This window comes from Pseudophryne corroboree, assembly GCF_028390025.1.
Source record: "Pseudophryne corroboree isolate aPseCor3 chromosome 7 unlocalized genomic scaffold, aPseCor3.hap2 SUPER_7_unloc_7, whole genome shotgun sequence".
Lineage (NCBI taxonomy): Eukaryota > Metazoa > Chordata > Amphibia > Anura > Myobatrachidae > Pseudophryne > Pseudophryne corroboree.
In genome coordinates this window covers 49,066-193,244 of record NW_026967616.1, presented here as the reverse complement: position 1 = coordinate 193,244, position 144,179 = coordinate 49,066, and the positions used below count along the sequence as shown (strand labels likewise).

The 144,179-nt window shown below is 40.8% G+C and overlaps 27 non-coding genes across 27 annotated transcripts; 16 read left to right on the top strand and 11 right to left on the bottom strand.

The window, feature by feature from the left end:
- Positions 1-8,781: 8,781 nt before the first annotated feature.
- TRNAS-ACU (transfer RNA serine (anticodon ACU)) lies at positions 8,782-8,855 on the bottom strand. Its single transcript has one exon. It is a non-coding gene; the product is annotated as a tRNA-Ser (tRNA).
- Positions 8,856-11,118: 2,263 nt separating this feature from the next.
- On the bottom strand, positions 11,119-11,192 carry TRNAS-ACU (transfer RNA serine (anticodon ACU)). Its single transcript has one exon. It is a non-coding gene; the product is annotated as a tRNA-Ser (tRNA).
- Positions 11,193-16,952: 5,760 nt separating this feature from the next.
- Positions 16,953-17,026, bottom strand: TRNAS-ACU (transfer RNA serine (anticodon ACU)). The gene has a single exon. It is a non-coding gene; the product is annotated as a tRNA-Ser (tRNA).
- A 1,095-nt stretch (positions 17,027-18,121) lies between these two features.
- TRNAS-ACU (transfer RNA serine (anticodon ACU)) lies at positions 18,122-18,195 on the bottom strand. Its single transcript has one exon. It is a non-coding gene; the product is annotated as a tRNA-Ser (tRNA).
- A 4,597-nt stretch (positions 18,196-22,792) lies between these two features.
- Positions 22,793-22,866, bottom strand: TRNAS-ACU (transfer RNA serine (anticodon ACU)). The gene has a single exon. It is a non-coding gene; the product is annotated as a tRNA-Ser (tRNA).
- A 5,704-nt stretch (positions 22,867-28,570) lies between these two features.
- Positions 28,571-28,644, bottom strand: TRNAS-ACU (transfer RNA serine (anticodon ACU)). The gene has a single exon. It is a non-coding gene; the product is annotated as a tRNA-Ser (tRNA).
- Positions 28,645-30,911: 2,267 nt separating this feature from the next.
- On the bottom strand, positions 30,912-30,985 carry TRNAS-ACU (transfer RNA serine (anticodon ACU)). Its single transcript has one exon. It is a non-coding gene; the product is annotated as a tRNA-Ser (tRNA).
- A 2,267-nt stretch (positions 30,986-33,252) lies between these two features.
- TRNAS-ACU (transfer RNA serine (anticodon ACU)) lies at positions 33,253-33,326 on the bottom strand. The gene has a single exon. It is a non-coding gene; the product is annotated as a tRNA-Ser (tRNA).
- Positions 33,327-35,593: 2,267 nt separating this feature from the next.
- On the bottom strand, positions 35,594-35,667 carry TRNAS-ACU (transfer RNA serine (anticodon ACU)). The gene has a single exon. It is a non-coding gene; the product is annotated as a tRNA-Ser (tRNA).
- A 9,262-nt stretch (positions 35,668-44,929) lies between these two features.
- TRNAS-ACU (transfer RNA serine (anticodon ACU)) lies at positions 44,930-45,003 on the bottom strand. Its single transcript has one exon. It is a non-coding gene; the product is annotated as a tRNA-Ser (tRNA).
- Positions 45,004-53,034: 8,031 nt separating this feature from the next.
- On the bottom strand, positions 53,035-53,108 carry TRNAS-ACU (transfer RNA serine (anticodon ACU)). The gene has a single exon. It is a non-coding gene; the product is annotated as a tRNA-Ser (tRNA).
- A 36,587-nt stretch (positions 53,109-89,695) lies between these two features.
- On the top strand, positions 89,696-89,859 carry LOC134987142 (U1 spliceosomal RNA). Its single transcript, XR_010192866.1, has one exon. It is a non-coding gene; the product is annotated as a U1 spliceosomal RNA (small nuclear RNA).
- Positions 89,860-90,011: 152 nt separating this feature from the next.
- Positions 90,012-90,174, top strand: LOC134987108 (U1 spliceosomal RNA). The gene has a single exon (XR_010192834.1). It is a non-coding gene; the product is annotated as a U1 spliceosomal RNA (small nuclear RNA).
- Positions 90,175-90,849: 675 nt separating this feature from the next.
- Positions 90,850-91,013, top strand: LOC134987090 (U1 spliceosomal RNA). Its single transcript, XR_010192817.1, has one exon. It is a non-coding gene; the product is annotated as a U1 spliceosomal RNA (small nuclear RNA).
- A 152-nt stretch (positions 91,014-91,165) lies between these two features.
- LOC134987102 (U1 spliceosomal RNA) lies at positions 91,166-91,328 on the top strand. The gene has a single exon (XR_010192829.1). It is a non-coding gene; the product is annotated as a U1 spliceosomal RNA (small nuclear RNA).
- Positions 91,329-91,998: 670 nt separating this feature from the next.
- On the top strand, positions 91,999-92,162 carry LOC134987152 (U1 spliceosomal RNA). The gene has a single exon (XR_010192876.1). It is a non-coding gene; the product is annotated as a U1 spliceosomal RNA (small nuclear RNA).
- A 152-nt stretch (positions 92,163-92,314) lies between these two features.
- On the top strand, positions 92,315-92,477 carry LOC134987109 (U1 spliceosomal RNA). Its single transcript, XR_010192835.1, has one exon. It is a non-coding gene; the product is annotated as a U1 spliceosomal RNA (small nuclear RNA).
- A 670-nt stretch (positions 92,478-93,147) lies between these two features.
- LOC134987165 (U1 spliceosomal RNA) lies at positions 93,148-93,311 on the top strand. Its single transcript, XR_010192889.1, has one exon. It is a non-coding gene; the product is annotated as a U1 spliceosomal RNA (small nuclear RNA).
- Positions 93,312-93,463: 152 nt separating this feature from the next.
- LOC134987123 (U1 spliceosomal RNA) lies at positions 93,464-93,626 on the top strand. The gene has a single exon (XR_010192849.1). It is a non-coding gene; the product is annotated as a U1 spliceosomal RNA (small nuclear RNA).
- Positions 93,627-101,132: 7,506 nt separating this feature from the next.
- LOC134987158 (U1 spliceosomal RNA) lies at positions 101,133-101,296 on the top strand. Its single transcript, XR_010192881.1, has one exon. It is a non-coding gene; the product is annotated as a U1 spliceosomal RNA (small nuclear RNA).
- A 152-nt stretch (positions 101,297-101,448) lies between these two features.
- Positions 101,449-101,611, top strand: LOC134987117 (U1 spliceosomal RNA). The gene has a single exon (XR_010192843.1). It is a non-coding gene; the product is annotated as a U1 spliceosomal RNA (small nuclear RNA).
- Positions 101,612-102,283: 672 nt separating this feature from the next.
- Positions 102,284-102,447, top strand: LOC134987160 (U1 spliceosomal RNA). The gene has a single exon (XR_010192883.1). It is a non-coding gene; the product is annotated as a U1 spliceosomal RNA (small nuclear RNA).
- A 152-nt stretch (positions 102,448-102,599) lies between these two features.
- LOC134987124 (U1 spliceosomal RNA) lies at positions 102,600-102,762 on the top strand. Its single transcript, XR_010192850.1, has one exon. It is a non-coding gene; the product is annotated as a U1 spliceosomal RNA (small nuclear RNA).
- A 14,277-nt stretch (positions 102,763-117,039) lies between these two features.
- LOC134987132 (U1 spliceosomal RNA) lies at positions 117,040-117,203 on the top strand. The gene has a single exon (XR_010192855.1). It is a non-coding gene; the product is annotated as a U1 spliceosomal RNA (small nuclear RNA).
- Positions 117,204-117,355: 152 nt separating this feature from the next.
- LOC134987128 (U1 spliceosomal RNA) lies at positions 117,356-117,518 on the top strand. The gene has a single exon (XR_010192852.1). It is a non-coding gene; the product is annotated as a U1 spliceosomal RNA (small nuclear RNA).
- Positions 117,519-118,178: 660 nt separating this feature from the next.
- On the top strand, positions 118,179-118,342 carry LOC134987145 (U1 spliceosomal RNA). Its single transcript, XR_010192868.1, has one exon. It is a non-coding gene; the product is annotated as a U1 spliceosomal RNA (small nuclear RNA).
- A 145-nt stretch (positions 118,343-118,487) lies between these two features.
- LOC134987106 (U1 spliceosomal RNA) lies at positions 118,488-118,650 on the top strand. The gene has a single exon (XR_010192832.1). It is a non-coding gene; the product is annotated as a U1 spliceosomal RNA (small nuclear RNA).
- The last annotated feature ends 25,529 nt before the right edge of the window (positions 118,651-144,179 follow it).

Sequence of the window (144,179 nt, the reverse complement as noted above, 5' to 3'; positions counted from 1 at the left end):
CACTGAATCAAATCTAACTCTGATTACATCAGAGAAGGCCAGGTACCCTACACCATAAGAGGGGGTTTGAAATTTTGACTTGTCTACTTAAAGATCACCAAAATCTGATAACAAGGTCAATTACGTCCCTGGGTGGGATTGAACCACCAACCTTTTGGTTAATAGCCATACACACTAACTGATTGCGCCACAGAGACACTTTGCAAAAGTACATACTGACAAAGGCTAATAAGCATTCATCTAAAACTTTTCCTAGAAAAACTTTAAAAAGTCAATAATCTGGAGAGTTTTTGTAAGATGTTTCTTCCATCAACCAACGAAGAAACACATTGGTACTTTCCCATGATGAGTGAGTGCTTTAGGATCTATTGCACTTACATGTGCAGCAGAGTACAGCAATGGAAGCATGCTGGGCACATAACCCAGAGGTAGGCAGATTGAAACTATCCTCTGCTATATGCATTTGTTTTTTGTTAATTTTAGTAATCAAAACTGGGATTGATATTTTTGCTTTTTTATTTTTACTTAAAGTACAATAACTTTTACCATTTTAATTTGTTTTAATAGTATATTGACAGTATAGTTTTCTTTAAAAAATCCACTTAATTTTCTTTACCCTATTATTAAAAGGGTAATTGACAAAAACAAACTACATTGTCACCAGAAGAGCAATACAAAATGTACAAGTGATATATTAAAATCATCTTTCCAGCTTGAATTTCAATGATGCATTGGGGCAACGATTTTGTGAGAAACATCTTCACCCTTAAATAAAGATTTTCTTAATTCCTTACCTGTGTGCTAATTAGATATCACCTTGTTTTCACATTAAACAGACTTCTACATGAGAAAGCAGCAAGGATGCAGTGGCGTTAATGTTTCCTGGTGTCAACCTGTATTATTTCAGTAGACATTGAAATGAGGATGCATCTTGCTGCCTTTCCAATGAAGCAAGTTTAATTTAGTAATAGGTGAAAAACCATCCCTACAAAGGTGTTAATCAGAGACTTGGCTTTGTGGACACTTTTCAGAGAACAAATTTGTTAGCATAAAAATAAAGCCAGAAAATGAAGAGCTGTTTAATCACTCAATTGGATTTTTTTTGCCAGCATATTTCTTTATCTCTGCAACCCACTGCTAAATTGTGCTTCCTAGCTGTTTTTATAAAATCAATGAATCAAATCTAACTCTGATTACATCAGAGAAGGCCAGGTACCCTACACCATAACAGGGGGTTTTAAATTTTGACTTGTCTACTTAAAGATCACCAAAATCTGATAACAAGGTCAATTACGTCCCTGGGTGGGATTGAACCATCAACCTTTTGATTAGTAGCCGGACACACTAACCGATTGCGCCACAGAGACACTTTGCAAAAAGTACATACTGACAAAGGCTAATAAGCATACATCTAGAACGTTTCCTAGAAAAACTTTAAAAAGTCAATAATCTGGAGAGTTTTTGTAAGATGTTTCTTCCATCAACCAACGAAGAAACACATTGGTACTTTCCATTGATGACTGAGTGCTTCAGGATCTCTTGCACTTACATGTGCAGCAAAGTACTGCAATGGAAGCATGCTGGGCCCATAACCCAGAGGTAGGCAGATTAAAACTATCCTCTGCTATATGCATTTTTTTTTGTTAATTAAAGTAATCCAAAACTGGGATTGATATTTTTGCTCTTTTATTTTTCATTAAAGTACAATAATTTTTACCATTTTAATTTGTTTTAATAGTATATTGAAAGTATTGTTTTCTTTTAAAAATCCACTTAATTTTCTTTACCCTATTATTAAAATGGTAATTGACAAAAACAAACTACATTGTCACCAGAAGAGCAATACAAAATGTACAAGTGATATATTAAAATCATCTTTCCAGCTTGAATTTCAATGATGCATTGGGGCAACGATTAATAATCTGGAGAGTTTTTGTAAGATGTTTCTTCCATCAACCAATGAAGAAACACATTGGTACTTTCCCATGATGAGTGAGTGCTTCAGGATCTCTTGCACTTACATGTGCAGCAGAGTACTGCAATGGAAGCATACAGGGCCCATAACCCAGAGGTAGGCAGATTGAAACTATCCTTTGCTATATGCATTTTTTTTGTTAATTTAAGTAATCAAAACTGGGATTGATATTTTTGCTCTTTTATTTTTACTTAAAGTACAATAACTTTTACCATTTTAATTTGTTTGAATAGTATATTGACAGTATAGTTTTCTTTAAAAAATCCACTTAATTTTCTTTACCCTATTATTAAAAGGGTAATTGACAAAAACAAACTACATTGTCACCAGAAGAGCAATACAAAATGTACAAGTGATATATTAAAATCATCTTTCCAGCTTGAATTTCAATGATGCATTGGGGCAACGATTTTGTGAGAAACATCTTCACCCTTAAATAAAGATTTTCTTAATTCATTACCTGTGTGCTAATTAGATATCACCTTGTTTTCACATTAAACAGACTTCCACATGAGAAAGCAGCAAGGATGCAGTGGCGTTAATGTTTCCTGGTGTCAACCTGTATTATTTCAGTAGAAATTGAAATGAGGATGCATCTTGCTGCCTTTCCAATGAAGCAAGTTTAATTTAGTAATAGGTGAAAAACCATCCCTACAAAGGTGTTAATCAGAGACTTGGCTTTGTGGACACTTTTCAGAGAACAAATTTGTTAGCATAAAAATAAAGCCAGAAAATGAAGAGCTGTTTAATCACTCAATTGGATTTTTTTTGCCTGCATATTTCTTTTTCTCTGCAACCCACTGCTAAATTGTGCTTCCTATCTGTTTTTATAAAATCACTGAATCAAATCTAACTCTGATTACATCAGAGAAGGCCAGGTACCCTACACCATAACGGGGGGTTTGAAATTTTGACTTGTCTACTTAAAGATCACCAAAATCTGATAACAAGGTCAATTACGTCCCTGGGTGGGATTGATCCACCAACCTTTCGGTTAGTAGCCAGACACACTAACCGATTGCGCCACAGAGACACTTTGTAAAAAGTACATACTGACAAAGGCTAATAAGCATACATCTGGAACGTTTCCTAGAAAAACTTTAAAAAGTCAATAATCTGGAGAGTTTTTGTAAGATGTTTCTTCCATCAACCAACGAAGAAACACATTGGTACTTTCCCATGATGAGTGAGTGCTTCAGGATCTCTTGCACTTACATGTGCAGCAGAGTACTGCAATGGAAGCATGCTGGTCCCATAACCCAGAGGTAGGCAGATTGAAACTATCCTTTGCTATATGCATTTTTTTTTGTTAATTTAAGTAATCAAAACTGGGATTGATATTTTTGCTCTTTTATTTTTACTTAAAGTACAATAACTTTTACCATTTTAATTTGTTTTAATAGTATACTGACAGTATAGTTTTCCTTAAAAAAATCCACTTAATTTTCTTTACCCTATTATTAAAAGGGTAATTGACAAAAACAAACTACATTGTCACCAGAAGAGCAATACAAAATGTACAAGTGATATATTAAAATCATCTTTCCAGCTTGAATTTCAATGATGCATTGGGGCAACGATTTTGTGAGAAACATCTTCACCCTTAAATAAAGATTTTCTTAATTCCTTACCTGTGTGCTAATTAGATATCACCTTGTTTTCACATTAAACAGACTTCTACATGAGAAAGCAGCAAGGATGCAGTGGCGTTAATGTTTCCTGGTGTCAACCTGTATTATTTCAGTAGACATTGAAATGAGGATGCATCTTGCTGCCTTTCCAATGAAGCAAGTTTAATTTAGTAATAGGTGAAAAACCATCCCTACAAAGGTGTTAATCAGAGACTTGGCTTTGTGGACACTTTTCAGAGAACAAATTTGTTAGCATAAAAATAAAGCCAGAAAATGAAGAGCTGTTTCATCACTCAATTGGATTTTTTTTGCCAGCATATTTCTTTTTCTCTGCAACCCACTGCTAAATTGTGCTTCCTAGCTGTTTTTATAAAATCAATGAATCAAATCTAACTCTGATTACATCAGAGAAGGCCAGGTACCCTACACCATAACAGGGGGTTGGAAATTTTGACTTGTCTACTTAAAGATCACCAAAATCTGATAACAAGGTCAATTACATCCCTGGGTGGGATTGAACCATCAACCTTTTGGTTAGTAGCCAGACACACTAACCGATTGCGCCACAGAGACACTTTGCAAAAAGTACATACTGACAAAGGCTAATAAGCATACATCTAGAACGTTTCCTAGAAAAACTTTAAAAAGTCAATAATCTGGAGAGTTTTTGTAAGATGTTTCTTCCATCAACCAACGAAGAAACACATTGGTACTTTCCCATGATGAGTGAGTGCTTCAGGATCTCTTGCACTTACATGTGCAGCAGAGTACTGCAATGGAAGCATGCTGGGCCCATAACCCAGAGGTAGGCAGATTGAAACTATCCTTTGCTATATGCATTTTTTTTGTTAATTTAAGTAATCAAAACTGGGATTGATATTTTTGCTCTTTTATTTTTACTTAAAGTACAATAACTTTTACCATTTTAATTTGTTTTAATAGTATATTGACAGTATAGTTTTCTTTAAAAAATCCACTTAATTTTCTTTACCCTATTATTAAAAGGGTAATTGACAAAAACAAACTACATTGTCACCAGAAGAGCAATACAAAATGTACAAGTGATATATTAAAATCATCTTTCCAGCTTGAATTTCAATGATGCATTGGGGCAACAATTTTGTGAGAAACATCTTCACCCTTAAATAAAGATTTTCTTAATTCCTAACCTGTGTGCTAATTAGATATCACCTTGTTTTCACATTAAACAGACTTCTACATGAGAAAGCAGCAAGGATGCAGTGGCGTTAATGTTTCCTGGTGTCAACCTGTATTATTTCAGTAGACATTGAAATGAGGATGCATCTTGCTGCCTTTCCAATGAAGCAAGTTTAATTTAGTAATAGGTGAAAAACCATCCCTACAAAGGTGTTAATCAGAGACTTGGCTTTGTGGACACTTTTCAAAGAACAAATTTGTTAGCATAAAAATAAAGCCAGAAAATGAAGAGCTGTTTAATCACTCAATTGGATTTTTTTTGCCAGCATATTTCTTTTTCTCTGCAACCCACTGCTAAATTGTGCTTCCTAGCTGTTTTTATAAAATCACTGAATCAAATCTAACTCTGATTACATCAGAGAAGGCCAGGTACCCTACACCATAACAGGGGGTTTGAAATTTTGACTTGTCTACTTAAAGATCACCAAAATCTGATAACAAGGTCAATTACATCCCTGGGTGGGATTGAACCATCAACCTTTTGGTTAGTAGCCAGACACACTAACCGATTGCGCCACAGAGACACTTTGCAAAAAGTACATACTGACAAAGGCTAATAAGCATACATCTAGAACGTTTCCTAGAAAAACTTTAAAAAGTCAATAATCTGGAGAGTTTTTGTAAGATGTTTCTTCCATCAACCAACGAAGAAACACATTGGTACTTTCCCATGATGAGTGAGTGCTTCAGGATCTCTTGCACTTACATGTGCAGCAGAGTACTGCAATGGAAGCATGCTGGGCCCATAACCCAGAGGTAGGCAGATTGAAACTATCCTTTGCTATATGCATTTTTTTTGTTAATTTAAGTAATCAAAACTGGGATTGATATTTTTGCTCTTTTATTTTTACTTAAAGTACAATAACTTTTACCATTTTAATTTGTTTTAATAGTATATTGACAGTATAGTTTTCTTTAAAAAATCCACTTAATTTTCTTTACCCTATTATTAAAAGGGTAATTGACAAAAACAAACTACATTGTCACCAGAAGAGCAATACAAAATGTACAAGTGATATATTAAAATCATCTTTCCAGCTTGAATTTCAATGATGCATTGGGGCAACAATTTTGTGAGAAACATCTTCACCCTTAAATAAAGATTTTCTTAATTCCTAACCTGTGTGCTAATTAGATATCACCTTGTTTTCACATTAAACAGACTTCTACATGAGAAAGCAGCAAGGATGCAGTGGCGTTAATGTTTCCTGGTGTCAACCTGTATTATTTCAGTAGACATTGAAATGAGGATGCATCTTGCTGCCTTTCCAATGAAGCAAGTTTAATTTAGTAATAGGTGAAAAACCATCCCTACAAAGGTGTTAATCAGAGACTTGGCTTTGTGGACACTTTTCAAAGAACAAATTTGTTAGCATAAAAATAAAGCCAGAAAATGAAGAGCTGTTTAATCACTCAATTGGATTTTTTTTGCCAGCATATTTCTTTTTCTCTGCAACCCACTGCTAAATTGTGCTTCCTAGCTGTTTTTATAAAATCACTGAATCAAATCTAACTCTGATTACATCAGAGAAGGCCAGGTACCCTACACCATAACAGGGGGTTTGAAATTTTGACTTGTCTACTTAAAGATCACCAAAATCTGATAACAATGTCAATTACGTCCCTGGTTGGGATTGAACCACCAACCTTTTGGTTAGTAGCCGGACACACTAACCGATTGCGCCACAGAGACACTTTGCAAAAAGTACATACTGACAAAGTCTAATAAGCATACATCTAGAACGTTTCCTAGAAAAACTTTAAAAAGTCAATAATCTGGAGAGTTTTTGTAAGATGTTTCTTCCATCAACCAATGAAGAAACACATTGGTACTTTCCCATGATGAGTGAGTGCTTCAGGATCTCTTGCACTTACATGTGCAGCAGAGTACTGCAATGGAAGCATACAGGGCCCATAACCCAGAGGTAGGCAGATTGAAACTATCCTTTGCTATATGCATTTTTTTTGTTAATTTAAGTAATCAAAACTGGGATTGATATTTTTGCTCTTTTATTTTTACTTAAAGTACAATAACTTTTACCATTTTAATTTGTTTTAATAGTATATTGACAGTATAGTTTTCTTTAAAAAATCCACTTAATTTTCTTTACCCTATTATTAAAAGGGTAATTGACAAAAACAAACTACATTGTCACCAGAAGAGCAATACAAAATGTACAAGTGATATATTAAAATCATCTTTCCAGCTTGAATTTCAATGATGCATTGGGGCAACGATTTTGTGAGAAACATCTTCACCCTTAAATAAAGATTTTCTTAATTCCTTACCTGTGTGCTAATTAGATATCACCTTGTTTTCACATTAAACAGACTTCTACATGAGAAAGCAGCAAGGATGCAGTGGCGTTAATGTTTCCTGGTGTCAACCTGTATTATTTCAGTAGACATTGAAATGAGGATGCATCTTGCTGCCTTTCCAATGAAGCAAGTTTAATTTAGTAATAGGTGAAAAACCATCCCTACAAAGGTGTTAATCAGAGACTTGGCTTTGTGGACACTTTTCAGAGAACAAATTTGTTAGCATAAAAATAAAGCCAGAAAATGAAGAGCTGTTTAATCACTCAATTGGATTTTTTTTTCCAGCATATTTCTTTTTCTCTGCAACCCACTGCTAAATTGTGCTTCCTAGCTGTTTTTATTAAATCACTGAATCAAATCTAACTCTGATTACATCAGAAAAGGCCAAGTACCCTACACCATAACAGGGGGTTTGAAATTTTGATATGTCTACTTAAAGATCACCAAAATCTAATAACAAGGTCAATTACGTCCCTGGGTGGGATTGAACCACCAACCTTTTGGTTAGTAGCCGGACACACTAACCGATTGCGCCACAGAGACACTTCGCTAAAAATGCATTCTGACAAAGGCTAATAAGCATACATCTAGAACGTTTCCTAGAAAAACTTTAAAAAGTCAATAATCTGGAGAGTTTTTGTAAAATGTTTCTTCCATCAACCAACGAAGAAACACATTGGTACTTTCCCATGATGAGTGAGTGCTTCAGGATCTCTTGCACTTACATGTGCAGCAGAGTACTGCAATGGAAGCATGCTGGGCCCATAACCCAGAGGTAGGCAGATTGAAACTATCCTTTGCTATATGCATTTTTTTTGTTAATTTAAGTAATCAAAACTGGGATTGATATTTTTGCTCTTTTATTTTTACTTGAAGTACAATAACTTTTACCATTTTAATTTGTTTGAATAGTATATTGACAGTATAGTTTTCTTTAAAAAATCCACTTAATTTTCTTTACCCTATTATTAAAAGGGTAATTGACAAAAACAAACTACATTGTCACCAGAAGAGCAATACAAAATGTACAAGTGATATATTAAAATCATCTTTCCAGCTTGAATTTCAATGATGCATTGGGGCAACGATTTTGTGAGAAACATCTTCATCCTTAAATAAAGATTTTCTTAATTCCTTACCTGTGTGCTAATTAGATATCACCTTGTTTTCACATTAAACAGACTTCCACATGAGAGAGCAGCAAGGATGCAGTGGCGTTAATGTTTCCTGGTGTCAACCTGTATTATTTCAGTAGAAATTGAAATGAGGATGCATCTTGCTGCCTTTCCAATGAAGCAAGTTTAATTTAGTAATAGGTGAAAAACCATCCCTACAAAGGTGTTAATCAGAGACTTGGCTTTGTGGACACTTTTCAGAGAACAAATTTGTTAGCATAAAAATAAAGCCAGAAAATGAAGAGCTGTTTAATCACTCAATTGGATTTTTTTTGCCAGCATATTTCTTTTTCTCTGCAACCAACTGCTAAATTGTGCTTCCTATCTGTTTTTATAAAATCACTGAATCAAATCTAACTCTGATTACATCAGAGAAGGCCAGGTACCCTACACCATAACGGGGGGTTTGAAATTTTGACTTGTCTACTTAAAGATCACCAAAATCTGATAACAAGGTCAATTACGTCCCTGGGTGGGATTGAACCACCAACCTTTCGGTTAGTAGCCAGACACACTAACCGATTGCGCCACAGAGACACTTTGTAAAAAGTACATACTGACAAAGGCTAATAAGCATACATCTGGAACGTTTCCTAGAAAAACTTTAAAAAGTCAATAATCTGGAGAGTTTTTGTAAGATGTTTCTTCCATCAACCAACGAAGAAACACATTGGTACTTTCCCATGATGAGTGAGTGCTTCAGGATCTCTTGCACTTACATGTGCAGCAGAGTACTGCAATGGAAGCATGCTGGGCCCATAACCCAGAGGTAGGCAGATTGAAACTATCCTTTGCTATATGCATTTTTTTTTTGTTAATTTAAGTAATCAAAACTGGGATTGATATTTTTGCTCTTTTATTTTTACTTAAAGTACAATAACTTTTACCATTTTAATTTGTTTTAATAGTATATTGACAGTATAGTTTTCCTTAAAAAAATCCACTTAATTTTCTTTACCCTATTATTAAAAGGGTAATTGACAAAAACAAACTACATTGTCACCAGAAGAGCAATACAAAATGTACAAGTGATATATTAAAATCATCTTTCCAGCTTGAATTTCAATGATGCATTGGGGCAACAATTTTGTGAGAAACATCTTTACCCTTAAATATTTTCTTAATTCCTAAACTGTGTGCTAATTAGATATCACCTTGTTTTCACATTAAACAGACTTCTACATGAGAAAGCAGCAAGGATGCAGTGGCGTTAATGTTTCCTGGTGTCAACCTGTCTTATTTCAGTAGACATTGAAATGAGGATGCATCTTGCTGCCTTTCCAATGAAGCAAGTTTAATTTAGTAATAGGTGAAAAACCATCCCTACAAAGGTGTTAATCAGAGACTTGGCTTTGTGGACACTTTTCAGAGAACAAATTTGTTAGCATAAAAATAAAGCCAGAAAATGAAGAGCTGTTTAATCACTCAATTGGATTTTTTTTGCCAGCATATTTCTTTTTCTCTGCAACCCACTGCTAAATTGTGCTTCCTAGCTGTTTTTATAAAATCACTGAATCAAATCTAACTCTGATTACATCAGAGAAGGCCAGGTACCCTACACCATAACAGGGGATTTGAAATTTTGACTTGTCTACTTAAAGATCACCAAAATCTGATAACAATGTCAATTACGTCCCTGGTTGGGATTGAACCACCAACCTTTTGGTTAGTAGCTGGACACACTAACCGATTGCGCCACAGAGACACTTTGAAAAAAGTACATACTGACAAAGTCTAATAAGCATACATCTAGAACGTTTCCTAGAAAAACTTTAAAAAGTCAATAATCTGGAGAGTTTTTGTAAAATGTTTCTTCCATCAACCAATGAAGAAACACATTGGTACTTTCCCATGATGAGTGAGTGCTTCAGGATCTCTTGCACTTACATGTGCAGCAGAGTACTGCAATGGAAGCATACAGGGCCCATAACCCAGAGGTAGGCAGATTGAAACTATCCTTTGCTATATGCATTTTTTTTGTTAATTTAAGTAATCAAAACTGGGATTGATATTTTTGCTCTTTTATTTTTACTTAAAGTACAATAACTTTTACCATTTTAATTTGTTTTAATAGTATATTGACAGTATAGTTTTCTTTAAAAAATCCACTTAATTTTCTTTACCCTATTATTAAAAGGGTAATTGACAAAAACAAACTACATTGTCACCAGAAGAGCAATACAAAATGTACAAGTGATATATTAAAATCATCTTTCCAGCTTGAATTTCAATGATGCATTGGGGCAACGATTTTGTGAGAAACATCTTCATCCTTAAATAAAGATTTTCTTAATTCCTTACCTGTGTGCTAATTAGATATCACCTTGTTTTCACATTAAACAGACTTCCACATGAGAAAGCAGCAAGGATGCAGTGGCGTTAATGTTTCCTGGTTTCAACCTGTATTATTTCAGTAGAAATTGAAATGAGGATGCATCTTGCTGCCTTTCCAATGAAGCAAGTTTAATTTAGTAATAGGTGAAAAACCATCCCTACAAAGGTGTTAATCAGAGACTTGGCTTTGTGGACACTTTTCAGAGAACAAATTTGTTAGCATAAAAATAAAGCCAGAAAATGAAGAGCTGTTTAATCACTCAATTGGATTTTTTTTGCCAGCATATTTCTTTTTCTCTGCAACCAACTGCTAAATTGTGCTTCCTATCTGTTTTTATAAAATCACTGAATCAAATCTAACTCTGATTACATCAGAGAAGGCCAGGTACCCTACACCATAACGGGGGGTTTGAAATTTTGACTTGTCTACTTAAAGATCACCAAAATCTGATAACAAGGTCAATTACGTCCCTGGGTGGGATTGAACCACCAACCTTTCGGTTAGTAGCCAGACACACTAACCGATTGCGCCACAGAGACACTTTGTAAAAAGTACATACTGACAAAGGCTAATAAGCATACATCTGGAACGTTTCCTAGAAAAACTTTAAAAAGTCAATAATCTGGAGAGTTTTTGTAAGATGTTTCTTCCATCAACCAACGAAGAAACACATTGGTACTTTCCCATGATGAGTGAGTGCTTCAGGATCTCTTGCACTTACATGTGCAGCAGAGTACTGCAATGGAAGCATGCTGGGCCCATAACCCAGAGGTAGGCAGATTGAAACTATCCTTTGCTATATGCATTTTTTTTTTGTTAATTTAAGTAATCAAAACTGGGATTGATATTTTTGCTCTTTTATTTTTACTTAAAGTACAATAACTTTTACCATTTTAATTTGTTTTAATAGTATATTGACAGTATAGTTTTCCTTAAAAAAATCCACTTAATTTTCTTTACCCTATTATTAAAAGGGTAATTGACAAAAACAAACTACATTGTCACCAGAAGAGCAATACAAAATGTACAAGTGATATATTAAAATCATCTTTCCAGCTTGAATTTCAATGATGCATTGGGGCAACAATTTTGTGAGAAACATCTTCACCCTTAAATAAAGATTTTCTTAATTCCTAAACTGTGTGCTAATTAGATATCACCTTGTTTTCACATTAAACAGACTTCTACATGAGAAAGCAGCAAGGATGCAGTGGCGTTAATGTTTCCTGGTGTCAACCTGTCTTATTTCAGTAGACATTGAAATGAGGATGCATCTTGCTGCCTTTCCAATGAAGCAAGTTTAATTTAGTAATAGGTGAAAAACCATCCCTACAAAGGTGTTAATCAGAGACTTGGCTTTGTGGACACTTTTCAGAGAACAAATTTGTTAGCATAAAAATAAAGCCAGAAAATGAAGAGCTGTTTAATCACTCAATTGGATTTTTTTTGCCAGCATATTTCTTTTTCTCTGCAACCCACTGCTAAATTGTGCTTCCTAGCTGTTTTTATAAAATCACTGAATCAAATCTAACTCTGATTACATCAGAGAAGGCCAGGTACCCTACACCATAACAGGGGATTTGAAATTTTGACTTGTCTACTTAAAGATCACCAAAATCTGATAACAATGTCAATTACGTCCCTGGTTGGGATTGAACCACCAACCTTTTGGTTAGTAGCTGAACACACTAACCGATTGCGCCACAGAGACACTTTGAAAAAAGTACATACTGACAAAGTCTAATAAGCATACATCTAGAACGTTTCCTAGAAAAACTTTAAAAAGTCAATAATCTGGAGAGTTTTTGTAAAATGTTTCTTCCATCAACCAATGAAGAAACACATTGGTACTTTCCCATGATGAGTGAGTGCTTCAGGATCTCTTGCACTTACATGTGCAGCAGAGTACTGCAATGGAAGCATACAGGGCCCATAACCCAGAGGTAGGCAGATTGAAACTATCCTTTGCTATATGCATTTTTTTTGTTAATTTAAGTAATCAAAACTGGGATTGATATTTTTGCTCTTTTATTTTTACTTAAAGTACAATAACTTTTACCATTTTAATTTGTTTTAATAGTATATTGACAGTATAGTTTTCTTTAAAAAATCCACTTAATTTCTTTACCCTATTATTAAAAGGGTAATTGACAAAAACAAACTACATTGTCACCAGAAGAGCAATACAAAATGTACAAGTGATATATTAAAATCATCTTTCCAGCTTGAATTTCAATGATGCATTGGGGCAACGATTTTGTGAGAAACATCTTCACCCTTAAATAAAGATTTTCTTAATTCCTTACCTGTGTGCTAATTAGATATCACCTTGTTTTCACATTAAACAGACTTCTACATGAGAAAGCAGCAAGGATGCAGTGGCGTTAATGTTTCCTGGTGTCAACCTGTATTATTTCAGTAGACATTGAAATGAGGATGCATCTTGCTGCCTTTCCAATGAAGCAAGTTTAATTAGTAATAGGTGAAAAACCATCCCTACAAAGGTGTTAATCAGAGACTTGGCTTTGTGGACACTTTTCAGAGAACAAATTTGTTAGCATAAAAATAAAGCCAGAAAATGAAGAGCAGTTTCATCACTCAATTGGATTTTTTTTGCCAGCATATTTCTTTTTCTCTGCAACCCACTGCTAAATTGTGCTTCCTAGCTGTTTTTATAAAATCAATGAATCAAATCTAACTCTGATTACATCAGAGAAGGCCAGGTACCCTACACCGTAACAGGGGGTTTGAAATTTTGACTTGTCTACTTAAAGATCACCAAAATCTGATAACAAGGTCAATTACGTCCCTGGGTGGGATTGAGCCTCCAACCTTTTGGTTTATAGCCGTACACACTAACTGATTACGCCACAGAGACACTTTGCAAAAGTACATACTGACAAAGTCTAATAAGCATTCATCTAAAACGTTTCCTAGAAAAACTTTAAAAAATCAATAATCTGGAGAGTTTTTGTAAGATGTTTCTTCCATCCACCAATGAAGAAACACATTGGTACTTTCCCATGATGAGTGAGTGCTTCAGGATCTCTTGCACTTACAAGTGCAGCAGAGTACTGCAATGGAAGCATGCTGGGCCCATAACCCAGAGGTAGGCAGATTAAAACTATCCTCTGCTATATGCATTTTTTTTGTTAAAGTAATCCAAAACTGGGATTGATATTTTTGCTCTTTTATTTTTCATTAAAGTACAATAACTTTTACAATTTTAATTTGTTTTAATAGTATATTGAAAGTATTGTTTTCTTTTAAAATCCACTTAATTTTCTTTACCCTATTATTAAAATGGTAATTGACAAAAACAAACTACATTGTCACCAGAAGAGCAATACAAAATGTACAAGTGATATATTAAAATCATCTTTCCAGCTTGAATTTCAATGATGCATTGGGGCAACGATTTTGTGAGAAACATCTTCACCCTTAAATAAAGATTTTCTTAATTCCTTACCTGTGTGCTAATTAGATATCACCTTGTTTTCACATTAAACAGACTTCCACATGAGAAAGCAGCAAGGATGCAGTGGCGTTAATGTTTCCTGGTGTCAACCTGTATTATTTCAGTAGACATTGAAATGAGGATGCATCTTGCTGCCTTTCCAATGAAGCAAGTTTAATTTAGTAATAGGTGAAAAACCATCCCTACAAAGGTGTTAATCAGAGACTTGGCTTTGTGGACACTTTTCAGAGAACAAATTTGTTAGCATAAAAATAAAGCCAGAAAATGAAGAGCTGTTTCATCACTCAATTGGATTTTTTTTTTGCCAGCATATTTCTTTTTCTCTGCAACCCACTGCTAAATTGTGCTTCCTAGCTGTTTTTATAAAATCAATGAATCAAATCTAACTCTGATTACATCAGAGAAGGCCAGGTACCCTACACCATAACAGGGGGTTTGAAATTTTGACTTGTCTACTTAAAGATCACCAAAATCTGATAACAAGGTCAATTACATCCCTGGGTGTGATTGAACCATCAACCTTTTGGTTAGTAGCCAGACACACTAACCGATTGCGCCACAGAGACACTTTGCAAAAAGTACGTACTGACAAAGTCTAAAGTTTTTCCTAGAAAAACTTTAAAAAGTCAATAATCTGGAGAGTTTTTGTAAGATGTTTCTTCCATCAACCAACGAAGAAACACATTGGTACTTTCCCATGATGAGTGAGTGCTTCAGGATCTCTTGCACTTACATGTGCAGCAGAGTACTGCAATGGAAGCATGCTGGGCCCATAACCCAGAGGTAGGCAGATTGAAACTATCCTTTGCTATATGCATTTTTTTTTGTTAATTTAAGTAATCAAAACTGGGATTGATATTTTTGCTCTTTTATTTTTACTTAAAGTACAATAACTTTTACCATTTTAATTTGTTTTAATAGTATATTGACAGTATAGTTTTCCTTAAAAAAATCCACTTAATTTTCTTTACCCTATTATTAAAAGGGTAATTGACAAAAACAAACTACATTGTCACCAGAAGAGCAATACAAAATGTACAAGTGATATATTAAAATCATCTTTCCAGCTTGAATTTCAATGATGCATTGCGGCAACAATTTTGTGAGAAACATCTTCACCCTTAAATAAAGATTTTCTTAATTCCTAAACTGTGTGCTAATTAGATATCACCTTGTTTTCACATTAAACAGACTTCTACATGAGAAAGCAGCAAGGATGCAGTGGCGTTAATGTTTCCTGGTGTCAACCTGTATTATTTCAGTAGACATTGAAATGAGGATGCATCTTGCTGCCTTTCCAATGAAGCAAGTTTAATTTAGTAATAGGTGAAAAACCATCCCTACAAAGGTGTTAATCAGAGACTTGGCTTTGTGGACACCTTTTCAGAGAACAAATTTGTTAGCATAAAAATAAAGCCAGAAAATGAAGAGCTGTTTAATCACTCAATTGGATTTTTTTTGCCAGCATATTTCTTTTTCTCTGCAACCCACTGCTAAATTGTGCTTCCTAGCTGTTTTTATAAAATCACTGAATCAAATCTAACTCTGATTACATCAGAGAAGGCCAGGTACCCCTCACCAGAACAGGGGGATTTGAAATTTTGACTTGTCTACTTAAAGATCACCAAAAATCTGATAACAAGGTCAATTACGTCCCTGGGTGGGATTGAACCCCCAACCTTTTGGTTAGTAGCTGGACACACTAACCGAATTGCGCCACAGAGACACTTTGAAAAAAGTACATACTGACAAAGTCTAATAAGCATACATCTAGAACGTTTCCTAGAAAAACTTTAAAAAGTCAATAATCTGGAGAGTTTTTGTAAGATGTTTCTTCCATCAACCAATGAAGAAACACATTGGTACTTTCCCATGATGAGTGAGTGCTTCAGGATCTCTTGCACTTACATGTGCAGCAGAGTACTGCAATGGAAGCATACAGGGCCCATAACCCAGAGGTAGGCAGATTGAAACTATCCTTTGCTATATGCATTTTTTTTGTTAATTTAAGTAATCAAAACTGGGATTGATATTTTTGCTCTTTTATTTTTACTTAAAGTACAATAACTTTTACCATTTTAATTTGTTTTAATAGTATATTGACAGTATAGTTTTCTTTAAAAAATCCACTTAATTTTCTTTACCCTATTATTAAAAGGGTAATTGACAAAAACAAACTACATTGTCACCAGAAGAGCAATACAAAATGTACAAGTGATATATTAAAATCATCTTTCCAGCTTGAATTTCAATGATGCATTGGGGCAACGATTTTGTGAGAAACATCTTCACCCTTAAATAAAGATTTTCTTAATTCCTTACCTGTGTGCTAATTAGATATCACCTTGTTTTCACATTAAACAGACTTCTACATGAGAAAGCAGCAAGGATGCAGTGGCGTTAATGTTTCCTGGTGTCAACCTGTATTATTTCAGTAGACATTGAAATGAGGATGCATCTTGCTGCCTTTCCAATGAAGCAAGTTTAATTTAGTAATAGGTGAAAAACCATCCCTACAAAGGTGTTAATCAGAGACTTGGCTTTGTGGACACTTTTCAGAGAACAAATTTGTTAGCATAAAAATAAAGCCAGAAAATGAAGAGCTGTTTAATCACTCAATTGGATTTTTTTTGCCAGCATATTTCTTTTTCTCTGCAACCCACTGCTAAATTGTGCTTCCTAGCTGTTTTTATTAAATCACTGAATCAAATCTAACTCTGATTACATCAGAAAAGGCTAGGTACCCTACACCATAACAGGGTGTTTGAAATTTTGACTTGTCTACTTAAAGATCACCAAAATCTGATAACAAGGTCAATTACATCCCTGGGTGGGATTGAACCACCAACCTTTTGGTTAGTAGCCAGACACACTAACCGATTGTGCCACAGAGACACTTCGCAAAAAGTACATTCTGACAAAGGCTAATAAGCATACATCTAGAACGTTTCCTAGAAAAACTTTAAAAAGTCAATAATCTGGAGAGTTTTTGTAAAATGTTTCTTCCATCAACCAACGAAGAAACACATTGGTACTTTCCCATGATGAGTGAGTGCTTCAGGATCTCTTGCACTTACATGTGCAGCAGAGTACTGCAATGGAAGCATGCTGGGCCCATAACCCAGAGGTAGGCAGATTGAAACTATCCTTTGCTATATGCATTTTTTTTGTTAATTTAAGTAATCAAAACTGGGATTGATATTTTTGCTCTTTTATTTTTACTTGAAGTACAATAACTTTTACCATTTTAATTTGTTTGAATAGTATATTGACAGTATAGTTTTCTTTAAAAAATCCACTTAATTTTCTTTACCCTATTATTAAAAGGGTAATTGACAAAAACAAACTACATTGTCACCAGAAGAGCAATACAAAATGTACAAGTGATATATTAAAATCATCTTTCCAGCTTGAATTTCAATGATGCATTGGGGCAACGATTTTGTGAGAAACATCTTCACCCTTAAATAAAGATTTTCCTAATTCCTTACCTGTGTGCTAATTAGATATCACCTTGTTTTCACATTAAACAGACTTCCACATGAGAAAGCAGCAAGGATGCAGTGGCGTTAATGTTTCCTGGTGTCAACCTGTATTATTTCAGTAGAAATTGAAATGAGGATGCATCTTGCTGCCTTTCCAATGAAGCAAGTTTAATTTAGTAATAGGTGAAAAACCATCCCTACAAAGGTGTTAATCAGAGACTTGGCTTTGTGGACACTTTTCAGAGAACAAATTTGTTAGCATAAAAATAAAGCTGGAAAATGAAGAGCTGTTTAATCACTCAATTGGATTTTTTTTGCCAGCATATTTCTTTTTCTCTGCAACCCACTGCTAAATTGTGCTTCCTATCTGTTTTTATAAAATCACTGAATCAAATCTAACTCTGATTACATCAGAGAAGGCCAGGTACCCTACACCATAACGGGGGGTTTGAAATTTTGACTTGTCTACTTAAAGATCACCAAAATCTGATAACAAGGTCAATTACGTCCCTGGGTGGGATTGAACCACCAACCTTTCGGTTAGTAGCCAGACACACTAACCGATTGCGCCACAGAGACACTTTGTAAAAAGTACATACTGACAAAGGCTAATAAGCATACATCTGGAACGTTTCCTAGAAAAACTTTAAAAAGTCAATAATCTGGAGAGTTTTTGTAAGATGTTTCTTCCATCAACCAACGAAGAAACACATTGGTACTTTCCCATGATGAGTGAGTGCTTCAGGATCTCTTGCACTTACATGTGCAGCAGAGTACTGCAATGGAAGCATGCTGGGCCCATAACCCAGAGGTAGGCAGATTAAAACTATCCTCTGCTATATGCATTTTTTTTGTTAAAGTAATCCAAAACTGGGATTGATATTTTTGCTCTTTTATTTTTCATTAAAGTACAATAACTTTTACCATTTTAATTTGTTTTAATAGTATATTGAAAGTATTGTTTTCTTTTAAAAATCCACTTAATTTTCTTTACCCTATTATTAAAATGGTAATTGACAAAAACAAACTACATTGTCACCAGAAGAGCAATACAAAATGTACAAGTGATATATTAAAATCATCTTTCCTGCTTGAATTTCAATGATGCATTGGGGCAACGATTTTGTGAGAAACATTTTCACCCTTAAATAACGATTTTCTTAATTCCTTACCTGTGTGCTAATTAGATATCACCTTGTTTTCACATTAAACAGACTTCCACATGAGAAAGCAGCAAGGATGCAGTGGCGTTAATGTTTCCTGGTGTCAACCTGTATTATTTCAGTAGACATTGAAATGAGGATGCATCTTGCTGCCTTTCCAATGAAGCAAGTTTAATTTAGTAATAGGTGAAAAACCATCCTTACAAAGGTGTTAATCAGAGACTTGGCTTTGTGGACACTTTTCAGAGAACAAATTTGTTAGCATAAAAATAAAGCCAGAAAATGAAGAGCTGTTTAATCACTCAATTGGATTTTTTTTGCCAGCATATTTCTTTTTCTCTGCAACCCACTGCTAAATTGTGCTTCCTAGCTGTTTTTATAAAATCACTGAATCAAATCTAACTCTGATTACATCAGAGAAGGCCAGGTACCCTACACCATAAGAGAGGGTTTGAAATTTTGACTTGTCTACTTAAAGATCACCAAAATCTGATAACAAGGTCAATTACGTCCCTGGGTGGGATTGAACCACCAACCTTTTGGTTAATAGCCATACACACTAACTGATTGCGCCACAGAGACACTTTGCAAAAGTACATACTGGCAAAGGCTAATAAGCATTCATCTAAAACGTTTCCTAGAAAAACTTTAAAAAGTCAATAATCTGGAGAGTTTTTGTAAGATGTTTCTTCCATCAACCAATGAAGAAACACATTGGTACTTTCCCATGATGAGTGAGTGCTTCAGGATCTATTACACTTACATGTGCAGCAGAGTACAGCAATGGAAGCATGCTGGGCACATAACCCAGAGGTAGGCAGATTGAAACTATCCTCTGCTATATGCATTTTTTTTTTGTTAAAGTAATCCAAAACTGGGATTGATATGTTGGCTCTTTTATTTTTACTTACAGTACAATAACTTTTACCATTTTAATTTGTTTTAATAGTATATTGACAGTATTGTTTTCTTTCAAAAATCCTCTTAATTTTCATTACCCTATTATTAAAATGGTAATTGACAAAAACAAACTACATTGTCACCAGAAGAGCAATACAAAATGTACAAGTGATATATTAAAATCATCTTTCCAGCTTGAATTTCAATGATGCATTGGGGCAACGATTTTGTGAGAAACATTTTCACCCTTAAATAAAGATTTTCTTAATTCCTTACCTGTGTGCTAATTAGATATCACCTTGTTTTCACATTAAACAGACTTCCACATGAGAAAGCAGCAAGGATGCAGTGGCGTTAATGTTTCCTGGTGTCAACCTGTATTATTTCAGTAGACATTGAAATGAGGATGCATCTTGCTGCCTTTCCAATGAAGCAAGTTTAATTTAGTAATAGGTTAAAAACCATCCTTACAAAGGTGTTAATCAGAGACTTGGCTTTGTGGACACTTTTCAGAGAACAAATTTGTTAGCATAAAAATAAAGCCAGAAAATTAAGAGCTGTTTAATCACTCAATTTGATTTTTTTTGCCAGCATATTTCTTTTTCTCTGCAACCCACTGCTAAATTGTGCTTCCTAGCTGTTTTTATAAAATCACTGAATCAAATCTAACTCTGATTACATCAGAGAAGGCCAGGTACCCTACACCATAACGGGGGGTTTGAAATTTTGACTTGTCTACTTAAAGATCACCAAAATCTGATAACAAGGTCAATTACGTCCCTGGGTGGGATTGAACCACCAACCTTTTGGTTAATCGCCGTGCACACTAAATGATTGCGCCACAGAGACACTTTGCAAAAGTCCATACTGACAAAGGCTAATAAGCATTCATCTAAAACGTTTCCTAGAAAAACTTTAAAAAGTCAATAATCTGGAGAGTTTTTGTAAGATGTTTCTTCCATCAACCAACGAAGAAACACATTGGTACTTTCCCATGATGAGTGAGTGCTTCAGGATCTCTTGCACTTACATGTGCAGCAGAGTACAGCAATGGAAGCATGCTGGGCCCATAACCCAGCGGTAGGCAGATTGAAACTATCCTCTGCTATATGCATTTTTTTTTTGTTAATTAAAGTAATCCAAAACTGAGATTGATATTTTGGCTCTTTTATTTTCACTTAAAGTACAATAACTTTTACCATTTTAATTTGTTTTAATAGTATATTGACAGTATTGTTTTCTTTCAAAAATCCACTTAATTTTCTTAACCCTATTATTAAAATGGTAATTGACAAAAACAAACTACATTGTCACCAGAAGAGCAATACAAAATGTACAAGTGATATATTAAAATCATCTTTCCAGCTTGAATTTCAATGATGCATTGGGGCAACGATTTTGTGAGAAACATCTTCACCCTTAAATAAAGATTTTCTTAATTCCTTACCTGTGTGCTAATTAGATATCACCTTGTTTTCACATTAAACAGACTTCCACATGAGAAAGCAGCAAGGATGCAGTGGCGTTAATGTTTCCTGGTGTCAACCTGTATTATTTCAGTAGACATTGAAATGAGGATGCATCTTGCTGCCTTTCCAATGAAGCGTTTAATTTAGTAATAGGTGAAAAACCATCCCTACAAAGGTGTTAATCAGAGACTTGGCTTTGTGGACACTTTTCAGAGAACAAATTTGTTAGCATAAAAATAAAGCCAAAAAATGAAGAGCTGTTTAATCACTCAATTGGATTTTTTTTGCCAGCATATTTCTTTTTCTCTGAAACCCACTGCTAAATTGTGCTTCCTAGCTGTTTTTATTAAATCACTGAATCAAATCTAACTCTGATTACATCAGAAAAGGCCAGGTACCCTACACCATAACAAGGGGTTTGAAATTTTGACTTGTCTACTTAAAGATCACCAAAATCTGATAACAAGGTCAATTACGTCCCTGGGTGGGATTGAACCACCAACCTTTTGGTTAGTAGCCGGACACACTAACCGATTGCGCCACAGAGACACTTCACAAAAAGTACATACTGACAAAGGCTAATAAGCATACATCTAGAACGTTTCCTAGAAAAACTTTAAAAAGTCAATAATCTGGAGAGTTTTTGTAAAATGTTTCTTCCATCAACCAACGAAGAAACACATTGGTACTTTCCCATGATGAGTGAGTGCTTCAGGATCTCTTGCACTTACATGTGCAGCAGAGTACTGCAATGGAAGCATACAGGGCCCATAACCCAGCGGTAGGCAGATTGAAACTATCCTCTGCTATATGCATTTTTTTTTGTTAATTAAAGTAATCCAAAACTGGGATTGATATTTTGGCTCTTTTATTTTCACTTAAAGTACAATAACTTTTACCATTTTAATTTGTTTTAATAGTATATTGACAGTATTGTTTTCTTTCAAAAATCCACTTAATTTTCTTAACCCTATTATTAAAATGGTAATTGACAAAAACAAACTACATTGTCACCAGAAGAGCAATACAAAATGTACAAGTGATATATTAAAATCATCTTTCCAGCTTGAATTTCAATGATGCATTGGGGTAACGATTTTGTGAGAAACATCTTCACCCTTAAATAAAGATTTTCTTAATTCCTTACCTGTGTGCTAATTAGATATCACCTTGTTTTCACATTAAACAGACTTCCACATGAGAAAGCAGCAAGGATGCAGTGGTGTTAATGTTTCCTGGTGTCAACCTGTATTATTTCAGTAGACATTGAAATGAGGATGCATCTTGCTGCCTTTCCAATGAAGCGTTTAATTTAGTAATAGGTGAAAAACCATCCCTACAAAGGTGTTAATCAGAGACTTGGCTTTGTGGACGCTTTTCAGAGAACAAATTTGTTAGCATAAAAATAAAGCCAGAAAATGAAGAGCTGTTTAATCACTCAATTGGATTTTTTTTGCCAGCATATTTCTTTTTCTCTGCAACCCACTGCTAAATTGTGCTTCCTAGCTGTTTTTATTAAATCACTGAATCAAATCTAACTCTGATTACATCAGAAAAGGCCAGGTACCCTACACCATAACAGGGGGTTTGAAATTTTGACTTGTCTACTTAAAGATCACCAAAATCTGATAACAAGGTCAGTTATGTCCCTGGGTGGGATTGAACCACCAACCTTTTGGTTAGTAGCCGGACACACTAACCGATTGCGCCACAGAGACACTTCACGAAAAGTACATACTGACAAAGGCTAATAAGCATACATCTAGAACGTTTCCTAGAAAAACTTTAAAAAGTCAATAATCTGGAGAGTTTTTGTAAAATGTTTCTTCCATCAACCAACGAAGAAACACATTGGTACTTTCCCATGATGAGTGAGTGCTTCAGGATCTCTTGCACTTACATGTGCAGCAGAGTACTGCAATGGAAGCATACAGGGCCCATAACCCAGCGGTAGGCAGATTGAAACTATCCTTTGCTATATGCATTTTTTTTGTTAATTTAAGTAATCAAAACTGGGATTGATATTTTTGCTCTTTTATTTTACCTTGAAGTACAATAATTTTTACCATTTTAATTTGTTTAAATCCACTTAATTTTCTTTACCCTATTATTAAAAGGGTAATTGACAAAAACAAACTACATTGTCACCAGAAGAGCAATACAAAATGTACACGTGATATATTAAAATCATCTTTCCAGCTTGAATTTCAATGATGCATTGGGGCAACGATTTTGTGAGAAACATCTTCACCCTTAAATAAAGATTTTCTTAATTCCTTACCTGTGTGCTAATTAGATATCACCTTGTTTTCACATTAAACAGACTTCCACATGAGAAAGCAGCAAGGATGCAGTGGCGTTAATGTTTCCTGGTGTCAACCTGTATTATTTCAGTAGAAATTGAAATGAGGATGCATCTTGCTGCCTTTCCAATGAAGCAAGTTTAATTTAGTAATAGGTGAAAAACCATCCCTACAAAGGTGTTAATCAGAGACTTGGCTTTGTGGACACTTTTCAGAGAACAAATTTGTTAGCATAAAAATAAAGCCAGAAAATGAAGAGCTGTTTAATCACTCAATTGGATTTTTCTGCCAGCATATTTCTTTTTCTCTGCAACCCACTGCTAAATTGTGATTCCTAGCTGTTTTTATTAAATCACTGAATCAAATCTAACTCTGATTACATCAGAAAAGGCCAGGTACCCTACACCATAACAGGGGGTTTGAAATTTTGACTTGTCTACTTAAAGATCACCAAAATCTGATAACAAGGTCAATTACGTCCCTGGGTGGGATTGAACCACCAACCTTTTGGCTAGTAGCCGGACACACTAACCGATTGCGCCACAGAGACACTTCACAAAAAGTACATACTGACAAAGGCTAATAAGCATACATCTAGAACGTTTCCTAGAAAAACTTTAAAAAGTCAATAATCTGGAGAGTTTTTGTAAAATGTTTCTTCCATCAACCAACAAAGAAACACATTGGTACTTTCCCATGATGAGTGAGTGCTTCAGGATCTCTTGCACTTACATGTGCAGCAGAGTACTGCAATGGAAGCATACAGGGCCCATAACCCAGAGGTAGGCAGATTAAACTATCCTTTGCTATATGCATTTTTTTTGTTAATTTAAGTAATCAAAACTGGGATTGATATTTTTGCTCTTTTATTTTTACTTGAAGTACAATAATTTTTACCATTTTAATTTGTTTAAATCCACTTAATTTTCTTTACCCTATTATTAAAAGGGTAATTGACAAAAACAAACTACATTGTCACCAGAAGAGCAATACAAAATGTACACGTGATATATTAAAATCATCTTTCCAGCTTGAATTTCAATGATGCATTGGGGCAACGATTTTGTGAGAAACATCTTCACCCTTAAATAAAGATTTTCTTAATTCCTTACCTGTGTGCTAATTAGATATCACCTTGTTTTCACATTAAACAGACTTCCACATGAGAAAGCAGCAAGGATGCAGTGGCGTTAATGTTTCCTGGTGTCAACCTGTATTATTTCAGTAGAAATTGAAATGAAGATGCATCTTGCTGCCTTTCCAATGAAGCAAGTTTAATTTAGTAATAGGTGAAAAACCATCCCTACAAAGGTGTTAATCAGAGACTTGGCTTTGTGGACACTTTTCAGAGAACAAATTTGTTAGCATAAAAATAAAGCCAGAAAATGAAGAGCTGTTTAATCACTCAATTGGATTTTTCTGCCAGCATATTTCTTTTTCTCTGCAAACCACTGCTAAATTGTGCTTCCTATCTGTTTTTATAAAATCACTGAATCAAATCTAACTCTGATTACATCAGAGAAGGCCAGGTACCCTACACCGTAACAGGGGGTTTGAAATTTTGACTTGTCTACTTAAAGATCACCAAAATCTGATAACAAGGTCAATTACGTCCCTGGGTGGGATTAAGCCACCAACCTTTTGGTTAGTAGCCAGACACACTAACCGATTGCGCCACAGAGACACTTTGTGAAAAGTACATACTGACAAAGGCTAATAAGCATACATCTAGAACGTTTCCTAGAAAAACTTTAAAAAGTCAATAATCTGGAGAGTTTTTGTAAGATGTTTCTTCCATCAACCAACGAAGAAACACATTGGTACTTTCCCATGATGAGTGAGTGCTTCAGGATCTCTTGCACTTACATGTGCAGCAGAGTACTGCAATGGAAGCATGCTGGGCCCATAACCCAGAGGTAGGCAGATTGAAACTATCCTTTGCTATATGCATTTTTTTTTGTTAATTTAAGTAATCAAAACTGGGATTGATATTTTTGCTCTTTTATTTTTACTTAAAGTACAAAAACTTTTACCATTTTAATTTGTTTTAATAGTATATTGACAGTATAGTTTTCTTTAAAAAATCCACTTAATTTTCTTTACCCTATTATTAAAATGGTAATTGACAAAAACAAACTACATTGTCACCAGAAGAGCAATACAAAATGTACAAGTGATATATTAAAATCATCTTTCCAGCTTGAATTTCAATGATGCATTGGGGCAACGATTTTGTGAGAAACATCTTCACCCTTAAATAAAGATTTTCTTCATTCCTTACCTGTGTGCTTATTAGATATCACCTTGTTTTCACATTAAACAGACTTCTACATGAGAAAGCAGCAAGGATGCAGTGGTGTTAATGTTTCCTGGTGTCAACCTGTATTATTTCAGTAGACATTGAAATGAGGATGCATCTTGCTGCCTTTCCAATGAAGCAAGTTTAATTTAGTAATAGGTGAAAAACCATCCCTACAAAGGTGTTAATCAGAGACTTGGCTTTGTGGACACTTTTCAGAGAACAAATTTGTTAGTATAAAAATAAAGCCAGAAAATGAAGAGCTGTTTAATCACTCAATTGGATTTTTTTTTGCCAGCATATTTCTTTTTCTCTGCAACCCACTGCTAAATTGTGCTTCCTAGCTGTTTTTATAAAATCACTGAATCAAATCTAACTCTGATTACATCAGAGAAGGCCAGGTACCCTACACCATAACAGGGGGTTTGAAATTTTGACTTGTCTACTTAAAGATCACCAAAATCTGATAACAATGTCAATTACGTCCCTGGTTGGGATTGAACCACCAACCTTTTGGTTAGTAGCCGGACACACTAACCGATTGCGCCACAGAGACACTTTGCAAAAAGTACATACTGACAAAGTCTAATAAGCATACATCTAGAACGTTTCCTAGAAAAACTTTAAAAAGTCAATAATCTGGAGAGTTTTTGTAAGATGTTTCTTCCATCAACCAATGAAGAAACACATTGGTACTTTCCCATGATGAGTGAGTGCTTCAGGATCTCTTGCACTTACATGTGCAGCAGAGTACTGCAATGGAAGCATACAGGGCCCATAACCCAGAGGTAGGCAGATTGAAACTATCCTTTGCTATATGCATTTTTTTTGTTAATTTAAGTAATCAAAACTGGGATTGATATTTTTGCTCTTTTATTTTTACTTAAAGTACAATAACTTTTACCATTTTAATTTGTTTTAATAGTATATTGACAGTATAGTTTTCTTTAAAAAATCCACTTAATTTTCTTTACCCTATTATTAAAAGGGTAATTGACAAAAACAAACTACATTGTCACCAGAAGAGCAATACAAAATGTACAAGTGATATATTAAAATCATCTTTCCAGCTTGAATTTCAATGATGCATTGGGGCAACGATTTTGTGAGAAACATCTTCACCCTTAAATAAAGATTTTCTTAATTCCTTACCTGTGTGCTAATTAGATATCACCTTGTTTTCACATTAAACAGACTTCTACATGAGAAAGCAGCAAGGATGCAGTGGCGTTAATGTTTCCTGGTGTCAACCTGTATTATTTCAGTAGACATTGAAATGAGGATGCATCTTGCTGCCTTTCCAATGAAGCAAGTTTAATTTAGTAATAGGTGAAAAACCATCCCTACAAAGGTGTTAATCAGAGACTTGGCTTTGTGGACACTTTTCAGAGAACAAATTTGTTAGCATAAAAATAAAGCCAGAAAATGAAGAGCTGTTTAATCACTCAATTGGATTTTTTTTGCCAGCATATTTCTTTTTCTCTGCAACCCACTGCTAAATTGTGCTTCCTAGCTGTTTTTATTAAATCACTGAATCAAATCTAACTCTGATTACATCAGAAAAGGCCAAGTACCCTACACCATAACAGGGGGTTTGAAATTTTGATATGTCTACTTAAAGATCACCAAAATCTGATAACAAGGTCAATTACGTCCCTGGGTGGGATTGAACCACCAACCTTTTGGTTAGTAGCCGGATACACTAACCGATTGCGCCACAGAGACACTTCGCTAAAAATGCATTCTGACAAAGGCTAATAAGCATACATCTAGAACGTTTCCTAGAAAAACTTTAAAAAGTCAATAATCTGGAGAGTTTTTGTAAAATGTTTCTTCCATCAACCAACGAAGAAACACATTGGTACTTTCCCATGATGAGTGAGTGCTTCAGGATCTCTTGCACTTACATGTGCAGCAGAGTACTGCAATGGAAGCATGCTGGGCCCATAACCCAGAGGTAGGCAGATTGAAACTATCCTTTGCTATATGCATTTTTTTTGTTAATTTAAGTAATCAAAACTGGGATTGATATTTTTGCTCTTTTATTTTTACTTGAAGTACAATAACTTTTACCATTTTAATTTGTTTGAATAGTATATTGACAGTATAGTTTTCTTTAAAAAATCCACTTAATTTTCTTTACCCTATTATTAAAAGGGTAATTGACAAAAACAAACTACATTGTCACCAGAAGAGCAATACAAAATGTACAAGTGATATATTAAAATCATCTTTCCAGCTTGAATTTCAATGATGCATTGGGGCAACGATTTTGTGAGAAACATCTTCATCCTTAAATAAAGATTTTCTTAATTCCTTACCTGTGTGCTAATTAGATATCACCTTGTTTTCACATTAAACAGACTTCCACATGAGAAAGCAGCAAGGATGCAGTGGCGTTAATGTTTCCTGGTGTCAACCTGTATTATTTCAGTAGAAATTGAAATGAGGATGCATCTTGCTGCCTTTCCAATGAAGCAAGTTTAATTTAGTAATAGGTGAAAAACCATCCCTACAAAGGTGTTAATCAGAGACTTGGCTTTGTGGACACTTTTCAGAGAACAAATTTGTTAGCATAAAAATAAAGCCAGAAAATGAAGAGCTGTTTAATCACTCAATTGGATTTTTTTTGCCAGCATATTTCTTTTTCTCTGCAACCAACTGCTAAATTGTGCTTCCTATCTGTTTTTATAAAATCACTGAATCAAATCTAACTCTGATTACATCAGAGAAGGCCAGGTACCCTACACCATAACGGGGGGTTTGAAATTTTGACTTGTCTACTTAAAGATCACCAAAATCTGATAACAAGGTCAATTACGTCCCTGGGTGGGATTGAACCACCAACCTTTCGGTTAGTAGCCAGACACACTAACCGATTGCGCCACAGAGACACTTTGTAAAAAGTACATACTGACAAAGGCTAATAAGCATACATCTGGAACGTTTCCTAGAAAAACTTTAAAAAGTCAATAATCTGGAGAGTTTTTGTAAGATGTTTCTTCCATCAACCAACGAAGAAACACATTGGTACTTTCCCATGATGAGTGAGTGCTTCAGGATCTCTTGCACTTACATGTGCAGCAGAGTACTGCAATGGAAGCATGCTGGGCCCATAACCCAGAGGTAGGCAGATTGAAACTATCCTTTGCTATATGCATTTTTTTTTTGTTAATTTAAGTAATCAAAACTGGGATTGATATTTTTGCTCTTTTATTTTTACTTAAAGTACAATAACTTTTACCATTTTAATTTGTTTTAATAGTATATTGACAGTATAGTTTTCCTTAAAAAAATCCACTTAATTTTCTTTACCCTATTATTAAAAGGGTAATTGACAAAAACAAACTACATTGTCACCAGAAGAGCAATACAAAATGTACAAGTGATATATTAAAATCATCTTTCCAGCTTGAATTTCAATGATGCATTGGGGCAACAATTTTGTGAGAAACATCTTTACCCTTAAATAAAGATTTTCTTAATTCCTAAACTGTGTGCTAATTAGATATCACCTTGTTTTCACATTAAACAGACTTCTACATGAGAAAGCAGCAAGGATGCAGTGGCGTTAATGTTTCCTGGTGTCAACCTGTCTTATTTCAGTAGACATTGAAATGAGGATGCATCTTGCTGCCTTTCCAATGAAGCAAGTTTAATTTAGTAATAGGTGAAAAACCATCCCTACAAAGGTGTTAATCAGAGACTTGGCTTTGTGGACACTTTTCAGAGAACAAATTTGTTAGCATAAAAATAAAGCCAGAAAATGAAGAGCTGTTTAATCACTCAATTGGATTTTTTTTGCCAGCATATTTCTTTTTCTCTGCAACCCACTGCTAAATTGTGCTTCCTAGCTGTTTTTATAAAATCACTGAATCAAATCTAACTCTGATTACATCAGAGAAGGCCAGGTACCCTACACCATAACAGGGGATTTGAAATTTTGACTTGTCTACTTAAAGATCACCAAAATCTGATAACAATGTCAATTACGTCCCTGGTTGGGATTGAACCACCAACCTTTTGGTTAGTAGCTGGACACACTAACCGATTGCGCCACAGAGACACTTTGAAAAAAGTACATACTGACAAAGTCTAATAAGCATACATCTAGAACGTTTCCTAGAAAAACTTTAAAAAGTCAATAATCTGGAGAGTTTTTGTAAAATGTTTCTTCCATCAACCAATGAAGAAACACATTGGTACTTTCCCATGATGAGTGAGTGCTTCAGGATCTCTTGCACTTACATGTGCAGCAGAGTACTGCAATGGAAGCATACAGGGCCCATAACCCAGAGGTAGGCAGATTGAAACTATCCTTTGCTATATGCATTTTTTTTGTTAATTTAAGTAATCAAAACTGGGATTGATATTTTTGCTCTTTTATTTTTACTTAAAGTACAATAACTTTTACCATTTTAATTTGTTTTAATAGTATATTGACAGTATAGTTTTCTTTAAAAAATCCACTTAATTTTCTTTACCCTATTATTAAAAGGGTAATTGACAAAAACAAACTACATTGTCACCAGAAGAGCAATACAAAATGTACAAGTGATATATTAAAATCATCTTTCCAGCTTGAATTTCAATGATGCATTGGGGCAACGATTTTGTGAGAAACATCTTCATCCTTAAATAAAGATTTTCTTAATTCCTTACCTGTGTGCTAATTAGATATCACCTTGTTTTCACATTAAACAGACTTCCACATGAGAAAGCAGCAAGGATGCAGTGGCGTTAATGTTTCCTGGTGTCAACCTGTATTATTTCAGTAGAAATTGAAATGAGGATGCATCTTGCTGCCTTTCCAATGAAGCAAGTTTAATTTAGTAATAGGTGAAAAACCATCCCTACAAAGGTGTTAATCAGAGACTTGGCTTTGTGGACACTTTTCAGAGAACAAATTTGTTAGCATAAAAATAAAGCCAGAAAATGAAGAGCTGTTTAATCACTCAATTGGATTTTTTTTGCCAGCATATTTCTTTTTCTCTGCAACCAACTGCTAAATTGTGCTTCCTATCTGTTTTTATAAAATCACTGAATCAAATCTAACTCTGATTACATCAGAGAAGGCCAGGTACCCTACACCATAACGGGGGGTTTGAAATTTTGACTTGTCTACTTAAAGATCACCAAAATCTGATAACAAGGTCAATTACGTCCCTGGGTGGGATTGAACCACCAACCTTTCGGTTAGTAGCCAGACACACTAACCGATTGCGCCACAGAGACACTTTGTAAAAAGTACATACTGACAAAGGCTAATAAGCATACATCTGGAACGTTTCCTAGAAAAACTTTAAAAAGTCAATAATCTGGAGAGTTTTTGTAAGATGTTTCTTCCATCAACCAACGAAGAAACACATTGGTACTTTCCCATGATGAGTGAGTGCTTCAGGATCTCTTGCACTTACATGTGCAGCAGAGTACTGCAATGGAAGCATGCTGGGCCTATAACCCAGAGGTAGGCAGATTGAAACTATCCTTTGCTATATGCATTTTTTTTTTGTTAATTTAAGTAATCAAAACTGGGATTGATATTTTTGCTCTTTTATTTTTACTTAAAGTACAATAACTTTTACCATTTTAATTTGTTTTAATAGTATATTGACAGTATAGTTTTCCTTAAAAAAATCCACTTAATTTTCTTTACCCTATTATTAAAAGGGTAATTGACAAAAACAAACTACATTGTCACCAGAAGAGCAATACAAAATGTACAAGTGATATATTAAAATCATCTTTCCAGCTTGAATTTCAATGATGCATTGGGGCAACAATTTTGTGAGAAACATCTTCACCCTTAAATAAAGATTTTCTTAATTCCTAAACTGTGTGCTAATTAGATATCACCTTGTTTTCACATTAAACAGACTTCTACATGAGAAAGCAGCAAGGATGCAGTGGCGTTAATGTTTCCTGGTGTCAACCTGTCTTATTTCAGTAGACATTGAAATGAGGATGCATCTTGCTGCCTTTCCAATGAAGCAAGTTTAATTTAGTAATAGGTGAAAAACCATCCCTACAAAGGTGTTAATCAGAAACTTGGCTTTGTGGACACTTTTCAGAGAACAAATTTGTTAGCATAAAAATAAAGCCAGAAAATGAAGAGCTGTTTAATCACTCAATTGGATTTTTTTTGCCAGCATATTTCTTTTTCTCTGCAACCCACTGCTAAATTGTGCTTCCTAGCTGTTTTTATAAAATCACTGAATCAAATCTAACTCTGATTACATCAGAGAAGGCCAGGTACCCTACACCATAACAGGGGATTTGAAATTTTGACTTGTCTACTTAAAGATCACCAAAATCTGATAACAATGTCAATTACGTCCCTGGTTGGGATTGAACCACCAACCTTTTGGTTAGTAGCTGAACACACTAACCGATTGCGCCACAGAGACACTTTGAAAAAAGTACATACTGACAAAGTCTAATAAGCATACATCTAGAACGTTTCCTAGAAAAACTTTAAAAAGTCAATAATCTGGAGAGTTTTTGTAAAATGTTTCTTCCATCAACCAATGAAGAAACACATTGGTACTTTCCCATGATGAGTGAGTGCTTCAGGATCTCTTGCACTTACATGTGCAGCAGAGTACTGCAATGGAAGCATACAGGGCCCATAACCCAGAGGTAGGCAGATTGAAACTATCCTTTGCTATATGCATTTTTTTTGTTAATTTAAGTAATCAAAACTGGGATTGATATTTTTGCTCTTTTATTTTTACTTAAAGTACAATAACTTTTACCATTTTAATTTGTTTTAATAGTATATTGACAGTATAGTTTTCTTTAAAAAATCCACTTAATTTTCTTTACCCTATTATTAAAAGGGTAATTGACAAAAACAAACTACATTGTCACCAGAAGAGCAATACAAAATGTACAAGTGATATATTAAAATCATCTTTCCAGCTTGAATTTCAATGATGCATTGGGGCAACGATTTTGTGAGAAACATCTTCACCCTTAAATAAAGATTTTCTTAATTCCTTACCTGTGTGCTAATTAGATATCACCTTGTTTTCACATTAAACAGACTTCTACATGAGAAAGCAGCAAGGATGCAGTGGCGTTAATGTTTCCTGGTGTCAACCTGTATTATTTCAGTAGACATTGAAATGAGGATGCATCTTGCTGCCTTTCCAATGAAGCAAGTTTAATTTAGTAATAGGTGAAAAACCATCCCTACAAAGGTGTTAATCAGAGACTTGGCTTTGTGGACACTTTTCAGAGAACAAATTTGTTAGCATAAAAATAAAGCCAGAAAATGAAGAGCAGTTTCATCACTCAATTGGATTTTTTTTGCCAGCATATTTCTTTTTCTCTGCAACCCACTGCTAAATTGTGCTTCCTAGCTGTTTTTATAAAATCAATGAATCAAATCTAACTCTGATTACATCAGAGAAGGCCAGGTACCCTACACCATAACGGGGGGTTTGAAATTTTGACTTGTCTACTTAAAGATCACCAAAATCTGATAACAAGGTCAATTACGTCCCTGGGTGGGATTGAACCACCAACCTTTCGGTTAGTAGCCAGACACACTAACCGATTGCGCCACAGAGACACTTTGTAAAAAGTACATACTGACAAAGGCTAATAAGCATACATCTGGAACGTTTCCTAGAAAAACTTTAAAAAGTCAATAATCTGGAGAGTTTTTGTAAGATGTTTCTTCCATCAACCAACGAAGAAACACATTGGTACTTTCCCATGATGAGTGAGTGCTTCAGGATCTCTTGCACTTACATGTGCAGCAGAGTACTGCAATGGAAGCATGCTGGGCCCATAACCCAGAGGTAGGCAGATTGAAACTATCCTTTGCTATATGCATTTTTTTTTTGTTAATTTAAGTAATCAAAACTGGGATTGATATTTTTGCTCTTTTATTTTTACTTAAAGTACAATAACTTTTACCATTTTAATTTGTTTTAATAGTATATTGACAGTATAGTTTTCCTTAAAAAAATCCACTTAATTTTCTTTACCCTATTATTAAAAGGGTAATTGACAAAAACAAACTACATTGTCACCAGAAGAGCAATACAAAATGTACAAGTGATATATTAAAATCATCTTTCCAGCTTGAATTTCAATGATGCATTGGGGCAACAATTTTGTGAGAAACATCTTTACCCTTAAATAAAGATTTTCTTAATTCCTAAACTGTGTGCTAATTAGATATCACCTTGTTTTCACATTAAACAGACTTCTACATGAGAAAGCAGCAAGGATGCAGTGGCGTTAATGTTTCCTGGTGTCAACCTGTCTTATTTCAGTAGACATTGAAATGAGGATGCATCTTGCTGCCTTTCCAATGAAGCAAGTTTAATTTAGTAATAGGTGAAAAACCATCCCTACAAAGGTGTTAATCAGAGACTTGGCTTTGTGGACACTTTTCAGAGAACAAATTTGTTAGCATAAAAATAAAGCCAGAAAATGAAGAGCTGTTTAATCACTCAATTGGATTTTTTTTGCCAGCATATTTCTTTTTCTCTGCAACCCACTGCTAAATTGTGCTTCCTAGCTGTTTTTATAAAATCACTGAATCAAATCTAACTCTGATTACATCAGAGAAGGCCAGGTACCCTACACCATAACAGGGGATTTGAAATTTTGACTTGTCTACTTAAAGATCACCAAAATCTGATAACAATGTCAATTACGTCCCTGGTTGGGATTGAACCACCAACCTTTTGGTTAGTAGCTGGACACACTAACCGATTGCGCCACAGAGACACTTTGAAAAAAGTACATACTGACAAAGTCTAATAAGCATACATCTAGAACGTTTCCTAGAAAAACTTTAAAAAGTCAATAATCTGGAGAGTTTTTGTAAAATGTTTCTTCCATCAACCAATGAAGAAACACATTGGTACTTTCCCATGATGAGTGAGTGCTTCAGGATCTCTTGCACTTACATGTGCAGCAGAGTACTGCAATGGAAGCATACAGGGCCCATAACCCAGAGGTAGGCAGATTGAAACTATCCTTTGCTATATGCATTTTTTTTGTTAATTTAAGTAATCAAAACTGGGATTGATATTTTTGCTCTTTTATTTTTACTTAAAGTACAATAACTTTTACCATTTTAATTTGTTTTAATAGTATATTGACAGTATAGTTTTCTTTAAAAAATCCACTTAATTTTCTTTACCCTATTATTAAAAGGGTAATTGACAAAAACAAACTACATTGTCACCAGAAGAGCAATACAAAATGTACAAGTGATATATTAAAATCATCTTTCCAGCTTGAATTTCAATGATGCATTGGGGCAACGATTTTGTGAGAAACATCTTCATCCTTAAATAAAAATTTTCTTAATTCCTTACCTGTGTGCTAATTAGATATCACCTTGTTTTCACATTAAACAGACTTCCACATGAGAAAGCAGCAAGGATGCAGTGGCGTTAATGTTTCCTGGTGTCAACCTGTATTATTTCAGTAGAAATTGAAATGAGGATGCATCTTGCTGCCTTTCCAATGAAGCAAGTTTAATTTAGTAATAGGTGAAAAACCATCCCTACAAAGGTGTTAATCAGAGACTTGGCTTTGTGGACACTTTTCAGAGAACAAATTTGTTAGCATAAAAATAAAGCCAGAAAATGAAGAGCTGTTTAATCACTCAATTGGATTTTTTTTGCCAGCATATTTCTTTTTCTCTGCAACCAACTGCTAAATTGTGCTTCCTATCTGTTTTTATAAAATCACTGAATCAAATCTAACTCTGATTACATCAGAGAAGGCCAGGTACCCTACACCATAACGGGGGGTTTGAAATTTTGACTTGTCTACTTAAAGATCACCAAAATCTGATAACAAGGTCAATTACGTCCCTGGGTGGGATTGAACCACCAACCTTTCGGTTAGTAGCCAGACACACTAACCGATTGCGCCACAGAGACACTTTGTAAAAAGTACATACTGACAAAGGCTAATAAGCATACATCTGGAACGTTTCCTAGAAAAACTTTAAAAAGTCAATAATCTGGAGAGTTTTTGTAAGATGTTTCTTCCATCAACCAACGAAGAAACACATTGGTACTTTCCCATGATGAGTGAGTGCTTCAGGATCTCTTGCACTTACATGTGCAGCAGAGTACTGCAATGGAAGCATGCTGGGCCTATAACCCAGAGGTAGGCAGATTGAAACTATCCTTTGCTATATGCATTTTTTTTTTGTTAATTTAAGTAATCAAAACTGGGATTGATATTTTTGCTCTTTTATTTTTACTTAAAGTACAATAACTTTTACCATTTTAATTTGTTTTAATAGTATATTGACAGTATAGTTTTCCTTAAAAAAATCCACTTAATTTTCTTTACCCTATTATTAAAAGGGTAATTGACAAAAACAAACTACATTGTCACCAGAAGAGCAATACAAAATGTACAAGTGATATATTAAAATCATCTTTCCAGCTTGAATTTCAATGATGCATTGGGGCAACAATTTTGTGAGAAACATCTTCACCCTTAAATAAAGATTTTCTTAATTCCTAAACTGTGTGCTAATTAGATATCACCTTGTTTTCACATTAAACAGACTTCTACATGAGAAAGCAGCAAGGATGCAGTGGCGTTAATGTTTCCTGGTGTCAACCTGTCTTATTTCAGTAGACATTGAAATGAGGATGCATCTTGCTGCCTTTCCAATGAAGCAAGTTTAATTTAGTAATAGGTGAAAAACCATCCCTACAAAGGTGTTAATCAGAAACTTGGCTTTGTGGACACTTTTCAGAGAACAAATTTGTTAGCATAAAAATAAAGCCAGAAAATGAAGAGCTGTTTAATCACTCAATTGGATTTTTTTTGCCAGCATATTTCTTTTTCTCTGCAACCCACTGCTAAATTGTGCTTCCTAGCTGTTTTTATAAAATCACTGAATCAAATCTAACTCTGATTACATCAGAGAAGGCCAGGTACCCTACACCATAACAGGGGATTTGAAATTTTGACTTGTCTACTTAAAGATCACCAAAATCTGATAACAATGTCAATTACGTCCCTGGTTGGGATTGAACCACCAACCTTTTGGTTAGTAGCTGAACACACTAACCGATTGCGCCACAGAGACACTTTGAAAAAAGTACATACTGACAAAGTCTAATAAGCATACATCTAGAACGTTTCCTAGAAAAACTTTAAAAAGTCAATAATCTGGAGAGTTTTTGTAAAATGTTTCTTCCATCAACCAATGAAGAAACACATTGGTACTTTCCCATGATGAGTGAGTGCTTCAGGATCTCTTGCACTTACATGTGCAGCAGAGTACTGCAATGGAAGCATACAGGGCCCATAACCCAGAGGTAGGCAGATTGAAACTATCCTTTGCTATATGCATTTTTTTTGTTAATTTAAGTAATCAAAACTGGGATTGATATTTTTGCTCTTTTATTTTTACTTAAAGTACAATAACTTTTACCATTTTAATTTGTTTTAATAGTATATTGACAGTATAGTTTTCTTTAAAAAATCCACTTAATTTTCTTTACCCTATTATTAAAAGGGTAATTGACAAAAACAAACTACATTGTCACCAGAAGAGCAATACAAAATGTACAAGTGATATATTAAAATCATCTTTCCAGCTTGAATTTCAATGATGCATTGGGGCAACGATTTTGTGAGAAACATCTTCACCCTTAAATAAAGATTTTCTTAATTCCTTACCTGTGTGCTAATTAGATATCACCTTGTTTTCACATTAAACAGACTTCTACATGAGAAAGCAGCAAGGATGCAGTGGCGTTAATGTTTCCTGGTGTCAACCTGTATTATTTCAGTAGACATTGAAATGAGGATGCATCTTGCTGCCTTTCCAATGAAGCAAGTTTAATTTAGTAATAGGTGAAAAACCATCCCTACAAAGGTGTTAATCAGAGACTTGGCTTTGTGGACACTTTTCAGAGAACAAATTTGTTAGCATAAAAATAAAGCCAGAAAATGAAGAGCAGTTTCATCACTCAATTGGATTTTTTTTGCCAGCATATTTCTTTTTCTCTGCAACCCACTGCTAAATTGTGCTTCCTAGCTGTTTTTATAAAATCAATGAATCAAATCTAACTCTGATTACATCAGAGAAGGCCAGGTACCCTACACCGTAACAGGGGGTTTGAAATTTTGACTTGTCTACTTAAAGATCACCAAAATCTGATAACAAGGTCAATTACGTCCCTGGGTGGGATTGAGCCTCCAACCTTTTGGTTTATAGCCGTACACACTAACTGATTACGCCACAGAGACACTTTGCAGAAGTGCATACTGACAAAGTCTAATAAGCATTCATCTAAAACGTTTCCTAGAAAAACTTTAAAAAATCAATAATCTGGAGAGTTTTTGTAAGATGTTTCTTCCATCCACCAATGAAGAAACACATTGGTACTTTCCCATGATGAGTGAGTGCTTCAGGATCTCTTGCACTTACAAGTGCAGCAGAGTACTGCAATGGAAGCATGCTGGGCCCATAACCCAGAGGTAGGCAGATTAAAACTATCCTCTGCTATATGCATTTTTTTTGTTAAAGTAATCCAAAACTGGGATTGATATTTTTGCTCTTTTATTTTTCATTAAAGTACAATAACTTTTACAATTTTAATTTGTTTTAATAGTATATTGAAAGTATTGTTTTCTTTTAAAAATCCACTTAATTTTCTTTACCCTATTATTAAAATGGTAATTGACAAAAACAAACTACATTGTCACCAGAAGAGCAATACAAAATGTACAAGTGATATATTAAAATCATCTTTCCAGCTTGAATTTCAATGATGCATTGGGGCAACGATTTTGTGAGAAACATCTTCACCCTTAAATAAAGATTTTCTTAATTCCTTACCTGTGTGCTAATTAGATATCACCTTGTTTTCACATTAAACAGACTTCTACATGAGAAAGCAGCAAGGATGCAGTGGCGTTAATGTTTCCTGGTGTCAACCTGTATTATTTCAGTAGACATTGAAATGAGGATGCATCTTGCTGCCTTTCCAATGAAGCAAGTTTAATTTAGTAATAGGTGAAAAACCATCCCTACAAAGGTGTTAATCAGAGACTTGGCTTTGTGGACACTTTTCAGAGAACAAATTTGTTAGCATAAAAATAAAGCCAGAAAATGAAGAGCTGTTTCATCACTCAATTGGATTTTTTTTGCCAGCATATTTCTTTTTCTCTGCAACCCACTGCTAAATTGTGCTTCCTAGCTGTTTTTATAAAATCAATGAATCAAATCTAACTCTGATTACATCAGAGAAGGCCAGGTACCCTACACCATAACAGGGGGTTTGAAATTTTGACTTGTCTACTTAAAGATCACCAAAATCTGATAACAAGGTCAATTACATCCCTGGGTGTGATTGAACCATCAACCTTTTGGTTAGTAGCCAGACACACTAACCGATTGCGCCACAGAGACACTTTGCAAAAAGTACGTACTGACAAAGTCTAAAGTTTTTCCTAGAAAAACTTTAAAAAGTCAATAATCTGGAGAGTTTTTGTAAGATGTTTCTTCCATCAACCAACGAAGAAACACATTGGTACTTTCCCATGATGAGTGAGTGCTTCAGGATCTCTTGCACTTACATGTGCAGCAGAGTACTGCAATGGAAGCATACAGGGCCCATAACCCAGAGGTAGGCAGATTGAAACTATCCTTTGCTATATGCATTTTTTTTGTTAATTTAAGTAATCAAAACTGGGATTGATATTTTTGCTCTTTTATTTTTACTTAAAGTACAATAACTTTTACCATTTTAATTTGTTTTAATAGTATATTGACAGTATAGTTTTCTTTAAAAAATCCACTTAATTTTCTTTACCCTATTATTAAAAGGGTAATTGACAAAAACAAACTACATTGTCACCAGAAGAGCAATACAAAATGTACAAGTGATATATTAAAATCATCTTTCCAGCTTGAATTTCAATGATGCATTGGGGCAACGATTTTGTGAGAAACATCTTCACCCTTAAATAAAGATTTTCTTAATTCCTTACCTGTGTGCTAATTAGATATCACCTTGTTTTCACATTAAACAGACTTCTACATGAGAAAGCAGCAAGGATGCAGTGGCGTTAATGTTTCCTGGTGTCAACCTGTATTATTTCAGTAGACATTGAAATGAGGATGCATCTTGCTGCCTTTCCAATGAAGCAAGTTTAATTTAGTAATAGGTGAAAAACCATCCCTACAAAGGTGTTAATCAGAGACTTGGCTTTGTGGACACTTTTCAGAGAACAAATTTGTTAGCATAAAAATAAAGCCAGAAAATGAAGAGCTGTTTAATCACTCAATTGGATTTTTTTTTGCCAGCATATTTCTTTTTCTCTGCAACCCACTGCTAAATTGTGCTTCCTAGCTGTTTTTATTAAATCACTGAATCAAATCTAACTCTGATTACATCAGAAAAGGCTAGGTACCCTACACCATAACAGGGTGTTTGAAATTTTGACTTGTCTACTTAAAGATCACCAAAATCTGATAACAAGGTCAATTACATCCCTGGGTGGGATTGAACCACCAACCTTTTGGTTAGTAGCCGGACACACTAACCGATTGTGCCACAGAGACACTTCGCAAAAAGTACATTCTGACAAAGGCTAATAAGCATACATCTAGAACGTTTCCTAGAAAAACTTTAAAAAGTCAATAATCTGGAGAGTTTTTGTAAAATGTTTCTTCCATCAACCAACGAAGAAACACATTGGTACTTTCCCATGATGAGTGAGTGCTTCAGGATCTCTTGCACTTACATGTGCAGCAGAGTACTGCAATGGAAGCATGCTGGGCCCATAACCCAGAGGTAGGCAGATTGAAACTATCCTTTGCTATATGCATTTTTTTTGTTAATTTAAGTAATCAAAACTGGGATTGATATTTTTGCTCTTTTATTTTTACTTGAAGTACAATAACTTTTACCATTTTAATTTGTTTGAATAGTATATTGACAGTATAGTTTTCTTTAAAAAATCCACCTAATTTTCTTTACCCTATTATTAAAAGGGTAATTGACAAAAACAAACTACATTGTCACCAGAAGAGCAATACAAAATGTACAAGTGATATATTAAAATCATCTTTCCAGCTTGAATTTCAATGATGCATTGGGGCAACGATTTTGTGAGAAACATCTTCACCCTTAAATAAAGATTTTCCTAATTCCTTACCTGTGTGCTAATTAGATATCACCTTGTTTTCACATTAAACAGACTTCCACATGAGAAAGCAGCAAGGATGCAGTGGCGTTAATGTTTCCTGGTGTCAACCTGTATTATTTCAGTAGAAATTGAAATGAGGATGCATCTTGCTGCCTTTCCAATGAAGCAAGTTTAATTTAGTAATAGGTGAAAAACCATCCCTACAAAGGTGTTAATCAGAGACTTGGCTTTGTGGACACTTTTCAGAGAACAAATTTGTTAGCATAAAAATAAAGCTGGAAAATGAAGAGCTGTTTAATCACTCAATTGGATTTTTTTTGCCAGCATATTTCTTTTTCTCTGCAACCCACTGCTAAATTGTGCTTCCTATCTGTTTTTATAAAATCACTGAATCAAATCTAACTCTGATTACATCAGAGAAGGCCAGGTACCCTACACCATAACGGGGGGTTTGAAATTTTGACTTGTCTACTTAAAGATCACCAAAATCTGATAACAAGGTCAATTACGTCCCTGGGTGGGATTGAACCACCAACCTTTCGGTTAATAGCCAGAGACACTAACCGATTGCGCCACAGAGACACTTTGTAAAAAGTACATACTGACAAAGGCTAATAAGCATACATCTGGAACGTTTCCTAGAAAAACTTTAAAAAGTCAATAATCTGGAGAGTTTTTGTAAGATGTTTCTTCCATCAACCAACGAAGAAACACATTGGTACTTTCCCATGATGAGTGAGTGCTTCAGGATCTCTTGCACTTACATGTGCAGCAGAGTACTGCAATGGAAGCATGCTGGGCCCATAACCCAGAGGTAGGCAGATTAAAACTATCCTCTGCTATATGCATTTTTTTTGTTAAAGTAATCCAAAACTGGGATTGATATTTTTGCTCTTTTATTTTTCATTAAAGTACAATAACTTTTACCATTTTAATTTGTTTTAATAGTATATTGAAAGTATTGTTTTCTTTTAAAAATCCACTTAATTTTCTTTACCCTATTATTAAAATGGTAATTGACAAAAACAAACTACATTGTCACCAGAAGAGCAATACAAAATGTACAAGTGATATATTAAAATCATCTTTCCTGCTTGAATTTCAATGATGCATTGGGGCAACGATTTTGTGAGAAACATTTTCACCCTTAAATAACGATTTTCTTAATTCCTTACCTGTGTGCTAATTAGATATCACCTTGTTTTCACATTAAACAGACTTCCACATGAGAAAGCAGCAAGGATGCAGTGGCGTTAATGTTTCCTGGTGTCAACCTGTATTATTTCAGTAGAAATTGAAATGAGGATGCATCTTGCTGCCTTTCCAATGAAGCAAGTTTAATTTAGTAATAGGTGAAAAACCATCCTTACAAAGGTGTTAATCAGAGACTTGGCTTTGTGGACACTTTTCAGAGAACAAATTTGTTAGCATAAAAATAAAGCCAGAAAATGAAGAGCTGTTTAATCACTCAATTGGATTTTTTTTGCCAGCATATTTCTTTTTCTCTGCAACCCACTGCTAAATTGTGCTTCCTAGCTGTTTTTATAAAATCACTGAATCAAATCTAACTCTGATTACATCAGAGAAGGCCAGGTACCCTACACCATAAGAGAGGGTTTGAAATTTTGACTTGTCTACTTAAAGATCACCAAAATCTGATAACAAGGTCAATTACGTCCCTGGGTGGGATTGAACCACCAACCTTTTGGTTAGTAGCCGGACACACTAACCGATTGCGCCACAGAGACACTTCACAAAAAGTACATACTGACAAAGGCTAATAAGCATACATCTAGAACGTTTCCTAGAAAAACTTTAAAAAGTCAATAATCTGGAGAGTTTTTGTAAAATGTTTCTTCCATCAACCAACGAAGAAACACATTGGTACTTTCCCATGATGAGTGAGTGCTTCAGGATCTCTTGCACTTACATGTGCAGCAGAGTACTGCAATGGAAGCATACAGGGCCCATAACCCAGCGGTAGGCAGATTGAAACTATCCTCTGCTATATGCATTTTTTTTTGTTAATTAAAGTAATCCAAAACTGGGATTGATATTTTGGCTCTTTTATTTTCACTTAAAGTACAATAACTTTTACCATTTTAATTTGTTTTAATAGTATATTGACAGTATTGTTTTCTTTCAAAAATCCACTTAATTTTCTTAACCCTATTATTAAAATGGTAATTGACAAAAACAAACTACATTGTCACCAGAAGAGCAATACAAAATGTACAAGTGATATATTAAAATCATATTTCCAGCTTGAATTTCAATGATGCATTGGGGCAACGATTTTGTGAGAAACATTTTCACCCTTAAATAAAGATTTTCTTAATTCCTTACCTGTGTGCTAATTAGATATCACCTTGTTTTCACATTAAACAGACTTCCACATGAGAAAGCAGCAAGGATGCAGTGGCGTTAATGTTTCCTGGTGTCAACCTGTATTATTTCAGTAGACATTGAAATGAGGATGCATCTTGCTGCCTTTCCAATGAAGCAAGTTTAATTTAGTAATAGGTTAAAAACCATCCTTACAAAGGTGTTAATCAGAGACTTGGCTTTGTGGACACTTTTCAGAGAACAAATTTGTTAGCATAAAAATAAAGCCAGAAAATTAAGAGCTGTTTAATCACTCAATTGGATTTTTTTTGCCAGCATATTTCTTTTTCTCTGCAACCCACTGCTAAATTGTGCTTCCTAACTGATTTTATAAAATCACTGAATCAAATCTAACTCTGATTACATCAGAGAAGGCCAGGTACCCTACACCAGAACAGGGGGATTTGAAATTTTTACTTGTCTACTTAAAGATCACCAAAATCTGATAACAAGGTCAATTACGTCCCTGGGTGGGATTGAACCACCAACCTTTTGGTTAATAGCCATGCACACTAACTGATTGCGCCACAGAGACACTTTGCAAAAGTCCATACTGACAAAGGCTAATAAGCATTCATCTAAAACGTTTCCTAGAAAAACTTTAAAAAGTCAATAATCTGGAGAGTTTTTGTAAGATGTTTCTTCCATCAACCAACGAAGAAACACATTGGTACTTTCCCATGATGAGTGAGTGCTTCAGGATCTCTTGCACTTACATGTGCAGCAGAGTACAGCAATGGAAGCATGCTGGGCCCATAACCCAGCGGTAGGCAGATTGAAACTATCCTCTGCTATATGCATTTTTTTTTGTTAATTAAAGTAATCCAAAACTGGGATTGATATTTTGGCTCTTTTATTTTCACTTAAAGTACAATAACTTTTACCATTTTAATTTGTTTTAATAGTATATTGACAGTATTGTTTTCTTTCAAAAATCCACTTAATTTTCTTAACCCTATTATTAAAATGGTAATTGACAAAAACAAACTACATTGTCACCAGAAGAGCAATACAAAATGTACAAGTGATATATTAAAATCATCTTTCCAGCTTGAATTTCAATGATGCATTGGGGTAACGATTTTGTGAGAAACATCTTCACCCTTAAATAAAGATTTTCTTAATTCCTTACCTGTGTGCTAATTAGATATCACCTTGTTTTCACATTAAACAGACTTCCACATGAGAAAGCAGCAAGGATGCAGTGGTGTTAATGTTTCCTGGTGTCAACCTGTATTATTTCAGTAGACATTGAAATGAGGATGCATCTTGCTGCCTTTCCAATGAAGCGTTTAATTTAGTAATAGGTGAAAAACCATCCCTACAAAGGTGTTAATCAGAGACTTGGCTTTGTGGACGCTTTTCAGAGAACAAATTTGTTAGCATAAAAATAAAGCCAGAAAATGAAGAGCTGTTTAATCACTCAATTGGATTTTTTTTGCCAGCATATTTCTTTTTCTCTGCAACCCACTGCTAAATTGTGCTTCCTAGCTGTTTTTATTAAATCACTGAATCAAATCTAACTCTGATTACATCAGAAAAGGCCAGGTACCCTACACCATAACAGGGGGTTTGAAATTTTGACTTGTCTACTTAAAGATCACCAAAATCTGATAACAAGGTCAGTTATGTCCCTGGGTGGGATTGAACCACCAACCTTTTGGTTAGTAGCCGGACACACTAACCGATTGCGCCACAGAGACACTTCACGAAAAGTACATACTGACAAAGGCTAATAAGCATACATCTAGAACGTTTCCTAGAAAAACTTTAAAAAGTCAATAATCTGGAGAGTTTTTGTAAAATGTTTCTTCCATCAACCAACGAAGAAACACATTGGTACTTTCCCATGATGAGTGAGTGCTTCAGGATCTCTTGCACTTACATGTGCAGCAGAGTACTGCAATGGAAGCATACAGGGCCCATAACCCAGCGGTAGGCAGATTGAAACTATCCTTTGCTATATGCATTTTTTTTGTTAATTTAAGTAATCAAAACTGGGATTGATATTTTTGCTCTTTTATTTTACCTTGAAGTACAATAATTTTTACCATTTTAATTTGTTTAAATCCACTTAATTTTCTTTACCCTATTATTAAAAGGGTAATTGACAAAAACAAACTACATTGTCACCAGAAGAGCAATACAAAATGTACACGTGATATATTAAAATCATCTTTCCAGCTTGAATTTCAATGATGCATTGGGGCAACGATTTTGTGAGAAACATCTTCACCCTTAAATAAAGATTTTCTTAATTCCTTACCTGTGTGCTAATTAGATATCACCTTGTTTTCACATTAAACAGACTTCCACATGAGAAAGCAGCAAGGATGCAGTGGCGTTAATGTTTCCTGGTGTCAACCTGTATTATTTCAGTAGAAATTGAAATGAGGATGCATCTTGCTGCCTTTCCAATGAAGCAAGTTTAATTTAGTAATAGGTGAAAAACCATCCCTACAAAGGTGTTAATCAGAGACTTGGCTTTGTGGACACTTTTCAGAGAACAAATTTGTTAGCATAAAAATAAAGCCAGAAAATGAAGAGCTGTTTAATCACTCAATTGGATTTTTCTGCCAGCATATTTCTTTTTCTCTGCAACCCACTGCTAAATTGTGATTCCTAGCTGTTTTTATTAAATCACTGAATCAAATCTAACTCTGATTACATCAGAAAAGGCCAGGTACCCTACACCATAACAGGGGGTTTGAAATTTTGACTTGTCTACTTAAAGATCACCAAAATCTGATAACAAGGTCAATTACGTCCCTGGGTGGGATTGAACCACCAACCTTTTGGCTAGTAGCCGGACACACTAACCGATTGCGCCACAGAGACACTTCACAAAAAGTACATACTGACAAAGGCTAATAAGCATACATCTAGAACGTTTCCTAGAAAAACTTTAAAAAGTCAATAATCTGGAGAGTTTTTGTAAAATGTTTCTTCCATCAACCAACAAAGAAACACATTGGTACTTTCCCATGATGAGTGAGTGCTTCAGGATCTCTTGCACTTACATGTGCAGCAGAGTACTGCAATGGAAGCATACAGGGCCCATAACCCAGAGGTAGGCAGATTAAACTATCCTTTGCTATATGCATTTTTTTTGTTAATTTAAGTAATCAAAACTGGGATTGATATTTTTGCTCTTTTATTTTTACTTGAAGTACAATAATTTTTACCATTTTAATTTGTTTAAATCCACTTAATTTTCTTTACCCTATTATTAAAAGGGTAATTGACAAAAACAAACTACATTGTCACCAGAAGAGCAATACAAAATGTACACGTGATATATTAAAATCATCTTTCCAGCTTGAATTTCAATGATGCATTGGGGCAACGATTTTGTGAGAAACATCTTCACCCTTAAATAAAGATTTTCTTAATTCCTTACCTGTGTGCTAATTAGATATCACCTTGTTTTCACATTAAACAGACTTCCACATGAGAAAGCAGCAAGGATGCAGTGGCGTTAATGTTTCCTGGTGTCAACCTGTATTATTTCAGTAGAAATTGAAATGAAGATGCATCTTGCTGCCTTTCCAATGAAGCAAGTTTAATTTAGTAATAGGTGAAAAACCATCCCTACAAAGGTGTTAATCAGAGACTTGGCTTTGTGGACACTTTTCAGAGAACAAATTTGTTAGCATAAAAATAAAGCCAGAAAATGAAGAGCTGTTTAATCACTCAATTGGATTTTTCTGCCAGCATATTTCTTTTTCTCTGCAAACCACTGCTAAATTGTGCTTCCTATCTGTTTTTATAAAATCACTGAATCAAATCTAACTCTGATTACATCAGAGAAGGCCAGGTACCCTACACCGTAACAGGGGGTTTGAAATTTTGACTTGTCTACTTAAAGATCACCAAAATCTGATAACAAGGTCAATTACGTCCCTGGGTGGGATTAAGCCACCAACCTTTTGGTTAGTAGCCAGACACACTAACCGATTGCGCCACAGAGACACTTTGTAAAAAGTACATACTGACAAAGGCTAATAAGCATACATCTAGAACGTTTCCTAGAAAAACTTTAAAAAGTCAATAATCTGGAGAGTTTTTGTAAGATGTTTCTTCCATCAACCAACGAAGAAACACATTGGTACTTTCCCATGATGAGTGAGTGCTTCAGGATCTCTTGCACTTACATGTGCAGCAGAGTACTGCAATGGAAGCATGCTGGGCCCATAACCCAGAGGTAGGCAGATTGAAACTATCCTTTGCTATATGCATTTTTTTTTGTTAATTTAAGTAATCAAAACTGGGATTGATATTTTTGCTCTTTTATTTTTACTTAAAGTACAAAAACTTTTACCATTTTAATTTGTTTTAATAGTATATTGACAGTATAGTTTTCTTTAAAAAATCCACTTAATTTTCTTTACCCTATTATTAAAATGGTAATTGACAAAAACAAACTACATTGTCACCAGAAGAGCAATACAAAATGTACAAGTGATATATTAAAATCATCTTTCCAGCTTGAATTTCAATGATGCATTGGGGCAACGATTTTGTGAGAAACATCTTCACCCTTAAATAAAGATTTTCTTAATTCCTTACCTGTGTGCTTATTAGATATCACCTTGTTTTCACATTAAACAGACTTCTACATGAGAAAGCAGCAAGGATGCAGTGGTGTTAATGTTTCCTGGTGTCAACCTGTATTATTTCAGTAGACATTGAAATGAGGATGCATCTTGCTGCCTTTCCAATGAAGCAAGTTTAATTTAGTAATAGGTGAAAAACCATCCCTACAAAGGTGTTAATCAGAGACTTGGCTTTGTGGACACTTTTCAGAGAACAAATTTGTTAGTATAAAAATAAAGCCAGAAAATGAAGAGCTGTTTAATCACTCAATTGGATTTTTTTTTGCCAGCATATTTCTTTTTCTCTGCAACCCACTGCTAAATTGTGCTTCCTAGCTGTTTTTATAAAATCACTGAATCAAATCTAACTCTGATTACATCAGAGAAGGCCAGGTACCCTACACCAGAACAGGGGTTTTGAAATTTTGACTTGTCTACTTAAAGATCACCAAAATCTGATAACAAGGTCAATTACGTCCCTGGGTGGGATTGAACCACCAACCTTTTGGTTAGTAGCCGGACACACTAACCGATTGCGCCACAGAGACACTTTGCAAAAAGTACATACTGACAAAGTCTAATAAGCATATATCTAGAACGTTTCCTAGAAAAACTTTAAAAAGTCAATAATCTGGAGAGTTTTTGTAAGATGTTTCTTCCATTAACCAATGAAGAAACACATTGGTACTTTCCCATGATGAGTGAGTGCTTCAGGATCTCTTGCACTTACATGTGCAGCAGAGTACTGCAATGGAAGCATGCTGGGCCCATTACCCAGAGGTAGGCAGATTGAAACTATCCTCTGCTATATGCATTTTTTTTGTTAATTAAAGTAATCCAAAACTGGGATTGATATGTTAGCTCTTTTATGTTTACTTAAAGTACAATAACTTTTACCATTTTAATTTGTTTTAATAGTATATTGACAGTATTGTTTTCTTTCAAAAATCCACTTAATTTTTTTTACCCTATTATTAAAATGGTAATTGACAAAAACAAACTACATTGTCACCAGAAGAGCAATACAAAATGTACAAGTGATATATTAAAATCATCTTTCCAGCTTGAATTTCAATGATGCATTGGGGCAACGATTTTGTGAGAAACATCTTCACCCTTAAATAAAGATTTTCTTAATTCCTTACCTGTGTGCTAATTAGATATCACCTTGTTTTCACATTAAACAGACTTCCACATGAGAAAGCAGCAAGGATACAGTGGTGTTAATGTTTCCTGGTGTCAACCTGTATTATTTCAGTAGACATTGAAATGAGGATGCATCTTGCTGCCTTTCCAATGAAGCAAGTTTAATTTAGTAACAGGTGAAAAACCATCCCTACAAAGGTGTTAATCAGGACTTGGCTTTATGGACACTTTTCAGAGAACAAATTTGTTAGCATAAAAATAAAGCCAGAAAATGAAGAGCTGTTTAATCACTCAATTGGATTTTTTTTGCCAGCATATTTCTTTTTCTCTGCAACCCACTGCTAAATTGTGCTTCCTAGCTGTTTTTATAAAATCACTGAATCAAATCTAACTCTGATTACATCAGAGAAGGCCAGGTACCCTACACCATAACAGGGGGTTTGAAATTTTGACTTGTCTACTTAAAGATCACCAAAATCTGATAACAAGGTCAATTACATCCCTGGGTGGGATTGAACCACCAACCTTTTGGTTAGTAGCCAAACACACTAACTGATTGCACCACAGAGACACTTTGCAAAAACGCATACTGACAAAGGCTAATAAGCATTCATCTAGAACGTTTCCTAGAAAAACTTTAAAAAGTCAATAATCTGGAGAGTTTTTGTAAGATGTTTCTTAGATCAACCAACGAAGAAACACATTGGTACTTTCCCATGATGAGTGAGTGCTTCAGGATCTCTTGCACTTACATGTGCAGCAGAGTACTGCAATGGAAGCATGCTGGGCTTATAACCCAGAGGTAGGCATTTTGAAACTATCCTCTGCTATATGCATTTTTTTTAATTAAAGTAATCCAAAACTGGGATTGATATTTTAGCTTTTATTTTTACTTAAAGTACAATAACTTTTACCATCTTAATTTGTTTTAATAGTATATTGACAGTATTGTTTTCTTTCAAAAATCCACTTAATTTTCTTTACCCTATTATTAAAATGGTAATTGACAAAAACAAACTACATTGTCACCAGAAGAGCAATACAAAATGTACAAGTGATATATTAAAATCATCTTTCCAGCTTGAATTTCAATGATGCATTGGGGCAACGATTTTGTGAGAAACATTTTCACCCTTAAATAAAGATTTTCTTAATTCCTTACCTGTGTGCTAATTAGATATCACCTTGTTTTCACATTAAACAGACTTCCACATGAGAAAGCAGCAAGGATGCAGTGGCGTTAATGTTTCCTGGTGTCAACCTGTATTATTTCAGTAGACATTGAAATGAGGATGCATCTTGCTGCCTTTCCAATGAAGCAAGTTTAATTTAGTAATAGGTGAAAAACCATCCTTACAAAGGTGTTAATCAGAGACTTGGCTTTGTGGACACTTTTCAGAGAACAAATTTGTTAGCATAAAAATAAAGCCAGAAAATTAAGAGCTGTTTAATCACTCAATTTGATTTTTTTTGCCAGCATATTTCTTTTTCTCTGCAACCCACTGCTAAATTGTGCTTCCTAGCTGTTTTTATAAAATCACTGATTCAAATCTAACTCTGATTACATCAGAGAAGGCCAGGTACCCTACACCATAACAGGGGGTTTGAAATTTTGACTTGTCTACTTAAAGATCACCAAAATCTGATAACAAGGTCAATTACGTCCCTGGGTGGGATTGAACCACCAACCTTTTAGCTAATAGCCGTGCACACTAACTGATTGCGCCACAGAGACACTTTGCAAAAGTCCATCCTGACAAAGGCTAATAAGCATTCATCTAAAACGTTTCCTAGAAAAACTTTAAAAAGTCAATAATCTGGAGAGTTTTTGTAAGATGTTTCTTCCAACAACCAACGAAGAAACACATTGGTACTTTCCCATGATGAGTGAGTGCTTCAGGATCTCTTGCACTTACATGTGCAGCAGAGTACTGCAATGGAAGCATGCTGGGCCCATAACCCAGAGGTAGGCAGATTGAAACTATCCTCTGCTATATGCATTTTTTTTTAATTAAAGTAATCCAAAACTGGGATTGATATTTTAGCTCTTTTATTTTTACTTAAAGTACAATAACTTTTACCATCTTAATTTGTTTTAATAGTATATTGACAGTATTGTTTTCTTTCAAAAATCCACTTAATTTTCTTTACCCTATTATTAAAATGGTAATTGACAAAAACAAACTACATTGTCACCAGAAGAGCAATACAAAATGTACAAGTGATATATTAAAATCATCTTTCCAGCTTGAATTTCAATGATGCATTGGGGCAACAATTTTGTGAGAAACATCTTCACCATTAAATAAAGATTTTCTTAATTCCTTACCTGTGTGCCACTTAGATATCACCTTGTTTTCACATTAAACAGACTTCCACATGAGAAAGCAGGAAGGATGCATTGGCGTTAATGTTTCCTGGTGTCAACCCGTATTATTTCAGTAGACATTGAAATGAGGATGCATCTTGCTGCCTTTCCAATGAAGCAAGTTTAATTTAGTAATAGGTGAAAAACCATCCCTACAAAGGTGTTCATCAGAGACTTGGCTTTGTGGACACTTTTCAGAGAACAAATTTGTTAGCATTAAAATAAAGCCAGAAAATGAAGAGCTGTTCAATCACTCAATTGGATTTTTCTGCCAGCATATTTTTTTTTTCTCTGCAACCCACTGCTAAATTGTGCTTCCTAGCTGTTTTTTATAAAATCACTTAATCAAAACTAACTCTGGTTACATCAGAGAAGGCCAGGTACCCTACATCATAAGAGGGGGTTTGAAATTTTGACTTGTCTACTTAAAGATCACCAAAACCTGACCACAAGGTCAATTACATCCCTGGGTGGGATTGAACCACCAACCTTTTGGTTAGTAGCCAAACACACTAACTGATTGCACCACAGAGACACTTTGCAAAAATGCATACTGACAAAGGCTAATAAGCATTCATCTAGAACGTTTCCTAGAAAAACTTTAAAAAGTCAATAATCTGGAGAGTTTTTGTAAGATGTTTCTTAGATCAACCAACGAAGAAACACATTGGTACTTTCCCATGATGAGTGAGTGCTTCAGGATCTCTTGCACTAACATGTACAGCAGAGTACTGCAATGGAAGAATGCTGGGCTTATAACCCAGAGGTAGGCAGATTGAAACTATCCTCTGCTATATGCATTTTTCTTAATTAAAGTAATCCAAAACTGGGATTGATATTTTAGCTCTTTTATTTTTACTTAAAGTACAATAACTTTTACCATCTTAATTTGTTTTAATAGTATATTGACAGTATTGTTTTCTTTCAAAAATCCACTTAATTTTCTTTACCCTATTATTAAAATGGTAATTGACAAAAACAAACTACATTGTCACCAGAAGAGCAATACAAAATGTACAAGTGATATATTAAAATCATCTTTCCAGCTTGAATTTCAATGATGCATTGGGGCAACGATTTTGTGAGAAACATTTTCACCCTTAAATAAAGATTTTCTTAATTCCTTACCTGTGTGCTAATTAGATATCACCTTGTTTTCACATTAAACAGACTTCCACATGAGAAAGCAGCAAGGATGCAGTGGCGTTAATGTTTCCTGGTGTCAACCTGTATTATTTCAGTAGACATTGAAATGAGGATGCATCTTGCTGCCTTTCCAATGAAGCGTTTAATTTAGTAATAGGTGAAAAACCATCCCTACAAAGGTGTTAATCAGAGACTTGGCTTTGTGGACACTTTTCAGAGAACAAATTTGTTAGCATAAAAATAAAGCCAGAAAATGAAGAGCTGTTTAATCACTCAATTGGATTTTTTTTGCCAGCATATTTCTTTTTCTCTGCAACCCACTGCTAAATTGTGCTTCCTAGCTGTTTTTATTAAATCACTGAATCAAATCTAACTCTGATTACATCAGAAAAGGCCAGGTACCCTACACCATAACAGGGGGTTTGAAATTTTGACTTGTCTACTTAAAGATCACCAAAATCTGATAACAAAGTCAATTATGTCCCTGGGTGGGATTGAACCACCAACCTTTTGGTTAGTAGCCGGACACACTAACCGATTGCGCCACAGAGACACTTCACGAAAAGTACATACTGACAAAGGCTAATAAGCATACATCTAGAACGTTTCCTAGAAAAACTTTAAAAAGTCAATAATCTGGAGAGTTTTTGTAAAATGTTTCTTCCATCAACCAACGAAGAAACACATTGGTACTTTCCCATGATGAGTGAGTGCTTCAGGATCTCTTGCACTTACATGTGCAGCAGAGTACTGCAATGGAAGCATACAGGGCCCATAACCCAGCGGTAGGCAGATTGAAACTATCCTTTGCTATATGCATTTTTTTTGTTAATTTAAGTAATCAAAACTGGGATTGATATTTTTGCTCTTTTATTTTTACTTGAAGTACAATAATTTTTACCATTTTAATTTGTTTAAATCCACTTCATTTTCTTTACCCTATTATTAAAAGGGTAATTGACAAAAACAAACTACATTGTCACCAGAAGAGCAATACAAAATGTACACGTGATATATTAAAATCATCTTTCCAGCTTGAATTTCAATGATGCATTGGGGCAACGATTTTGTGAGAAACATCTTCACCCTTAAATAAAGATTTTCTTAATTCCTTACCTGTGTGCTAATTAGATATCACCTTGTTTTCACATTAAACAGACTTCCACATGAGAAAGCAGCAAGGATGCAGTGGCGTTAATGTTTCCTGGTGTCAACCTGTATTATTTCAGTAGAAATTGAAATGAGGATGCATCTTGCTGCCTTTCCAATGAAGCAAGTTTAATTTAGTAATAGGTGAAAAACCATCCCTACAAAAGTGTTAATCAGAGACTTGGCTTTGTGGACACTTTTCAGAGAACAAATTTGTTAGCATAAAAATAAAGCCAGAAAATGAAGAGCTGTTTAATCACTCAATTGGATTTTTCTGCCAGCATATTTCTTTTTCTCTGCAACCCACTGCTAAATTGTGATTCCTAGCTGTTTTTATTAAATCACTGAATCAAATCTAACTCTGATTACATCAGAAAAGGCCAGGTACCCTACACCATAACAGGGGGTTTGAAATTTTGACTTGTCTACTTAAAGATCACCAAAATCTGATAACAAGGTCAATTACGTCCCTGGGTGGGATTGAACCACCAACCTTTTGGCTAGTAGCCGGACACACTAACCGATTGCGCCACAAAGACACTTCACAAAAAGTACATACTGACAAAGGCTAATAAGCATACATCTAGAACGTTTCCTAGAAAAACTTTAAAAAGTCAATAATCTGGAGAGTTTTTGTAAAATGTTTCTTCCATCAACCAACAAAGAAACACATTGGTACTTTCCCATGATGAGTGAGTGCTTCAGGATCTCTTGCACTTACATGTGCAGCAGAGTACTGCAATGGAAGCATACAGGGCCCATAACCCAGAGGTAGGCAGATTGAAACTATCCTTTGCTATATGCATTTTTTTTGTTAATTTAAGTAATCAAAACTGGGATTGATATTTTTGCTCTTTTATTTTTACTTGAAGTACAATAATTTTTACCATTTTAATTTGTTTAAATCCACTTAATTTTCTTTACCCTATTATTAAAAGGGTAATTGACAAAAACAAACTACATTGTCACCAGAAGAGCAATACAAAATGTACACGTGATATATTAAAATCATCTTTCCAGCTTGAATTTCAATGATGCATTAGGGCAACGATTTTGTGAGAAACATCTTCACCCTTAAATAAAGATTTTCTTAATTCCTTACCTGTGTGCTAATTAGATATCACCTTGTTTTCACATTAAACAGACTTCCACATGAGAAAGCAGCAAGGATGCAGTGGTGTTAATGTTTCCTGGTGTCAACCTGTATTATTTCAGTAGACATTGAAATGAGGATGCATCTTGCTGCCTTTCCAATGAAGCGTTTAATTTAGTAATAGGTGAAAAACCATCCCTACAAAGGTGTTAATCAGAGACTTGGCTTTGTGGACACTTTTCAGAGAACAAATTTGTTAGCATAAAAATAAAGCCAGAAAATGAAGAGCTGTTTAATCACTCAATTGGATTTTTCTGCCAGCATATTTCTTTTTCTCTGCAAACCACTGCTAAATTGTGCTTCCTATCTGTTTTTATAAAATCACTGAATCAAATCTAACTCTGATTACATCAGAGAAGGCCAGGTACCCTACACCATAACAGGGGGTTTGAAATTTTGACTTGTCTACTTAAAGATCACCAAAATCTGATAACAAGGTCAATTACGTCCCTGGGTGGGATTAAGCCACCAACCTTTTGGTTAGTAGCCAGACACACTAACCGATTGCGCCACAGAGACACTTTGTAAAAAGTACATACTGACAAAGGCTAATAAGCATACATCTAGAACGTTTCCTAGAAAAACTTTAAAAAGTCAATAATCTGGAGAGTTTTTGTAAGATGTTTCTTCCATCAACCAACGAAGAAACACATTGGTACTTTCCCATGATGAGTGAGTGCTTCAGGATCTCTTGCACTTACATGTGCAGCAGAGTACTGCAATGGAAGCATGCTGGGCCCATAACCCAGAGGTAGGCAGATTGAAACTATCCTTTGCTATATGCATTTTTTTTTGTTAATTTAAGTAATCAAAACTGGGATTGATATTTTTGCTCTTTTATTTTTACTTAAAGTACAAAAACTTTTACCATTTTAATTTGTTTTAATAGTATATTGACAGTATAGTTTTCTTTAAAAAATCCACCTAATTTTCTTTACCCTATTATTAAAATGGTAATTGACAAAAACAAACTACATTGTCACCAGAAGAGCAATACAAAATGTACAAGTGATATATTAAAATCATCTTTCCAGCTTGAATTTCAATGATGCATTGGGGCAACGATTTTGTGAGAAACATCTTCACCCTTAAATAAAGATTTTCTTAATTCCTTACCTGTGTGCTTATTAGATATCACCTTGTTTTCACATTAAACAGACTTCTACATGAGAAAGCAGCAAGGATGCAGTGGTGTTAATGTTTCCTGGTGTCAACCTGTATTATTTCAGTAGACATTGAAATGAGGATGCATCTTGCTGCCTTTCCAATGAAGCAAGTTTAATTTAGTAATAGGTGAAAAACCATCCCTACAAAGGTGTTAATCAGAGACTTGGCTTTGTGGACACTTTTCAGAGAACAAATTTGTTAGTATAAAAATAAAGCCAGAAAATGAAGAGCTGTTTAATCACTCAATTGGATTTTTTTTTGCCAGCATATTTCTTTTTCTCTGCAACCCACTGCTAAATTGTGCTTCCTAGCTGTTTTTATAAAATCACTGAATCAAATCTAACTCTGATTACATCAGAGAAGGCCAGGTACCCTACACCAGAACAGGGGTTTTGAAATTTTGACTTGTCTACTTAAAGATCACCAAAATCTGATAACAAGGTCAATTATGTCCCTGGGTGGGATTGAACCACCAACCTTTTGGTTAATAGCCGTGCACACTAACTGATTGCGCCACAGAGACACTTTGCAAAAGTCCATACTGACAAAGGCTAATAAGCATTCATCTAAAACGTTTCCTAGAAAAACTTTAAAAAGTCAATAATCTGGAGAGTTTTTGTAAGATGTTTCTTCCATCAACCAACGAAGAAACACATTGGTACTTTCCCATGATGAGTGAGTGCTTCAGGATCTCTTGCACTTACATGTGCAGCAGAGTACAGCAATGGAAGCATGCTGGGCCCATAACCCAGCGATAGGCAGATTGAAACTATCCTCTGCTATATGCATTTTTTTTTGTTAATTTAAGTAATCAAAACTGGGATTGATATGTTAGCTCTTTTATGTTTACTTAAAGTACAATAACTTTTACCATTTTAATTTGTTTTAATAGTATATTGACAGTATTGTTTTCTTTCAAAAATCCACTTAATTTTCTTTACCCTATTATTAAAATGGTAATTGACAAAAACAAACTACATTGTCACCAGAAGAGCAATACAAAATGTACAAGTGATATATTAAAATCATCTTTCCAGCTTGAATTTCAATGATGCATTGGGGCAACGATTTTGTGAGAAACATCTTCACCCTTAAATAAAGATTTTCTTAATTCCTTACCTGTGTGCTAATTAGATATCACCTTGTTTTCACATTAAACAGACTTCCACATGAGAAAGCAGCAAGGATACAGTGGTGTTAATGTTTCCTGGTGTCAACCTGTATTATTTCAGTAGACATTGAAATGAGGATGCATCTTGCTGCCTTTCCAATGAAGCAAGTTTAATTTAGTAATAGGTGAAAAACCATCCCTACAAAGGTGTTAATCAGAGACTTGGCTTTGTGGACACTTTTCAGAGAACAAATTTGTTAGCATAAAAATAAAGCCAGAAAATGAAGAGCTGTTTAATCACTCAATTGGATTTTTTTTGCCAGCATATTTCTTTTTCTCTGCAACCCACTGCTAAATTGTGCTTCCTAGCTGTTTTTATAAAATCACTGAATCAAATCTAACTCTGATTACATCAGAGAAGGCCAGGTACCCTACACCATAACAGGGGGTTTGAAATTTTGACTTGTCTACTTAAAGATCACCAAAATCTGATAACAAGGTCAATTACGTCCCTTTTGGTTAGTAGCCGGACACACTAACCGATTGCGCCACAGAGACACTTTGCAAAAAGTACATACTGACAAAGTCTAATAAGCATATATCTAGAACGTTTCCTAGAAAAACTTTAAAAAGTCAATAATCTGGAGAGTTTTTGTAAGATGTTTCTTCCATTAACCAATGAAGAAACACATTGGTACTTTCCCATGATGAGTGAGTGCTTCAGGATCTCTTGCACTTACATGTGCAGCAGAGTACTGCAATGGAAGCATGCTGGGCCCATTACCCAGAGGTAGGCAGATTGAAACTATCCTCTGCTATATGCATTTTTTTTGTTAATTAAAGTAATCCAAAACTGGGATTGATATGTTAGCTCTTTTATGTTTACTTAAAGTACAATAACTTTTACCATTTTAATTTGTTTTAATAGTATATTGACAGTATTGTTTTCTTTCAAAAATCCACTTAATTTTTTTTACCCTATTATTAAAATGGTAATTGACAAAAACAAACTACATTGTCACCAGAAGAGCAATACAAAATGTACAAGTGATATATTAAAATCATCTTTCCAGCTTGAATTTCAATGATGCATTGGGGCAACGATTTTGTGAGAAACATCTTCACCCTTAAATAAAGATTTTCTTAATTCCTTACCTGTGTGCTAATTAGATATCACCTTGTTTTCACATTAAACAGACTTCCACATGAGAAAGCAGCAAGGATACAGTGGTGTTAATGTTTCCTGGTGTCAACCTGTATTATTTCAGTAGACATTGAAATGAGGATGCATCTTGCTGCCTTTCCAATGAAGCAAGTTTAATTTAGTAATAGGTGAAAAACCATCCCTACAAAGGTGTTAATCAGGACTTGGCTTTAAGGACACTTTTCAGAGAACAAATTTGTTAGCATAAAAATAAAGCCAGAAAATGAAGAGCTGTTTAATCACTCAATTGGATTTTTTTTGCCAGCATATTTCTTTTTCTCTGCAACCCACTGCTAAATTGTGCTTCCTAGCTGTTTTTATAAAATCACTGAATCAAATCTAACTCTGATTACATCAGAGAAGGCCAGGTACCCTACACCATAACAGGGGGTTTGAAATTTTGACTTGTCTACTTAAAGATCACCAAAATCTGATAACAAGGTCAATTACATCCCTGGGTGGGATTGAACCACCAACCTTTTGGTTAGAAGCCAAACACACTAACTGATTGCACCACAGAGACACTTTGCAAAAATGCATACTGACAAAGGCTAATAAGCATTCATCTAGAACGTTTCCTAGAAAAACTTTAAAAAGTCAATAATCTGGAGAGTTTTTGTAAGATGTTTCTTAGATCAACCAACGAAGAAACACATTGGTACTTTCCCATGATGAGTGAGTGCTTCAGTATCTCTTGCACTTACATGTGCAGCAGAGTACTGCAATGGAAGCATGCTGGGCTTATAACCCAGAGGTAGGCATTTTGAAACTATCCTCTGCTATATGCATTTTTTTTAATTAAAGTAATCCAAAACTGGGATTGATATTTTAGCTCTTTTATTTTTACTTAAAGTACAATAACTTTTACCATCTTAATTTGTTTTAATAGTATATTGACAGTATTGTTTTCTTTCAAAAATCCACTTAATTTTCTTTACCCTATTATTAAAATGGTAATTGACAAAAACAAACTACATTGTCACCAGAAGAGCAATACAAAATGTACAAGTGATATATTAAAATCATCTTTCCAGCTTGAATTTCAATGATGCATTGGGGCAACGATTTTGTGAGAAACATTTTCACCCTCAAATAAAGATTTTCTTAATTCCTTACCTGTGTGCTAATTAGATATCACCTTGTTTTCACATTAAACAGACTTCCACATGAGAAAGCAGCAAGGATGCAGTGGCGTTAATGTTTCCTGGTGTCAACCTGTATTATTTCAGTAGACATTGAAATGAGGATGCATCTTGCTGCCTTTCCAATGAAGCAAGTTTAATTTAGTAATAGGTGAAAAACCATCCTTACAAAGGTGTTAATCAGAGACTTGGCTTTGTGGACACTTTTCAGAGAACAAATTTGTTAGCATAAAAATAAAGCCAGAAAATTAAGAGCTGTTTAATCACTCAATTTGATTTTTTTTGCCAGCATATTTCTTTTTCTCTGCAACCCACTGCTAAATTGTGCTTCCTAGCTGTTTTTATAAAATCACTGATTCAAATCTAACTCTGATTACATCAGAGAAGGCCAGGTACCCTACACCATAACAGGGGGTTTGAAATTTTGACTTGTCTACTTAAAGATCACCAAAATCTGATAACAAGGTCAATTACGTCCCTGGGTGGGATTGAACCACCAACCTTTTAGCTAATAGCCGTGCACACTAACTGATTGCGCCACAGAGACACTTTGCAAAAGTCCATCCTGACAAAGGCTAATAAGCATTCATCTAAAACGTTTCCTAGAAAAACTTTAAAAAGTCAATAATCTGGAGAGTTTTTGTAAGATGTTTCTTCCAACAACCAACGAAGAAACACATTGGTACTTTCCCATGATGAGTGAGTGCTTCAGGATCTCTTGCACTTACATGTGCAGCAGAGTACTGCAATGGAAGCATGCTGGGCCCATAACCCAGAGGTAGGCAGATTGAAACTATCCTCTGCTATATGCATTTTTTTTTAATTAAAGTAATCCAAAACTGGGATTGATATTTTAGCTCTTTTATTTTTACTTAAAGTACAATAACTTTTACCATCTTAATTTGTTTTAATAGTATATTGACAGTATTGTTTTCTTTCAAAAATCCACTTAATTTTCTTTACCCTATTATTAAAATGGTAATTGACAAAAACAAACTACATTGTCACCAGAAGAGCAATACAAAATGTACAAGTGATATATTAAAATCATCTTTCCAGCTTGAATTTCAATGATGCATTGGGGCAACAATTTTGTGAGAAACATCTTCACCATTAAATAAAGATTTTCTTAATTCCTTACCTGTGTGCCACTTAGATATCACCTTGTTTTTACATTAAACAGACTTCCACATGAGAAAGCAGGAAGGATGCATTGGCGTTAATGTTTCCTGGTGTCAACCCGTATTATTTCAGTAGACATTGAAATGAGGATGCATCTTGCTGCCTTTCCAATGAAGCAAGTTTAATTTAGTAATAGGTGAAAAACCATCCCTACAAAGGTGTTCATCAGAGACTTGGCTTTGTGGACACTTTTCAGAGAACAAATTTGTTAGCATTAAAATAAAGCCAGAAAATGAAGAGCTGTTCAATCACTCAATTGGATTTTTCTGCCAGCATATTTTTTTTTCTCTGCAACCCACTGCTAAATTGTGCTTCCTAGCTGTTTTTTATAAAATCACTTAATCAAAACTAACTCTGGTTACATCAGAGAAGGCCAGGTACCCTACATCATAAGAGGGGGTTTGAAATTTTGACTTGTCTACTTAAAGATCACCAAAAGCTGACCACAAGGTCAATTACATCCCTGGGTGGGATTGAACCACCAACCTTTTGGTTAGTAGCCAAACACACTAACTGATTGCCCCACAGAGACACTTTGCAAAAATGCATACTGACAAAGGCTAATAAGCATTCATCTAGAACGTTTCCTAGAAAAACTTTAAAAAGTCAATAATCTGGAGAGTTTTTGTAAGATGTTTCTTAGATCAACCAACGAAGAAACACATTGGTACTTTCCCATGATGAGTGAGTGCTTCAGGATCTCTTGCACTAACATGTACAGCAGAGTACTGCAATGGAAGCATGCTGGGCTTATAACCCAGAGGTAGGCAGATTGAAACTATCCTCTGCTATATGCATTTTTTTTAATTAAAGTAATCCAAAACTGGGATTGATATTTTAGCTCTTTTATTTTTACTTAAAGTACAATAACTTTTACCATCTTAATTTGTTTTAATAGTATATTGACAGTATTGTTTTCTTTCAAAAATCCACTTAATTTTCTTTACCCTATTATTAAAATGGTAATTGACAAAAACAAACTACATTGTCACCAGAAGAGCAATACAAAATGTACAAGTGATATATTAAAATCATCTTTCCAGCTTGAATTTCAATGATGCATTGGGGCAACGATTTTGTGAGAAACATTTTCACCCTTAAATAAAGATTTTCTTAATTCCTTACCTGTGTGCTAATTAGATATCACCTTGTTTTCACATTAAACAGACTTCCACATGAGAAAGCAGCAAGGATGCAGTGGCGTTAATGTTTCCTGGTGTCAACCTGTATTATTTCAGTAGACATTGAAATGAGGATGCATCTTGCTGCCTTTCCAATGAAGCAAGTTTAATTTAGTAATAGGTGAAAAACCATCCTTACAAAGGTGTTAATCAGAGACTTGGCTTTGTGGACACTTTTCAGAGAACAAATTTGTTAGCATAAAAATAAAGCAAGAAAATTAAGAGCTGTTTAATCACTCAATTGGATTTTTTTTTGCCAGCATATTTCTTTTTCTCTGCAACCCACTGCTAAATTGTGCTTCCTAGCTGTTTTTATAAAATCACTGAATCAAATCTAACTCTGATTACATCAGAGAAGGCCAGGTACCCTACACCATAACAGGGGGTTTGAAATTTTGACTTGTCTACTTAAAGATCACCAAAATCTGATAACAAGGTCAATTACGTCCCTGGGTGGGATTGAACCACCAACCTTTTAGCTAATAGCCGTGCACACTAACTGATTGCGCCACAGAGACACTTTGCAAAAGTCCATACTGACAAAGGCTAATAAGCATTCATCTAAAACGTTTCCTAGAAAAACTTTAAAAAGTCAATAATCTGGAGAGTTTTTGTAAGATGTTTCTTCCAACAACCAACGAAGAAACACATTGGTACTTTCCCATGATGAGTGAGTGCTTCAGGATCTCTTGCACTTACATGTGCAGCAGAGTACTGCAATGGAAGCATGCTGGGCCCATAACCCAGAGGTAGGCAGATTGAAACTATCCTCTGCTATATGCATTTTTTTTTAATTAAAGTAATCCAAAACTGGGATTGATATTTTAGCTCTTTTATTTTTACTTAAAGTACAATAACTTTTACCATCTTAATTTGTTTTAATAGTATATTGACAGTATTGTTTTCTTTCAAAAATCCACTTAATTTTCTTTACCCTATTATTAAAATGGTAATTGACAAAAACAAACTACATTGTCACCAGAAGAGCAATACAAAATGTACAAGTGATATATTAAAATCATCTTTCCAGCTTGAATTTCAATGATGCATTGGGGCAACAATTTTGTGAGAAACATCTTCACCATTAAATAAAGATTTTCTTAATTCCTTACCTGTGTGCTAATTAGATATCACCTTGTTTTCACATTAAACAAACTTCCACATGAGAAAGCAGCAAGGATGCAGTGGCGTTAATGTTTCCTGGTGTCAACCTGTATTATTTCAGTAGAAATTGAAATGAGGATGCATCTTGCTGCCTTTCCAATGAAGCAAGTTTAATTTAGTAATAGGTGAAAAACCATCCCTACAAAGGTGTTAATCAGAGACTTGGCTTTGTGGACACTTTTCAGAGAACAAATTTGTTAGCATAAAAATAAAGCCAGAAAATGAAGAGCTGTTTAATCACTCAATTGGATTTTTTTTGCCAGCATATTTCTTTTTCTCTGCAACCCACTGCTAAATTGTGCTTCCTATCTGTTTTTATAAAATCACTGAATCAAATCTAACTCTGATTACATCAAAGAAGGCCAGGTACCCTACACCATAAGCTACAGGGAGCCTTCCACCCCCCCCCCCCTTCCCCATGACTATGGGACACTGCGGCCCCCACAGGGGGGGGGGTTGTTTGGGTTAGCCTGACATTCCCAAAAAAAGTGACTGTCCTGCAAAAATTGGTATAGTTGGGAGGTATGTTCAAATACATTTATTGTTTTGCATGCAGGGTAAATACTGTCTTCTTTGACATTTAGCCACAAATGCTGCACAGCTGAATTACAGTATTACACTGCAATTAACAGTTATGCTAGGACATTCCCCCTCCCAAATCTACCTCTCTCTGCATGTTACATCTGTCCCACAGTGGCGTGCGGTGAGGTCAGTGGCTAGTGAGGCACTACAGCCATAATTTCCGCCGAATCCTGCCGATGACCCTTAGCCAATGCCCGCTACTGCCTCTGAGCCGATACCCGCTGCCACCGCCAATGGCTTACAAACTCTCCCACAATCAACTGACCCAGCCCTCCACCACTAATTTCTATCTCAGTCCGATGCCGCCAATGCCCGCTGCCTGCCTGCTCATTGTTCTTGTTATATATTATACATTTTTAAAGAAAAAAAAATGAGTGTTTGGGACTGGGAAGGGTGAGGGAGGAGGACATGAATGCAATTTTGTTGTCCAGGGCTTCCATTAACTTAAAGGAGAAGGGTCTGAATGGGTTAAAAAAAATGCGTGAGGTTCCCCCTCCTTAGTATAACCAGCCTCGGGCTCTTTGAGCCGGTCCTGGTTATTTAAATACTGGGGGAAAAATTGGACAGGGGTTCCCCGTATTTAGACAACCAGCACCGGGCTCTTAGAACGGTCCAGGTTCCAAAAATACGTGGGACAAAAGATGTAGGGGTCCCCCATATAACAACTGGTGCAAGCTACACGTAAGGCTCCAGTGTGGAGCGGTTATTTTGCACAATATCATCTCCTTTGCCAAGTGGCAGCATATTGAGGAATTCCAATATATAACAACTTATAAATATGTTATCTACTACATGGGTGAGAGAGAGCAGTCACTGGAGGGTAAGAAGGGGGCGGGGCCTAGTCCTACAGACGGGAGAGAGCACAGACAGGAGAGAGCAAGGTACAGGGGTAGAAGGGGACGGCTGATGTGAAGGGGGCGGGGCCTATTCTTGCATCCTTTCAAAATTCGACTTTTTAAAATTCGACATTTGACAAATTCGACTTTTCTGCAATGGTACAAATGCGGCAATTCAACAAAAGTATATTCAATTGAAGTTTGTCAATTCGACAACAGTGCTTTTAAAAAGTAAATTCGTCATTTTCAATCCGCCACACTTTGCAGGCGGAATCTAATAAAAAAAAATTAAAACATGTTTTTTTTGGGGTAATAGCATATCTATTTATATTAGAAGGGATTAGGTACTTGGTTTGTCTTTTTTGGAGGCACAAGTATTATTTATATATTTTTTAAAAGATTATTATTATTATTATTTTTTTTAAATGGAATGTGAAAAACCCGGAAAAGAAAAATTGCGTGGGGTCCCCCCTCCAAAGCATAACCAGCCTCGGGCTCTTCGAGCCGGTCCTGGTTCTAAAAAACCGGGGGAAAAACGGACAGGGGATCCCCCGTATTTTTAAAAAACCAGCTCCGGCTCTGCGCCTGGTGCTGGTGCAAAAAATACGGGGGACAAAGAGTAGGGTCCCCCATTATTTTTACACCAGCATCGGGCTCCACTAGCTGGACAGATAATGCCACAGCCGGGGGTCACTTTTATACAGTGCCCTGCGGCCGTGGCATTAAATATCCAACTAGTCACCCCTGGCCGGGGTACCCTGGGGGAGTGGGGACCCCTTCAATCAAGGGGTCCCCCCCCCAGCCACCCAAGGGCCAGGGGTGAAGCCCGAGGCTGTCCCCCCCATCCAAGGGCTGCGGATGGGAGGCTGATAGCCTTGAGAAAATTGAAAGAATATTGTTTTTTCCAGTAGTACTACAAGTCCCAGCAAGCCTCCCCCGCAAGCTGGTACTTTGAGAACCACAAGTACCAGCATGCGGGAGAAAAACGGGCCCGCTGGTACCTGTAGTTCTACTGGGGAAAAAATACCCAAATAAAAACAGGACACAGACACCGTGAAAGTATAACTTTATTTCACACCTGCCGACACACACATACTTACCTATGTTGACACGAAGCAGTCGGTCCTCTTCTCCAAGTAGAATCCACGGGTACCTGAAAATAAAAGATAATTATACTCACCTGATCCAGGTTCCAGATTAAATCCACGTACTTGGCAAAACAACAAACCGAACACCCGGACCAGACGGACTGAAAGGGGTCCCATGTTTACACATGGGACCCCTTTCCACGAATGCAGACATCCTAATCTCGCGGGAATCTGACAGCGGGATGATGACGTTCGGGCGCGCTCGGGTTAGCCGAGCAAGGCGGGAAGGTTCGAACCTGCCTCGGACCCATGTAAAATGGGTGAAGTTCGGGGGGTCCGGATTCCGACGAACCGAACCCACTCATCACTAGTATGTACGTGTGTGTCAGGTGCCGTGCGCGTACGTACGTACGTACGTACGTACGTATTTACGTGTGTGTCAGGTGTCGTGCGTGTGTTAGGTGGCGCGTACCTACATGTGTGTATGTCAGGTGCTGTGCATGTGTGTACGTACACGCGTGTATGTGTCAGGTGCCGCACGTGTACGTGTGTGTGTGTGTGTGTGTGTGTGTGTGCCAGGAGCCACGCGTGTACATGCGTGAGGGTGTCAGGAGCCGCGCGTATACGTACATACGTGTAGGTGTCAGGTGCCGCGCGTATACATACGTGTGTGTGTCAGGAGCCGAGCGTGCACGTACATGTGTGTGTGTCAGGAGCAACGCGCGTGTGTGTCAGGAGCCACACGTGTGCATACGTGTGTGTGTCAGGTGCCACACGTGTACGTACGTACGTACGTACGTACGTACGTGTGTGTTTGTGTGTGTGTGTGTCAGGTGCCGCACGTGTACGTGTGTGTGTCAAGTGCCGCGTGTGTACGTACGTATGTGTGTGCCTGGAGCCGCGCGTGTACATGCATGTGTGTGTGTGTGTGTCTCAGGTGCTGTACGTGTATGTGTGTGTCTCAGGTGCTGCACGTGTATATGTGTGTATTTCAGGTGCTGCATTTGTATGCGTCAGCTGCCACGTGGGTGTCAGGTGTTGAGCGTGTTTGTGTCAGCTGTCGCATCTGTATGTGTGTGACTGTCAGGTGCTGCGCGTGTATGTGTGTGTCAGGTGCTGTTCATGTATGTGGGAGTGGCAGGTGCTGCATGTGTATATATGTGTGAGTGGCAGGTGCTGCGTGTGTATACCAGTGTGTGTGAGGTGCTGCGAGTGTATGTGTGTGTTAGGTGCTCTGAGTGTATATGATTGTGTGTCAGGTGCTGTGCGTGTGTGCGTTAAATGCCACATGTATATATGTGTGTCAGGTGCTGCGTGTGTGTGTGTGTGTCAGGTGCTGCATGTTTGTATGTGTGTGTGTGTGTGTCAGGTGCTGCATGTCTGTATGTGTGTGTGTGTGTGTGTGTCAGGCGCTGCATGTCTGTATGTGTGTGTGTGTGTGTCAGGTGCTGCATGTCTGTGTGTGTGGGTGTGTCAGGTGATGCATGTGTGTGTGTGTGTGTGTGTGTGTGTGTGTGTGTGTCAGGCGCTGCATGTCTGTGTGTGTGTGTGTGTGTGGGTGTGTGTGTCTGTCAGGTGCTGCATGTGTGTGTCAGGTGCTGCATGTCTGCGTGTGTGTCAGGCGCTGTATGTCTGCGTGTGTGTGTCAGGCGCTGCATATCTGTGTCAGGTGCTGTGTGTGTGTGTGTCTGTCAGGTGCTGCGTGTCTGTCAGGTGCTGCGTGTCTGCGTGTCTGTCAGGCGCTGCGTGCCTGCGTGTGTGTCAGGCGCTGCGTGTCTGCGTGTGTGTCAGGCGCTGCGTGTCTGCGTGTGTGTCAGGCGCTGCGTGTCTGTCAGGCGCTGCGTGTCTGTCAGGCGCTGCGTGTCTGTCAGGTGCTGCGTGTCTGTCAGGCGCTGCGTGTCTGCGTGTTTGTCAGGCGCTGCGTGTCTGCGTGTCTGTCAGGCGCTGCGTGTCTGTCAGGCGCTGCGTGTCTGTCAGGCGCTGCGTGTCTGCGTGTCTGTCAGGCGCTGCGTGTCTGCGTGTGTCAGGCGCTGCGTGTCTGCGTGTGTCAGGCGCTGCGTGTCTGCGTGTGTGTCAGGCGCTGCGTGTGTGTGTCAGGTGCTGCGTGTGTGTGTGTCAGGTGCTGCGTGTCTGCGTGTGTGTCAGGTGCTGCGTGTGAGTATGTCAGGTGCTGCGTGTGAGTGCGTGTGTCAGGTGCATGTGAGTGTCAGGTGCGTGTGTGTGTCAGGTGCGTGTGTGTGTCAGACGCTGCGTGTGCGTGTGTCAGGCGCTGCATGTGCCAGGCGCTGCGTGTGCGTGTGCGTGTTTGTCAGGCGCTGCCTGTGCGTCAGGCGCTGCGTGTCTGTGTGTGTCAGGCGCTGCGTGTCTGTGTGTGTCAGGCGCTGCGTGTCTGTGTGTGTCAGGCGCTGCGTGTCTGTGTGTGTCAGGCGCTGCGTGTCTGTGTGTGTCAGGCGCTGCGTGTGCGTGTGTGTCAGGCGCTGCCTGTGCGTGTGTGTCAAGCGCTGCCTGTGCGTGTGTGTCAGGCGCCGCGTGTGCGTCAGGCGCCGCGTGTGCGTCAGGCGCCGCGTGTGCGTCAGGCGCCGCGTGTGAGTGTGTGCGTGTGTGTCAGGTCCGTGTGAGTGTCAGGTGCTGCATCTGTGTGTGCGTGTGTCAGGTGCTGCGTGTGTGTCAGGTGCTGCGTGTGAGTGTGTGCGCGTGTGTCAGGTCCGTGTGAGTGTCAGGTGCTGTGTGTGTGTGTGTGTGTGTGTGTCAGGTGCTGTGTGTGTGCGTGTGTGTCAGGTGCTGTGTGTGTGTGTGTGTGCGTGTGTGTCAGGCGCTGCATATGCGTATGCGTGTGTCAGGCGTTGCGTGTCTGCGTGTCTGTCAGGCGCTGCGTGTCTGCGTGTCTGTCAGGCGCTGCATGTCTGTCAGGCGCTGCGTGTCTGTCAGGCGCTGCGTGTCTGTCAGGCGCTGCGTGTCTGCGTGTCTGTCAGGCGCTGCGTGTCTGCGTGTGTCAGGCGCTGCGTGTCTGCGTGTGTCAGGCGCTGCGTGTCTGCGTGTGTGTCAGGCGCTGCGTGTGTGTGTCAGGTGCTGCGTGTGTGTGTGTCAGGTGCTGCGTGTCTGCGTGTGTGTCAGGTGCTGCGTGTGAGTATGTCAGGTGCTGCGTGTGAGTGCGTGTGTCAGGTGCATGTGAGTGTCAGGTGCGTGTGTGTGTCAGGTGCGTGTGTGTGTCAGATGCTGCGTGTGCGTGTGTCAGGCGCTGCGTGTGCGTGTGCGTGTTTGTAATGCGCTGCCTGTGCGTCAGGCGCTGCGTGTCTGTGTGTGTCAGGCGCTGCGTGTCTGTGTGTGTCAGGCGCTGCGTGTCTGTGTGTGTCAGGCGCTGCATGTCTGTGTGTGTCAGGCGCTGCGTGTCTGTGTGTGTCAGGCGCTGCGTGTGCGTGTGTGTCAGGCGCTGCCTGTGCGTGTGTGTCAAGCGCTGCCTGTGCGTGTGTGTCAGGCGCCGCGTGTGCGTCAGGCGCCGCGTGTGCGTCAGGCGCCGCGTGTGCGTCAGGCGCCGCGTGTGAGTGTGTGCGTGTGTGTCAGGTCCGTGTGAGTGTCAGGTGCTGCATCTGTGTGTGCATGTGTCTGGTGCTGCGTGTGTGTCAGGTGCTGCGTGTGAGTGTGTGCGCGTGTGTCAGGTCCGTGTGAGTGTCAGGTGCTGTGTGTGTGTGTCAGGTGCTGTGTGTGTGCGTGTGTGTCAGGTGCTGTGTGTGTGTGTGTGTGCGTGTGTGTCAGGCGCTGCATATGCGTATGCGTGTGTCAGGCGTTGCATGTCTGTGTGTGTCAGGCGCTGCGTGTCTGGGGGGGGGTGGCCGGACACACAGCAGAGAGGGGGGGGGTGGCTGGACACACAGCAGAGAGGGGAGGGTGACCGGACACACGGCAGGGAGGGGAGGGGGTAGGGGGTGGCCGAACACAGCGGGAAGAGGGGGGAGTTGCCGAACACACAGCAGGGGAGGGGAGGGGATGGTGGCCAGACAAACAGCAGGGGGGAGGGTAGGCCGGACACACAGCAGGTGAGGGGGGGGTGGCTGGACACACAGCAGGGGAGGGGAGGGTGGCCGGACAAACAGCAGGGGGGGGGGTAGGCCGGACACACAGCAGGTGAGGGGGGGGGCTGGACACACAGCAGGTGAGGGGGGGGGCTGGACACACAGCAGGTGAGGGGGGGGGGCTGGACACACAGCAGGTGAGGGGGGGCGCTGGACACACAGCAGGTGAGGGGGGGGCTGGACACACAGCAGGTGAGGGGGGGGGGCTGGACACACAGCAGGTGAGGGGGGGGGCTGGACACACAGCAGGTGAGGGGGGGGGCTGGACACACAGCAGGTGAGGGGGGGGCTGGACACACAGCAGGTGAGGGGGGGGGCTGGACACACAGCAGGTGAGGGGGGGGGGCTGGACACACAGCAGGTGAGGGGGGGGGGCTGGACACACCAGCAGGTGAGGGGGGGGCTGGACACACAGCAGGGGGGGGGGTAGGCTGGACACGCAGCAGGGGAGGGGGGGTAGGCTGGACACGCAGCAGGGGAGGGGGGGGGGTAGGCTGGACACGCAGCAGGGGAGGGGGGGGGGTAGGCTGGACACGCAGCAGGGGAGGGGGGGGTAGGCTAAACACGCAGCAGGGGAGGGGGGTAGGCTGGACACGCAGCAGGGGAGGGGGTAGGCCGGACACACAGCAGGGGAGGGGAGGGTGGCCGACACACAGCAGGGGAGGGGAGGGTGGCCGGACACACAGCAGGGGAGGGTGGCCGGACACACAGCAGGGGAGGGGAGGGTGGCCGGACAAACAGCAGGGAGGGGGGTGGGGGTAGGCCGGACACACAGCAGAGGAGGAGGGGGGGGGGCTGGACACACAGCAGGTGAGGGGGGGGGCTGACACACAGCAGGTGAGGGGGGGGGGTAGGCCGGACACACAGCAGGTGAGGGGGGGGGGGTAGGCCGGACACACAGCAGGTGAGGGGGGGTAGGCCGGACACACAGCAGGTGAGGGGGGGGGTTGCCGGACACACAGCAGGTGAGGGGGGGGGTGGACGGACACACAGCAGGGAGGGGGGGGGTAGGCCGGACACACAGCAGGTGAGGGGGGGGTTGCTGGACACACAGCAGGTGAGGGGGGGGGTAGGCCGGACACACAGCAGTGTGAGGGGGGGGGGTAGGCCGGACACACAGCAGGTGAGGGGGGGGGGGTGGCTGGACACACAGCAGGGAGGGAAGGGCGTAGGGGGGTGGCCTTATTATAATAACCGTGTGGGGGAGGAGTCTGCGGCGGTGGGTGAATGAGATGTGGGGGCAGGCTGCTAAAGTTGCAGGGGGGGAGGGAGCCGGAGGGATCTGAACATGAGCCGCACGTCCCGCTGCCGGTAACTACCGCAGAGTATGTATCTATGCTCCGATGCCACTGCTACTGTTGCCAGTGTCCCCCCCCTCCCCAGGATGGAATACATGGTGGGGGCAGGCTGCTAAGGGTGCAGGGGAGGAGGGGAAGGGAGCCGGATGGATCTGAATGTGAGCCGCACATAAGGGACCATACTGATCCTCCCCACCTCAGCCCGCTGGTGCTGCCGCTGCTGCCTGACTTCTTCCGTGCAGCACAGCTGTCTTCTCCGGCTGCCGCTCCCGCACTCGCTTCAGGTGTGGGGGTACCACACCGCTCAGTAGGCAAGCGCTGTCAGTCAGGAGTCAGCGCTGCACCGGATGTCTCTTCTGGATGTCCTCTGACTTTCTCCTGCGGCGCAGCTCCAGCTATTCCTCCCGCTGCGGCTCCCACTTCGGGTAAGGGGACCATATTGCTCAGTAGTGAGCACTTTCGGTAAGCCTGCGGCTGCTATGCCGCTACCCCTCTCCTCCACAGTCCTAATGGGTCGCTGCAGTCTGTAAGGGACCGCAGGTGCACACACCCAGGAACCGCTGGCTCTCTTCCGCCGCCAGCAGCTACTTTTATAACCTCAGCCTGCACGAGACCCCTTCCCTCACTCACTCTCGCTCTCCTGGCGGCCACTGCGCAGCCGCAACAAATTGAAAAGCCCTATCTCTATAATGGGGCATATTTCTCTTAATTAAAAAACCCTATAACTTTCTGAAAAACCACAACCCCAAAAGGCACTACACTGGGGCATACTCTATCTAGTAAAACAAACCCCAAGTCTTAATTCGTCCTCTATCCGGAGTTATGCCTTCCCAAAAAATATCTAATTCACTCTATAGGAAAACGGTGTCAAAAAGCCACAAAGGAAGTCACAGAAAAAAACTGACAGTTGGAACTTTAGGTTACTCCCAATTCCTCATTTTTTATTATTTTGCCCTGAAATTTGGCATGCAGCACCGGGTGACGATTCTACACGCCCATGCCAAATTTCAGCTCAGTACGACCAATCAGTTTTGAGGTGTAGCCCCTCAAACACCATGCCCCCATCTCAGAAGTTCCCTATGGGAGGAATTCCGTTTGTTCGATTCAGCCTTAATATAAGGGCACGACCGTGCCCTTATAATATATCACAAACATATATGATTCATACATATATCACACACACATACATGATACATACATGAGAAAGACCTGGGATGGTGATGAGGCCCGGGCCCCCTGCTGATGTTGCGTTGAGGAAGGCAGTGTTCCAGGGCGGATGCCAGTCAGGAGAGCGCCGCGCAGCCCGGGAAAAATACTGCTGAGGAGCTACATCTGGAAGAGCCCCAGGGAGGGAGAGTGTCACATGCCCCATCCTGCGCGGCACACTCTGCAGGCCTGCACATGGGAAGGGAGGTCTCTGGCCACACATACTCACCCTGCTGCTGAAGCCCCGCTGCTGTCCTCATCAGCGCTCTCCAGCGGGGAGCGGGGCCAGGATGAACCTCAACCTGTGAGAACTATCTTCATGATCAAGAGATCTCATATGCAAGATAAGTATGTGTTTGGGAAAGGGCTGGGGAGGGCGGCTGCTCGGGCACACCCTCGTCAAGTTAAGGAGATTTAACTGAGGAAGCACAAGGGAACTCTCGTCTGGGGACAACAACTGCAGGGAGACACATCTTTTCAGATGAACATGGGAGGGCGGAAGCTGCCTAATACTGAAGCACCCTCAGACATTAAACCATATGCAACAACTATTGCAAGCATTCCTGGGGGAAGGTCTGCAGCAGACGGATTTGCATTCGGTGATGTCATCCAAGCAGTGGGCCAAAGTTGGCTGGAACCCTCATCTGTATATGAAAAGAGAAAAGTGGCATGCGGGGCATGGCGGTCTTTTGCGGCGCTTGGATAACCCAAGTTTGCATTAAACACCCCCACCCTCCTTCGGTGTGGGGCTCATGTTGGCCATGCCCAAGCCCCTGAAGCATTCAAGCTGATTTCTTGCAGCAGCTGGGCACTGTAACAGCTTCAGAGCTGCTCTACAAGACAAGTAAAAGGGTGTGGGCCCTGCAGCACCACCGGTAGTTTGCATACACACATATATAGGACAGCATCTCTTATATGCCCCAGGGTCAATAAAATAGTATCCTTGTCTAGGCTATCCATCCCTTCAGATAAGGCATTTGTCCATGCCGCTACAGCACTACACACCCAGGTCGACGCAATTGCCGGTCTGAGTAAGGTACCTAAATGTGTATAAATGGACTTCAGGGTAATCTCCTGTTTGCGGTCAGCACACTCTTTGAGGGTAGCCGTATCCTGGGACGGGAGGGCTACCTTCTTGGATAAGCGTGTTAATGCTTTGTCCACCCTAGGGGAGGATTCCCATCGTAACCTATCCGTTGATGGGAAAGGATACGCCATAAGAATCCTTTTGGAAATCTGCAGTCTTTTATCTGGAGATTTCCAAGCTTTTTCACATAACTCGTTCAGCTCGCGTGAGGGGGGAAAGGTTACCTCAGGCTTCTTTCCCTTGTACATATGTACCCTCTTGTCAGCGACAGGGGGTTACTCTGTGATGTGCAAAACATCTTTTATTGCCATAATCATAAATCGAATGGATTTTGCCAATTTTGGCTGTAACTTTGCATCATCGTAATCGACACTGGAGTCAGAATCCGTGTCGGTATCTGTGTCAACAAACTGGGATAGTGGGCGCTTATGAGACCCTGACAGTCCCTGCAACATAGGATCAGGCATGGGTTGAGACCCTGACTGTCCCAAAGCTTCTGCCTTGTCTAATCTTTTGTGCAATGAGTTTACACTAGCATTTAAAACATTCCACATATCCATCCAATCAGCTGTCGGCGGAGACACCACATTCATTTGCTCCCGCTCCTCTCTAATATAGCCTTCTTCCTCAGACATGTCGACACACGTGTACCGACACACCACACACACAGGGAATGCTTTTTCTGAAGACAGTTTCCCCACAAGGCCCTTTGGAGAGACAGAGAGGGAGTATGCCAGCACACACCCCAGCGCTATATAACCCAGGAATAAAACAGTAACTTAATGTTTGCCCAGTAGTGCTGCTGTATGTAATTTGCGAATTATGTGCCCCCCCCCCTCTTTTCAACCCTCTTGTCTAACGTGGTATAAGCAGGGTAGAGTCCGGGGAGCTTCCTCTCAGCGGTGCTGTGGAGAAAAAATGGCGCTGGTGAGTGCTGAGGGAGAAGCCCCGCCCCCTCGGAGGCGGGCTTCTGTCCCGCTTAAACTGTAAAATTGGTGGGGGCTCATACATATATACAGTGCCCAGCTGTATATATGTTATATTTTTGCGAAAAAGGTTTATATTGCTGCCCAGGGCGCCCCCCCTGCGCCCTGCACCCTTACAGTGACCGGAGTATGTGAGGTGTATGGGAGCAAAGGCACACAGCTGCAGTGCTGTGCGTTACCTCAGTGAAGATCATGAAGTCTTCTGCCGCCTCTTAAGTCTTCTTTTCTTCTCATACTCACCCGGCTTCTATCTTCCGGCTCTGCGAGGGGGACGGAGGCGCGGCTCTGGGACGGACGGCGAGGGTGAGATCCTGCGTACCAATCCCTCTGGAGCTAATGGTGTCCAGTAGCCTAAGAAGCAGGACCTTGCAACTCAGAGAGTAGGGCTGCTTCTCTCCCCTCAGTCCCTCGATGAGGGAGTCTGTTGCCAGCAGTGCTCCCTGAAAATTAAAAACCTAACAAAATACTTTCTGTCAGAAAGCTCAGGAGAGCTCCTGAAAAGCACCCAGTCTCCACTGGGCACAGTATCAAACTGAGGTCTGGAGGAGGGGCATAGAGGGAGGAGCCAGTGCACACCCAGAACTAAAGTCTTTCTTAAAGTGCCCATGTCTCCTGCGGAGCCCGTCTATCCCCATGGTCCTTACGGAGTCCCCAGCATCCTCTAGGACTTTAGAGAAAATAGGATTTTAATACCTACTGGTAAATCCTTTTCTCTTAGTCCGTAGAGGATGCTGGGCACCCATCCCAGTGCGTACTGTGTCTGCAGTTATGAAATGGCCCTTAACTCCAGAACATTTATGTGGAGACAACTTTCCTGACTTGACCATCTTCCTTGGATGTTTTCCCCCTGTGTGACTGCTCCCCAGCCTCGGAGGGTTGCATCCGTGGTCCCTAGGATCCCGTCCTGGATCCCAAACCATCGCCCCTCTAGGTGGTGAGAACTGTGCAGCCACCAATGGAGTGAGATTCTGGTCTTGGAAGACAGGATTATCCTCCGGTGCATGTGTAGGTGGGATCCGGACCACTTGTCCAACAGGTCCCACTGGAACACTCTGGCATGGAGCCTGCCAAACTGAATGGCCTCGTAGGCCGCAACCATCTTCCCCAGCAACCGAATGCATTGATGGATTAACACTCTTGCTGGTTTCAGAATTTGTTTGACCAGACTCTGGATCTCCAGAGCCATTCCACTAGAAGAAAACCTCTTCTGTGTCCAGTATCACTCCCAAAAACAACAACCGCGTCATTAGGACCAACTGCGATTTTGGCAAGTTTAGGAGCCAACCATGTTGTTAAAGAACTGTCAGGGAGAGTAGATGTTTTGCACCAACTGGTACCTGGATCTCGCCTTTATCAGGAGATCATCCAAGTACTGGATAATTGTGACTCCTTGCTTGCGAAGGAGAACCATCATTTCCGCCATCACCCTGGTGAAAATCCTCGGAGCCGTGGACAGACCAAACGGCAACGTCTGAAATTGGTAATGACAATCCTGAATTGCAAACCTCAGGTAGCTTGATGCAGTGGCTAAATGGGAACATGTAAGTAGGCATCCTTTATGTCTACCAAAACCATGAAATCTCCTTTATCCCCCGGACTGGAGATCACTACCCTGAGAGATTCCATCTTGAAATTGAATTTCTTTAGGTAGAAATTAAGGGATTTCAGATTTAAGATTGGTCTGACTGAGCCGTCCGGCTTCGGGACCACGAAGAGGCTTGAATAAAAACCTTCTCCCTGCTGACTAAGGCTGATTTGAACAATCGGTGAGGGGGAACTTCTTGAAACCCCAGTTTGTACCCTTGGGACACTATTTGTAAAACCCACAAGTCCAGGTCCGAATGAATCCAGAACTGACTGAAGAGTTTTAGACGTGCCCCCCAGTGGCGGAACTAGCGAGCAATGGGCCCATGTGCGACAAAATGGCTTGGGCCCCCCCCCCATCCCATCCCATCCAAGTCCACCCCCTCACCCCTGGAGAGGATCTGGTGAGGGGGGCCTGCTCAGGGAAGTGGATACCTAGCAACAGTGCCGTAACTAGACATTTTAGCAGTGTGTGCAAGAAACGGCATTGGAGCCCCACCCCTGCATGCAAAACAGGGGCAGTGCGCGCCGTAGGCGCGCGCAAAAAAACATAGTGGCGTGGCTTCGTGGTTAAGGGGTGTGGCCACAAAATAATACCAATTCATAAAACGGTACACAGTAGTCTCCATTATTCAAATTATGCCGCACAGTAGCACCACTACACCAGGTAGAGACCCTTTTACACCTTACGGCGGACAGATTCCTCTTTTTACACATTACAGCAGACAGCGTCCTCTTTTTACACATTACAGCAGACAGCGTCCCCTTTTTACACATTACGGCAGACAGCATCCCCCTTTTTTACACAACGGCAGACAACGTGCCCTTGTTACACATAGCGGCAGACAGCGTACATTTTTTTCACATAACGGCAGATAGCCTGCCCTTGTTACACATTACGGCAGACATCGTACACTTTTTACACATTACAGCAGACAGCTTGCCCTTGTTACACATTACAGCAGACAGCTTGCCCTTGTTACACATTATGGCAGACAGCGTGCCCTTGTTACACATAGCGGCAGACAGCGTACACTTTTTACACATAACGGCAGACAGCCTGCCCTTGTTAAACATAGCGGCAGACAGCGTACACTTTTTTCACATAACAGCAGTCAGCCTGCCCTTGTTACACATAATGGCAGACATCGTACACTTTTTACACATTACAGCAGACAGCTTGCCCTTGTTACACATTACAGCAGACAGCTTGCCCTTGTTACACATTATGGCAGACAGCGTGCCCTTGTTACACATTACGGCAGACAGCATCCCCCTTGTTACACATTACGGCAGGCAGATTCCCCCTTGTTACACATTGCGGCAAGCAGATTCCCCCTTTTTACACATTGCGGCAAGCAGCTTCCCCCTTTTTACACATTGCGGCAGGCAGATTCCCCCTTTTTACACATTGCGGCAGGCAGTCCCCCTTTTTACACATAGCTGCAGGCAGATTCCCCCTTTTTACACATAGCGGCAGGCAGATTCCCCCTTTTTACACATTGCGGCAGGCAGTCCCCCTTTTTACACATAGCTGCAGGCAGATTCCCCCTTTTAACACATAGCTGCAGGCAGATTCCCCCCTTTTACACATAGCTGCAGGCAGATTCCCCCTTTTTACACATAGCGGCAGGCAGATTCCCCCTTTTTACACATAGCGGCAGGCAGATTCCCCCTTTTTACACATAGCGGCAGGCAGATTCCCCCTTTTTACACATAGCGGCAGGCAGTCCCAACAAAGAAAGAAAGAGACGAAAGAAAGAAAGAAAGAAAGAAAGAAAGAAAGAAAGAAAGAAAGAAAGAAAGAAAGAAAGAAAGAAAGAAAGAAAGAAAGAAAGAAAGAAGAATTATACTTACCCTCTCCGCTGGCTCAGGCTCCTCGTGCAGCTTGACGATTCCCGGGCAGTAGAGAAGGAGGAGGAGGGAGGTGGAGGAGGGAGCCGCAGCAGCGCTGTGTTATTGGTGGAGGCGCTGCTGCTGCTGCCCCTCTGCTTCACTATAGGCTGTTCTCGGAAGACAGCCTATAGTGAAGCAGAGGGGCAGCAGCAGCGCCTCCACTAGTAACAAAGCGCTGCTGCGGCTCCTTCCTTCACCTCCCTCCTCCTCCTCCTCCCCCCCGTGCCGCTGCTCCTCTCATCTCCAAGCGACCCTCCTCCCTCTTCGTGTGTTACAGAGGCGGCAGCGTGTCTGGTGCTGCGGCTGCTGCCCGTAGTGCCCTGGCCTGATCTGTTCGTTACGACGGGCGGGCGGGCGGCGGGAGTCGCAGGACGCAGACCCGACGGGAGCGCTGGTGTGCGGCTGCGGCATGATACAATGAGTCATTGTGACTCATTGTAATGCCGGCGGCTGTGGGCCCTTGAGTGCGGCGGGGCCCCAGTGCAATGCACTGCCTGCCCTGCCAGTAGTTCCGCCCCTGGTGCCCCCCACTGGTGTGGGCTCCTGCAAGAGAGCCCCAGCGTCATGCAGTGGATTTGGCAGAAGCAGAGGACTCTGCTCCTGCGATCTTGAAGAGGCTTCTTGGAGTCAGCATCAGCATTCCCTTGGTGAATCCACAATGCCCTCCTATCCGAGACTGCCATGAAATTGGCCCGTGAGCACTTGTGCCCGGTGTAGGATTTTTAAATATGTGTAGTTTACTGTATGCAAGGGTTTAAAACCTTTTAGGAACTGAGATCTAAGGTGTATTACATGTAGTTAAAAAAAAAACAAAAAAGGTTTATTTTATGGCAGTAGTTTCCAAACTGGGGTTCTTGCACTGGTAGCATAGTTTGGTGGTCCAGGACCAATTAAAATTATTTATACTTTATTAAATTGGCAAAACCATTCCCTCACAACATAACTGAACCTGAGGATGACATGCTATAAACACAATTTACTTAATTTTATATTTTTTTCTGAATTTCTCAATAAAAAAAACTTTGGCCTAGGGGTGCCGTGAAACAAATTTTGATACTATTTATTTATATAGTGCTCTTTCTCCAACAGGACTCAAGGCGCTTGAGATATGGCTTCTGGAACTGAACACAGGATTCTAAATGTGGCTGTACCAAGGACCTATACAGTGGCATTACAGGTTGAGTATCCCTTATCCAAAATGCTTGGGACCAGAGGAATTTTGGATATCGGATTTTTCTGTATTTTGGAATAATTGCATACCATAACGAGATATTATGGTGATGGGACCTAAATCTAAGCACAGAATGCATTTATGTTTCATATATACCATATACACACAGCCTGAAGGTCATTTTAGCCAATATTTTTTATAACTTTGTGCATTAAACAAAGTGTGTGTACATTCACAGAATTCATTTATGTGTCATATACACCTTATACACACAGTCTGAAGTTCATTTAATACAATATTTTTAATAACTTTTTGAGTATTAAACAAAGTTTGTGTACACTGAGCCATCAAAAAACAAAGGTTTCACTATCTCAGTCTCACTCAAAAAAGTCCGTATTTCGGAATATTCCGTATTTCGGAATATTTGGATATGGGATACTCAACCTGTATTACTTTTTTCTGCTACTGGTTCTTTACCTATGCAAACAAGCATCTGACTTGCCTTTCCTATTGCTTTGTTACATTGCTCACCTGAAATAGTAATACTTAGATAGCTTTCCTCTTGCCATTATAATGCCCTTAATATTATAGTTAGCCTTTGTATTTTTGAGACGTGTATGATTTTGCATTTTTTGGCATTAAATGTTGCCATGTTCTTGACCATTCCTCTAGTCCAGGGGCGGAACTGCCAGAGACAACGGAGTCAGTTGCCGCCGGGCTCCAGCCCTAAAGGGGCTTCCTCCATTGCCCTCCGGCTGTTACGTGCCCTTCCTACTAAATAGACAAAGGCGCTACCAGCAGGGTCTCGCAGTTTGTACATTCCATGCCGTAACACCCTTCTTTCCACCTTTTTCAAGACCCAGCCCAGCAGCCTCGCCGCTGCCACCACCGCTAGCTGCAGCACTGCCAGCGGTGGGGTGCCCCTGCTTCTTCTCACACCACAGATAGCTGGGCAGCACTGCAACTGCCTGCCTGATTGCTCCGCCCCCTTCCGGCTCCCAAGCACCTCTGCTGCCCAGTGATCCAGGAGCCTGCTGCTAGGAAGAAGTGGCCGAGCTTCAGCAAGCGAGTCTGGACACTGGCGGAGGAAGCCATGATAACCAGATAATGGGGAGTGGAGAGCCAGTTCCAAGGTAATACTTTATACAGCTGGTTGAGATCCTGGTCGGTGGATATGGATTCCAAGAAAACCCTGGAGGTGCTTCCTTTCAAGGGAGACACTCTCTTTGGAGAAGACCTCAATAAGATTGTAGCTGATCTGGCTACTGCTAAAACAGCTTGCCTACCTAGTATGACTCCTACCACGCAGAAGGCTAAAAGTACTTTCCCTTGGCCCTTTCATCCTCAAGGTAAAGCGTACCCAAGGTCAGGCATACCCAAAGCAAGCTCATGCTTCCAGACCTGCCAAGCCCAGACTGAAGCAAGCCTGGGCTGCCCATCAGCCTGCTTCCAAAACAGACAAGCCTGCCGCATGACGGTGCAGGCCTCCCTCTGGGGGATCCCAGGGTGGGGGGCCCGACTTCTAGGTTTGGCATAATTCTAAGCTAGAGAATTCTGTTTGGAGCTCACCTTGTACTTTGTGAAGAAATAATCAGCATTGTGGCTGAGCAGATACATGTAGTGTGTGGCTGCAAACTGCATGGATCTGCTGCGTTGTAATGCTGATACTTTTTTTTTCAAAGTACCAATAGCTTTATATAATGTTCACAATTTTTACGCAGGATCAAATAGCTCAATAGGTAGGGGGTTTGATTAGAATTCAACAGGTTATAGGTTTGAATCCTGGGTATGGTAGTTTGAGATGTGTTATTTAATAAAGTATGTTGTTCTGACTGCTGGCATCCTATCACCTGGGATATCATACTAAATAAATGGAGTTGATCAATTTTTTTTTAATTTTTTTTTAAACTAGGGACAATTTCCAGATACTTTTCTTTATAACTGAGATTGCCCCCTGGAACTTCACATCAGTTGACAACTATGCATGAGTGGGCAGTGCTTGCTCTGGATCTGCCCACCCATTTATGTGCCGTCATAAAAGAAAGCACAACTGACAGTTATCCTGGGCGTACACTACACAATTATCTGTCAGGCTATCTATCCAGTCTGGATGGATGGAATGAAAATCTGGTAATGTATAGGAGCAAATGTCAATTAACCATTTGCTCCCAAACACTAGAAAAGTGGTCAAAAATGGTCATTACACAAATTGGTTAAACCCAAAATTTAACCAATTTGTTTAGGGGACCATTTTTGTCCATTTTCTAGTGTTTGAGAGTAAATCGTTGATGGTCATTTGCTCACATAGATAACCGGATTTCTATTCCAACCAGCCAGTGTTGGAGATATGGTCTGCCAGATTACATAATGCATACCAGAGCCATAACTAGACTTTTTGGTGCCCTGTGACAGATAATTATATGCCCCCCCCCCTCCCCATTTTTGCAATATGGACAAAAGGCGCATGCCTTGTGGGGAAGGGGCATAACAAGATTGGTCTCAGAGAAAGCACATGAGATATGAAGATATATCTAGTATACTTGACACTCAATGGTTTGTGGTATTGCCGGGGTGCCCTCCTTAAATGCATATACAGTCACACATGGCGTGTTTGTGCAAATGGCATATCAGCAGTCAGCACTAACTGGTGACATGCCATTTGTACAAGTAAGCCATGTGTGACTAATATATAAACATACTTTATTAAATAACACCTCAAACTATCATACCCAGGATTCAAACCTATAACCTGTTGAATTCTAATCAAATACCCTACCCATTGAGCTACTTGATCCTGCATCTATTCTAACCTCCAAAAACAGATTCAGTTGCATTTTCCAGCGTGTTTTGTTTGCGCCTTTGCAAATGTCTTACATCGACAAACTTATTTAGTACTATTTTGCAAATAGGGTTACATTGTCGCAACATTGTTTTTTTTTAATATATCTCCATGCAAAATTTATAATATTGTTTTTTCAAATCTCTATCAACTGCATTAATGTATTACTGCTGAGTATGTAAATGCCTTTATCCCTATAGCGTGTTTTCAGACTCCTACTCATTGCACAGAGTCGAACAATACACTGTTTAATCAAGTAAAAGCCTTCCCGGTAACACCACTGCCTAAATATAGAGCAGCAGGTGTTTAAGGACCCCTTAAGGCAACATTTAAAGATCACATTGCCTTTAATCTTTCTCTTTTAAGAAATTGTACAATATTTAAAAACTGAACATAGGTAGTATTCCTGGGGGACCATAACTATATCCTGTCTCAAATTATAGACAGACCTGTCCCAGCTAAAATATTAACTACAAATAATTTTCACCCAGGCAATTTTCATATTTATTCCTACGATAGAAGCATTGAGCGATATGCATGAATAATATGTATGAATATATTTGTTCACAATTTTCATTTTTGAGTCACTAGATTTTTATTATATCTATTAAAAGTTAAGTTTTAGTGTCTAACAATTTTTTGATTAAGAGTGCCCCAACAAAGAGTCTCTCTCTTCTTTTGTCCCATTGAGTCTTATTTTGTGTCTACTTCTTATCTACATTTAATTCTCTACCTCTAATCAAGGCATTTTTAAATGCTGGGGGCTGCCAGGACGTGAGGCCTACCTAGACTTTAGATCTGAATTTGAATGTACTTGTGAACTAACTTAATTTCCTACTTCTAAATTCATTCCTAAATTCACTACTTACATGAATCCTGTAGTTGGGCATTTTGGGACTTCGATTGTGGGCATTGTTTTGTGTCCAGACCAGCAGCAGGTGGTGTGCATTTGCTGGAAAGGCATCGAAGACCTCCGATATGCTGCATCTCCTGATGTGTGTCTCCCTCAAGTGTCTGTCAGCAAATGCCTGCTAGACACCCCATTCCAAGCTGATTGTGACATCACGGTACATGCATCATAGAACAGGCATGCTAGAACATGGGTCTTCAACCTGCGACCCTCCAGCTGCTGTGGAACTACACATCCCAGCATGCCCTGCCTCAGTTTTAGCATACCTTAATAGCAAAACTGTGGCAGGGCATGCTGGGATGTGTAGTTTCACAGCAGCTGGAGGGCCACAGGATGAAGACCCATGTGCTAAAGCCAAGCCGCAGGTACATTGAATGCTAGCAAGCTGAATATTTAAATCCTTTTTGTTCCGCAGCATTCCAATGTGGAAGATTCCATGGAACCAGAGATCCTTCCATTGAGAAGGACATGCTGCCTGGATGACTACACTGTGCAAATTAAATCACGGAGCCAGTTGGTTTGTGGGTGGCTCTGGTGACTGGGTGGTTGGGTGGGTGGTGTGTCGGAGGTGGAGCACATGCAAATGATTGCGTATCATCCAGCTAGTGAGAGAGAAAACTCATGCAGGAGTGTGCCTGCTTGTCAGTGGGTTATGCACCTTGCCAGACGTCAAATCTACATAGAGCAGCTGGAGGGGACAAGAGCAGGTTTGCAAAATATAGATAGAAGAGCATATATGCTGGCACATTCTCCATGATTGTGACAGCTTATGTTTTGGTGCACTGCACTTTCCTCCACTAAGTTTTAGCCATTTTTGTTAAGCTCAAGTGTAGTTGCTTCTCTGCCTTTTGGCTGTGATCTTGTATCGTGGTTGAAGGGTCTGCTGGAGGGAGGGATTGTTTTCTTCATTGGCGAAAGACCAAAGATATTCCAGGATGGAAGGCTTGGGAACACTATCCGTTTTTCAGTTGTGGAAGAGCACAGAGGTCGGATTGGACTACATTCTATAGTAAAGGATACCTTTCTATTTATTGCCCCTCCCCTTATATGTGTCTGTGTTACAATAAAGCTTCGGTCTTGTGATTCCCTCACCCTCTTACACTCCACACACATAGCCTTATTAACTGTTGTATTATTGTATAGTTTAAATGTATAGTGCAGTTCATGATTTATAGTGTAGGCCATAGTTGCCAATTCAGTTTATAACAAGCGGAATTGGGCTTGTTTTTTCTTCTGGTTGCTTATTTTTTGGGGTGATTGCTTGTTGCTTGTTTTTGGGCTTATAATTTTTTTTGCTGCTTGTTTTTGGGCTTCTTTTGTTTTTAGGTATCACTGATACCGACTTCCAGAGATAATTAGTCATTCATCCATATAACACAGATCCTCACACAGACATACTGTAGGTGAGACGTTGTGGATGAATAGAGTCTTAAAGAAATGATGAGTCATTCATTATGTCTATTGTTGCCGACTGCCGGTTGTGTGTATTCAGTAGGGCTAATTTGTTTTTAACAATGACAACAACAAAGACACTGACCAGACACACAACAGTGAAGCAATTTAGGACCACTTTATGTGGTATTCTTTATGTCAGATATGGTTTAAGACGCTTGGGTATTTGTTGCAAGGATTTTTAAACCAACTACCAATATGCTTCAGCGCTTCAACTCAGGAATATATAACATGGAAGCTTCTATAGACGATGGAGACAGCTCAGATGAATTTGCTTATATCCATTTTACATAAAACCTTTGTAATTCAGTGTGCTATGTACTTTACCTCGCAGTATGCCATCTGCAATGCACTTTACTTCACACAGTGTGCCATGCACTTTACCTCACACAGTGGGGGTCATTCCGAGTTCGCTCGCTAGCTGCTTTTAGCAGCATTGCACACGCTAGACCGCCGCCCTCTGGGAGTGTATCTTCGCTTAGCAGAATTGCGAACGAAAGATTAGCAGAATTGCGAATAAATAATTATTTTCAGTTTCTGAGTAGCTCGAGACTTACTCCTACACTGCGATCAGCTCAGCCCGTTTCGTTCCTGGTTTGAAGTCACAAACACGCCCTGCGTTCGGACAGCCACTCCCCCGTTTCTCCAGACACTCCTGCGTTTTATCCTGCACACTCCCAGAAAACGGTAAATTTCCGCCCAGAAACACCCACTTCCTGTCAATCACACTCCGATCACTTCAATGATGAAAATTCTTCGTTCGGACGTGAGTAAATCTACTAAGTTTTGTTCTAAATTACTTAGCGCATGCGCACTGCGTACCATACGCATGCGCATTTTTGCCTTAATCGTTCCGTTGCAAAAATCGGCAACGAGCGAACAACTCGGAATGACCCCCAGTGTGCTATCTGCAATACACTATACTTCACACAGTGTGCCATGCACTTTACCTCACATAGTATGCCATCTGCAATGCACTTTACTTCACACAGTGTACCATGCACTTTACCTCACAGTGTGCCATCTGCAATGCACTTTACCTCTCAGTAATTCCTTTGTTATTTATTGAATTGAGTTACTATTTAATATTTATATATGCATTTATTATTTTGAATTGTCTTAATAATCTTTTGTTTTGTTACCTTGATTTGGCCTCTTAATTTATTTAATAGAAGTACAAAGTTGGATGTTGTAAGATTATTTGTTTTATCTTTCCATAGAATAAATATTTCACAGTGAATACAAATGACCACAGATACAGTATATACAGTTGGCAATTTTCACTTGAGATTTTTCTTTAGAGGAAACATGAAAGCATAGTATCTTAAATTCACAACTCTAACTATAATATTTATAAAAATTCCAGTATTCTTTAAAAGCCAGTTTTGTGCTGATAAATATCATTGTAAAGACCTTAAAGGCAGATTATATAAATAATTATATGTATTTTAATAAGACAAACAATAATGTCTGTTTATATATATATATATATATATATATATATATATATATAAAAAAACAACAACCTTGAGTTGGGCTTTTTTTGGGGCTTTTTAGGATTGGTTTGGGCTTGTTTTGGGCTTATTTTTCAGTCATCGGTTGCTTGTTTTCCATTTCAGAGTTGGCAACACTGGTGTAGGCTTGCCTGTGCTGTAGTTCTTGAACTGTACTATACCGACAGCATTTGTATTGTGTTTTGGCTGTGCTGCAACACAGTACTTATGTGTGTAATGTTTATGTATGTTTTTTTGCTTCTTTATGTCAATAAAGACTGCTTTTTCAATCCAATATCTGAAAACAATCAATGTTTATCTTTGATGGCAATAGAAGTGGTATGATATTTGCTGATTTTGAAAGGCAATATCTGATATGTCCCCTATCTGGGAACCATATATTAAATGGCTTTTCAGAAAAGGAAGATGGTAGAAGAGCTTTCAGTACTCGTTGGACCGATGCACATTTCCTATTCTAGCCTCCAAAAACAGATTCAGTTGCATTTTCCAGTGTGTTTTAAATGCGCCTTTGCAAATGTCTTACATCGACAAACTTATTTAGTACTATTTTGCAAATAGGGTTACATTGTTGCAACATTGTGTTCCCTAATTGCTTGATTTTTTAAATGCAACAATTGATAAAGACACCTGATAACTGCTCTGTGGAGTCTTATTTTGCGTCTACTTCTTATCTACATTTAATTCCCTACCTCTAATCAAGGCATTTTTAAATGCTGGGGGCTGCCAGGACGTGAGGCCTACCTAGACTTTAGATCTGAATTTGAATGTACTTGTGTACTAACTTAATTTCCTACTTCTAAATTCATTCCTAAATTCACTACTTACATGAATCCTGTAGTTGGGCATTTTGGGACTTCGATTGTGGGCATTGTTTTGTGTCCAGACCAGCAGCAGGTGGTGTGCATTTGCTGGAAAGGCATCGAAGACCTCCGATATGCTGCATCTCCTGATGTGTGTCTCCCTCAAGTGGCTGTCAGCAAATGCCTGCTAGATACCCCATTCCAAGCTGATTGTGACTTCACGGAACATGCATCATAGAACAGGCATGCTAGAACATGGGTCTTCAACCTGCGACCCTCCAGCTGCTGTGGAACAACACATCCCAGCATGCCCTGCCTCAGTTTTAGCATACCTTAATAGCAAAACTGTGGCAGGGCATGCTGGGATGTGTAGTTTCACAGCAGCTGGAGGGCCACAGGATGAAGACCCATGTGCTAGAGCCAAGCCGCAGGTACATTGAATGCTAGCAAGCTGAATGTTTAAATCCTTTTTGTTCCGCAGCATTCCAATGCGGAAGATTCCATGGAACCAGAGATTATTCCATTGAGAAGGACATGCTGCCTGGATGACTGCACTGTGCAAATTAAGTTACGGAGCCAGTTGGCTTGTGGGTAGCTCTGGTGACTGGGTGGTTGGGTGGGCGGTGTGTCGGAGGTGGAGCACATGCAAATGAATGTGTATCATCCAGCTAGTGAGAGTGAAAACTCATGCAGGAGTGTGCCTGCTTGTCAGTGGGTTATGCACCTTGCCAGACGTCAAATCTACATGGAGCAGCTGGAGGGGACAAGAGCAGGTTTGCAAAATATAGATAGAAGAGCATATATGCTGGCGCATTCTCCATGATTGTGTCAGCTTATGTTTTGGTGCACTGCACTTTCCTCCACTAAGTTTTAGCTGTTTTGGTTAAACGCAAGTGTAGTTGCTTCTCGCCCTTTTGGCTGTGATCTTGTATCGTGGTTGAAGAGTCTGCTGGAGGGATTGTTTTCTTCATTGGCGAGAGACTGAAGATATTCCAGGATGGAAGGCTTGGGAACACTATCCGTTTTTAAGTTGTGGAAGAGTTGAAAGACCGGATTGGACTACATTCTATAGTAAAGGATATCTTTGTATTTATTAATCCTCCCTTTATATGTGTCTGTCTTTCAATAAAGCTTCGGGCTTGTGATTCCCTCACCCTCTTACACTCCACACCCATAGCCTTATTAACTGTTGTATTATTGTATTGTTTAAATGTATAGTGCAGTTCATGATTTATAGTGTAGGCTGGCCTGTGCTGTAGTTCTTGAACTGTACTATACCGACAGCATTTGTATTGTGTTTTATCTGTGCTGCAACACAGTACTTATGTGTGTAATGTTTATGTATGTTTTTTTGCTTCTTTATGTCAATAAAGACTGCTTTTTCAATCCAATATCTGAAAACAATCAATGTTTATCTTTGATGGCAATAGAAGTGGTATGATATTTGCTGCTTTTGAAAGGCAATATCTGATATGTCCCCTATCTGGGAACCATATATTAAATGGCTTTTCAGAAAAGGGAGATGGTAGAAGAGCTTTCAGTACTTGTAGGACCGATGCACATTTCCTATTCTAGCCTCCAAAAACAGATTCAGTTGCATTTTCCAGCGTGTTTTGGATGCGCCTTTGCAAATGTCTTACATTGACAAACTTATTTAGTACTATTTTGCAAATAGGGTTACATTGTTGCAACATTGTGTTCCCTAATTGCTTGATTTTTTAAATGCAACAATTGATAAAGACACCTGATAACTGCTCTGTGGAGTCTTATTTTGTGTCTACTTTTTATCTACATTTAATTCTCTACCTCTAATCAAGGCATTTATAAGTGCTGGGGGCTGCCAGGACGTGAGGCCTACCTAGACTTTAGATCTGAATTTGAATGTACTTGTGAACTAACTTCATTTCCTACTTCTAAATTCATTCCTAAATTCACTACTTACATGAATCCTGTAGTTGGGCATTTTGGGACTTCGATTGTGGGCATTGTTTTGTGTCCAGACCAGCAGCAGGTGGTGTGCATTTGCTGGAAAGGCATCGAAGACCTCCGATATGCTGCATCTCCTGATGTGTGTCTCCCTCAAGTGGCTGTCAGCAAATGCCTGCTAGACACCCCATTCCAAGCTGATTGTGACACCACGGTACATGCATCATAGAACAGGCATGCTAGAACATGGGTCTTCAACCTGCGACCCTCCAGCTGCTGTGGAACTACACATCCCAGCATGCTCTGCCTCAGTTTTAGCATACCTTAATAGCAAAACTGTGGCAGGGCATGCTGGGATGTGTAGTTTCACAGCAGCTGGAGGGCAACAGGATGAAGACCCATGTGCTAAAGCCAAGCCGCAGGTACATTGAATGCTAGCAAGCTGAATATTTAAATCCTTTTTATTCCGCAGCATTCCAATGTGGAAGATTCCATGGAACCAGAGATCCTTCCATTGAGAAGGACATGCTGCCTGGATGACTACACTGTGCAAATTAAATCAAGGAGCCAGTTGGCTTGTGGGTGGCTCTGGTCACTGGGTGGTTGGGTGGGTGGTGTGTCGGAGGTGGAGCACATGCAAATGATTGTGTATCATCCAGCTAGTGAGAGAGAAAACTCATGCAGGAGTGTGCCTGCTTGTCAGTGGGTTATGCACCTTTCCAGACGTCAAATCTACATGGAGCAGCTGGAGAGGACAAGAGCAGGTTTGCAAAATATAGACAGAAGAGCTCTCCAGCCTAGTTTGCTGTCTGTTTCCACTTCTCTTTTCTTGAGCCGCTCCCTTCTATGCCCTTGCGCACTATCCTGACTTCTCCCATCTGCTTACTTTGTGCCTTCCAACGCACAATGCGAACTACAGGTAGTGCTGCAGGGCCCACACCCTTTTACTTGCCATACAGAGCAGCTCTGGAGCTGTTACAGTGCCCAGCTTCTGCAAGAAATCAGCTTGAATGCTTCAGGGGCTGGGGCATAGCCAACATGAGCCCCACACCGAAGGAGGGTGGAGGTGTTTAATGCGAACTAGGGGTCATCCAAGCGCCGCAAAAGGCCGCCATGCCCTGCACGCCCCTTTTCTCTTTTCATATGCAGACGAGGGTTGAAGCCAAATTTGACCCACTGCTTGGATGACATCACCATATGCAAATCCATCTGCTGCAGGCCTTCCCCCAGGAATGCTTGCACTAGTTGTTGCATTTGGTTTGTTGTTTGGGGGTGCTTCAGTATTAGGCAGCCTTCTGCCCTCCCATGTTCATCTGAAAATATGTGTTCTCCCTGCAGTTGTTGTCCCCAGATGAGAGTTCCCTTGTGCTGCCTCAGTTGAATCTTCTTTACTTGACAGAGATGTGCCTGAGCAGCGGCCCTCCCCAGCCCTATCCCAAATCATACTTATTTTGCATAGGAGATACCATGGTCATGAAGATCGTTCTCCCAGGGTGAGGTTCATTCATTGCATTCTGGGTATGCTGACCCCTGTGATTTCCCCAAATGTGGGAAACTTGACTGCATTATTTGTGGTAGTGGGGGACTGTGTTTGTGCTTTCCTCTGGTCAGCTCTGGTAAAAGTCAGATTTCTTTATCTCAGATCTTCCTCTAGCCTTGTTCTTCTTTCGAGAGTTCCCTTGTGCTGCCTCAGTTGGATCTCCTTTACTTGACAGGGGGGTGCCCAAGCAGCGACCCTCCCCAGCTCTTGCCCAACTCCTACTTACCTGCCAGGTGAGATACTATGATCATGAAGGTGCTTCTCCCAGGGCAAGGCTCACCCATTGCACTCTGGGTGTGCTGCCCCTGTGATTTCCCCAAATATGGGAAACTTGACTGCATAATTTGTGTTTCCACTGGTCGGCTTTTATATAATTCAGATCTCTTTGTCTCAGGTCTCTCTCCAGCCTAGTTTGCAGTCTGTTTCCACTTCTTCTTTTTTTGAGCCCCTCCCTTCTATACCCTTGTGCACTATCCTGACTTCTCCTCCTGTCTGCTTACTTTGTGCCTTCCAATGCACAATGCAAACTACAGGTAGTGCTGCAGGGCCCACAAACTTTTACTTGCATTACAGAGCAGCTCTGGAGCTGTTACAGTGCCAAGCTGCTGCAAGAAATCAGCTTGAATGCTTCAGGGGCTGGGGCATTGCCAACATGAGCCCCACACCGAAGGAGGGTGGGGGTGTTTAATGCGAACTAAGGGTCATCCAAGCGCCGCAAAAGGCCGCCATTCCCTGCATACCCCTTTTCTCTTTTCATATGCAGATGAGGGTTCCAGCCAACTTTGGCCCACTGCTTGGATGACATCACTGTATGCAAATCCGTCTTCTGCTGACCTTCCCCCAGGAATGCTTGTACTAGTTGTTGCATTTGGTTTGTTGTTTGGGGGTGCTTCAGTATTAGGCAGCCTTCTGCCCTCCCATGTTCATCTGAAAATATGTGTTCTCCCTGCAGTTGTTGTCCCCAGATGAGAGTTCCCTTGTGCTGCCTCAGTTGAATCTCCTTTACTTGACAGAGATGTGCCTGAGCAGCGGCCCTCCACAGCCCTATCCCAAATCATACTTATTTTGCATAGGAGATATCATGGTAATGAAGACTGTTATCCCAGGGTGAGGTTCATTCATTGCATTTTGGGTATGCTGACCCCTGTGATTTCCCCAAATGTGGGAAACTCGACTTCATTATTTGTGGTAGTGGGGGACTGTGTTTGTGCTTTCCTCTGGTCAGCTCTGGTAAAAGTCAGATTTATTTGTCTCAGATCTTCCTCTAGCCTTGTTCTTCTTTCGAGAGTTCCCTTGTGCTGACTCACTTGGATCTCCTTCACTTGACAGGGAAGTGCCCGAGCAGTGACCCTACCCAGCTCTAGCCCAACTCCTACTTACCTGCCAGGTGAGATACTATGATCATGAAGGTGCTTCTCCCAGGGCAAGGCTCACCCATTGCACTCTGGGTGTGCTGCTCTTGCGATTTCCCCAAATGTGGGAAACTTGACTGCATAATTTGTGTTTCCCCTGGTCGGCTCTCGTATAATTCAGATCTCTTTGTCTCAGGTCTCTCTCCAGCCTAGTTTGCTGTCTGTTTCCACTTCTCTTTTCTTGAGCCGCTCCCTTCTATGCCCTTGCGCACTATTATGACCTCTCCTGTCTGCTTACTTTGTGCCTTCCAACGTCAATGCAAACTACAGGTAGTGCTGCAGGGCCCTCACCCTTTTACATGCTTTACAGAGCAGCTCTGGAGCTGTTACAGTGCCCAGCTGCTGCAAGAAATCAGCTTGAATGCTTCAGGGGCTGGGGCATAGCCAACATGAGCCCCACACCGAAGGAGGGTGGAGGTGTTTAATGTGAATTAGGGGTCATCCAAGCGCCGCAAAAGGCCGCCATGCCCAGCACATACCTTTTTTCTTTTCATATGCAGACGAGGGTTGAAGCCAACTTTGACCCACTGCTTGGATGACATCACCATATGCAAATCCATCTGCTGCAGGCCTTCCCCCAGGAATGCTTGCACTAGTTGTTGCATTTGGTTTATTGTTTGGGGGTGCTTCAGTATTAGGCAGCCTTCTGCCCTCCCATGTTCATCTGAAAATATGTGTTCTCCCTGCAGTTGTTGTCCCCAGATGAGAGTTCCCTTGTGCTGCCTCAGTTGAATCTCCTTTACTTGACAGAGATGTGCCTGAGCAGCGGCCCTCCCCAGCTCTATCCCAAATCATACTTATTTTGCATAGGAGATACCATGGTCATGAAGATTGTTCTCCCAGGTTGAGGTTCATTCATTGCATTCTGGGTATGCTGACCCCTGTGATTTCCCCAAATGTGGGAAACTTGACTGCATTATTTGTGGTAGTGGGGGACTGTGTTTGTGCTTTCCTCTGGTCAGCTCTGGTAAAAGTCAGATTTCTTTGTCTCAGATCTTCCTCTAGCCTTGTTCTTCTTTCGAGAGTTCCCTTGTGCTGCCTCAGTTGGATCTCCTTCACTTGACAGGGGGGTGCCCGAGCTGCGACCCTCCCCAGCTCTAGCCCAACTCCTACTTACCTGCCAGGTGAGATACTATGATCATGTAGGTGCTTCTCCCAGGGCAAGGCTCACCCATTGCACTCTGGGTGTGCTGCCCCTGTGATTTCCCCAAATGTGGGAAACTTGACTGCATAATTTGTGTTTCCCCTGGTCGGCTCTCGTATAATTCAGATCTCTTTGTCTCAGGTCTCTCTCCAGCCTAGTTTGCTGTCTGTTTCCACTTCTCTTTTCTTGAGCCGCTCCCTTCTATGCCCTTGCGCACTATTCTGACCTCTCCTGTCTGTATACTTTGTGCCTTCCAACGCACAATGCAAACTACAGGTAGTGCTGCAGAGCCCACACCCTTTTACATGCTTTACAGAGCAGCTCTGGAGCTGTTACAGTGCCCAGCTGCTGCAAGAAATCAGCTTGAATGCTTCAGGGGCTGGGGCATAGCCATCATGAGCCCCACACCGAAGGAGGGTGGAGATGTTTAATGCGAATTAGGGGTCATCCAAGCGCCGCAAAAGGCCGCTATTCCCTGCACATCCCTTTTTTCTTTTCATATGCAGACGAGGGTTGAAGCCAACTTTGACCCACTGCTTGGATGACATCACCATATGCAAATCCATCTGCTGCAGGCCTTCCCCAGGAATGCTTGCACTAGTTGTTGCATTTGGTTTGTTGTTTGGGGGTGCTTCAGTATTAGGCAGCCTTCTGCCCTCCCATGTTCATCTGAAAATATGTGTTCTCCCTGCAGTTGTTGTCCCAAGATGAGAGTTCCCTTGTGCTGCCTCAGTTGAATCGCCTTTACTTGACAGAGATGTGCCTGAGCAGCGGCCCTCCCCAGCCCTATCCCAAATCATACTTATTTTGCATAGGAGATACCATGGTCATGAAGATTGTTCTCCCATGGTGAGGTTCATTCATTGCATTCTGTTTATGCTGACCCCTGTGATTTCCCCAAATGTTGGAAACTCGACTGCATTATTTGTGGTAGTGGGGGGCTGTGTTTGTGCTTTCCTCTGGTCAGCTCTGGTAAAAGTCAGATTTCTTTGTCTCAGATCTTCCTCTAGCCTTGTTCTTCTTTCGAGAGTTCCCTTGTGCTGCCTCAGTTGGATCTCCTTCACTTGACAGGGGGGTGCCCGAGCAGCGACCCTCCCCAGCTCTAGCCCAACTCCTACTTACCTGCCAGGTGAGATCCTATGATCATGTAGGTGCTTCTCCCAGGGCAAGGCTCACCCATCGCACTCTGGGTGTGCTGCCCCTGTGATTTCCCCAAATGTGGGAAACTTGACTGCATAATTTGTGTTTCCCCTGGTCGGCTCTCGTATAATTCAGATGTATTTGTCTCAGGTCTCTCTCCAGCCTAGTTTGCTGTCTGTTTCCACTTCTCTTTTCTTGAGCCGCTCCCTTCTATGCCCTTGCGCACTATCCTGACTTCTCCCGTCTGCTAACTTTGTGCCTTCCAACGCACAATGCGAACTACAGGTAGTGCTGCAGGGCCCACACCCTTTTACTTGCCTTACAGAGCAGCTCTGGAGCTGTTACAGTGCCCAGCTGCTGCAAGAAATCAGCTTGAATGCTTCAGGGGCTGGGGCATAGCCAACATGAGCCCCACACCGAAGGAGGGTGGAGGTGTTTAATAGAGATGAGCGGGTTCGGTTTCTCTGAAACCGAACCCGCACGAACTTCATGTTTTTTTCATGGGTCCGAGCAGACTCGGATCCTCCCGCCTTGCTCGGTTAACCCGAGCGCGCCCGAACGTCATCATGACGCTGTCGGATTCTCGCGAGACTCGGATTCTATATAAGGAGCCGCGCGTCGCCGCCATTTTCACACGTGCATTGAGATTGATAGGGAGAGGACGTGGCTGGCGTCCTCTCCATTAGAAATTAGATTAGAAGAGAGAGAGAGATTGTGCAGAGTCAGACAGAGTTTACCACAGTGACCAGTGCAGTTGTTGTTAGTTAACTTTTATTTATTTTAATATATATCCGTTCTCTGCTATATCCGTTCTCTGCCTGAAAAAAAACGATACACAGCAGCAGCCAGTCACACAGTGTGACTCAGTCTGTGTGCACTCAGCTCAGCCCAGTGTGCTGCACATCAATGTATAAAAGGCAAAGCTTATAATAATTGTGGGGGAGACTGGGGAGCACTGCAGGTTGTTATAGCAGGAGCCCCCAGGAGTACATAATATTATATTAATTTAAAATTAAACAGTGCACACTTTTGCTGCAGGAGTGCCACTGCCAGTGTGACTAGTGGTGACCAGTGCCTGACCACCAGTATAGTAGTATATTCATTGTTGTATGTATTGTATACTATCTCTTTATCAACCAGTCTATATTAGCAGCAGACACAGTACAGTGCGGTAGTTCACGGCTGTGGCTACCTCTGTGTCGGCAGTCAGAACTCGGCAGGCAGTCCGTCCATCCATAATTGTATTACAATATATACCACCTAACCGTGGTATTTTTTTTTCTTTCTTTATACCGTCATAGTGTCATACTAGTTGTTACGAGTATACTACTATCTCTTTATCAACCAGTGTACAGTGCGGTAGTTCACGGCTGTGGCTACCTCTGTGTCGGCAGTCGGCAGGCAGTCCGTCCATCCATAATTGTATTATTATTATAATATATACCACCTAACCGTGGTTTTTTTTCCATTCTTTATACCGTCGTCATAGTGTCATACTAGTTGTTACGAGTATACTACTATCTCTTTATCAACCAGTGTACAGTGCGGTAGTTCACGGCTGTGGCTACCTCTGTGTCGGCAGTCGGCAGGCAGTCCGTCCATCCATAATTGTATTATTATTATAATATATACCACCTAACCGTGGTTTTTTTTCCATTCTTTATACCGTCGTCATAGTGTCATACTAGTTGTTACGAGTATACTACTATCTCTTTATCAACCAGTGTACAGTGCGGTAGTTCACGGCTGTGGCTACCTCTGTGTCGGCAGTCGGCAGGCAGTCCGTCCATCCATAATTGTATTATTATTATAATATATACCACCTAACCGTGGTTTTTTTTCCATTCTTTATACCGTCGTCATAGTGTCATACTAGTTGTTACGAGTATACTACTATCTCTTTATCAACCAGTGTACAGTGCGGTAGTTCACGGCTGTGGCTACCTCTGTGTCGGCAGTCGGCAGGCAGTCCGTCCATCCATAATTGTATTATTATTATAATATATACCACCTAACCGTGGTTTTTTTTCCATTCTTTATACCGTCGTCATAGTGTCATACTAGTTGTTACGAGTATACTACTATCTCTTTATCAACCAGTGTACAGTGCGGTAGTTCACGGCTGTGGCTACCTCTGTGTCGGCAGTCGGCAGGCAGTCCGTCCATCCATAATTGTATTATTATTATAATATATACCACCTAACCGTGGTTTTTTTTTCATTCTTTATACCGTCGTCATAGTGTCATACTAGTTGTTACGAGTATACTACTATCTCTTTATCAACCAGTGTACAGTGCGGTAGTTCACGGCTGTGGCTACCTCTGTGTCGGCAGTCGGCAGGCAGTCCGTCCATCCATAATTGTATTATTATTATAATATATACCACCTAACCGTGGTTTTTTTTCCATTCTTTATACCATCGTCATAGTGTCATACTAGTTGTTACGAGTATACTACTATCTCTTTATCAACCAGTGTACAGTGCGGTAGTTCACGGCTGTGGCTACCTCTGTGTCGGCAGTCGGCAGGCAGTCCGTCCATCCATAATTGTATTATTATTATAATATCTACCACCTAACCGTGGTTTTTTTTCCATTCTTTATACCGTCGTCATAGTGTCATACTAGTTGTTACGAGTATACTACTATCTCTTTATCAACCAGTGTACAGTGCGGTAGTTCACGGCTGTGGCTACCTCTGTGTCGGCAGTCGGCAGGCAGTCCGTCCATCCATAATTGTATTATTATTATAATATATACCACCTAACCATGGTTTTTTTATACCACCTAACCGTGGCAGTCCGTCCATAATTGTATACTAGTAAACTATCCAATCCATCCATCTCCATTGTTTACCTGAGGTGCCTTTTAGTTCTGCCTATAAAATATGGAGAACAAAAAAGTTGAGGTTCCAAAATTAGGGAAAGATCAAGATCCACTTCCACCTCGTGCTGAAGCTGCTGCCACTAGTCATGGCCGAGACGATGAAATGCCAGCAACATCGTCTGCCAAGGCCGATGCCCAATGTCATAGTACAGAGCATGTCAAATCCAAAACACCAAATATCAGAAAAAAAAGGACTCCAAAACCTAAAATAAAATTGTCGGAGGAGAAGCGTAAACTTGCCAATATGCCATTTACCACACGGAGTGGCAAGGAACGGCTGAGGCCCTGGCCTATGTTCATGGCTAGTGGTTCAGCTTCACATGAGGATGGAAGCACTCAGCCTCTCGCTAGAAAACTGAAAAGACTCAAGCTGGCAAAAGCACCGCAAAGAACTGTGCGTTCTTTGAAATCCCAAATCCACAAGGAGAGTCCAATTGTGTCGTTTGCGATGCCTGACCTTCCCAACACTGGACGTGAAGAGCATGCGCCTTCCACTATTTGCATGCCCCCTGCAAGTGCTGGAAGGAGCACCCGCAGTCCAGTTCCTGATAGTCAGATTGAAGATGTCAGTGTTGAAGTACACCAGGATGAGGAGGATATGGGTGTTGCTGGCGCTGGGGAGGAAATTGACCAGGAGGATTCTGATGGTGAGGTGGTTTGTTTAAGTCAGGCACCCGGGGAGACACCTGTTGTCCGTGGGAGGAATATGGCCGTTGACATGCCAGGTGAAAATACCAAAAAAATCAGCTCTTCGGTGTGGAGGTATTTCACCAGAAATGCGGACAACAGGTGTCAAGCCGTGTGTTCCCTTTGTCAAGCTGTAATAAGTAGGGGTAAGGACGTTAACCACCTCGGAACATCCTCCCTTATACGTCACCTGCAGCGCATTCATAATAAGTCAGTGACAAGTTCAAAAACTTTGGGTGACAGCGGAAGCAGTCCACTGACCAGTAAATCCCTTCCTCTTGTAACCAAGCTCACGCAAACCACCCCACCAACTCCCTCAGTGTCAATTTCCTCCTTCCCCAGGAATGCCAATAGTCCTGCAGGCCATGTCACTGGCAAGTCTGACGAGTCCTTTCCTGCCTGGGATTCCTCCGATGCATCCTTGCGTGTAACGCCTACTGCTGCTGGCGCTGCTGTTGTTGCCGCTGGGAGTCGATGGTCATCCCAGAGGGGAAGTCGTAAGCCCACTTGTACTACTTCCAGTAAGCAATTGACTGTTCAACAGTCCTTTGCGAGGAAGATGAAATATCACAGCAGTCATCCTACTGCAAAGCGGATAACTGAGTCCTTGACAACTATGTTGGTGTTAGACGTGCGTCCGGTATCCGCCGTTAGTTCACAGGGAACTAGACAATTTATTGAGGCAGTGTGCCCCCGTTACCAAATACCATCTAGGTTCCACTTCTCTAGGCAGGCGATACCGAGAATGTACACGGACGTCAGAAAAAGACTCACCAGTGTCCTAAAAAATGCAGTTGTACCCAATGTCCACTTAACCACGGACATGTGGACAAGTGGAGCAGGGCAGGGTCAGGACTATATGACTGTGACAGCCCACTGGGTAGATGTATGGACTCCCGCCGCAAGAACAGCAGCGGCGGCACCAGTAGCAGCATCTCGCAAACGCCAACTCTTTCCTAGGCAGGCTACGCTTTGTATCACCGCTTTCCAGAATACGCACACAGCTGAAAACCTCTTACGGCAACTGAGGAAGATCATCGCGGAATGGCTTACCCCAATTGGACTCTCCTGTGGATTTGTGGCATCGGACAACGCCAGCAATATTGTGTGTGCATTAAATATGGGCAAATTCCAGCACGTCCCATGTTTTGCACATACCTTGAATTTGGTGGTGCAGAATTTTTTAAAAAACGACAGGGGCGTGCAAGAGATGCTGTCGGTGGCCAGAAAAATTGCGGGACACTTTCGGCGTACAGGCACCACGTACAGAAGACTGGAGCACCACCAAAAACTACTGAACCTGCCCTGCCATCATCTGAAGCAAGAAGTGGTAACGAGGTGGAATTCAACCCTCTATATGCTTCAGAGGTTGGAGGAGCAGCAAAAGGCCATTCAAGCCTATACAATTGAGCACGATATAGGAGATGGAATGCACCTGTCTCAAGTGCAGTGGAGAATGATTTCAACGTTGTGCAAGGTTCTGATGCCCTTTGAACTTGCCACACGTGAAGTCAGTTCAGACACTGCCAGCCTGAGTCAGGTCATTCCCCTCATCAGGCTTTTGCAGAAGAAGCTGGAGGCATTGAAGAAGGAGCTAACACGGAGCGATTCCGCTAGGCATGTGGGACTTGTGGATGCAGCCCTTAATTCGCTTAACAAGGATTCACGGGTGGTCAATCTGTTGAAATCAGAGCACTACATTTTGGCCACCGTGCTCGATCCTAGATTTAAAGCCTACCTTGGATCTCTCTTTCCGGCAGACACAGGTCTGCTGGGGTTGAAAGACCTGCTGGTGACAAAATTGTCAAGTCAAGCGGAACGCGACCTGTCAACATCTCCTCCTTCACATTCTCCCGCAACTGGGGGTGCGAGGAAAAGGCTCAGAATTCCGAGCCCACCCGCTGGCGGTGATGCAGGGCAGTCTGGAGCGACTGCTGATGCTGACATCTGGTCCGGACTGAAGGACCTGACAACGATTACGGACATGTCGTCTACTGTCACTGCATATGATTCTCTCAACATTGATAGAATGGTGGAGGATTATATGAGTGACCGCATCCAAGTAGGCACGTCACACAGTCCGTACTTATACTGGCAGGAAAAAGAGGCAATTTGGAGGCCCTTGCACAAACTGGCTTTATTCTACCTAAGTTGCCCTCCCACAAGTGTGTACTCCGAAAGAGTGTTTAGTGCCGCCGCTCACCTTGTCAGCAATCGGCGTACGAGGTTACATCCAGAAAATGTGGAGAAGATGATGTTCATTAAAATGAATTATAATCAATTCCTCCGCGGAGACATTGACCAGCAGCAATTGCCTCCACAAAGTACACAGGGAGCTGAGATGGTGGATTCCAGTGGGGACGAATTGATAATCTGTGAGGAGGGGGATGTACACGGTGATATATCGGAGGGTGAAGATGAGGTGGACATCTTGCCTCTGTAGAGCCAGTTTGTGCAAGGAGAGATTAATTGCTTCTTTTTTGGGGGGGGTCCAAACCAACCCGTCATATCAGTCACAGTCGTGTGGCAGACCCTGTCACTGAAATGATGGGTTGGTTAAAGTGTGCATGTCCTGTTTTGTTTATACAACATAAGGGTGGGTGGGAGGGCCCAAGGATAATTCCATCTTGCACCTCTTTTTTCTTTTCTTTTTCTTTGCATCATGTGCTGATTGGGGAGGGTTTTTTGGAAGGGACATCCTGCGTGACACTGCAGTGCCACTCCTAGATGGGCCCGGTGTTTGTGTCGGCCACTAGGGTCGCTAATCTTACTCACACAGCTACCTCATTGCGCCTCTTTTTTTCTTTGCGTCATGTGCTGTTTGGGGAGGGTTTTTTGGAAGGGACATCCTGCGTGACACTGCAGTGCCACTCCTAGATGTGCCCGGTGTTTGTGTCGGCCACTAGGGTCGCTAATCTTACTCACACAGTCAGCTACCTCATTGCGCCTCTTTTTTTCTTTGCGTCATGTGCTGTTTGGGGAGGGTTTTTTGGAAGGGCCATCCTGCGTGACACTGCAGTGCCACTCCTAGATGGGCCCGGTGTTTGTGTCGGCCACTAGGGTCGCTAATCTTACTCACACAGCTACCTCATTGCGCCTCTTTTTTTCTTTGCGTCATGTGCTGTTTGGGGAGGGTTTTTTGGAAGGGCCATCCTGCGTGACACTGCAGTGCCACTCCTAGATGGGCCCGGTGTTTGTGTCGGCCACTAGGGTCGCTAATCTTACTCACACAGCTACCTCATTGCGCCTCTTTTTTTCTTTGCGTCATGTGCTGTTTGGGGAGGGTTTTTTGGAAGGGACATCCTGCGTGACACTGCAGTGCCACTCCTAGATGGGCCCGGTGTTTGTGTCGGCCACTAGGGTCGCTTATCTTACTCACACAGCGACCTCGGTGCAAATTTTAGGACTAAAAATAATATTGTGAGGTGTGATGTGTTCAGAATAGGCTGAAAATGAGTGTAAATTATGTTTTTTGAGGTTAATAATACTTTGGGATCAAAATTACCCCCAAATTCTATGATTTAAGCTGTTTTTTAGGGTTTTTTGAAAAAAACACCCGAAACCAAAACACACCCGAATCCGACAAAAATAATTCGGTGAGGTTTTGCCAAAACGCGTTCGAACCCAAAACACGGCCGCGGAACCGAACCCAAAACCAAAACACAAAACCCGAAAAATTTCAGGCGCTCATCTCTAGTGTTTAATGCGAACTAGGGGTCATCCAAGCGCCGCAAAAGGCCGCCATGCCCTGCACGCCCCTCTTCTCTATTCATATGCAGATGAGTGTTGAAGCCAACTTTGACCCACTGCTTGGATGACATCACCATATGCAAATCCATCTGCTGCAGGCCTTCCCCCAGGAATGCTAGCACTAGTTGTTGCATTTGGTTTGTTGTTTGGGGGTGCTTCAGTATTAGGCAGCCTTCTGCCCTCCCATGTTCATCTGAAAATGTGTTCTCCCTGCAGTTGTTGTCCCCCGATGAGAGTTCCCTTGTGCTGCCTCAGTTGAATCTCCTTTACTTGACAGAGATGTGCCTGAGCAGCGGCCCTCCCCAGCTCTATCCCAAATCATACTTATTTTGCATAGGAGATACCATGGTCATGAAGATTGTTTTCCCAGGGTGAGGTTCATTCATTGCATTCTGGGTATGCTGACCCCTGTGATTTCCCCAAATGTGGGAAACTGGACTGCATTATTTGTGGTAGTGAGGGACTGTGTTTGTGCTTTCCTCTGGTCAGCTCTGGTAAAAGTCAGATTTCTTTGTCTCAGATCTTCCTCTAGCCTTGTTCTTCTTTTGAGAGTTCCCTTGTGCTGCCTCAGTTGGATCTCCTTCACTTGACAGGGGGGTGCCCGAGCAGCGACCCTCCCCAGCTCTAGCCCAGCTCCTACTTACCTGCCAGGTGAGATACTATGATCATGAAGGTGCTTCTCCCAGGGCAAGGCTCACCCATTGCACTCTGGGTGTGCTACTCCTGCGGTTTCCCCAAATGTTGGACACTTGACTGCATAATTTGTGTTTCACCTGGTCGGCTCTCGTATAATTCAGATCTCTTTGTCTCAGGTCTCTCTCCAGCCTAATTTGCAGTCTGTTTCCACTTCTCTTTTCTTGAGTTGCTCCCTTCTATGCCCTTGCGGCACTATCCTGACTTCTCCCGTCTGCTTACTTTGTACCTTCCAACACACAATGCAAACTACAGGTAGTGCTGCAGGGCCCACACCCTTTTACTTGCCTTACAGAGCAGCTCTGGAGCTGTTACAGTGCCCAGCTGCTGCAAGAAATCAGCTTGAATGCTTCAGGGGCTGGGGCATAGCCATCATGAGCCCCACACCGAAGGAGGGTGGAGGTGTTTAATGCGAACTAGGGGTCATCCAAGCACCGCAAAAGGCCGCCATGCCCTGCATGCCAATTTTATCTTTTCATATGCAGACGAGGGTTGAAGCCAACTTTGACCCACTGTTTGGATGACATCACCATATGCAAATCCATATGCTGCAGGCCTTCCCCCAGGAATGCTTGCACTAGTTGTTGCATTTGGTTTGTTGTTTGGGGGTGCTTCAGTATTAGGCAGCCTTCTGCCCTCCCATGTTCATCTGAAAATATGTGTACCTCCTGCAGTTGTTGTCCCCAGATGAGAGTTCCCTTGTGCTGCCTCAGTTGAATCTCCTTTACTTGACAGAGATGTGCCTGAGCAGCGGCCCTCTCCAGCCCTATCCCAAATCATACTTATTTTGCATAGGAGATACCATGGTCATGAAGATTGTTCTCCCAGGGTGAGGTTCATTCATTGCATTCTGGGTATGCTGACCCCCGTTATTTTCCCAAATGTGGTAAACTTGACAGCATTATTTGTGGTAGTGGGGGACTGTGTTTGTGCTTTCCTCTGGTCAGCTCTGGTAAAAGTCAGATTTCTTTGTCTCAGATCTTCCTCTAGCCTTGTTCTTCTTTCGAGAGTTCCCTTGTGCTGCCTCAGTTGGATCTCCTTCACTTGACAGGGGGGTGCCCGAGCAGCGACCCTCCCCAGCTCTAGCCCAACTTCTACTTACCTGCTAGGTGAGATACTATGATCATGAAGGTGCTTCTCCCAGGGCAAGGCTCACCAATTGCACTCTGGGTGTGCTGCTCCTGCGATATCCCCAAATGTGGGAAACTTGACTGCATAATTTGTGTTTCCCCTGGTCGGCTCTCGTATAATTCAGATCTCTTTGTCTCATGTCTTTCTCCAGCCTAGTTTGCTGTCTGTTTACACTTCTCTTTTCTTGAGCCACTCCCTTCTATGCCCTTGCGCACTATCTTGACTTCTCCCATCTGCTTACTTTGTGCCTTCCAACGCACAATGCGAACTACAGGTAGTGCTGCAGGGCCCACACCCTTTTAGTTGCCTTACAGAGCAGCTCTGGAGCTATTACAGTGCCCAGCTGCTGCAAGTAATCAGCTTTTTACACTTTCTCTTGGTTCTATATATATATATTTTTATTTTTATTTTATTTTTTCCCCCTCCTTCTCCCAAAAGGCCCCCCTCCCTCCCCCCCCTCCCTGTTTTAAATTTTAAAATCTTTAAATATTTAAATCTTCGAATCCTTAAATTGTCTGTTTAATATTTATTTTTTCTTCAATTCTTTTTGTTGTTTAAACAGCAATGTAGTTATTCCAGGGGTTAAAATAATGAAATATAGAAATAATATTAACAAAAATTAAAGGTAAAAATGAATTGATAGAATGATCCCATTAAAAGTAAATAAATAATATGGATGTTAAGCTGAGCGGGTTGGATTCGAACATGGGACTAGCTGCATAGAGTGCATTTGATGTTTCCCCTGCGCCACAAGAACTGCTTTAGTAGTGGCATGGATTTATGTTACCCTAAAAGGTTTTATATAAGTAAATGGGGATCCTTAGTGCTGAGTCTCTGAATTATGTATATGTGATTATAGATATGAGGTATTGATTGAAAGATTATAGGTTAATCTGTATATAGATTATATATTTTCTGTTATTTTTTAAACCACCTTGTTGCTTATTTTATTATTATTTTTAATCACCATGTTGCTTATTTTTATATTATGAAATGCCTTTATATGTGCAATTGCAATTAGAAAGTTGTTCCATATGTGAGTCATTACATGTATGCATCCAATTAGTACATGTATGTATCCAATCAACTAATTAGTAATGCTATTGGTCCGGTGCATTTTAAAAAGAGCCTGCTAGGCTGCTGATGTATCCTCTGACGAAACCGCTCTTGGATAACAGCGGAGAAACGCGTAAGAAAGGTGATTACCGGACACTCTGATTGCTGAGATATAAGCCCGTTCATGAACGAGCTACATCACGGCGGACGTCTGATGTAAAGACAGCGGTGAAGGGGAAAAAGCAATTTGAGACCGAGCAAAAGGAGGTCTCTACCCCACGGCAGGGAGAAATATCCCGACCGCGAGTGCCAATAAGATCCAGCCACGGTTAACGGGGGTCGTAGCATACCGCTGTGTTTCACCAACCATCACAGCGCTCTCCCCCTGTTTTCTTTCATTACTCACGTGAGTTACATATGAACTTTAACTGCAGTAAATAATAAGAATTTACTTACCGATAATTCTATTTCTCATAGTCCGTAGTGGATGCTGGGGACTCCGTAAGGACCATGGGGAATAGCGGCTCCGCAGGAGACTGGGCACATCTAAAGAAAGCTTTAGGACTATGTGGTGTGCACTGGCTCCTCCCCCTATGACCCTCCTCCAAGCCTCAGTTAGGATACTTTGCCCGGACGAGCGTACACAATAAGGAAGGATTTTGAATCCCGGGTAAGACTCATACCAGCCACACCAATCACACCGTACAACCTGTGATCTGAACCCAGTTAACAGCATGATAACAGAGGAGCCTCTGAAAAGATGGCTCCCAACAATAATAACCCGATTTTTGTAACAATAACTATGTACAAGTATTGCAGACAATCCGCACTTGGGATGGGCGCCCAGCATCCACTACGGACTATGAGAAATAGAATTATCGGTAAGTAAATTCTTATTTTCTCTGACGTCCTAAGTGGATGCTGGGGACTCCGTAAGGACCATGGGGATTATACCAAAGCTCCCAAACGGGCGGGAGAGTGCGGATGACTCTGCAGCACCGAATGAGAGAACTCCAGGTCCTCCTCAGCCAGGGTATCAAATTTGTAGAATTTAGCAAACGTGTTTGCCCCTGACCAAGTAGCTGCTCGGCAAAGTTGTAAAGCCGAGACCCCTCGGGCAGCCGCCCAAGATGAGCCCACTTTCCTTGTGGAACGGGCTTTTACAGATTTTAGCTGTGGCAGGCCTGCCACAGAATGTGCAAGCTGAATTGTACTACAAATCCAACGAGCAATAGTCTGCTTAGAAGCAGGAGCACCCAGCTTGTTGGGTGCATACAGGATAAACAGCGAGTCAGATTTCCTGACTCCAGCCGTCCTGGAAACATATTTTCAGGGCCCTGACAACATCCAGCAACTTGGATTCCTCCAAGTCCCTAGTAGCCGCAGGCACCACAATAGGTTGGTTCAGGTGAAAACGCTGGAACCACCTTAGGGAGAAACTGAGGACGAGTCCTCAATTCCGCCCTGTCCGAATGGAAAATCAGATAAGGGCTTTTACAGGATAAAGCCGCCAATTCTGACACGCGCCTGGCCCAGGCCAGGGCCAACAGCATGACCACTTTCCATGTGAGATATTTTAACTCCACAGATTTAAGTGGTTCAAACCAATGTGACTTTTGGAACCCAAACTACATTGAGATCCCAAATTGCCACTGGAGGCACAAAAGGAGGCTGTATATGCAGTACCCCTTTTACAAACGTCTAAACTTCAGGGACTGAAGCTAGTTCTTTTTTGGAAGAAAATTGACAGGGCCGAAATCTGAACCTTAATGGACCCCAATTTCAGGCCCATAGACACTCCTGTTTGCAGGAAATGTAGGAATCGACCCAGTTGAATTTCCTCCATCGGGCCTTACTGGCCTCGCACTACGCAACATATTTTCGCCAATTGCGGTGATAATGTTTTTGCGGTTACATCCTTCCTGGCTTTAGATCAGGATATGGATGACTTCATCCGGAATGCCCTTTTTCCTTCAGGATCCGGTGTTCAACCGGCATGCCGTCAAACGCAGCCGCGGTAAGTCTTGGAACAGACAGGGTCCTTGCTGGAGCAGGTCCCTTCTTAGAGGTAGAGGCCACGGATCCTCCGTGAGCATCTCTTGAAGTTCCGGTTACCAAGTCCTTCTTGGCCAATCCGGAGCCACGAATATAGTGCTTTCTCCTCTCCATCTTATCAATCTCAGTACCTTGGGTATGAGAGGCAGAGGAGGGAACACATACACTGACTGGTACACCCACGGTGTTACCAGAGCGTCTACAACTATTGCCTGAGGGTCTCTTGACCTGGCGCAATACCTGTCGAGTTTTTTAATCATGTGGACGACTTCTGGGTGAAGTCCCCACTCTCCCGGGTGGAGGTCGTGCTGAGGAAGTCTGCTTCCCAGTTGTCCACTCCCGGAATGAATACTGTTGACAGTGCTATCACATGATTTTCCGCCCAGCGAAGAATCCCTGCAGCTTCTGCCATTGCCCTCCTGCTTCTTGTGCCACCCTGTCTGTTTACGTGGGTGACTGCCATGATGTTGTCCGACTGGATCAACACCGGCTGACCTTGAAGCAGAGGTCTTGCTAAGCTTAGAGCATTGTAAATGGCCCTTAGCTTCAGGATATTTATGTGAAGTGATGTATCCAGGCTTGACCCTAAGCCCTGGATATTCCTTCCCTGTGTGACTGCTCACCAGCCTCGCAGGCTGGCATCCGTGGTCACCAGGACCCAGTTCTGAATGCCGAATCTGCGGCCCTCTAGAAGATGAGCACTCTGCAACCACCACAGGATGGATACCCTTGTCCTTGGTGACAGGGTTATCCGCTGATGCATCTGAAAATGCGACCCGGACCATTTGTCCAGTAGGTTCCACTGGAAAGTTCTTGCGTGGAATCTAACAAATGGGATTGCTTCGTAGGAAGCCACCATTTTTACCCAGAACCCTTGTGCATTGATGCACTGAGACTTGGTTCGGTTTTAGGAGGTTCCTGACTAGCTCGGATAACTCCCTGGCTTTCTCTTCCGGGAGAAACACCTTTTTTCTGGACTGTGTCCAGGAACATCCCTAGGAAACAGAAGACAAGTCGTCGGAACCAGCTGCGATTTTGGAATATTGAGAATCCAATCGTGCTGCCGCAACACTACCTGAGATAGTGCTACACCGACTTCCAACTGTTCCCTGGATCTTACCCTTATCAGGGAATCGTCCAAGTAAGGGATAACTAAAATTCCCTTCCTTCGAAGGGATATCATTTCGGCCATTACCTTGGTAAAGACCCGGGGTGCCGTAGACCATCCCTACGGCAGCGTCTGAACTGATAGTGACAGTTCTGTACCATAACCTGAGGTACCCTTGGTGAGAAGGGTAAATTTTGACATGAAGGTAAGCATCCTTGATGTCCCGAGACATCATGTAGTCCCCTTCTTCCAGGTTCGCAATCACTGCTCTGAGTGACTCAATCTTGAATTTGAACCTCTGTATGTAAGTGTTCAAAGATTTTAGATTTTAGATTTAGAATCGGTCTCACCGAGCCGTCTGGCTTCGGTACCACAATAGTGTGGAATAATACCCCGTTCCCTGTTGCAGGAGGGGTACCTTGATTATCACCTGCTGGGAATACAGCTTGTGAATGGCTTCCAAAACTGCCTCCCTGTCAGAGGGAGACGTCGGTAAAGCCGACTTTTGGAAACGGCGAGGGGGAGACGTCTCGAATTCCAATATGTACCCTTGAGATATTACCTGAAGGATCCAGGGGTCTACTTGCGAGTGAGCCCACTGCGCACTGAAATTCATTGAGAACGGGCCCCCACCGTGCCTGAGCTTGTAAGGCCCTAGCGTCATACTGAGGGCTTGGCAGAGGCGGGAAAGGGTTTCTGTTCCTGGGAACTGGCTAATCTCTTCAGCCTTTTTCCTCTCCCTCTGTCACGAGCAGAAAAGAGGAACCTTTTGTCCGCTTGCCAACAAAGGACTGCGCCTGATAATACGGCGTCTTATTTTGAGAGGCGACCTGGGGTACAAACGTGGATTTCCCAGTTGTTGCCGTGGCCACCAGGTCTAAAATACCGACCCCAAATGTCCCCTTTCAAAGGCAATACTTCCAAATGCCGTTTGGAATCCGCATCACCTGACCATTTTACTGGTAGAATTGGACAACGCACTTATACTTGATGCCAGTCGGCAAATATTCCGCTGTGCATCATGCATATATAGAAATGCATCTTTTAAATGCTCTATAGGCAATAATATACTATCCTTATCTAGGATATCAATATTTCCAGTCAGGGAATCCGACCATGCCAACCCAGCACTGCACCTCCAGGCTGAGGCGATTGCTGGTCGCAGTATAACACCAGTATGTGTGTGAATACATTTTTGGATACCCTCCTGCTTTCTATCAGCAGGATCCTTAAGGGCGGCCATCTCATGAGAGGGTAGAGCCCTTGTTCTTACAAGCGTGTGAGCGCCTTATCCCCCCTAGGGGGTGTTTCCCAACGCACCCTAACCTCTGGCGGGAAAGGGTATACAGCCAATACTTTTTAAGAAATTATCAATTGTTATCGGGGGGAAACCCACGCATCATCACACACCTCATTTTATTTCTCAGATTCAGGAAAACTACAGGTAGTTTTTCCCTCACCGAACATAATACCCCTTTTTGGTGGTACTCGTATTATCAGAAATGTATAAAACATTTTCCATTGTCTCAATCATGTAACGTGTGGCCCTACTGGAAATCACGGTTGTCTCTTCACCGTCGACACAGGAGTCAGTATCCGTGTCGGCGTCTGTATCTGCCATCTGAGGTAACGGGCGCTTTAGAGCCCTTGACGGCCTATGAGACGTCTGGACAGGCACAAGCTGAGTAGCCGGCTGTCTCATGTCAACCACTGTTTTTTTTTTTTTTTTTTTTATACAGAGCTGACACTGTCATGTAATTTTCTACAGTACATCCACTCAGGTGTCGACCCCCTAGGTGGTGACATCACTGTTACAGACACTCTGCTCCGTCTCCACATCATTTTTCTCCTCATACATGTCGACACAAACGTGCCGACACACAGCACACACACAGGGAATGCTCTGATAGAGGACAGGACCCCACTAGCCCTTTGGGGAGACAGAGGGAGAGTATGCCAGCACACACCAGAGCGCTATATATATATATACAGGGATAACCTTATATAAGTGTTTTTCCCCTTATAGCTGCTGTATGTTTTAATACTGCGCCTAATTAGTGCCCCCCTCTCTTTTTTTAACCCTTTCTGTAGTGTAGTGACTGCAGGGAAGAGCCAGGGAGCTTCCGTCCAACTGAGCTGTGAGGGAAAATGGCGCCAGTGTGCTGAGGAGATAGTCTTCGCCCCCTTTTCGGCTGCCTTATCTCCCGTTTTTCTGTATATTCTGGCAGGGGTTAAATGCATCCATATAGCCCAGGAGCTATATGTGATGTATTTTTTGCCATGTAAGGTATTTTTATCATGTTTTATTGCGTCTCAGGGCGCCCCCCCCAGCGCCCTGCACCCTCAGTGACCGGAGTATGAAGTGTGCTGAGAGCAATGGCGCACAGCTGTGCGCTACCTTATTGAAGACAGGAACGTCTTCTGCCGCCGATTTTTCCGGACCTCTTCGCTCTTCTGGCTCTGTAAGGGGGCCGGCGGCGAGGCTCCGGGACCCATCCAGGCTGGGCCTGTGATCGTCCCTCTGGAGCTAATGTCCAGTAGCCAAGAAGCCCAATCCACTCTGCACGCAGGTGAGTTCGCTTCTTCTCCCCTTAGTCCCTCGATGCAGTGAGCCTGTTGCCAGCAGGTCTCACTGAAAATAACAAACCTAAACTAAAACTTTCACTAAGAAGCTCAGGAGAGCCCCTAGTGTGCACCCTTCTCGTCGGGCACAGAAATCTAACTGAGGCTTGGAGGAGGGTCATAGGGGGAGGAGCCAGTGCACACCACATAGTCCTAAAGCTTTCTTTAGATGTGCCCAGTCTCCTGCGGAGCCACTATTCCCCATGGTCCTTACGGAGTCCCCAGCATCCACTTAGGACGTTAGAGAAAAGAGGCGTTGGTTACAACTGTTGCTGTTCATCCACAAGAAGGAATTTAATGTATCAATTACAATTGGAAAGTAACGTGTAACCCTGATTTAGGGTTTAAACAACACTTATACTGAGGTAGTTATAATATGGTGACTAAAATGGAGTATAAGCATATATATTATTCATATAAAAGTTAATGGATGTTGTAATACTGTATGCATGTTGTGAGGTAAATAATACAGTTCACATATATGTAATTGTATGTACATTGATGTAAATGTAGTGGTGAATACAATGAAGGCTTATTTTATGGTTTCACAGTGTATCTAAAGGGTTAATGTCCTTGTGCTCCTAACTGTCAATCACCTAGTGAGGTGATTGCCAGTGGGCGGGGCATCACCTCAGAGTGGGTCATGTGACTACTAGAGAGGAGTGGAGAGGTGCTGTGAGTGTAGCTGAGAGAGAGACTGCATATCCCTTGGTGAGAGGACATAGTTTTTTGCTGCTCCGGCCGTCGCCCGCATTAGAGCTGAGCGGTATACATTGCGGCGGCCGGAGGGGGCTTAGTGTGTGAAGCCAGAACAGGGCTTCCTTACTGTAAAGGTGGTGACAGCAGCATTGAGACTCAGAACTGTTCATAGAACCCAAGATCAGCGCTAGTCAACTCACCCAGCAGTATTGGAAGGGCACATCTGTGACAGGGACACAGAGAGGGTTCCTTCCTACCTATTACCGGCACAGACTCTGACAGCCACAACAAAGAAGCCAGGACCAGCAGCAGAGGCTCCATTCTGTGTGGCTGTAAGTGTAAGGGAGGAGTCGGGGGAGCATCCTGCAGCAGCATCACTAGATGGTAGAAGTGTGAGTGCATAATCCAGCCATTTATATTACCCCTACACTAAGCACAGCAAGCCATAGGTGACCATTGTACATAGTCAATTTCATATTGGGACTAAGTACTCCAGGGCTAGGCCGCAATAATGGCTATTAAGCAGGAGGATAGTAATGGGTCACAGTAGTCAGAGTGACCTATAATTACAGTTCCATGTATGGCTTAATCATAGTGCTAAGGAGAAGGTAGAAAGCACTGGGTATATATATGTAACAGGAGGAGTGGAGTGAAACTTGAACTGTTTAACGCTTCATAAATAGTTTTAAAACTCCCCCATATATCAGCATCACATCAGTCAAAGGAGAGCCAGAGACATTGTTCCGCAGCGCTAAATAGAAAGTAACACCCTAAAGCTGCCACCTAATGTGTGTATTTATGCCCCTGAATTAGCAGAATTAGAGTCAAGGACATTAAAGGTAGCCATACTACAGTGACATTGGATGGATGTTAAAGCCTCTTAGCCACAAAGGATTAGAATATCATCCCGATTCAAGGACTAGCTTGTGGCACTTTAATACAACTGTGTTATATGTATATTCGTGAACCCGTAAGAAGGACTGACACGTAAGAGACTATTAGTTATAAAGTTAAAGGATTTGAGCTCGCTGTGACTATGATAAGAGAAACCATCTCTTGCAGATATATTTAATATAGACTCATCCTAAGAGACAACAATAATTTGAGGCATACAGGAATCGAAAAGCTATATATGCTCTGAAATATAGAAAGCATCAGCTACTTCAAATGGACACAAGGACGCAGCATAACAAAGGTTTATCATACCAGCTTCTTAGGAGTTTAGTTTAATACTGGACAACTACAGTAACATTTTTACTGAGGAAAGGATACAGATTCCTTGGTAATCAACTGTTGATGTTACTATCTATGAGCTAAATAGATACTTTCTGTTATCTGCCAAGGAGGAACTATAAGTAACCTTATAGGAGAAAGTAATCGCTACCATAAGTAGACTGAGCCAAACATCTTTCTCTTTAACTGAAGGGAAAACTGATAGTTGATACTAAAACATAGTGTCAGACATTCTGTATTAACTGCTGTTATTTTTAGGAAGTTTATGGGCCCTTATAGTGCACTATCATATTAAGAGTACCCGGGTCACTCTAACACCTAAGGGTGTCTTGAAAAGAAAAAGGATTTGTTGTATTGCATGCAGGTACTGTGTATAGGCCTAATTGACAGGCTGTTAGCATGGATTAATGACTTAAAGGGGAATGTGTAATTGATGAAATGTTAATGTATACTTAATCCATTTGGTACTGGTCATTAAAGTGTTATACTTTCCATGTGTGTCTGGTCCGTCTGGAAGTTGATCTGAAGATCCTGGAAGAAAGAGACAGGTATATTAGATAATATATCTATGATATAAGGGAATCATCCCCTAAGGATAGAGATCAGGCTTACTCAAGCAAGCCTTGACGGTAGTTAAATACTACACATAGCTTGAGTGGAGGCACAGCTATTAGGTAACCATCCCTTAATAGAATACATAGACAGCTCTCGTTCAAGGTAATGAGGGTAGGGTTACATTTGGAGGCACCGCGTGAGATAGAAGTTACACTCAGGCCCTGTTACACCACAGGTGTCAGCTGCCATTAATTATTATTGATAAAGTCCTCACATCCCTAAAAATAAAATACAAATATGGGAAAGAAGCAAAGGAACAGGGAGAAGGTTGGACATAAAGCCATTGCTGTATCAGTTGGGAGAGTTGAAGCCATTAGAGAATGTAAAAGTATGGACAAACAAGAGTACCGTAAGGGACCAGGCTTAAAGGAAGAGGTGACATGCAAGTTTGTGGGAACTTTTGTAAATAACCTAGGTGTGAAAAATGAAAAAATATTAGATATCCCTGTAGAGTTGGAGAAGAGAAAGAAAAAATCAAAGGACAAGAAAGTCAAACTTGATCCCCACCTAAAGGATAGTGAGGGAGGTGTTAGTGACAACCTTGCTCATACTTTGGTCGCTAACATGGATTATGGAATGAAAGGAGATAAGAATGTTCTACCACTGAAAGAGAGAGTTCCAGGGGAAGTGAAGATAGATGTAGGTATACAGAGATTAGAAACTGTGCTAAAGCAAATAGCTGAGGATTATAAGAAACATGGACAATTAGTATTAGCTCTTCCAAAAGATCAACAGAAGGACCTGCTTTCCCGGTTTCCAACTTCCATTGAGGAACCAACAAGAAGAGATAGCCCAGTGGATCTACAGACCCCGATAGAGGTGATAAGACATATAGCACTGGACAGGTCTAAACATCAGTTGTTGGAGGTTCTAGATGAAACCCAATGGAAGCTAAAAGAAGAACAGATGTTTAACACCAAAATTGATGAGAGGAACAAAGAGCTTGAGAGAGAACTTTGGTTTATACAGAGAGAGATGGAAACCATGGCATCTGATGAAAGACAAACCAGAGTGGATCAGGAGCAACAAAAGTTGATAATGTACCAGCAGCAGGAAGACAATATTCATTCTCTGGAATCAAAAATAACTGAGTTGTCTGAATTATTGGAAGTGGGTAAAGAAACTGAAAAGGAGGATCATATTTGTCTGAATGAAATGAAAGAAAGACTGTCTCAGCTAGAATCTGAGAATAAAATACTCAAGGATGCCAACTTCCTAAACAACTGTCCTGAAGACCGTATCCATGAATTTTCTATGCGACCGGATACTAAGGACATAGCATTACAGACTGAGGTAGTGGATGGTATATTGCTGAGACAATCTTCTATGAATAAAGTTGATAGTAAAGGGACACAGTATATGTCTCTTAAAATGACTGGCACAGTAATATGGTTCCATGTGAAGAAAGGCTATGGCTTCATTAAAAGGCATGACACCGGAGAAGACATATTTGTACATTGGACATCCATAACGAAGAATAACCCCCTAAAACTGTTGTACAGTGTAGGAGATGGAGAGAAAGTAGAATTTGAAGTGTTGGAAGGGGAAAAGGGTGTACATGAAGCAAATGTGACTGGCATAGGTGGAGTACCAGTGAAAGGGAGTCGATTTGCTCCAAACCGACGAGGATCATACAGTTATTGTTATCAACCACGAGAAAAAGTGGTTGATGAAGGAAGTGCATATTCAGAACAAAGGCAAGGGAGAGATCCAGCTCCATGTCATCCTTCTACAACCTTACATTACCGACCTCTCTCGAGATTCAATGGTAGAGTAAATCAGTCCCAGGATCAAGAAACGGAAAATTCAGATGCTAAAGACTTGATAACTTTAGAAGCTTCGTCAGAGAAAGAAACTAGTCTCAGTGAAAATCGTAGTGAGGTACATGATAACTTTACCCTAGCACAATCTCTTAAATCTTCCATCCGAAGTCCAGTACTAAAAGAAGTCAATAAATCAGGTGTAGAAGAGCAAGGGAAACCAGCACGATCAGAGAACACTATCCCTGGGAGGCATGAAGGCTATGTAGTTCCATCCCTCCCTATTTGGCCAACAGTTAAAATGGTTGAGATGAGGTGGCTTGCTAATGGATGTGAATGAATATATACTATTTTAGCATAGTGAGTAAGGTAGATGGTGCATTGGCACCTAAAGATGTTAAACAGTGACAATGCACCAGGGGGAGAAATGTAACCCTGATTTAGGGTTTAAACAACACTTATACTGAGGTAGTTATAATATGGTGACTAAAATGGAGTATAAGCATATATATTATTCATATAAAAGTTAATGGATGTTGTAATACTGTATGCATGTTGTGAGGTAAATAATACAGTTCACATATATGTAATTGTATGTACATTGATGTAAATGTAGTGGTGAATACAATGAAGGCTTATTTTATGGTTTCACAGTGTATCTAAAGGGTTAATGTCCTTGTGCTCCTAACTGTCAATCACCTAGTGAGGTGATTGCCAGTGGGCGGGGCATCACCTCAGAGTGGGTCATGTGACTACTAGAGAGGAGTGGAGAGGTGCTGTGAGTGTAGCTGAGATAGAGACTGCATATCCCTTGGTGAGAGGACATAGTTTTTTGCTGCTCCGGCCGTCGCCCGCATTAGAGCTGAGCGGTATACATTGCGGCGGCCGGAGGGGGCTTAGTGTGTGAAGCCAGAACAGGGCTTCCTTACTGTAAAGGTGGTGACAGCAGCATTGAGACTCAGAACTGTTCATAGAACCCAAGATCAGCGCTAGTCAACTCACCCAGCAGTATTGGAAGGGCACATCTGTGACAGGGACACAGAGAGGGTTCCTTCCTACCTATTACCGGCACAGACTCTGACAGCCACAACAAAGAAGCCAGGACCAGCAGCAGAGGCTCCATTCTGTGTGGCTGTAAGTGTAAGGGAGGAGTCGGGGGAGCATCCGGCAGCAGCATCACTAGATGGTAGAAGTGTGAGTGCATAATCCAGCCATTTATATTACCCCTACACTAAGCACAGCAAGCCATAGGTGACTATTGTACATAGTCAATTTCATATTGGGACTAAGTACTCCAGGGCTAGGCCGCAATAATGGCTATTAAGCAGGAGGATAGTAATGGGTCACAGTAGTCAGAGTGACCTATAATTACAGTTCCATGTATGGCTTAATCATAGTGCTAAGGAGAAGGTAGAAAGCACTGGGTATATATATGTAACAGGAGGAGTGGAGTGAAACTTGAACTGTTTAACGCTTCATAAATAGTTTTAAAACTCCCCCATATATCAGCATCACATCAGTCAAAGGAGAGCCAGAGACATTGTTCCGCAGCGCTAAATAGAAAGTAACACCCTAAAGCTGCCACCTAATGTGTGTATTTATGCCCCTGAATTAGCAGAATTAGAGTCAAGGACATTAAAGGTAGCCATACTACAGTGACATTGGATGGATGTTAAAGCCTCTTAGCCACAAAGGATTAGAATATCATCCCGATTCAAGGACTAGCTTGTGGCACTTTAATACAACTGTGTTATATGTATATTCGTGAACCCGTAAGAAGGACTGACACGTAAGAGACTATTAGTTATAAAGTTAAAGGATTTGAGCTCGCTGTGACTATGATAAGAGAAACCATCTCTTGCAGATATATTTAATATAGACTCATCCTAAGAGACAACAATAATTTGAGGCATACAGGAATCGAAAAGCTATATATGCTCTGAAATATAGAAAGCATCAGCTACTTCAAATGGACACAAGGATGCAGCATAACAAAGGTTTATCATACCAGCTTCTTAGGAGTTTAGTTTAATACTGGACAACTACAGTAACATTTTTACTGAGGAAAGGATACAGATTCCTTGGTAATCAACTGTTGATGTTACTATCTATGAGCTAAATAGATACTTTCTGTTATCTGCCAAGGAGGAACTATAAGTAACCTTATAGGAGAAAGTAATCGCTACCATAAGTAGACTGAGCCAAACATCTTTCTCTTTAACTGAAGGGAGAACTGATAGTTGATACTAAAACATAGTGTCAGACATTCTGTATTAACTGCTGTTATTTTTAGGAAGTTTATGGGCCCTTATAGTGCACTATCATATTAAGAGTACCCGGGTCACTCTAACACCTAAGGGTGTCTTGAAAAGAAAAAGGATTTGTTGTATTGCATGCAGGTACTGTGTATAGGCCTAATTGACAGGGGGTTAGCATGGATTAATGAGTTAAAGGGGAATGTGTAATTGATGAAATGTTAATGTATACTTAATCCATTTGGTACTGGTCATTAAAGTGTTATACTTTCCATGTGTGTCTGGTCCGTCTGGAAGTTGATCTGAAGATCCTGGAAGAAAGAGACAGGTATATTAGATAATATATCTATGATATAAGGGAATCATCCCCTAAGGATAGAGATCAGGCTTACTCAAGCAAGCCTTAACGGTAGTTAAATACTACACATAGCTTGAGTGGAGGCACAGCTATTAGGTAACCATCCCTTAATAGAATACATAGACAGCTCTCGTTCAAGGTAGGGTTACAAACGATTAAATTACAACAGCTGTATCCAGTAGGATTTTTTGGACCCTTTAATAAACATTCCGTTGTCATCAAGGGCAATATGAAATAGATCCTGATTACATTTAGATATGGATAGTGGTGCCTATATATGTTGACTCCATTGTATTTTATTGAATGTGAGTTTCTTCTGTCTATATATATTTTTTAAAAATAAGGAGCTTGTATATTTTATTTTTTGCGCTCCCTTGATAACAAGTGTGATTATCTTTAAAATTTGGTTTATTATTGGTAGAACAGTACTACCTATGGGAGCAGCATTTTATAATATATGGTGAAAATTAATAGATGTATAAAGATTAAATAAGCAACAAATTGGTGAAATAGATAAGTTTTGATAAGAGCACTGGGTTCTATATATATATATTGACATTTGGTTATATATATGTATAGACTTTATAAATTCTTGACAGAGATGTGCCTGAGCAGCGGCCCTCCCCAGCCCTATCCCAAATCATACTTATTTTGCATAGGAGATACCATGGTCATGAAGATTGTTCTCCCAGGGTGAGGTTCATTCATTGCATTCTGGGTATGCTGACCCCTGTGATTTCCCCAAATGTGGGAAACTCGACTGCATTATTTGTGGTAGTGGGGGACTGTGTTTGTGCTTTCCTCTGGTCAGCTCTGGTAAAAGTCAGATTTATTTGTCTCAGATCTTCCTCTAGCCTTGTTCTTCTTTCGAGAGTTTCCATGTGCTGCCTCAGTTGGATCTCCTTCACTTGACAGGGGGGTGCCCGAGCAGCGACCCTCCCCAGCTCTAGCCCAACTCCTACTTACCTGCCAGGTGAGATACTATGATCATGAAGATGCTTCTCCCAGAGCAAGGCTCACCCATTGCACTCTGGGTGTGCTGCTCCTGCGGTTTCCCCAAATGTTGGACACTTGACTGCATAATTTGTGTTTCCCCTGGTCGGCTCTCGTATAATTCAGATCTCTTTGTCTCAGGTCTCTCTCCAGCCTAGTTTGCTGTCTGTTTCCACTTCTCTTTTCTTGAGTTGCTCCCTTCTATGCCCTTGCGCACTATCCTGACTTCTCCCGTCTGCTTACTTTGTGCCTTCCAACGCACAATGCAAACTACAGGTAGTGCTGCAGGGCCCACACCCTTTTACTTGCCTTACAGAGCAGCTCTGGAGCTGTTACAGTGCCCAGCTGCTGCAAGAATCAGCTTGAATGCTTCAGGGGCTGGGGCATAGCCCCACACCGAAGTAGGGTGGAGGTGTTTAATGCGAACTAGGGGTCATCCAAGCGCCGCAAAAGGCCGCCATGCCCTGCACGCCCCTTTTCTCTTTTCATATGCAGACGAGGGTTGAAGCCAACTTTGACCCACTGCTTGGATGACATCACCATATGCAAATCCATCTGCTGCAGGCCTTCCCCCAGGAATGCTTGCACTAGTTGTTGCATTTGGTTTGTTGTTTGGGGGTGCTTCAGTATTAGGCAGCCTTCTGCCCTCCCATGTTCATCTGAAAATATGTGTTCTCCCTGCAGTTGTTGTCCCCAGATGAGAGTTCCCTTGTGCTGCCTCAGTTGAATCTCCTTTACTTGACAGAGATGTGCCTTAGCAGCGGCCCTCCCCAGCCCTATCCTAAGTCATACTTATTTTGCATAGGAGATACCATGGTCATGAAGATTGTTCTCCCAGGGTGAGGTTCATTCATTGCATTCTGGGTATGCTGACCCCTATGATTTCCCCAAATGTGGGAAACTCGACTGCATTATTTGTGGTAGTGGGGGACTGTGTTTGTTCTTTCCTCTGGTCAGCTCTGGTAAAAGTCAGATTTATTTGTCTCAGATCTTCCTCTAGCCTTGTTCTTCTATCGAGAGTTTCCTTGTGCTGCCTCAGTTGGATCTACTTCACTTGACAGCCCGAGCAGCGACCCTCCCCAGAACTATCCCAAATCCTACTTACCTGCCAGGTGAGATACTATGATCATGAAGGTGCTTCTCCCAGGGCAAGTCTCACCCATTGCACTCTGGGTGTGCTGCTCCTGCGATTTCCCCAAATGTGGGAAACTTGACTGCATAATTTGTGTTTCCCCTGGTCGGCTCTCGTATAATTCAGATCTCTTTGTCTCAGGTCTCTCTCCAGCCTAGTTTGCTGTCTATTTCCACTTCTTTTTTCTTGAGCCGCTCCCTTCTATGCCCTTGCGCACTATCCTGACTTCTCCCGTCTGCTTAATTTGTGCCTTCCAACGCACAATGCGAACTACAGGTAGTGCTGCAGGGCCCACGCCCTTTTACTTGCCTTACAGAGCAGCTCTGGAGCTGTTACAGTGCCTAGCTGCTGCAAGAAATCAGCTTGAATGCTTCAGGGGCTGGGGCATAGCCAACATGAGCCCCACACCGAAGGAGGGTGGATGTGTTTAATGCGAACTAGGGGTCATCCAATCGCCGCAAAAGGCCGCCATGCCCTGCACGCCCCTTTTCTCTTTTCATATGCAGACGAGGGTTGAAGCCAACTTTGACCCACTGCTTGGATGACATCACCATATGCAAATCCATCTGCTGCAGCCTTCCCCCAGGAATGCTTGCACTAGTTGTTGCATTTGGTTTGTTGTTTGGGGGTGCTTCAGTATTAGGCAGCCTTCTGCCCTCCCATGTTCATCTGAAAATATGTGTTCTCCCTGCAGTTGTTGTCCCCAGATGAGAGTTCCCTTGTGCTGCCTCAGTTGAATCTTCTTTACTTGACAGAGATGTGCCTGAGCAGCGGCCCTCCCCAGCCCTGTTAGGCCATCATCTACACGGCATAGCCCTGAATTTTCCAATGCGCAGCTCTTTGCAAAAGAGAGATATTGGCAAGGAAAAGCTGTCTTGTACCTTTGCATTTTTCTCCCAAACGAAGGACACTAGAACATTTTTTTTAAAGCCTCCTGTTAGGCCATCATCTACACGGCATAGCCCTGAATTTTCCAATGCGCAGCTCTTTGCAAAAGAGAGATATTGGCAAGGAAAAGCTGTCTTGTACCTTTGCATTTTTCTCCCAAACGAAGGACACTAGAATGAAAATTTTAAAGCCTCCTGTTAGTGCTTCATCTACACGGTATAGCCCTGAATTTTCCAATGCGTAGCTCTTTGCAAAAGAGAGATATTGGCAAGGAAAAGCTGTCTTGTACCTTTGCATTTTTCTCCCAAACGAAGGACACTAGAAAGAAAATTTTAAAGCCTCCAGTTAGGCCATCATCTACACGGCATAGCCCTGAATTTTCCAATGCGCAGCTCTTTGCAAAAGAGAGATATTGGCAAGGAAAAGCTGTCTTGTACCTTTGCATTTTTCTCCCAAACGAAGGACACTAGAAATTTTTTTTTAAAGCCTCCTGTTAGGCCATCATCTACACGGCATAGCCCTGAATTTTCCAATGCGCAGCTCTTTGCAAAAGAGAGATATTGGCAAGGAAAAGCTGTCTTGTACCTTTGCATTTTTCTCCCAAACGAAGGACACTAGAAAGAAAATTTTAAAGCCTCCTGTTAGGCCATCATCTACACGGCATAGCCCTGAATTTTCCAATACGCAGCTCTTTGCAAAAGAGAGATATTGGCAAGGAAAAGCTGTCTTGTACCTTTGCATTTTTCTCCCAAACGAAGGACACTAGAAAGAAAATTTTAAAGCCTCCTGTTAGGCCATCATCTACACGGCATAGCCCTGAATTTTCCAATGCGCAGCTCTTTGCAAAAGAGAGATATTGGCAAGGAAAAACTGTCTTGTACCTTTGCATTTTTCTCCCAAACGAAGGACACTAGAAAGAAAATTTTAAAGCCTCCTGTTAGGCCATCATCTACACGGCATAGCCCTGAATTTTCCAATGCGCAGCTCTTTGCAAAAGAGAGATATTGGCAAGGAAAAGCTGTCATGTACCTTTGCATTTTTCTCCCAAACGAAGGACACTAGAAAGAAAATTTTAAAGCCTCCTGTTAGGACATCATCTACACGGCATAGCCCTGAATTTTCCAATGCGCAGCTCTTTGCAAAAGAGAGATATTGGCAAGGAAAAGCTGTCTTGTACCTTTGCATTTTTCTCCCAAACGAAGGACACTAGAAAAAATTTTTTAAAGCCTCCTGTTAGGCCATCATCTACACGGCATAGCCCTGAATTTTCCAATGCGCAGCTCTTTGCAAAAGAGAGATATTGGCAAGGAAAAGCTGTCTTGTACCTTTGCATTTTTCTCCCAAACGAAGGACACTAGAAAGAAAATTTTAAAGCCTCCTGTTAGGCCATCATCTACACGGCAGAGCCCTGAATTTTCCAATGCGCAGCTCTTTGCAAAAGAGAGATATTGGCAAGGAAAAGCTGTCTTGTACCTTTGCATTTTTCTCCCAAACTAAGGACACTAGAAAGAAAATTTTAAAGCCTCCTGTTAGGCCATCATCTACACGGCATAGCCCTGAATTTTCCAATGCGCAGCTTTGTGCAAAAGAGAGATATTGGCAAGGAAAAGCTGTCTTGTACCATTGGATTTTTCTCCCAAACGAAGGACACTAGAAAGAAAATTTTAAAGCCTCCTGTTAGGCCATCATCTACACGGCATAGCCCTGAATTTTCCAATGCGCAGCTCTTTGCAAAAGAGAGATATTGGCAAGGAAAAGCTGTCTTGTACCTTTGCATTTTTCGCCCAAACGAAGGACACTAGAAAGAAAATTTTAAAGCCTCCTGTTAGGCCATCATCTACACGGCTTAGCCCTGAATTTTCCAATGCGCAGCTCTTTGCAAAAGAGAGATATTGGCAAGGAAAAGCTGTCTTGTACCTTTGCATTTTTCTCCCAAACGAAGGACACTAGAATGAAAATTTTAAAGCCTCCTGTTAGTGCTTCATCTACACGGTATAGCCCTGAATCTTCCAATGCGTAGCTCTTTGCAAAAGAGAGATATTGGCAAGGAAAAGCTGTCTTGTACCTTTGCATTTTTCTCTCAAACGAAGGACACTAGAAAGAAAATTTTAAAGCCTCCAGTTAGGCCATCATCTACACGGCATAGCCCTGAATTTTCCAATGCGCAGCTCTTTGCAAAAGAGAGATATTGGCAAGGAAAAGCTGTCTTGTACCTTTGCATTTTTCTCCCAAACGAAGGACACTAGATAGAAAATTTTAAAGCCTCCTGTTAGGCCATCATCTACACGGCATAGCCCTGAATTTTCCAATGCGCAGTTCTTTGCAAAAGAGAGATATTGGCAAGGAAAAGCTGTCTTGTACCTTTGCATTTTTCTCCCAAACGAAGGACACTAGAAAGAAAATTTTAAAGCCTCCAGTTAGTCCATCATCTACACGGCATAGCCCTGAATTTTCCAATGCGCAACTCTTTGCAAAAGAGAGATATTGGCAAGGAAAAGCTGTCTTGTACCTTTGCATTTTTCTCCCAAACGAAGGACACTACAAAGAAAATTTTAAAGCCTCCTGTTAGGCCATCATCTACACGGCATAGCCCTGAATTTTCCAATGCGCAGCTTTGTGCAAAAGAGAGATATTGGCAAGGAAAAGCTGTCTTGTACCAATGGATTTTTCTCCCAAACGAAGGACACTAGAAAGAAAATTTTAAAGCCTCCTGTTAGGCCATCATCTACACGGCAGAGCCCTGAATTTTCCAATGCGCAGCTCTTTGCAAAAGAGAGATATTGGCAAGGAAAAGCTGTCTTGTACCTTTGCATTTTTCTCCCAAACTAAGGACACTAGAAAGAAAATTTTAAAGCCTCCTGTTAGGCCATCATCTACACGGCATAGCCCTGAATTTTCCAATGCGCAGCTTTGTGCAAAAGAGAGATATTGGCAAGGAAAAGCTGTCTTGTACCATTGGATTTTTCTCCCAAACGAAGGACACTAGAAAGAAAATTTTAAAGCCTCCTGTTAGGCCATCATCTACACGGCATAGCCCTGAATTTTCCAATGCGCAGCTCTTTGCAAAAGAGAGATATTGGCAAGGAAAAGCTGTCTTGTACCTTTGCATTTTTCTCCCAAACGAAGGACACTAGAAAGAAAATTTTAAAGCCTCCTGTTAGGCCATCATCTACACGGCATAGCCCTGAATTTTCCAATGCGCAGCTCTTTGCAAAAGAGAGATATTGGCAAGGAAAAGCTGTCTTGTACCTTTGCATTTTTCTCCCAAACGAAGGACACTAGAATGAAAATTTTAAAGCCTCCTGTTAGTGCTTCATCTACACGGTGTAGCCCTGAATCTTCCAATGCGTAGCTCTTTGCAAAAGAGAGATATTGGCAAGGAAAAGCTGTCTTGTACCTTTGCATTTTTCTCCCAAACGAAGGACACTAGAAAGAAAATTTTAAAGCCTCCAGTTAGGCCATCATCTACACGGCATAGCCCTGAATTTTCCAATGCGCAGCTCTTTGCAAAAGAGAGATATTGGCAAGGAAAAGCTGTCTTGTACCTTTGCATTTTTCTCCCAAACGAAGGACACTAGATAGAAAATTTTAAAGCCTCCTGTTAGGCCATCATCTACACGGCATAGCCCTGAATTTTCCAATGCGCAGTTCTTTGCAAAAGAGAGATATTGGCAAGGAAAAGCTGTCTTGTACCTTTGCATTTTTCTCCCAAACGAAGGACACTAGAAAGAAAATGTTAAAGCCCTCAGTTAGTCCATCATCTACACGGCATAGCCCTGAATTTTCCAATGCGCAACTCTTTGCAAAAGAGAGATATTGGCAAGGAAAAGCTGTCTTGTACCTTTGCATTTTTCTCCCAAACGAAGGACACTAGAAAGAAAATTTTAAAGCCTCCAGTTAGGCCATCATCTACACGGCATAGCCCTGAATTTTCCAATGCGCAGCTCTTTGCAAAAGAGAGATATTGGCAAGGAAAAGCTGTCTTGTACCTTTGCATTTTTCTCCCAAACGAAGGACACTAGAAATTTTTTTTTAAAGCCTCCTGTTAGGCCATCATCTACACGGCATAGCCCTGAATTTTCCAATGCGCAGCTCTTTGCAAAAGAGAGATATTGGCAAGGAAAAGCTGTCTTGTACCTTTGCATTTTTCTCCCAAACGAAGGACACTAGAAAGAAAATTTTAAAGCCTCCTGTTAGGCCATCATCTACACGGCATAGCCCTGAATTTTCCAATACGCAGCTCTTTGCAAAAGAGAGATATTGGCAAGGAAAAGCTGTCTTGTACCTTTGCATTTTTCTCCCAAACGAAGGACACTAGAAAGAAAATTTTAAAGCCTCCTGTTAGGCCATCATCTACACGGCATAGCCCTGAATTTTCCAATGCGCAGCTCTTTGCAAAAGAGAGATATTGGCAAGGAAAAACTGTCTTGTACCTTTGCATTTTTCTCCCAAACGAAGGACACTAGAAAGAAAATTTTAAAGCCTCCTGTTAGGCCATCATCTACACGGCATAGCCCTGAATTTTCCAATGCGCAGCTCTTTGCAAAAGAGAGATATTGGCAAGGAAAAGCTGTCATGTACCTTTGCATTTTTCTCCCAAACGAAGGACACTAGAAAGAAAATTTTAAAGCCTCCTGTTAGGACATCATCTACACGGCATAGCCCTGAATTTTCCAATGCGCAGCTCTTTGCAAAAGAGAGATATTGGCAAGGAAAAGCTGTCTTGTACCTTTGCATTTTTCTCCCAAACGAAGGACACTAGAAAAAATTTTTTAAAGCCTCCTGTTAGGCCATCATCTACACGGCATAGCCCTGAATTTTCCAATGCGCAGCTCTTTGCAAAAGAGAGATATTGGCAAGGAAAAGCTGTCTTGTACCTTTGCATTTTTCTCCCAAACGAAGGACACTAGAAAGAAAATTTTAAAGCCTCCTGTTAGGCCATCATCTACACGGCAGAGCCCTGAATTTTCCAATGCGCAGCTCTTTGCAAAAGAGAGATATTGGCAAGGAAAAGCTGTCTTGTACCTTTGCATTTTTCTCCCAAACTAAGGACACTAGAAAGAAAATTTTAAAGCCTCCTGTTAGGCCATCATCTACACGGCATAGCCCTGAATTTTCCAATGCGCAGCTTTGTGCAAAAGAGAGATATTGGCAAGGAAAAGCTGTCTTGTACCATTGGATTTTTCTCCCAAACGAAGGACACTAGAAAGAAAATTTTAAAGCCTCCTGTTAGGCCATCATCTACACGGCATAGCCCTGAATTTTCCAATGCGCAGCTCTTTGCAAAAGAGAGATATTGGCAAGGAAAAGCTGTCTTGTACCTTTGCATTTTTCGCCCAAACGAAGGACACTAGAAAGAAAATTTTAAAGCCTCCTGTTAGGCCATCATCTACACGGCTTAGCCCTGAATTTTCCAATGCGCAGCTCTTTGCAAAAGAGAGATATTGGCAAGGAAAAGCTGTCTTGTACCTTTGCATTTTTCTCCCAAACGAAGGACACTAGAATGAAAATTTTAAAGCCTCCTGTTAGTGCTTCATCTACACGGTATAGCCCTGAATCTTCCAATGCGTAGCTCTTTGCAAAAGAGAGATATTGGCAAGGAAAAGCTGTCTTGTACCTTTGCATTTTTCTCTCAAACGAAGGACACTAGAAAGAAAATTTTAAAGCCTCCAGTTAGGCCATCATCTACACGGCATAGCCCTGAATTTTCCAATGCGCAGCTCTTTGCAAAAGAGAGATATTGGCAAGGAAAAGCTGTCTTGTACCTTTGCATTTTTCTCCCAAACGAAGGACACTAGATAGAAAATTTTAAAGCCTCCTGTTAGGCCATCATCTACACGGCATAGCCCTGAATTTTCCAATGCGCAGTTCTTTGCAAAAGAGAGATATTGGCAAGGAAAAGCTGTCTTGTACCTTTGCATTTTTCTCCCAAACGAAGGACACTAGAAAGAAAATTTTAAAGCCTCCAGTTAGTCCATCATCTACACGGCATAGCCCTGAATTTTCCAATGCGCAACTCTTTGCAAAAGAGAGATATTGGCAAGGAAAAGCTGTCTTGTACCTTTGCATTTTTCTCCCAAACGAAGGACACTACAAAGAAAATTTTAAAGCCTCCTGTTAGGCCATCATCTACACGGCATAGCCCTGAATTTTCCAATGCGCAGCTTTGTGCAAAAGAGAGATATTGGCAAGGAAAAGCTGTCTTGTACCAATGGATTTTTCTCCCAAACGAAGGACACTAGAAAGAAAATTTTAAAGCCTCCTGTTAGGCCATCATCTACACGGCAGAGCCCTGAATTTTCCAATGCGCAGCTCTTTGCAAAAGAGAGATATTGGCAAGGAAAAGCTGTCTTGTACCTTTGCATTTTTCTCCCAAACTAAGGACACTAGAAAGAAAATTTTAAAGCCTCCTGTTAGGCCATCATCTACACGGCATAGCCCTGAATTTTCCAATGCGCAGCTTTGTGCAAAAGAGAGATATTGGCAAGGAAAAGCTGTCTTGTACCATTGGATTTTTCTCCCAAACGAAGGACACTAGAAAGAAAATTTTAAAGCCTCCTGTTAGGCCATCATCTACACGGCATAGCCCTGAATTTTCCAATGCGCAGCTCTTTGCAAAAGAGAGATATTGGCAAGGAAAAGCTGTCTTGTACCTTTGCATTTTTCTCCCAAACGAAGGACACTAGAAAGAAAATTTTAAAGCCTCCTGTTAGGCCATCATCTACACGGCATAGCCCTGAATTTTCCAATGCGCAGCTCTTTGCAAAAGAGAGATATTGGCAAGGAAAAGCTGTCTTGTACCTTTGCATTTTTCTCCCAAACGAAGGACACTAGAATGAAAATTTTAAAGCCTCCTGTTAGTGCTTCATCTACACGGTGTAGCCCTGAATCTTCCAATGCGTAGCTCTTTGCAAAAGAGAGATATTGGCAAGGAAAAGCTGTCTTGTACCTTTGCATTTTTCTCCCAAACGAAGGACACTAGAAAGAAAATTTTAAAGCCTCCAGTTAGGCCATCATCTACACGGCATAGCCCTGAATTTTCCAATGCGCAGCTCTTTGCAAAAGAGAGATATTGGCAAGGAAAAGCTGTCTTGTACCTTTGCATTTTTCTCCCAAACGAAGGACACTAGATAGAAAATTTTAAAGCCTCCTGTTAGGCCATCATCTACACGGCATAGCCCTGAATTTTCCAATGCGCAGTTCTTTGCAAAAGAGAGATATTGGCAAGGAAAAGCTGTCTTGTACCTTTGCATTTTTCTCCCAAACGAAGGACACTAGAAAGAAAATGTTAAAGCCTCCAGTTAGTCCATCATCTACACGGCATAGCCCTGAATTTTCCAATGCGCAACTCTTTGCAAAAGAGAGATATTGGCAAGGAAAAGCTGTCTTGTACCTTTGCATTTTTCTCCCAAACGAAGGACACTACAAAGAAAATTTTAAAGCCTCCTGTTAGGCCATCATCTACACGGCATAGCCCTGAATTTTCCAATGCGCAGCTTTGTGCAAAAGAGAGATATTGGCAAGGAAAAGCTGTCTTGTACCAATGGATTTTTCTCCCAAATGAAGGACACTAGAATGAAAATTTTAAAGCCTCCTGTTAGTGCTTCATCTACACGGTATAGCCCTGAATTTTCCAATGCGTAGCTCTTTGCAAAAGAGAGATATTGGCAAGGAAAAGCTGTCTTGTACCTTTGCATTTTTCTCCCAAACGAAGGACACTAGTAATAAAATTTTAAAGCCTCCTGTTAGGCCATCATCTACACGGCATAGCCCTGAATTTTCCAATGCGCAGCTCTTTGCAAAAGAGAGATATTGGCAAGGAAAAGCTGTCTTGTACCTTTGCATTTTTCTCCCAAACGAAGGAAACTAGAAAGAAAATTTTAAAGCCTCCTGTTAGGCCATCATCTACACGGCATAGCCCTGAATTTTCCAATGCGCAGCTCTTTGTAAAAGAGAGATATTGGCAAGGAAAAGCTGTCTTGTACCTTTGCATTTTTCTCCCAAACGAAGGACACTAGAAAGAAAATTTTAAAGCCTCCTGTTAGTGCTTCATCTACACGGCATAGCCCTGAATTTTCCAATGCGTAGCTCTTTGCAAAAGAGAGATATTGGCAAGGAAAAGCTGTCTTGTACCTTTGCATTTTTCTCCCAAACGAAGGACACTAGAAAGAAAATTTTAAAGCCTCCTGTTAGGCCATCATCTACACGGCATAGCCCTGAAATTTCCAGTGCGCAGCTCTTTGCAAAAGAGAGATATTGGCAAGGAAAAGCTGTCTTGTACCTTTGCATTTTTCTCCCAAACGAAGGACACTTCAAAGAAAATTTTAAAGCCTCCTGTTAGGCCATCATCTACACGGCATAGCCCTGAATTTTCCAATGCGCAGCTTTGTGCAAAAGAGAGATATTGGCAAGGAAAAGCTGTCTTGTACCAATGGATTTTTCTCCCAAATGAAGGACACTAGAAATAAAATTTTAAAGCCTCCTGTTAGGCCATCATCTACACGGCATAGCCCTGAATTTTCCAATGCGCAGCTCTTTGCAAAAGAGAGATATTGGCAAGGAAAAGCTGTCTTGTACCTTTGCATTTTTCTCCCAAACGAAGGAAACTAGAAAGAAAATTTTAAAGCCTCCTGTTAGGCCATCATCTACACGGCATAGCCCTGAATTTTCCAATGCGCAGCTCTTTGTAAAAGAGAGATATTGTCAAGGAAAAACTGTCTTGTACCATTGGATTTTTCTCCCAAACGAAGGACACTAGAATGAAAATTTTAAAGCCTCCTGTTAGTGCTTCATCTACATGGTATAGCCCTGAATTTTCCAATGCGCAGCTCTTTGCAAAAGAGAGATATTGGCAAGGAAAAGCTGTCTTGTACCTTTGCATTTTTCTCCCAAACGAAGGACACTAGAAATAAAATTTTAAAGCCTCCAGTTAGGCCATCATCTACACGGCATAGCCCTGAATTTTCCAATGCGCAGCTCTTTGCAAAAGAGAGATATTGGCAAGGAAAAGCTGTCTTGTACCTTTGCGTTTTTCTCCCAAACGAAGGACACTAGAAAGAAAATTTTAAAGCCTCCTGTTAGGCCATCATCTACACGGCATAGCCCTGAATTTTCCAATGCGCAGCTCTTTGCAAAAGAGAGATATTGGCAAGGAAAAGCTGTCTTGTACCTTTGCATTTTTCTCCCAAACGATGGACACTAGAAAGAAAATTTTAAAACCTCCTGTTAGGCCATCATCTACACGGCATAGCCCTGAATTTTCCAATGCGCAGCTCTTTCAAAAGAGAGATATTGGCAAGGAAAAGCTGTCTTGTACCTTTGCATTTTTCTCCCAAACGAAGGACACTAGAAAGAAAATTTTAAAGCCTCCAGTTAGGCCATCATCTACACGGCATAGCCCTGAATTTTCCAATGCGCAGCTCTTTGCAAAAGAGAGATATTGGCAAGGAAAAGCTGTCTTGTACCTTTGCATTTTTCTCCCAAACGAAGGACACTAGAAATTTTTTTTTAAAGCCTCCTGTTAGGCCATCATCTACACGGCATAGCCCTGAATTTTCCAATGCGCAGCTCTTTGCAAAAGAGAGATATTGGCAAGGAAAAGCTGTCATGTACCTTTGCATTTTTCTCCCAAACGAAGGACACTAGAAAGAAAATTTTAAAGCCTCCTGTTAGGACATCATCTACACGGCATAGCCCTGAATTTTCCAATGCGCAGCTTTGTGCAAAAGAGAGATATTGGCAAGGAAAAGCTGTCTTGTACCAATGGATTTTTCTCCCAAACGAAGGACACTAGAAAGAAAATTTTAAAGCCTCCTGTTAGGCCATCATCTACACGGCAGAGCCCTGAATTTTCCAATGCGCAGCTCTTTGCAAAAGAGATATATTGGCAAGGAAAAGCTGTCTTGTACCTTTGCATTTTTCTCCCAAACTAAGGACACTAGAAAGAAAATTTTAAAGCCTCCTGTTAGGCCATCATCTACACGGCATAGCCCTGAATTTTCCAATGCGCAGCTCTTTGCAAAAGAGAGATATTGGCAAGGAAAAACTGTCTTGTACCTTTGCATTTTTCTCCCAAACGAAGGACACTAGAAAGAAAATTTTAAAGCCTCCTGTTAGGCCATCATCTACACGGCATAGCCCTGAATTTTCCAATGCGCAGCTCTTTGCAAAAGAGAGATATTGGCAAGGAAAAGCTGTCATGTACCTTTGCATTTTTCTCCCAAACGAAGGACACTAGAAAGAAAATTTTAAAGCCTCCTGTTAGGACATCATCTACACGGCATAGCCCTGAATTTTCCAATGCGCAGCTCTTTGCAAAAGAGAGATATTGGCAAGGAAAAGCTGTCTTGTACCTTTGCATTTTTCTCCCAAACGAAGGACACTAGAATGAAAATTTTAAAGCCTCCTGTTAGTGCTTCATCTACACGGTATAGCCCTGAATCTTCCAATGCGTAGCTCTTTGCAAAAGAGAGATATTGGCAAGGAAAAGCTGTCTTGTACCTTTGCATTTTTCTCCCAAACGAAGGACACTAGAAAGAAAATTTTAAAGCCTCCAGTTAGGCCATCATCTACACGGCATAGCCCTGAATTTTCCAATGCGCAGCTCTTTGCAAAAGAGAGATATTGGCAAGGAAAAGCTGTCTTGTACCTTTGCATTTTTCTCCCAAACGAAGGACACTAGATAGAAAATTTTAAAGCCTCCTGTTAGGCCATCATCTACACGGCATAGCCCTGAATTTTCCAATGCGCAGTTCTTTGCAAAAGAGAGATATTGGCAAGGAAAAGCTGTCTTGTACCTTTGCATTTTTCTCCCAAACGAAGGACACTAGAAAGAAAATGTTAAAGCCTCCAGTTAGTCCATCATCTACACGGCATAGCCCTGAATTTTCCAATGCGCAACTCTTTGCAAAAGAGAGATATTGGCAAGGAAAAGCTGTCTTGTACCTTTGCATTTTTCTCCCAAACGAAGGACACTACAAAGAAAATTTTAAAGCCTCCTGTTAGGCCATCATCTACACGGCATAGCCCTGAATTTTCCAATGCGCAGCTTTGTGCAAAAGAGAGATATTGGCAAGGAAAAGCTGTCTTGTACCAATGGATTTTTCTCCCAAATGAAGGACACTAGAATGAAAATTTTAAAGCCTCCTGTTAGTGCTTCATCTACACGGTATAGCCCTGAATTTTCCAATGCGTAGCTCTTTGCAAAAGAGAGATATTGGCAAGGAAAAGCTGTCTTGTACCTTTGCATTTTTCTCCCAAACGAAGGACACTAGTAATAAAATTTTAAAGCCTCCTGTTAGGCCATCATCTACACGGCATAGCCCTGAATTTTCCAATGCGCAGCTCTTTGCAAAAGAGAGATATTGGCAAGGAAAAGCTGTCTTGTACCTTTGCATTTTTCTCCCAAACGAAGGAAACTAGAAAGAAAATTTTAAAGCCTCCTGTTAGGCCATCATCTACACGGCATAGCCCTGAATTTTCCAATGCGCAGCTCTTTGTAAAAGAGAGATATTGGCAAGGAAAAGCTGTCTTGTACCTTTGCATTTTTCTCCCAAACGAAGGACACTAGAAAGAAAATTTTAAAGCCTCCTGTTAGTGCTTCATCTACACGGCATAGCCCTGAATTTTCCAATGCGTAGCTCTTTGCAAAAGAGAGATATTGGCAAGGAAAAGCTGTCTTGTACCTTTGCATTTTTCTCCCAAACGAAGGACACTAGAAAGAAAATTTTAAAGCCTCCTGTTAGGCCATCATCTACACGGCATAGCCCTGAAATTTCCAGTGCGCAGCTCTTTGCAAAAGAGAGATATTGGCAAGGAAAAGCTGTCTTGTACCTTTGCATTTTTCTCCCAAACGAAGGACACTTCAAAGAAAATTTTAAAGCCTCCTGTTAGGCCATCATCTACACGGCATAGCCCTGAATTTTCCAATGCGCAGCTCTTTGTAAAAGAGAGATATTGTCAAGGAAAAACTGTCTTGTACCATTGGATTTTTCTCCCAAACGAAGGACACTAGAATGAAAATTTTAAAGCCTCCTGTTAGTGCTTCATCTACATGGTATAGCCCTGAATTTTCCAATGCGCAGCTCTTTGCAAAAGAGAGATATTGGCAAGGAAAAGCTGTCTTGTACCTTTGCATTTTTCTCCCAAACGAAGGACACTAGAAATAAAATTTTAAAGCCTCCAGTTAGGCCATCATCTACACGGCATAGCCCTGAATTTTCCAATGCGCAGCTCTTTGCAAAAGAGAGATATTGGCAAGGAAAAGCTGTCTTGTACCTTTGCGTTTTTCTCCCAAACGAAGGACACTAGAAAGAAAATTTTAAAGCCTCCTGTTAGGCCATCATCTACACGGCATAGCCCTGAATTTTCCAATGCGCAGCTCTTTGCAAAAGAGAGATATTGGCAAGGAAAAGCTGTCTTGTACCTTTGCATTTTTCTCCCAAACGATGGACACTAGAAAGAAAATTTTAAAACCTCCTGTTAGTCCATCATCTACACGGCATAGCCCTGAATTTTCCAATGCGCAGCTCTTTCAAAAGAGAGATATTGGCAAGGAAAAGCTGTCTTGTACCTTTGCATTTTTCTCCCAAACGAAGGACACTAGAAAGAAAATTTTAAAGCCTCCTGTTAGGCCATCATCTACACGGCATAGCCCTGAATTTTCCAATGCGCAGCTCTTTGCAAAAGAGAGATATTGGCAAGGAAAAGCTGTCTTGTACCATTGGATTTTTCTCCCAAACGAAGGACACTAGAATGAAAATTTTAAAGCCTCCTGTTAGTGCTTCATCTACACGGTATAGCCCTGAATTTTCCAATGCGTAGCTCTTTGCAAAAGAGAGATATTGGCAAGGAAAAGCTGTCTTGTACCTTTGCATTTTTCTCCCAAACGAAGGACACTAGAAAGAAAATTTTAAAGCCTCCAGTTAGGCCATCATCTACACGGCATAGCCCTGAATTTTCCAATGCGCAGCTCTTTGCAAAAGAGAGATATTGGCAAGGAAAAGCTGTCTTGTACCTTTGCATTTTTCTCCCAAACGAAGGACACTACAAAGAAAATTTTAAAGCCTCCTGTTAGGCCATCATCTACACGGCATAGCCCTGAATTTTCCAATGCGCAGCTTTGTGCAAAAGAGAGATATTGGCAAGGAAAAGCTGTCTTGTACCAATGGATTTTTCTCCCAAATGAAGGACACTAGAATGAAAATTTTAAAGCCTCCTGTTAGTGCTTCATCTACACGGCATAGCCCTGAATTTTCCAATGCGCAGCTCTTTGCAAAAGAGAGATATTGGCAAGGAAAAGCTGTCTTGTACCTTTGCATTTTTCTCCCAAACGAAGGACACTAGAAAGAAAATTTTAAAACCTCCTGTTAGGCCATCATCTACTCGCATAGCCCTGAATTTTCCAATGCGCAGCTCTTTCAAAAGAGAGATATTGGCAAGGAAAAGCTGTCTTGTACCTTTGCATTTTTCTCCCAAACGAAGGACACTACAAAGAAAATTTTAAAGCCTCCTGTTAGGCCATCATCTACACGGCATAGCCCTGAATTTTCCAATGCGCAGCTTTGTGCAAAAGAGAGATATTGGCAAGGAAAAGCTGTCTTGTACCAATGGATTTTTCTCCCAAATGAAGGACACTAGAATGAAAATTTTAAAGCCTCCTGTTAGTGCTTCATCTACACGGTATAGCCCTGAATTTTCCAATGCGTAGCTCTTTGCAAAAGAGAGATATTGGCAAGGAAAAGCTGTCTTGTACCTTTGCATTTTTCTCCCAAACGAAGGACACTAGAAAGAAAATTTTAAAGCCTCCTGTTAGGCCATCATCTACACGGCATAGCCCTGAATTTTCCAATGCGCAGCTCTTTGCAAAAGAGAGATATTGGCAAGGAAAAGCTGTCTTGTACCATTGGATTTTTCTCCCAAACGAAGGACACTAGAATGAAAATTTTAAAGCCTACTGTTAGTGCTTCATCTACACGGTATAGCCCTGAATTTTCCAATGCGTAGCTCTTTGCAAAAGAGAGATATTGGCAAGGAAAAGCTGTCTTGTACCTTTGCATTTTTCTCCCAAACGAAGGACACTAGAAAGAAAATTTTAAAGCCTCCAGTTAGGCCATCATCTACACGGCATAGCCCTGAATTTTCCAATGCGCAGCTCTTTGCAAAAGAGAGATATTGGCAAGGAAAAGCTGTCTTGTACCTTTGCATTTTTCTCCCAAACGAAGGACACTACAAAGAAAATTTTAAAGCCTCCTGTTAGGCCATCATCTACACGGCATAGTTCTGAATTTTCCAACGCGCAGCTTTGTGCAAAAGAGAGATATTGGCAAGGAAAAGCTGTCTTGTACCAATGGATTTTTCTCCCAAATGAAGGACACTAGAATGAAAATTTTAAAGCCTCCTGTTAGTGCTTCATCTACACGGCATAGCCCTGAATTTTCCAATGCGCAGCTCTTTGCAAAAGAGAGATATTGGCAAGGAAAAGCTGTCTTGTACCTTTGCATTTTTCTCCCAAACGAAGGACACTAGAAAGAAAATTTTAAAACCTCCTGTTAGGCCATCATCTACTCGGCATAGCCCTGAATTTTCCAATGCGCAGCTCTTTCAAAAGAGAGATATTGGCAAGGAAAAGCTGTCTTGTACCTTTGCATTTTTCTCCCAAACGAAGGACACTACAAAGAAAATTTTAAAGCCTCCTGTTAGGCCATCATCTACACGGCATAGCCCTGAATTTTCCAATGCGCAGCTTTGTGCAAAAGAGAGATATTGGCAAGGAAAAGCTGTCTTGTACCAATGGATTTTTCTCCCAAACGAAGGACACTAGAATGAAAATTTTAAAGCCTCCTGTTAGTGCTTCATCTACATGGTATAGCCCTGAATTTTCCAATGCGTAGCTCTTTGCAAAAGAGAGATATTGGCAATGAAAAGCTGTTGTACCTTTGCATTTTTCTCCCAAACGAAGGACACTAGAAATAAAATTGTAAAGCCTCCTGTTAGGCCATCATCTACACGGCATAGCCCTGAATTTTCCAATGCGCAGCTCTTTGCAAAAGAGAGATATTGGCAAGGAAAAGCTGTCTTGTACCTTTGCATTTTTCTCCCAAACGAAGGACACTAGAAAGAAAATTTTAAAGCCTCCTGTTAGGCCATCATCTACTACACGGCATAGCCCTGAATTTTCCAATGCGCAGCTCTTTGCAAAAGAGAGATATTGGCAAGGAAAAGCTGTCTTGTACCTTTGCATTTTTCTCCCAAACGAAGGACACTAGATTTTTTTTTTTAAAGCCTCCTGTTAGGCCATCATCTACACGGCATAGCCCTGAATTTTCCAATGCGCAGCTCATTGCAAAAGAGAGATATTGGCAAGGATAAGCTGTCTTGTACCTTTGCATTTTTCTCCCAAACGAAGGACACTAGAAAGAAAATTTTAAAGCCTCCTGTTAGGCCATCATCTACACGGCATAGCCCTGAATTTTCCAATGCGCAGCTCTTTGCAAAAGAGAGATATTGGCAAGGAAAAGCTGTCTTGTACCTTTGCATTTTTCTCCCAAACGAAGGACACTAGAAAGAAAATTTTAAAGCCTCCTGTTAGGCCATCATCTACACGGCATAGCCCTGAATTTTCCAATGCGCAGCTCTTTGCAAAAGAGAGATATTGGCAAGGAAAAACTGTCTTGTACCTTTGCATTTTTCTCCCAAACGAAGGACACTAGAAAGAAAATTTTAAAGCCTCCTGTTAGGCCATCATCTACACGGCATAGCCCTGAATTTTCCAATGCGCAGCTCTTTGCAAAAGAGAAATATTGGCAAGGAAAAGCTGTCATGTACCTTTGCATTTTTCTCCCAAACGAAGGACACTAGAAAGAAAATTTTAAAGCCTCCTGTTAGGCCATCATCTACACGGCATAGCCCATAATTTTCCAATGCGCAGCTCTTTGCAAAAGAGAGATATTGGCAAGGAAAAGCTGTCTTGTACCTTTGCATTTTTCTCCCAAACGAAGGACACTAGAAAGAAAATTTTAAAGCCTCCTGTTAGGCCATCATCTACACGGCATAGCCCTGAATTTTCCAATGCGCAGCTCTTTGCAAAAGAGAGATATTGGCAAGGAAAAGCTGTCTTGTACCTTTGCATTTTTCTCCCAAACGAAGGACACTAGAAAAAAATTTTTAAAGCCTCCTGTTAGGCCATCATCTACACGGCATAGCCCTGAATTTTCCAATGCGCAGCTCTTTGCAAAAGAGAGATATTGGCAAGGATAAGCTGTCTTGTACCTTTGCATTTTTCTCCCAAACGAAGGACACTAGAAAGAAAATTTTAAAGCCTCCTGTTAGGCCATCATCTACACGGCATAGCCCTGAATTTTCCAATGCGCAGCTCTTTGCAAAAGAGAGATATTGGCAAGGAAAAGCTGTCTTGTACCTTTGCATTTTTCTCCCAAACGAAGGACACTAGAAAGAAAATTTTAAAGCCTCCTGTTAGGCCAACATCTACACGGCATAGCCCTGAATTTTCCAATGCGCAGCTCTTTGCAAAAGAGAGATATTGGCAAGGATAAGCTGTCTTGTACCTTTGCATTTTTCTCCCAAACGAAGGACACTAGAAAGAAAATTTTAAAGCCTCCTGTTAGGACATCATCTACACGGCATAGCCCTGAATTTTCCAATGCGCAGCTCTTTGCAAAAGAGAGATATTGGCAAGGAAAAGCTGTCTTGTACCTTTGCATTTTTCTCCCAAACGAAGGACACTAGAAAAATTTTTTTAAAGCCTCCTGTTAGGCCATCATCTACACGGCATAGCCCTGAATTTTCCAATGCGCAGCTTTGTGCAAAAGAGAGATATTGGCAAGGAAAAGCTGTCTTGTACCATTGGATTTTTCTCCCAAACGAAGGACACTAGAAAGAAAATTTTAAAGCCTCCTGTTAGGCCATCATCTACACGGCATAGCCCTGAATTTTCCAATGCGCAGCTCTTTGCAAAAGAGAGATATTGGCAAGGAAAAGCTGTCTTGTACCTTTGCATTTTTCGCCCAAACGAAGGACACTAGAAAGAAAATTTTAAAGCCTCCTGTTAGGCCATCATCTACACGGCATAGCCCTGAATTTTCCAATGCGCAGCTCTTTGCAAAAGAGAGATATTGGCAAGGAAAAGCTGTCTTGTACCTTTGCATTTTTCTCCCAAACGAAGGACACTAGAAAGAAAATTTTAAAGCCTCCTGTTAGGCCATCATCTACACGGCATAGCCCTGAATTTTCCAATGCGCAGCTCTTTGCAAAAGAGAGATATTGGCAAGGAAAAGCTGTCTTGTACCATTGGATTTTTCTCCCAAACGAAGGACACTAGAATGAAAATTTTAAAGCCTACTGTTAGTGCTTCATCTACACGGTATAGCCCTGAATTTTCCAATGCGTAGCTCTTTGCAAAAGAGAGATATTGGCAAGGAAAAGCTGTCTTGTACCTTTGCATTTTTCTCCCAAACGAAGGACACTAGAAAGAAAATTTTAAAGCCTCCAGTTAGGCCATCATCTACACGGCATAGCCCTGAATTTTCCAATGCGCAGCTCTTTGCAAAAGAGAGATATTGGCAAGGAAAAGCTGTCTTGTACCTTTGCATTTTTCTCCCAAACGAAGGACACTACAAAGAAAATTTTAAAGCCTCCTGTTAGGCCATCATCTACACGGCATAGTTCTGAATTTTCCAACGCGCAGCTTTGTGCAAAAGAGAGATATTGGCAAGGAAAAGCTGTCTTGTACCAATGGATTTTTCTCCCAAATGAAGGACACTAGAATGAAAATTTTAAAGCCTCCTGTTAGTGCTTCATCTACACGGCATAGCCCTGAATTTTCCAATGCGCAGCTCTTTGCAAAAGAGAGATATTGGCAAGGAAAAGCTGTCTTGTACCTTTGCATTTTTCTCCCAAACGAAGGACACTAGAAAGAAAATTTTAAAACCTCCTGTTAGGCCATCATCTACTCGGCATAGCCCTGAATTTTCCAATGCGCAGCTCTTTCAAAAGAGAGATATTGGCAAGGAAAAGCTGTCTTGTACCTTTGCATTTTTCTCCCAAACGAAGGACACTACAAAGAAAATTTTAAAGCCTCCTGTTAGGCCATCATCTACACGGCATAGCCCTGAATTTTCCAATGCGCAGCTTTGTGCAAAAGAGAGATATTGGCAAGGAAAAGCTGTCTTGTACCAATGGATTTTTCTCCCAAACGAAGGACACTAGAATGAAAATTTTAAAGCCTCCTGTTAGTGCTTCATCTACATGGTATAGCCCTGAATTTTCCAATGCGTAGCTCTTTGCAAAAGAGAGATATTGGCAATGAAAAGCTGTTGTACCTTTGCATTTTTCTCCCAAACGAAGGACACTAGAAATAAAATTGTAAAGCCTCCTGTTAGGCCATCATCTACACGGCATAGCCCTGAATTTTCCAATGCGCAGCTCTTTGCAAAAGAGAGATATTGGCAAGGAAAAGCTGTCTTGTACCTTTGCATTTTTCTCCCAAACGAAGGACACTAGAAAGAAAATTTTAAAGCCTCCTGTTAGGCCATCATCTACTACACGGCATAGCCCTGAATTTTCCAATGCGCAGCTCTTTGCAAAAGAGAGATATTGGCAAGGAAAAGCTGTCTTGTACCTTTGCATTTTTCTCCCAAACGAAGGACACTAGATTTTTTTTTTTAAAGCCTCCTGTTAGGCCATCATCTACACGGCATAGCCCTGAATTTTCCAATGCGCAGCTCATTGCAAAAGAGAGATATTGGCAAGGATAAGCTGTCTTGTACCTTTGCATTTTTCTCCCAAACGAAGGACACTAGAAAGAAAATTTTAAAGCCTCCTGTTAGGCCATCATCTACACGGCATAGCCCTGAATTTTCCAATGCGCAGCTCTTTGCAAAAGAGAGATATTGGCAAGGAAAAGCTGTCTTGTACCTTTGCATTTTTCTCCCAAACGAAGGACACTAGAAAGAAAATTTTAAAGCCTCCTGTTAGGCCATCATCTACACGGCATAGCCCTGAATTTTCCAATGCGCAGCTCTTTGCAAAAGAGAGATATTGGCAAGGAAAAACTGTCTTGTACCTTTGCATTTTTCTCCCAAACGAAGGACACTAGAAAGAAAATTTTAAAGCCTCCTGTTAGGCCATCATCTACACGGCATAGCCCTGAATTTTCCAATGCGCAGCTCTTTGCAAAAGAGAAATATTGGCAAGGAAAAGCTGTCATGTACCTTTGCATTTTTCTCCCAAACGAAGGACACTAGAAAGAAAATTTTAAAGCCTCCTGTTAGGCCATCATCTACACGGCATAGCCCATAATTTTCCAATGCGCAGCTCTTTGCAAAAGAGAGATATTGGCAAGGAAAAGCTGTCTTGTACCTTTGCATTTTTCTCCCAAACGAAGGACACTAGAAAGAAAATTTTAAAGCCTCCTGTTAGGCCATCATCTACACGGCATAGCCCTGAATTTTCCAATGCGCAGCTCTTTGCAAAAGAGAGATATTGGCAAGGAAAAGCTGTCTTGTACCTTTGCATTTTTCTCCCAAACGAAGGACACTAGAAAAATTTTTTTAAAGCCTCCTGTTAGGCCATCATTTACACGGCATAGCCCTGAATTTTCCAATGCGCAGCTCTTTGCAAAAGAGAGATATTGGCAAGGATAAGCTGTCTTGTACCTTTGCATTTTTCTCCCAAACGAAGGACACTAGAAAGAAAATTTTAAAGCCTCCTGTTAGGCCATCATCTACACGGCATAGCCCTGAATTTTCCAATGCGCAGCTCTTTGCAAAAGAGAGATATTGGCAAGGAAAAGCTGTCTTGTACCTTTGCATTTTTCTCCCAAACGAAGGACACTAGAAAGAAAATTTTAAAGCCTCCTGTTAGGCCAACATCTACACGGCATAGCCCTGAATTTTCCAATGCGCAGCTCTTTGCAAAAGAGAGATATTGGCAAGGATAAGCTGTCTTGTACCTTTGCATTTTTCTCCCAAACGAAGGACACTAGAAAGAAAATTTTAAAGCCTCCTGTTAGGACATCATCTACACGGCATAGCCCTGAATTTTCCAATGCGCAGCTCTTTGCAAAAGAGAGATATTGGCAAGGAAAAGCTGTCTTGTACCTTTGCATTTTTCTCCCAAACGAAGGACACTAGAAAAATTTTTTTAAAGCCTCCTGTTAGGCCATCATCTACACGGCATAGCCCTGAATTTTCCAATGCGCAGCTCTTTGCAAAAGAGAGATATTGGCAAGGAAAAGCTGTCTTGTACCTTTGCATTTTTCTCCCAAACTAAGGACACTAGAAAGAAAATTTTAAAGCCTCCTGTTAGGCCATCATCTACACGGCATAGCCCTGAATTTTCCAATGCGCAGCTTTGTGCAAAAGAGAGATATTGGCAAGGAAAAGCTGTCTTGTACCATTGGATTTTTCTCCCAAACGAAGGACACTAGAAAGAAAATTTTAAAGCCTCCTGTTAGGCCATCATCTACACGGCATAGCCCTGAATTTTCCAATGCGCAGCTCTTTGCAAAAGAGAGATATTGGCAAGGAAAAGCTGTCTTGTACCTTTGCATTTTTCGCCCAAACGAAGGACACTAGAAAGAAAATTTTAAAGCCTCCTGTTAGGCCATCATCTACACGGCATAGCCCTGAATTTTCCAATGCGCAGCTCTTTGCAAAAGAGAGATATTGGCAAGGAAAAGCTGTCTTGTACCTTTGCATTTTTCTCCCAAACGAAGGACACTAGAATGAAAATTTTAAAGCCTCCTGTTAGTGCTTCATCTACACGGTATAGCCCTGAATCTTCCAATGCGTAGCTCTTTGCAAAAGAGAGATATTGGCAAGGAAAAGCTGTCTTGTACCTTTGCATTTTTCTCTCAAACGAAGGACACTAGAAAGAAAATTTTAAAGCCTCCAGTTAGGCCATCATCTACACGGCATAGCCCTGAATTTTCCAATGCGCAGCTCTTTGCAAAAGAGAGATATTGGCAAGGAAAAGCTGTCTTGTACCTTTGCATTTTTCTCCCAAACGAAGGACACTAGATAGAAAATTTTAAAGCCTCCTGTTAGGCCATCATCTACACGGCATAGCCCTGAATTTTCCAATGCGCAGTTCTTTGCAAAAGAGAGATATTGGCAAGGAAAAGCTGTCTTGTACCTTTGCATTTTTCTCCCAAACGAAGGACACTAGAAAGAAAATTTTAAAGCCTCCAGTTAGTCCATCATCTACACGGCATAGCCCTGTATTTTCCAATGCGCAACTCTTTGCAAAAGAGAGATATTGGCAAGGAAAAGCTGTCTTGTACCTTTGCATTTTTCTCCCAAACGAAGGACACTACAAAGAAAATTTTAAAGCCTCCTGTTAGGCCATCATCTACACGGCATAGCCCTGAATTTTCCAATGCGCAGCTCTTTGCAAAAGAGAGATATTGGCAAGGATAAGCTGTCTTGTACCTTTGCATTTTTCTCCCAAACGAAGGACACTACAAAGAAAATTTTAAAGCCTCCTGTTAGGCCATCATTTACACGGCATAGCCCTGAATTTTCCAATGCGCAGCTCTTTGCAAAAGAGAGATATTGGCAAGGATAAGCTGTCTTGTACCTTTGCATTTTTCTCCCAAACGAAGGACACTAGAAAGAAAATTTTAAAGCCTCCTGTTAGGCCATCATCTACACGGCATAGCCCTGAATTTTCCAATGCGCAGCTCTTTGCAAAAGAGAGATATTGGCAAGGAAAAGCTGTCTTGTACCTTTGCATTTTTCTCCCAAACGAAGGACACTAGAAAGAAAATTTTAAAGCCTCCTGTTAGGCCAACATCTACACGGCATAGCCCTGAATTTTCCAATGCGCAGCTCTTTGCAAAAGAGAGATATTGGCAAGGATAAGCTGTCTTGTACCTTTGCATTTTTCTCCCAAACGAAGGACACTAGAAAGAAAATTTTAAAGCCTCCTGTTAGGACATCATCTACACGGCATAGCCCTGAATTTTCCAATGCGCAGCTCTTTGCAAAAGAGAGATATTGGCAAGGAAAAGCTGTCTTGTACCTTTGCATTTTTCTCCCAAACGAAGGACACTAGAAAAATTTTTTTAAAGCCTCCTGTTAGGCCATCATCTACACGGCATAGCCCTGAATTTTCCAATGCGCAGCTCTTTGCAAAAGAGAGATATTGGCAAGGAAAAGCTGTCTTGTACCTTTGCATTTTTCTCCCAAACTAAGGACACTAGAAAGAAAATTTTAAAGCCTCCTGTTAGGCCATCATCTACACGGCATAGCCCTGAATTTTCCAATGCGCAGCTTTGTGCAAAAGAGAGATATTGGCAAGGAAAAGCTGTCTTGTACCATTGGATTTTTCTCCCAAACGAAGGACACTAGAAAGAAAATTTTAAAGCCTCCTGTTAGGCCATCATCTACACGGCATAGCCCTGAATTTTCCAATGCGCAGCTCTTTGCAAAAGAGAGATATTGGCAAGGAAAAGCTGTCTTGTACCTTTGCATTTTTCGCCCAAACGAAGGACACTAGAAAGAAAATTTTAAAGCCTCCTGTTAGGCCATCATCTACACGGCATAGCCCTGAATTTTCCAATGCGCAGCTCTTTGCAAAAGAGAGATATTGGCAAGGAAAAGCTGTCTTGTACCTTTGCATTTTTCTCCCAAACGAAGGACACTAGAATGAAAATTTTAAAGCCTCCTGTTAGTGCTTCATCTACACGGTATAGCCCTGAATCTTCCAATGCGTAGCTCTTTGCAAAAGAGAGATATTGGCAAGGAAAAGCTGTCTTGTACCTTTGCATTTTTCTCTCAAACGAAGGACACTAGAAAGAAAATTTTAAAGCCTCCAGTTAGGCCATCATCTACACGGCATAGCCCTGAATTTTCCAATGCGCAGCTCTTTGCAAAAGAGAGATATTGGCAAGGAAAAGCTGTCTTGTACCTTTGCATTTTTCTCCCAAACGAAGGACACTAGATAGAAAATTTTAAAGCCTCCTGTTAGGCCATCATCTACACGGCATAGCCCTGAATTTTCCAATGCGCAGTTCTTTGCAAAAGAGAGATATTGGCAAGGAAAAGCTGTCTTGTACCTTTGCATTTTTCTCCCAAACGAAGGACACTAGAAAGAAAATTTTAAAGCCTCCAGTTAGTCCATCATCTACACGGCATAGCCCTGTATTTTCCAATGCGCAACTCTTTGCAAAAGAGAGATATTGGCAAGGAAAAGCTATCTTGTACCTTTGCATTTTTCTCCCAAACGAAGGACACTACAAAGAAAATTTTAAAGCCTCCTGTTAGGCCATCATCTACACGGCATAGCCCTGAATTTTCCAATGCGCAGCTTTGTGCAAAAGAGAGATATTGGCAAGGAAAAGCTGTCTTGTACCAATGGATTTTTCTCCCAAACGAAGGACACTAGAAAGAAAATGTTAAAGCCTCCTGTTAGGCCATCATCTACACGGCAGAGCCCTGAATTTTCCAATGCGCAGCTCTTTGCAAAAGAGAGATATTGGCAAGGAAAAGCTGTCTTGTACCTTTGCATTTTTCTCCCAAACTAAGGACACTAGAAAGAAAATTTTAAAGCCTCCTGTTAGGCCATCATCTACACGGCATAGCCCTGAATTTTCCAATGCGCAGCTATGTGCAAAAGAGAGATATTGGCAAGGAAAAGCTGTCTTGTACCATTGGATTTTTCTCCCAAACGAAGGACACTAGAAAGAAAATTTTAAAGCCTCCTGTTAGGCCATCATCTACACGGCATAGCCCTGAATTTTCCAATGCGCAGCTCTTTGCAAAAGAGAGATATTGGCAAGGAAAAGCTGTCTTGTACCTTTGCATTTTTCTCCCAAACGAAGGACACTAGAAAGAAAATTTTAAAGCCTCCTGTTAGGCCATCATCTACACGGCATAGCCCTGAATTTTCCAATGCGCAGCTCTTTGCAAAAGAGAGATATTGGCAAGGAAAAGCTGTCTTGTACCTTTGCATTTTTCTCCCAAACGAAGGACACTAGAATGAAAATTTTAAAGCCTCCTGTTAGTGCTTCATCTACACGGTATAGCCCTGAATCTTCCAATGCGTAGCTCTTTGCAAGAGAGATATTGGCAAGGAAAAGCTGTCTTGTACCTTTGCATTTTTCTCCCAAACGAAGGACACTAGAAAGAAAATTTTAAAGCCTCCAGTTAGGCCATCATCTACACGGCATAGCCCTGAATTTTCCAATGCGCAGCTCTTTGCAAAAGAGAGATATTGGCAAGGAAAAGCTGTCTTGTACCTTTGCATTTTTCTCCCAAACGAAGGACACTAGATAGAAAATTTTAAAGCCTCCTGTTAGGCCATCATCTACACGGCATAGCCCTGAATTTTCCAATGCGCAGTTCTTTGCAAAAGAGAGATATTGGCAAGGAAAAGCTGTCTTGTACCTTTGCATTTTTCTCCCAAACGAAGGACACTAGAAAGAAAATGTTAAAGCCTCCAGTTAGTCCATCATCTACACGGCATAGCCCTGAATTTTCCAATGCGCAACTCTTTGCAAAAGAGAGATATTGGCAAGGAAAAGCTGTCTTGTACCTTTGCATTTTTCTCCCAAACGAAGGACACTACAAAGAAAATTTTAAAGCCTCCTGTTAGGCCATCATCTACACGGCATAGCCCTGAATTTTCCAATGCGCAGCTTTGTGCAAAAGAGAGATATTGGCAAGGAAAAGCTGTCTTGTACCAATGGATTTTTCTCCCAAATGAAGGACACTAGAATGAAAATTTTAAAGCCTCCTGTTAGTGCTTC